General features: G+C 39.6%; 1 protein-coding gene across 6 annotated transcripts; it reads left to right on the forward strand.

Annotated features, from left to right (window-relative positions):
* The first annotated feature begins 16,868 nt into the window (after positions 1-16,868).
* On the forward strand, positions 16,869-90,212 carry TRIP12 (thyroid hormone receptor interactor 12). 6 transcript variants are annotated; one of them, XM_069864905.1, is made up of 42 exons: positions 16,869-17,034; positions 39,364-39,510; positions 47,937-48,062; positions 49,001-49,800; positions 56,985-57,090; positions 58,331-58,467; positions 59,296-59,379; positions 60,712-60,807; positions 61,830-61,978; positions 62,310-62,345; positions 62,430-62,525; positions 62,949-63,041; positions 63,173-63,334; positions 64,922-64,990; positions 65,111-65,276; positions 65,963-66,080; positions 66,222-66,378; positions 66,690-66,843; positions 67,372-67,600; positions 68,298-68,416; positions 69,012-69,219; positions 70,243-70,343; positions 70,477-70,651; positions 71,059-71,200; positions 72,122-72,313; positions 72,996-73,147; positions 73,801-73,973; positions 74,411-74,484; positions 74,588-74,787; positions 75,540-75,667; positions 75,925-76,076; positions 76,522-76,664; positions 78,008-78,164; positions 79,311-79,409; positions 79,936-80,050; positions 80,268-80,422; positions 80,940-81,104; positions 82,293-82,457; positions 85,842-85,955; positions 87,448-87,542; positions 87,746-87,849; positions 88,824-90,212. In XM_069864905.1, the coding sequence occupies exons 2-42, from the start codon at positions 39,413-39,415 to the stop codon at positions 89,018-89,020; spliced, it is 6,201 nt and encodes a 2,066-aa protein (XP_069721006.1). In that variant the 5' UTR covers positions 16,869-17,034; positions 39,364-39,412; the 3' UTR covers positions 89,021-90,212. The 6 variants fall into 6 exon arrangements, with proteins under 6 accessions (XP_069721006.1, XP_069721008.1, XP_069721009.1 ...); XM_069864907.1 differs by having other exon boundaries at positions 73,816-73,973; XM_069864906.1 differs by lacking the exon at positions 16,869-17,034 and adding an exon at positions 25,141-25,204.
* Positions 90,213-105,991: the final 15,779 nt, after the last annotated feature.

The raw sequence follows: 105,991 nt of genomic DNA on the forward strand, positions 1-105,991 counted from the left end.
GAATTATGTTTTAATGGATATACTGGTGAGTCTTGCAAGATTCTCAGAGAAAAGACAATACTGTATGAGACAGGTAGAAGGACACTATTAAGAAATGTACATCAATGTAGTAGTATCTAACTCTGCTTTTCCCTGATGAATATTGCTGTGAAAATATTTCTAACTAGAGGGGATAAAATACAATAAGTTAAACAACCTAACCCAGCATGACCACTCTCCCTCCTAATTATGCTACATCAATAGAAAGACTTACAATGTTCAGCAATTAAAGTAAGTCTCCAACTGTGCTAGGCTAGTGAGCAGGCAAGCTTTTATGGCTTCTATGCAGTCACTTCTTAAAAGTTCTTTCACTTTCTGACCAGCTACTCAGGGACAATATTCCACTTGTCCTCTGACTAATTAAGTAGTATCAGTACTTTTAATTGCATATATTTGTGCCTCCTGCCATTTGTAACAGGTTTCTAAGAAAAAAAAAAAGCCAGCACTCTACTGTTTTAGATAGTATTCAATAAACACAAGTGTACATAAATACGGATGTTAATATTTGCATAAGAAAAGTAGTTCTTGTAAGTTAGCAGCAATTTAAAGAGAAGACTGCTTTATGTGAATTAAACGACCATCTTCACAGCTCACTGTTGTTTCTTCTTGATACATTGAAATGCAAATGCAATAAAATTCTTGAGTTTATTGAAGTATATAGGATACACGAGGGAAAAATTAGAATGCTTATAATACACTTAAAACTTGAAATCTACTTAAATTACTTTTAGAGTAAATCTTGAGGAAGTGAGGAATAGTCACATACTGCTGTTAAGGTACAACACAGATGAGCTACAGACCTGTGTGTTTCTTTGGAAAGATGTAGAAATTCTTAATGCCTCTCTAGCTTTTACAGTTTCCAGGATAAAACAAAACAATTGTGCTACTTCCACTGTAATTGTTTTCTTTAACAAACTTCCAGTGGTCTTAATTACCAACTCCACAAACGATTTCATAACTACTGCAACATACAACACATTTCCTACAGGCCTCAAGAAATATGGATTCATGAAGGGTTGTGTGATTTCAAGTTTTTAATAATACAGAAAGATGGAAATACAGAAGAAAAGAAAAAAAAAGTTGATATGATTGCTTTGATTTTTTTTTAAAATAAAGCCTTTATTTTTCTGCTTGATTTTGAATATTTACAATTAAAGCTGTCACTTCGCTTTGATTGGCCAAAGCAGATTATTTTGAGAGCCTTGATTTGGTTAGTATGCAAGAATATGAATAGTGTTGACTAGCAAAAGCAGACTGGCAGAATGAACTACACTGGTTTTGGGTGCTGGAGGGTGGTGAAATAATACTCGTGTACCTCAAAATTGCTGGCAGGTTTTGACCTGTGCCATTGGATAAGACAGTAAAATGATTATGAACAAGTTACAGTTAATGAAGCCTTCATTTACTTAGGGTTCCCAAAGTCTTTGAAGCAAAGACTCTAGGAGTAAGAACAAAAAAAGGAACAACATTCGTTTGACAATTGCTACAAAATTCTACGTTTGCATTTGCTATAGTACAGGAAATTATACAAATTCCTATTTTGTCTACCCTGACAAGATCACATCTGTACAGGATTGTAGTTTCCTTCTCATGTGTACCCATGAGAAAAAAATAAATAGGTGTCGCTGGCATTTATTGGTCCCAGACCATTTTTCAGTCTTTCTGTAGGATGTCCAGTTAAACTATACCAAAGCATCTGAAGTGCAAAACTTAACACACTGTGCTGAAGAAACTGTTCTACAAGAAAAAATAAGTTCTCACAGACAATTAGGTTGAAACTTTGGACAACAGTAGGTTACAGCTTCTTCTCAGGATCACAACAGTCATGATACAAACCCACATACTTCCCTACTCTACATCTGCTTTGGTTTTGGAGAAAAAAGAAATTACTACTAATATCAAAAAAAGATAAGACAACTTAGTTAGCAAATAAAACAGTGACTGCAGTAGAGTACAACTGTAAAGACACTGGCATATGGAAAGAGAGATGACTTCCTCACGTCAATGCAAACTGGTTTGTGAGTTGCTACTAATAAATATTTCAAGTGCATGGAGAACAAGAAAAAAAGAAATGTCACAATTCTGAAATGCCATATGTAGCAACTACAAAGCTTTTCATTTGTTCAGAAACAGTAACCCACTTGAGCTAAGGGATTAGCTGTGCATGTGTGTGTGTGGATGCATGTGTGTGCATGACTATCAAAGGCTCACACTTAAAGTACCTGAAAAACATTTTAGCAAAATACAGGAGGAAGATGGAACAAAAAGCTTGGAAAAAAATAATTGTCTTTTCCTTTGGGGAATGCAGTAGTTATGTTTGAGCAAGAATTCTGCTGCCTCACCATGGTCTCTCCCCTTCCTCTCAGTTATGCCTGGTTTAATCCTATATTAGTATCTTTACTCACTGGTTTCCCTGGAGTCTGCAGGGATTTAAAAAAAAAAAAGGGCAAGAAAATAAGAAAAAAAAAAAAAAAGCTAAAGATATTTATCATAGAGACTCACAGCACAGGTATTTTGGAGGCAACTTTACCGGTATACAGACCAGAGAAAACAATACAAGAGCAGACAAGTGAGAGACAATGCAGAAGGATGGGGGTGGTATGTGTGGAGGGAAAAGCAACACTGTCAGAGGGAACAAAAAACTACTCTTGAGGATCAGAGTCTTCAAATGAGCGTGATACTTGCCATTTATTTATGTGATTGAACAGGCAGACCCAGATAACACTGCCACAAGGAGATTATTTATTTAACTTTAACAGAACAGAGCATGCTGGCTAAGTGCAAGACAAAACATTCCTTTCTAGAAGGACAGGACACTGACAGGCTTCATCTGAAACCGTTTATTTCAGTTTCAAGGCTTTTTTGTTACAATGTCAGGTGTAGTCTATGCTTTAAATTGCTTCTGTTTTCCTCAGAGTAAAAAAAACCCAAAAACCAGAGCAGTCAGACTTCCTGCTATGCATATAAAAAGTCCTAAAGTACAGCAGTGTCACACTAGAAATTCTTATCTTAGGGAATCTCACCTTCTCTAGCAGAGTACATGCATATAACTAGGAATCCTTTTTATTACAGATGAAGCTATAGTTCAGTCATCCCACTGCTTCATTCCTGGACACTTCTTATTATCTTGATTTGTACAGATTGCAATCAGTTTCACATCTGCTAAGAACTGTTTTCCTATATCCCTATCCAGTCAGGTCACTTTCACCATTGACATCTCTTACTCTAAATTTTGAAAAACATCTATTGTGCTGGCCTATCAAATCACGCCTTTTAAGAACACACTAACACTCTCAATGTATTTTTCAGGGTTCCCTTGCTGTCCATTTACAGCTTTAATGAACCTGATCAAATGACAGGAACACTAAAGAATCTATTTGATTGTGCAGGCATTCTGATACACTCAATTCCTACTTGGGCCTCCAGTTTTCAGAAAAAGCTGTGGTGCCCTCTTTCTACATCAGTTTTAAACTCACTACTATAGACAGTATGATCTCTGAAAAGGTTGCTATTTAATTTCTGTTTTCTCAAACACAAGTTCTGTCCAGAGCAATTTTAAGTACTTACTTTATATTAAACTTAACACTTGTTTCTTGTAGGTTTCATAGAATCATAGAATAACCAGGTTGGAAGAGACCCACTGGATCATCAAGTCCAACCATTCCTATCAAATACTAAACCATGTCCCTTAGCACCTGGCCCACCTGTGCCTTAAACACTGCAAGGTGAATCAACCACCTCCCTGGGCAGCCTGTTCCAGTGCCCAATAACCCTTTCTGTGAAAATCTTTTCCTAATGTCCAGCCTAAACCTCCCCTGGCGGAGCTTGAGGCCATTCCCTCTTGTCCTGTCCCCTGTCACTTGGGAGAAGAGGCCAGCACCCTCCTCTCTACAAGCTCCTTTCAGGTAGTTGTAGAGAGCAATGAGGTCTCCCCTCAGCTTCCTCTTCTCAAGTCTAAACAACCCCAGCTCTGTCAGCTGTTCCTCTTAAGGCCTGTGCTCCAGCCCCTTCACCAGCTTTGTTGCTCTTCTCTGGACTCACTCCAGAGCCTCAACATCCTTCTTGTGGTGAGGGGCCCAGAACTGAACACAGGATTCAAGGAGCGGTCTCACCAGTGCCGAGTACAGAGGGAGGATAACCTCCCTGGACCTGCTGGTCACGCCGTGTCTGATACAAGCCAAGATGCCATTGGCCTTCTTGGCCACCTGGGCCACTGCTGGCTCATGTTCAGTCGGCTGTTAACCAACACCCCCAGGTCCCTCTCCTCCAGGCACCTTTCTAGCCAGACTTCTCCTAGTCTGTAGCACTGCATGGGGTTGTTGTGCCCCAAGTGCAGGAACCGGCATTTGGCCTTGTTAAACCTCATGCCATTGGACTCAGCCCAGCAGTCCAGCCTGTTCAGATCCCTTTGCAGAGCCTCCCGACCCTCCAGCAGATCAACACTTCCACCCAGCTTAGTGTCGTCCGCAAACTTGCTAAGGGTGCACTTGATGCCTTCATCCAGGTCATTGATAAAGACATTGAACAGGGCTGGACCCAGCACTGAGCCCTGGGGAACCCCACTTGTCACTGGCCTCCAGCTGGATTTCACACCATTTCCCACCACTCTCTGGGCCTGGCCATCCAACCACTTTTCCACCCAGGAGAGTGTGCGCCTGTCCAGGCCAGAGGCTGACAGTTTCCGAAGCAGAATGCTGTGAGAAACTGTGTCAAAGGCTTTACTGAAGTCCACGAAGACACATCCACAGCCCTTCCCTCATCCAGCAGCCGAGTCACTTTGTCATAGAATGCGATCAGGTTAGTTTGGCAAGACCTGCCCTTTGTGAACCCATGTTGACTGGGCCTGATCACCCGGTTCTCTTGCATGTGCTTCATGATAGCACTCAAGATCACCTGTTCCATGACTTTCCCTGGCACTGAGGTCAGACTGACAGGCCTGTAGTTTCCTGGGTCCTCCCTGCGGCCCTTCTTGTAGATGGGCACAACATCAGCCAGCCTCCAGTCCAGTGGAACTTCCCCAGTCTTCCAGGACTGTTGGAAGATGATGGAAAGGGGTTTGGCCAGCACATCCGCCAGCTCCTTCAATACCCTTGGGTGAATCCCATCTGGCCCCATAGACTTGTGGGTGTCCAGTCGGGCTAGCAAGGCTCTGACCACCTTCCTCTGGGATTATGGGAGCCTCATTTTGCTCCTCCAGCTCCTGGGTTTGTACACAGACGGAACGACTTTCTTTACAGTTAAAGACTGAGGCAAAGAAGGCATTAAGTACCTCAGCCTTTTCCTCGTCCCCTGTCACTGTTGTTCCTTCTGCGTCCAATAGGGACTGTATGGTCTCCCTAGTTCTCCTTTTATTATTTATATATTTATAGAAAGATTTTTTGTTATCTTTCACAGACTTTTCCAATCTGATTTCTAGTTGAGCCTTAGCCCTTCTGTTTTTTTCTCTACACAATCTCACTTCCTTCCTGTAGTCCACCCAAGAGGCCTGTCCCCTCTTCCAGAGCCCATAAACATTTCTCTTCTTCTTGATATCACTCAAGATCTCACTGTTCAACCAAGCTGGTTTTTTCCCCTGCCTGCTTTTTTTCTGGAACATGGGGATGGCTTTCTCCTGAGCTGCTAGGATTTCCTTTTTGAAGAGCTCCCAGCCCTCAGGGGTTCCCTTGCCCTTAAGTACTGTCTCCCATGAGACTTTGCCAACCAGCCTTCTGAAGAGTTCAAAGTCTGCCCTCTGAAAATTTAGTGCTACTGTCCTGCTAACCACCCTCTTCACTTCACCTAGAACAGAAAACCCTATCATCTCATGATCACTCAGTCCTAGGCGTCCACCTACTGCCACATCTCCCACAAGGCCTTCTCTGTCCACAAACAGCAGGTCCAGGAGGGCACCTTCCCTTGTTGGTTCATTCACCAGCTGTGCAAGGAAGTTGTCTTCCACGCACTCCAGGAACCTCCTAGACTGCTTCCTTTCTGCTGTGTTGTACTTCCAGCAGATATCAGGAAGATTGAAGTCTCCCACAAGAATGAGAGGCATTGATCTAGAGATTAACCCCAGCTGTTTATAGAAGAGCTCATCAGCTGCTTCTCCTTGGCTGGGTGGTCTGTAACAGACTCCCATCACAAAATCTGCCTTCTTGTGGGCTCCTCTGATTTTAACCCACAGGCACTCAATCTCCTCATCACCACAATCCATCTCAACGCAGTCCAAGTCCTCCCTTACAAAGAGGGCTACCCCGCCTCCTCTCCTACCCTTCCTATCTCGCCTGAAGAGTTTGTACCCCACCATAGCTGCACTCCAGTTATATGAGTCGTCCCACCAGATTTCCGTGATGGCAACAACATCATAGGCTCCTTGCCCTACGACAGCTTCCAGCTCTTCCTTCTTATTCCCCATGCTGTGTGCATTGGTGTAAATGCACTTCAGCTGAGCTGCCGAGCCTTCAGCCCTCTTAGAGGGAACGGAGTTCAGTCTCATTGTAAACTTCATAGGATGGAACAACTACACAATTCAGCTATAGCATCAACATAGCGAATGCTGAAATCTACCATTATTAGTTGCCATGATACTTTGATACGTGTGCATATGAAAAACATACATTGCATTTTCTGTCACAAGTACCTGCTTGCTCTTTTGATGCTTTCCAGCTATGCAGCTTCTCTTGCCTGCAATCCCCATCTGTTGTCATTCCTTTCACTCCATTGTTCACAATCATCCTATTATGTTATTTAGAACTCCAGCTTCAGACAGTCTCCTAGGTTTCTGCTTCTACAATATCATTTTGGTTTTTTCAACAAATGATTTTGATCATTTTACTGTTCACTAGAGTTCCTTATTCTAGTTACTACACTTCTCCAGATAATTTGCTTAATTTAGGTTTCATCTAACAAATGACATTTACACTAGCTGCACCCAACACACAATGTTAATCTATTAACTAGTGAAGTTAATCCAAAACTTGCAGGCATTTTTACATTGGTTTAATTTAGGCTTATTTCAGTTCAGCACAAACTGATTTAGTTTACACACAATCAAACTCAAGTAAAACTTTACAATAAGTTTAAGCATCTATGGAGCAGTTTAGATCAACTTTGGCAAGGTTGTTTAAAAACAAATTTCAAATTACACTGGTACATCTTTAGATGAGACCTTTCATAGCCTAGCACATCTTGAGACAAAAATCCTGACCCTTTCGTGGCTTTGCCTTCTACTATTCTTTCCTTCTTCCTTCCCTTGAACACATTACTGAGGGCATTTAATTGATGTTTGATAAAAAATATATGGTATGCCTGGTCAAGTAAACATACCTGATGGTTCTTCATGATGAACACTGTTGTGTATGTGGGAGATGAAATAAGGAAAATTGCTCTTTGTTAATAAAGGCAACAGAAAAGAATAAATAATTACTTTCCTAACTTGAAGCTGGAAGAAGGGAAACAAGACAACAGATAAGAACACAAACTTACCTTTAGTAACACAGAAGTAGAATTACTCCTGAAGTTTCCCAAGACAGAGAGCAAAACTGAGAAGAAATGTACTACCCAAAGCAAGGCAAGTGAAAAACATAACTAAATCTTTCTCTGGATGAACAACCACTGACAATAATGAACATGTAAACAACAGACACTCAGGTACACTAATTAAGCAGAAGATAGTCATGACTGCTTACCTTTAGAAACTACTACACGTTCATTACCTGAAAATCATTCTTGGTAGGTAGAATTAGATTGAGCAAGATACCTTTGAAGACAGACACAAATATTAAAGCCATGCATAAAACTTAAAATAAAATGGGGGCTTACACATTGCAATTCAGTGTGATACTTCCGTCTGTATGTTAAAGCCCAGGAAAAAAAACAGCCTAGACCAAAGAAAAAGCTCACATCTATGAACTATCTATTACCAGTAATACAGCAAACCAGATTAATAGTAAATAATGGCAACAGAGAATTAAATAAAATTATCTTTAGCATACCTTGACTGAAACTGATATAAGAATATACTAATGCATTTTCAAATAACTGCTCAACCACTACTTTAAAGGGAATTTTATAAGTCCATATAACAGTACTGAATTACCATAGGCTCACAAACAACTGAACTTCCCAGTAATCACCACATAGGGACTCAGTATCAGTTATATCTGTAATTTCAAATTCATAAATTATTGTCTCACAGGCTTAAGCATTTAGTAGTATTCGTGGAGAAAGAACCTCAAACAACAGCCCAAAAGATGAGAGACTTTTGGGAAGGAAAAAAGCCACTACTCCTATCACGGTATGTGATGCCTTCTGCAGAGAAACTTTGATCCACCACTAAGGAAAGCCCTAAAATGCAACATTGCTGCTGCAACACATAATAAATTGCATTTCAGTTGTTAAAAGTTCAGCTTTTCCTGGGTCAGCTGGGTTCTCGTGCAGGATTACATCTTCAGTATTTCAGCATGACCAATGAATTCCCAAATCTTCCCCAAAGCCATATGGTTAAGATCTAGCAACCGCATACATCCAGAGCTGGTGCATTATGGAAGAAGTAAGAGATGCTATCAGGCATCCAAACTATAACACAACATTACAACATTGCTTAACCAACATATTTTAGCTTTGGACAGAAACATCTGACAATAGTATTCATATTTTTCCAATATCACATAATTTCCCCAGAGAAACTTTCAATTTTCCAAGCAGCTCTACAATATACTTAGATACCTCAATTAGAGACAAAATAAAAGCAAAGGAGGTTTCCCCATGTATTAGGCTTAACAAATATTCTCATGATAATAATTGCTGAATACAGTGTGATTTAATTACCACAATGTTTTCAGGTATTTTGGAAATACACTTTTTCAGCATAATAGACCATTTCCTGAGCTGGAACAAAATGTCTTCCTTCTGCTGAACTCATCAAATTCTTCTAATTTAAGACAATAATAACGAGTTGCTAGTTCTATGCAATTGAAGACTTCTATACAAATAGCTCATTACAGAACTATTGGTTTTTAAGTCCTCTTTGGAGAAATTACCTCACTCTTCTAATTTATTAAGAACTTGAATTCCCCATTTGAAATGTCAAAGAGACCCGAATAGAAGTGGTCCAGCTAGGCATTAATTACAATGACATCCTTCAGGATTCAAATGTACGTAAAATAGTAAGACTTGGAAAAAGGTTCATCCTCCACAGATCTTTACTGAAAATGAGATGTATCTTGCAAAAGAATTGTTTTGTTTAAAGTGAAATTAATTTCAGCTTCATTACTATAATAACATCTGCTTGGTTTTGGTTTTTTTTTCCTCAATCCATCTGGCTCAAGCAACTCAAATGGCACCTTCTGTCAATCAAATAGGCTGAATATTTAGTGACATCACTAAGCCCAAGATACAAAGGCAACATTTTGTTAACTTTATAGAGCCTTTCTTCAAAAGGGAGGAACTATCCTGACAGGTTTCAACAGAGCCTGAGGGTACTCACAACTGAAAAACCATCCCACAGCCAATAAAACAATTGCTTAAAAATATCTCTTACATTGAAATTTTATTGAAAATGCTACGGGTTTTGTTTTTATTTAGGGTTTACAGAGATCTGACATGGAATCAGGTTGTTTATTGAAAATGGTTTTTTTTTAAAAAAAGTTTTTTAAGATATAAGTGCGGTAGGTTCAGGATTTTTACTTACAACTCAAAAAGCAAGAAAACAACAAGATTTTTTAAATTAAAACAAGTAATTACGGGTTCTTTTAAGAAAATATTGTGGTTCTCAGTGTCCAAAATAATACACCATGCTCAGAATATATTGATTTAATCAGAAACTGATTGAAGATGTAGAAGTGAACACTAAACAACAGGAGCAATGATGGGTGAAGTACCAGAACAGCCATCAGAACTGTTTGCCTAGTTACTTACACTGTTTGCTCGTCTAGACAGCCTGTATATATTTGTTAGACAATCTAGTTGCTGATCTCTGACCAAACATACAATTCTGCAGTTACATATTTGATAAAATTCAGTTACCATGACTGAGCAGATCATATTGCATAGAATGACAGTTTTGTATAGATACGATGCCTGCATTTTACAGGTAAGCAGCTAAACATTCTACTAACATGACAAAATCCTCTGATTAGTGCAGCACTCATTAAAGAGTGACAGATGCTAGTATTAATTACACATTGAGCAGATCATTTTCCCATTACATTTCTTTTGTTACCAGCCTCATCTCTCTAGTTATCAGCCCATCCTAAACCAGATTAGCATCAGACATTTTTGGAGGGGGTGAGGGGTGTATCAAAATTTTAGTTTGACCAAAATGAGCGACCAACCTTTTCTACACTACCCCAACACATGGATTCCTCTCTTGTACTTTTCAAAACCTGTACTTATCACCTACCAGACAATTTAAAAGACATTTTATTGTAAAAGGTTATTTGTGTGGCTACCTCATGTCGTCTCATGTTTAATGTTAGAAGCCATATGATTTATTGCTCACCTTGTACAAGGAGATACTGTCTATTGTTTGTGACAGACCTTACCAAATTCTAATTGGCATATCAAATATTAATTTGGCATTTCAAGAGTGATCGAAAAACATGTACAGTGAAAGGTAGATGGAAAGGCATATGTTAAACAAGTTGCCATCCTTGAGGTCAGTCTTGAGAATGTGAATCTTTTTTGTGTATGTAATATTATATGCACTCACACACAGCAACCCAAAAACTATCCACTGTTTCCATGACTTCTAGCAGGACACCTAGTCTACGTTTTATGGCCAAGCATGTTTTTCTGTTTAGTTTGTTTATCCTGACATGTACACCAACTTCTCCTCCCTAACAATTCAAAGCACTCCTGGAGGGTGAAAAAAAAATAAAAAAGAAACTGAAAACTACAAACAGCAAAGTCATTCATTGAGAAATAATTTCTGCCATAAACCAAAATGTTATCAATTGAAAGTTGACAGAGGAGAAAGATATTGGAATAATAACTGATCAAAAGACGATTAAGAGTGACTAATGTGATTTTGGGAGAGAAAGTTAAATACAAGCCTGAAATTTAAATCACACATAAATTCCCAGAAGACAAAGGGAAGTAACAATGTCTTTGCACATAGCACTTGTAAGACATTATGATTAAGAACAGAAGTTCTAACAGAAAGAAATAAAATGAAAAGACACTAAAGTGACCAGGAAGTAGAGAGTCTGTTCCACAAGTGGAGACTACAAAACCAAAACAAACCCTATCAAGAGGGCATATTTATTAAACATATATAATATTTTATATTTATATATACATACACACATGTATAGTATCAGTACCTAAGCACAAGTGCAGTATTCAAGCTACAAGATATCCAAACACAAAATAAGCTCTAAATATAATAATAAGCAGACTGTATAACTGCATTTCTAACCATCAGAGAAGTGATGATCTCAAGCAGTTTTACTGAGCGAAGGCAAAAAAGACCACACTACCTTTGAAACACATCAAGCCCCATTTGTGCCATGAAGATCTATTATATGGCTGAATGAAACAGCAGGGACTTGCACTTGATGACCTGAAGTCATCTCTTTCAGTAATATTTCAGCAGTGGGACTGGTATACACCCACACTGGGTAAATATGCAGGATACTTTCCCTGCATTTCCAAAGTTATGATTGCAGCCTTAAAACAGATACTTGAGAAAAAAATTCTTTTCACTGATATTCTACACAATCCAACTTGTTGAACTTAACGTGCACATATGTATCTGTATCTCTATAGTCCACTTTTAGAAGAGTTACTTGTAGTGAGTTACAAGGTTCTCCCCTTCTTACACTTTCTCCTTGAAGCAGCTTATGCAGAAGCGAGTTGGTAATCTTTCCTTCCTAACTTCTCAATGGAAGTACATACTCGCTATTGAGTAGTCAATACCTTTGTTTATAAAGTCCTCGTTAGTGGCTCTAATTTTGACATGTAATTGAAATTGTTTCTGGGACAGAAGTTGTCTCTTGCTGCATAATGGAAAGTTACCATTAGGGTCTCCTTGTCACATTCTAGACACAAATACATCCCCCCCCAGTGCATTTCTAGCTATTTTTTTCCACAGCTCCTGTTGCATTTGATTGGTTAGAAGTGTTCAAGCTAGCCTCTGCTCTTTCTGCTTCCAATATCTTGTTTGCCCGCAGCAGGCCCTGTTTCCCTTTTTCCATGTGCCCTAGTTTCTCTAGCTTTGAGTTAAACATGAACAAGCATGCTGAATGAAGTATACTTTGCCATTACTACAATTGACAAAAGTAATAATAAATAATAAATGTTTTCCAATTCATTTATTTTTGTAGCAATAAAATAATTCACATGCTTACAGCTGAGGATGTGTGAGGATGGTATCACATTCTAGGTAGTCTTTTTGTGTGTCTCATCCTCTTTATTTGACTATTGTCCTATACTTAGCTTCAGCAAGCTTCTTAAGTGCATGCTTAACTCTGCCCTCAGAGATATCCTTTCTTTTAATTTACAGCAATTCCAGTTCATTTATTTTTAGTTATGCAATATGCAATAGTTTGGGCCTACTGCACTGATCTTGAGGCAGCAGCAGACATCAAAACTGCCTTCCGGAGGACAGCCCTAACGTATCAAGATGCATGATGGAAGAAAGACGTCAGTTCCCTACAAAGAGGGAAAAAGCTAAACAAAAGCCACAGACATTTCACGTGACTTGTTTGAACACAAAGCCTGCTGCCGTGGACTTGCTTTCCCCCCAGATATGGCCTCCTTGTCCAACTAAATTTTTTTCCAAACACATTCTTAAGATCTTCTGTATTTGTATGGGATTTCTGGCTCTATGACAGTTTCACTTGACTTGATAGACAGCTGATACCAGGAAATCCTGGCCATGACCACAGGTATCCACACTCTGGAGCTGTATACGATATGCCTAGTAAATTAATAACTCCACCCTGAAGGAGTAGAATTTACTGCTAGCGTACAGCCCAAACAGATAATTCAAAGTAGGGCAACACTCACAGAAATATGGGAGCCTTCATACAAATCCACCAGGCAGCCACAAATTCCCTTTTTGTTTTTAAAGGCAAACAATGGACTGTTTTGAAACCACTGACTTCGAAGAATGGGACTATTCAAAGTGGCAAATTTCAGCGTTCATGTAACTATGTGCAAGGTTGGAGGCTTAGACTGTAAGGTCTTTCAGGCAATTACTATTATTTATTAGGAAACTGCAAAATAGCACACTGGGAGCATGAACCAACAACCAGGCCTCCTAAATGGTAACACAGCATGGATGAATATATTTCACGATACATAACTTGGCACATCAGTGATACCTAAACATTCAGTTACTATTTTTGACACAGATCTCTTCTCAGAAGACTCCAAAGCCTGCAGAAAGGCTAACCAGCATCCAGAAGTTTTACATGTACAGCAGTTGAATTTGTGTACAGCAGAGACTACTTATGTGTAGTTGTTCTCAGCAATAGTGAATTAAAATATGATTGAACTGGGAAGTTTTGCTGCAATCAGATGTGTCAGCTTCAGAGGAATACAGTGGTACATTCAAATACAGATGCATCGCTGCATCATACTCAATGATCTTACCATCACAAAAACAAAAGGAAGGTTTTCAAATAATCCAAACCAGTTCTATTCAACATCACTAACTTCCTGGTAATGCTTCTGTACAATAAACATTTACGGAATAATGTTAACTTATTTCCACTGACAATTACAAAGCTTTTTGCACAGTTTATATTACCTGAATTTGGTTTGTTTTAAGGATATATTTGAGCAGCTGAAAACAAAATAAAAGTAGATATCTGAAGTGTTTGACAGGAAACTGATATGAGAACAAAAAACCTAAAGATGATGATGATAATAATAACCATCATCTGATTTTTATTATCTAAGTGCAAAAATGAATGATAAAAACCTGGTAACACTCAACTACATATTCCATGAACAAGCACAGCACTGATACGATTCCCATAAAGTCGATGGGACAGGCCCATTCCAAGACTTTGGTGACAGAAAAGCACGTTTCCCAGCTGTTTGGCAGCCGGATTCAAAGCTCCCTACAGTCGTCTTGTCAGTTTTACCTCTAGCATTCTTTTTGAGGAAAAAGAAACCAAAACCCCTTCTGAAACTGCTAAAGACAATGGTGATTTAAAGAGAAAACCTTGGCACCAGAGACAACAAAAGAAGGAGCACATAATATACAGAACATGGATCATTTGGAACTGCAGCTGAACTTGCATTTGTCACCTCTCTCTCCCTCTACTTTTTCAATTACAAACCTGGCAATTCCCTTATCTCTGGAAGCAAGTATGTTCATTAATTTGGTTTACTTTGGGGAAACAAAACAAAAACTTCCTCCTAGTTTCAAAATATGATGTTTTTTTCGATCTGGTGAGACATTTTAAAAACTTTCTCAGAAAAAACTTCGATACATCACAACTTCTAAATCACTGTGTCCAGCCTGAGACAAGCATCTATGCTCATCTCTTACGCATACAGAGTCAACCCAGTCACAAATACATCAAACTGAAACAAAAATTATAGAATAATTGCATTTTTATTTCATAAGTTTACAAACTTATAATCAGTTCATTAAATCTCATTTGTTTACTGTCAAATATTTTTTATTGATGGTTAGTATCAGATTATTCTGTAAATATGTTCATATTTACAGAATAATCATTCTGTATCATTCATATTCATTCTGTATATGTTCATATAGCATATTTTGCAGCATATTACAAAAAAAGTTCCAAAATAAAGAAATCTCTTTGAGGACTTTTAGGACTGCGTGTTTCCCTGACTGGAAAACCAGTTACGGACACAGCCATAAGGCAGGACACAAACATCTCCAGGTACCGTATGGAAAATACACACAGTCTTCCCATTCCCAGATGGGCAGTTTAATTTTATTTTCCTGAAATGAGGTGTTACGCTGTTGCTCCCCTTGCTCCTCTTTAAGGCGAGTTACTCTGACAGAACACCTAAACTTGTCCTGCCTTAGTAGGAATACCATGACAATTCTTAAGCTCTCGTTATTTATTTACTTTAAAGTTATTTATTTATTTAATGCTAGTACCTCATTTATTTCTCAGGCATTTCTGAGAGCGGACTTAAATTTGTTTGAAGTTTATGTGAGAATTTATTGATAAGTTTTGCTACAGCTGGTTTGCATGTTTAATTATCTTGTCACATAAATCTGTCTTGTATCGAGAGATAATATGCAAACAATCTCCAGACATGATGTTTTGTTGCCTAGCAAGATGTAGTTGTGTGAGGTCAAATGATAACCTGAAGGGAGTCTCTGGACATGGTCAAATACTCAAAAAATATAATGAGCAATTTCAGAAAGATTTATATGGTTCTTTGTCTAAAATTAGTATATATACCCACTACTTTTGTAAGATGGGATGCCTTTTTTAGAAGGGCATCCGATGTTTCGAAAACTTAGTCCTTTTCAATATTTTACCAGTGAATGACTGTTTCTAACATCCACAAATCCACAGATGTGTAAACACTTAGAATCATAGAATCACTAGGTTGGAAAAGACCCACTGGAACATCAAGTCCAACCATTCCTATCAGACACTAAACCATGCCCCTCAGCGCCTCGTCCACCCATCCTTTAAACACCCCCAGGGAAGGTGACTCAACCACCTCCCTGGGCAGCCTCTGCCAGTACCAAATGACCCTCTCCGTAAAAAATTTTTTCCTGATGTCCAGCCTAAATCTCCCCTGGAGGAGCTTGAGGCCATTCCCCCTTGTCCTGTCCCCTGTCACTTGAGACAAGAGGCCAGCACCCTCCTCTCTACAACCTCCTTTCAGGTAGTTGTAGAGAGCAATGAGGTCTCCCCTCAGCCTCCTCTTCTCCAGGCTAAACAACCCCAGCTCTCTCAGCCGCTCCTCTTGTTCTCTAGCCCCTTCACCAGCTTTGTTGCTTTTCTCTGGACTCGCTCCAGAGCCTCAACATCCTTCTTGTGGTGAGGGGCCCAGAACTGAAGGCTACGAACTCACCGTTTTGAAGTATTTTTTCCCCCCTCCCTTTCTCCGGTCCTCACCCAGAGCGCCTTCCCACAGACTCGGGATGTTCTAGGTGGAAGGAGTCTCCCACATCCAGGGGCTCCTCACCCAGACACGCTTCCACCTCTTACGCTAACAAACAGCCCTGTCTGGTTGCCACCTTGTACCTGCTTCCCCGAGGCTGCGCAGGGCCGGCTGCAGCCGGTGCCAGAGCGCCAGGAGACGCTGGTGGGTGGCCTCCAGCCTAGGGAAAACCAGGATGGAGGCATAGGAGAGAGGGGATGAGCCGGGATGAAGGGCACGGAGGGTGGGGCCGAGCCGGGCCCAGCTCCCCCCCCGCCAGCCCCTCACCGCCGCCGCTCCCGGTGCCTCTTCCTCCCCGCCCCGCCGCCATCTTGGGACGCCGGCGCGCGGTGCCCATGGCAACCAGGAAGAGGCGGCCATCGCGCGGGGTCACCGGGAGCCCAGCCCCCTCTTAAAGGCGCCGCGTCCCCCCCGCCCCCCGCCCCAGCAACGCGGCGGCCCGGCAGGGTCCGCGCGCCCCCCTCCCTCTCCGCCGCCTCAGCCCCGCGCAACCGTCTCCCCTCCCTCCCCTTCCCTCCCCGCGGGGACTCGGGACCCCGGGGGTGACGACCCCGGCGGAGGGATACATCGGGCCGCGCTCCGCGACGCAGGGAGCGGGGGCGCGGGAGCGCGGGGGCCGCGCGTTGGGGTGCGTGTGTCGGAGGGGCGGCAGCCGGGCCCCGGGGGTGGGGGGGGCGCGCGCGGGGCCCCGGCGCCGCGAGAAAGTAGTCCCTTTGCCTTTCCATCCCCCCTTCCCCGCCCGCCCCAAGCCTCGCGCGGCGCTGGAAGGGGTTCGGCGGCGGAGGCGGCGGCGCTGCGTGCTGCGGCTTCAGCTGATAATTGAAGGGAAGCGAGGCGGCCGCCGGCGGCAGGAGGGTAGCGCGCAGCGTCTGCGGAGGCCGCAGCGGGACAAACTAGGTACCCGCCGCCCCACCGGGGGGCTCCGGGGTGGGACGGTGCCTTGGCAGGCCGCGGGCCGGGCCTGGTGTGTCACCCCTGACTTTAGAAGCGAGGTGCCCTTCGGAGGAGTTGGGAGGGGGGGGCAGCGTCAACCCTGGCTTTGTTGTGGTTGTGATGGGGGGGGCACACGAGACGGCGCCGCGCGGGTGATGGGGGGGTGGGGGGGTGGGATGGAGCGAGGGGAAAGAGGAGGAAGGGGTGGAAATGGAGCTGACAAAATGGCCAGGCAGGCAGCGAGCCCGCTGCAGGGACAGACCCGCTCCCCCGTTGTTCGGCGCCCCCCCTGCCCCTGGGGGTCTGGCGGGGGGGGTGTGGGGGTGGGTGGGGGTGTGTTAACCCCCTTTCTTCCTTTCCTATCCCCCCTCCCGGCCCCTGCGAGGCCGCTGATACAAAAGGGCAGTGTCAGTGTTGACACTGCCGTCGCGATTTGTGTGCCCTTCCCCGTCTTCTCCCTCCCCCACCCCCGCTGCCCCCCTTTTTCCCAAATGGCTCTTTATTCCTTCCTTTCTTTATTCTTTTTTTTTTCTTTCCTTTCTGAAGGGGCTATCGAATCAAGGGAAAAAAAAATAGCACTTCGTCTTTCCTGCCTTTCTCGATAAAAATGCTAAATAATCGGCCGACGTCCATATTTCGGAAGGGTTTTTTTGAGCGGGGGGAGGAAGAAGGTGGGGGGCGAACGGAGGCGCCTGCGGGGCCCCCGGCTGCTCACGAGAGGGGCCGGTTTTTCGCAGTTTTTTAATGTTTTTCGAGCTGATGTTTTTGTTGCTTTCAGCCAAGAAGCCGAGTTTGCCTGCCTGGTCCCCTCGCGTTCGCTTGCATAATGCGTCGCACTTGGAGGCTGATCAAACGCTGGGTCCTGCCTTTCCTGCCTGCCTCTTCCTCCTTCCCCTTCCCCGGGGGGCCGCGCCGTGGGAGCGGGTCTGGGGGGCGAGGAGCCCCTCCTGCCCCCGGGACTGGCGGCTGGGACACCCTCCCCGGCATCGGGGCTTTCGACGGAGCTCTAGGCCCGTCTTCCTGCTGTTCAACTTTTTTATTGTTCCCCCTTCCCCCACCTCCCTGTGCACTGGCTTTCTCGGCAGCCAGGGGTTTGCACCGAACGGGAGCCCGAAAGTCTAGACTGCGAACCGGAAAATAATAGGGGGGGGAAAGAATGGAAAGTTATGTCAAGGGCTTTGGGGGAAAAACATCGGCATATCGAACAAAGGTCCTGCCTGTGTTGGAGAGAGAGGCCTGCATGTGAGGCCTGATTGTGTCGCATTTACACACGGGGAAAAAATGAGTGCTTGGTACTGGCCTAAATTTATTCTTCGACTCTGGCATGCAACTTGGGAACCTTTTTAGAGCATGTGCAGTTTGTTTTGAGGGTGGTTTTATTATGTGTAACGATCCAGGAATAATATTAATTTGAGGTTGTTTGGTTTTTGTTTTTTTTTCTTTTTTCCAAAAGACTGGTTAGGTTTTTTTCCCTTTCTACCTTGTTCAGCAGGAATGATATTGATCCAGAGAATCTAACGCTGTAACGCAAAACTTTATTCAAACAAGATAACTTCTACAGTGGAAGTATTGTGAATATTGAGCTTCCTGGTGCTTTAAAATCTGTCAGAAAGAGGAGCTGAGCAGTTACCACCTGGCAAATATGAAGTACATCCCTTATAATGAAGACGAATTCTAATTACTTCAAATTTGAATTAATTTTACAAGCTTTTCTTAGGGGAGCCATCACTATGGATATACTTTCTTTTTAAGACTTTAAAAGCTATCAAGCACTGCTGTGATTACTTCTGTTTCTCTCTGGTACAGTCTCTCCTTTCTAATTCTCTTGTTCTTCCCTCCCAGCACCAAGTCTAGACTTCCAGTTGCACAGGGTGTTTTTATGGTATTTGGTTTCTGTTCAGAAAGATCTGTGAGTTTAAGTCTTAGAATAAGCTAAAAGTTTTAAAATACATATGTTTATAAACATATAAATATATGTGTAATGAACATGAAAGCAGTACTTGAAAAATAACTATACCTTTCTATTGTTTGGTAGCCTATTTAATAAATATTGATAGGAATGGAATGTGTTTGTGAGAAGAGTGGTATTTCAGTTTCTGCAGATGATATTTTAGCAATTAATGGTATATATGACTTAAAAAGTTTAAAAGTAGTCTTTTGGTGAGTGAATACTGTGAATATTTCCAGTTTACTGCAACTTATGTGTTTTTTAACTTGAAATAGTTTCTGTATTTGTAAAATGTAGCTGATTGTGTATGGCTTGCTTCTGAGTATGCACTGGTTTTGATCTTAAAATGGAAGGTTATTTTTAGTTTTTATTGTTTGGTGTATCCTGTTGTCATGTTAGAAATATAGGTAGTCTGATTTTCTTTTTTTCTCCCCCCCCCCACCAGAGTCTTCCTGAAAAAATTGGGAGTAGTAAGCCTGAGTTGATGACTTTCAGTCTGAACGTTATTGAGTTTCCAGATGGCTCCATAGGTAGGAGCCTAAGCAGGTCTTAAATATTAGTTGAAAAATTGTAGGTCAGGTACAGTGCGGCACGACTACTTACTAATATAGCAGATCACTTCAGTAGGAGTGCCGACCTGTTGAGTAAGAGGCTTATGAAAATGGAGTCTTTTGATGTCTTGCTAAAGTTCTTCAGGCCAAAGTGACCATTAAGGAAACAGTGTGTGTCTTAGTAAGTGAATATCAGAACCCTCATTCTCAGTCAGGAATCATGCACAAGTTTATTTTTATTTTCCTTTTTATATTGCATTTTGGCTGTTTGTCTTCAAACCTAGAATGCAAATATTGTAGAAAAAAATTGTAATGAGAACTTGTTTTTATAAAAGCATTCCAAAATTTGAGGCCTGAAGCTATAGGCAACACAGACACTGTGGTCCTTCTGGAGTAGTTTAATGAAAAATGTGATACAGTTAACTTCAATGTCATGAATGAAGCCATGATGAGTTTTTGTGTCGGTCCTTGCATTGCTGATAAGTACAGTTATTTACTTTGAGACAATGCAGGAAGATAACCAGACTGAATTCCTTTTGTCTCTAAGCAATGAAGCTGAAACATGAGTAGGAAAGTTATTGTTTGGTAACTTTCATGTTTTTACTTAATTTGTAGTATAAGTGAATCTCGGAACTGTCTATGTTAGTCTTATATTTACAGGCCATGCTATATTTTTTAACCAGCTAATTAGTAAGCATCATGTAGAACACTTTTTGTCGTGGTTCTGTCTTCTGTCACGCTGAGAGTAAATTATTTTGACAAAGTATAATCAGATCCTGAAGTTGTACAACATGGTGTGCTGTGACTTAACCTGGAACATTTCTGGGATCTCCCATGGGCCCATTGGATGATCTGTGTTCTGTTCATCACCTATCAAATCTGTAACGTGCACTATAAAGCACCTTGTGGACACTATGACATTCTTAGTAGTGGAAGTTTTTCATCAAGCTATTACTGCCCCAATCAACACTGACTCTGAAGGTAGTAGGACATCTGAATTTTTTAGTAGGCTAACAGATTACCTTTGGGACAGTTTGAATTTGCTCTTAGTATTTTAGTCCATGTATAGAGTTACAGCAGAAGTATGGCAGTACATGAACCAACTTCTTGCTGAGTGTTTTCATAGCCGAGTTTTAATTTGGGACATAGCAGTCACATGAACTTTTTCCTTCTAATATTTTTTTCAGTTTACATGAAATGTGTTTCTCAAGGAGCAAACCTATTTTCAGACTTGTTACTGATAAGCAAGTATGACAGAATGCTTGCATGTAGCTGCCTGTTTCAGGATGTGTTTTTTAACAAAATGATAAACTTCGAAGCATCAATTCAGCAATCTTCTGTAAATAGTAAATTTCTAGCTACACATGATATCAAGCATGCAGTCAGTGTGAAAGACAGCGCTATGTCAACTAGCTTCTCTGCTGCATGCTTTCAGATACCAGCGATGGTTGCTTTAGTTCAAAGGTTAGTTTTGAAGAGCAATTGTTCTCCTAATCCTGCCATGTGATAGATTTCTTTTTCTCCTCAAGTTGGTAGAATCTAATTGTGTAAATATGCAGTCATATTCTGCTTTAATTCTGTCTGGGTTTGAGCACACAGAACCCATCTGTTTACTCTCACAGTCTATTATGAGGCTTGTTGTGCAATGAACTAGCTGTTGCCAGTCTTACCTGACTCTTGAAAAGTACTCAGTACAAATATGGCAGAAAGCTGCCATGTGTAAGAGCAATAAGTAATCAACTTCTAAAGTGAAGACTTTTACATAGGAAAAACTGGAAAAGTTAGGTGTATATCACAACATTAATTGGTGAGCTGATACTGGACTTGGGTATTAAAAATTTGTGAGAAGTACCAGCAATGGTGTTCAAGCCATAGATGCCTTCAGTTGCTCAAAAAAAGCCCCTCTTGCCACAATTCATGGAGTAAGCAAGTCTGGAAAGAACCTCTGGAGGTCACTTGGCCCTGCTCCCCACTTCACTTTATCTGCTCCTGAATAAGTAAGTTCTTAATGGATCACTGTGCTGATAAAACAGCTCAATCTTCTTGAGTGATAAGAAAGGAAAAGAAAAACCAAACAACAAACCTAGGTATGTGTGGAGAGGGGAACTGGATGGATTCTGTATTGTGTAGCATAACAATGTTGTCTTGTGGAGCAGGGAGGAAATCAGTTTCTTGGTGTTTTCTGAATGTATTGGTTGCTTTGTGATGGTGCCCATGATAAAGTGTGTACGTTGAACTGCAAAGATTTGACCTTCTTAAAAGCTATGAAAGGGTCTGAGTCATCTCTGGAATGTGAACATTAAGTTGTTGGGAGCAATTTGGTATTTCAAAATGGAAGCTAATGTCCCCAGTACTACTTGAACAAGAAAGCTTTTTAAGGTCTGAGAGGCAAGGTATCTCATTTTTATTCTGCTTTCAGAGTTAAGTTGTTATTGACAACCCTTGTTTTATTGCATAACATATAAATAAGTAAACTTTGCCTAAAGAAAGGCAAGTGCTTGCTAGAGTTTTGTAAAGATGGAAGTGAAAGATTACAAACATGTTGTTTATTTTCTGGAGTACATGTGTTATTTGGGGACAACTTTCAGAAGCATTTGACTTGATACCAGGAGTGTGCATCTCGTTCAGGTTTGTGACTGACTACTGTTGTGTTTAAAGCATGGCTAATATTGATTGTTGTTAGTTTAGAGCAGTAACTGTGATGAAGAATTTTTACTTTGATTGTTAGTGATAATTCGTAAAGGTAGACCCATTAGGAAAAATAGGCCTGCAACAAACTTTCAGAGTTCTTGTAGCATCTACTTATGCTCCAGGGTAATTAAATCTCATCTTGTGTTGTCTTTACTTTTAGAAAGCATGCATGCTGTTTTTTCTCCCTTGTTTTTCTCCTTGTGTAACTTCTGTCTTACTTGCATTGCTGTGAGCTTGTTATGGTTTGCTGTATCCATTCTGGGTTAGAGAAATGATCTTTTTGTACTGTGGGCTTTTATGTGCTTGAATTCTGTTTGTACCTCCTCTCTTAGTCCAACAGTGTTTAGATGTAAAAGCAGAAGGACAGGTAAATAAACGTGGAAATCAAAAATACACTTCTACATAGTGTCTTCTAAGTTGAAAACGTAATTTTTTTAGGAGCAATATAAATGAGTTGAGGCACAAAAAGAAAAAAAAGTAAAAATTGCATAGTAACACTAGCAATGTTTGATTTTGGCAATCCCCATGCCTGCATTGCTCTTCCTGCCCCACCGCAAAGAAAAGGAAAAAGAAAACCATACACATGTGCACAGACTTCCTTCTCTCACTCCCCCTCGCACTCCCCCCACCATCAAGGGACTCATTAAATGCCCGTGGTGGTGGTATGATTAGAGGCTTACTTTAATTTCTGGAGTTAGTGAGGAGAATCTGCCTTTACATCATATACCTTTGTGGAGTATGAATCTATGGTATATGTCTATGTTTGGATGTGATACTATTATAAGACGTGGTTAACACCAGCGCTAGAAGATGGCATCTTCTCCATGTTAATAATATTCGGTGTCTTCTAATGTCAAATCTGTGATGTAATTAGGTTATTCAGTATAGTTAACGACCTTTCCTGGAAGGTGTGTGCATTGTAACTGAACCTTCTGATCACAAGTGAGATGTAGCTATGCATTTAAAAAGAACTAACGAAGAAAGTAACTTAAGGTGCATATTAATAGGCTCTATGTGGAATAAAAAGTTGGAAGCCTTCCTTCATTAGAGAGTCAATGTTTCTTCCTCTTTAATTTGAGGATATACTCCATTATGAACAAATAGGAAGTTAAGCTTCAGATCTTTAAGTAACACCAGTAATCAAAATTAAATGGATTCAGGTAATGGAGGGGGCAAGCATACCATTGGTGTATGTAAAATTGCAACTTGAAGTTAGTTTCCTAGTTTCTGGAGGAAAAACACCCTTTCAACTGAATCTCATTTAAAATAAGTGATAGAAGCTGCATAACTTTGTCAAACTTTAAGTCAGGATACTAAGTGTTAAAAATTGTGCTTTGAAGACCTGCTACAATCTATCCACAAAGTTTTTCATGTTTATGTAGTGACAATGTGTGCTGCCATGTCTTACTGTAGTAGCAGTCTGCCTGATTTATTTAGCCGATAGCTTTCTAGAATAAAACACTAGTAATAAAAGTGAAAACCTGCACTATGCCATAAGATTGTGCATTAAAGAAGTTGGTTTCATTCCCTTATTCAGTTACAAAAAGCTTGGCAGAAGTACAAATATATTTCTTTGCCAAAAATAAGTTAGCAAATATGCTTTCTTCAAATTTCTTGTGTGACAGCTTTTAAGTTGATATAGTTCTGCTGCATTCTCCTATTTCTCATTTACCTCAAGTATTTGTAGACTTACAGCTGAATGTAGTGATGTTTTGTATTGGACTCTTGACAACAGGACTCCAGCTCAAAACTTTCAGTAATTTTTGAGAGCGTGCCTAAAAATAAGTGTTTAATTAGCTTTGAGAGCCCACTGAAATGACAGGCAAAGTAATCTGTCACTTTCAAAGTACAATGCAATGAACTCACTTGTTGCTATGCTTTACTACTTCCAGAGGTTGTCTGGAATTAAAGTATATTCCCTGACTGCCTCAGGCTTTTATACTGTCACAGGTTTAGCCAAAAGCTAAAAAAGTGAAAAGTATTCTTAGTTTCCAATAAAGTAGATTCCTGTTGGGTAGCTTAAGTCAATGGATGAACTTAACGTAGTTGTATCTATTTTTCAAAACTCTAATGTGTTTTATTCTGATTAAGTCTGAATTTCTATCAGATTGAAATATTATGATGCTTCCTGCTGGCAACACCTGTAACATCACCAGAAACACTTTGTCAACTCCCCAGCCTGTTTGTAGCAGTCTCACTGTTCTAAACTAGTGTTCCTTCTGTTTGTGGTATCAGTTTCGTTGGTGCAGTTTCAACACCACTGAAGTTACTGGAAACCTTATTAGGTCTCACCTGTGCTATTATTGCAATTGATTTTAATTGGTGTTGGAGCATTTTAAAAAACATAAGCTGCTTGACTGACTTCTGATTGCTTTTCATCGCAAAATTATTTAATGTTTTTATTTTATTTATTGATTTTATTTTATTAATGATTTCATCTAAAATTTAATGTGTTTTCATTGACTTGGAAATGGGTTTCTTCCTTACAGATAGTTTTCCTTCAACAAAATCATGTCAGGCTCTTTGGAAAGTCAGCTCAGTAAGAATGGCAAATCAAAACTATATAGCAGGTGATATTGTTAATTGGTCTAACAACAGATTTAAACTAATATTTTGACTTTCTCTATTTTGTAACCTATTCTGAAATAACAGTTATCTTGAACATTAACTGTAACTCAGGTACAGTATCTCTGTTGTGCTTTCATAGCATTCCTGTGTTTTGTCTGCCAGCTCTACATGAGGCTTTTTTAAAAAAAAATCGTGTAGCTGGTTTGGTTTTCTGAATGTTTCTCTGGCATGTTTCGTACCCCTCCCACCTCACCCCCCCGCACACACATTTGGGAGATATCAAACATGACCATATGGGCACAGAGTGACGCAGCAGTCGAAGGTTCAAACTGGATAAACAACCTCTGCATGGAATAACCCTGTCCAAAAGAGTAGGGTATGGTTTGTGGTTTTTATTTTTAAATCCTAGAACTCCCTGCTTACTGCAATAACTTGCTTTGTGGAGGTTTATCTTTTCCTCCCCCCTTCCTTCTCTGCAAAAGGTGTGGGCACAAGTTTTCTTGCCTTACTAGCAACAGGGTTTCAGTAGTAGATACCACGGCACAGAACAAGAAAAGCTTTGCAAACTGCAGATAATATAGGTTTGCTTCTTTGCAGTGTCTTCTCTGATGACTTCTACCTTTTGAGAAAGAATGGGTGTTACGAAAACAAGAATGGTGTTCCAGTTACTTCCTTAGCAAAAAGATTGAAGTGAGGGTAGTTTTTTCTAGGAACAGAGCCTTTAAAGTACATCTTGTCCCTGATCATCTTGGTTGTGAACATCTTGTGTCTCTCTTAGCAGAACAACAGAACTTGGTGTTTGTCAGTTGTGTGTAAGGACAGTGAAGTACTATCTAGGAAGAAGCTTATGAGAGCGCATAACGTCCAAAGTGTAATCTGCTGATGTTGTTATATCACTTAGCTGCTTTTTAGATGGTTGCAGGTTAGAGATTCAGGTGCATGTGTTGGTTTTGTTTTAATACTTGCTTTTTTTAATTACTTGGCCCTCTTGTAGGGTTATTCGGCATATTGTTTCTTGAAATTTGGGATCATCAAACTTCCAGCCTGAAAGTTTCTTACAACTGTTTTGCCTGCTAACCGATATCAATGCTGTCCTCTCATTTTGGGTAATTTTCTTCTCTTGGAGTTTTACCCTTGGCACTTACAGAAGGCATTTATAACCTACTTGTTGCCTGGCTAAATAATGCAGGCTTTATTAGTCACCTCCTGTATGAGCACTACTCTGTTCTTTTAGCTGGAATTCATCTTGCTTGACCAATGACAGCTGTGATGGGATAGAGTATTCCAGATAAATATTACTTCTACAAAAGTGCTGGAGAGTTTTCAGTTACTCTGTAATTGTGTATATCTAAGCATTGGTTCCTCTTCCACATCCTGCCCCTGCTCCCCTCCAGCATCACTCTGAGTAACTGCAACGTGTAGCCACTGATGCTTATGTCAACTTACAAGGGCTTGCCTTACAAGTGAACTTGTTGGCTTTGGTACTGAGGTACAGGATCTCCATGCTGCTTGGTATCATTGTACTCCATAGCATTGCAAGGTGTTCATTAGAATAATTTACTCTATTGTATTTTTGACACATACTATTTTGGAGGAGGGAAGGAGGAAAGGAAAGGGAACTTGTAAGTTTTGGGTAGTTTGGGAGAGAAAAATCGGGAATTTTGCAGGAGTGGCCCTGGCTTTAGATAACCACATCACCTGGGGAGTTCTGTTGAAATATGCAAGGCTGTTATAATAATTGAGCTCTTATCTTATTTCATAGTTTCCTTCTATGGGTAATAGTCTGTTGATCATTACAAATACTTTCTGCCAAACTTCTAGGACAACATATTCTATTTGGATACTACTTAAGTGTAATTGATTGCTTAAATAGTTTTGTATTTAACAACACAAAAATAAAATAATGAATGACCTCTCTTCAGTAAGCCTGGGAATGGCAGCAAATGTCTTCAGTTCTGCTGTTAAAAAAAAAAGTTTCATGCCTGGAATCTACTGGTGTCCTGTAATTACTGAATTAAGTTTCAAGATTTAATTCCATCACAAGTTTAAGCTTGTGGAAACTGTCATTTCCAACTTCCTCAGCACTGGGCCTCTGACTGCACATTCACCATAGTTGTGAATATTTTAAGTCCAGCAGTGTCTAAAAGATGGAGATACTTTAGGCAAAAATGTTCTTGCTCTAAAATGTTTCCTGTAATGTGCCTTTGAAAGTGGCAAGGATGGAAGCCTGCAGTTCAGTAGTCCTTGTCAGAGTACTACTCTTTTGCTAAGCTCCCCTTCAGTGAGAAAGTCTATGCACATACTTTCATGAGTAGACAATTTCATGGCACTACTGATGTAGTGAAGAAAGGTAGACTGTCCTGTGAAAAGTATTTGAAAGAACCAATCTTAAGTCTTAGTTTCTCAGGAAAGGAGAGGCCCTGTTCCTGGAAATGCTAATACCTTGAAACTAATGGGATCTCTTTTTAAGTAGTAGTTTCATTTTTATTTCTTTGGGGTTTTTTTTTTTTGTTTGTTTGTGTTTTTTAAATAAAGGGACAGTTCTTCCTTACTGCAATTTTGGGTCACTTTCAATTGGAATATATCAAATGCTTGAATTTTAGCCTAGAGTATCTAGTTGTCAGCTAAAGGCTGACAGGGGGCAAAAAAACAAAGTGCAAAAGTATGTATAAGCGTTCAGTTCTTAAACCACTGACTCTAGCTGTGTTGTCATAAATGTTATTGCTATACCATGAATGGTAGTTGCTCCCATGGCGATCTTTGTGTTTAGTTCCCGTAGGGGAAGTTATTCTAAAGATGTTAACTGCCACATTTAAGCTTTCAACAGCTGAGGCAAGGAATTCCAAGACCTAGAGTTTTGTGCCTCTCCATGTATGAATGCTGCTCTGACATCACGGAGTGACAAGCAGAGAAGACGCAAGCTACTGTATTTCCTCTGGTTCTCAGTTAACTTGTGAGAGACTTAGCTGAGTTTGGGCTTGTAAGCCCCTGTCTTTGCTTCATGTATATTATCTAACTTGTTAAAAAAGCCTGCTTAATAAGGATTTGGTCTTTCTGTTAGCAATATCAGAAGCAAAAAATAACTAGTTCAAGGCCAGAACTGCTGTGGCATTTGGAAACAGAAACTCGCCATATTGTAGAATATAATGATTTAAATGTCTAAGTTTAATTAAATCAAGGTGCATCCAAAATCAAGATGGTATGTTACGACTCAATAGTAGTATAGGTTGTGGCAACAGTCTGGAGTTTCACTATTTTTGGTGTGAGTGTGCTGTGTCATTGGGAGGCTGGAAAGATTGGTGGCCCAGCTTTGAGGTGAGAACGGTTTTAGAATGCACCGTTGAGTGGCTCTTGTCCAAGCTGCTTTGTTCTTGCATAGGCTGGAGAAGCATTTGTGTGGGTGAGTGGAGGAGAAGCTGTTCTCATTTCAGGTTGCTTCGGCAGATTTTGAAAGCTTTTATTGGTGACATTTGGTGATAGTTCAAGGTGTCAGAATTTAAATTGTCTATATAAACAGGTACAGTGATAGAGTATAATTATTAGTTTCACTCTAATGACATGAATTATTTCTGTAAGTGAAGGGGCTTGAAATAAGGTACTCAAAGGTAGGAACTTTGGATAAATACGTGTAGTAGTTGGAGACTACTTTCTACCAAGTACACAAGGCTTTTACTTAGTTTTTTGGATGAGAGGAACTAACTTTGCCTTCTAATTTATTTAGATGACCGTGGTCACTAGGATGTCTCCAAAGGAATCTAGTTGGAGGATGTAGTGGAGTTCAGCTGAAAAACTGCACAGGGCAGGCTGGTAGCTCTAATGCCCTGAAGTCTGGCTTGTTGAGGTTTTCTTTCCTTGGTCTGTACTGTAATTTTAATAATAAGTTAAATCTTTTATGAAGAGTATAAGGAAGTTAAATCATTATTAAGCTTAGAATTGATGGAGTTATGAAAAAAGCAGAGGTGTTTGGCTGAGAATGTCTGTCATACTTTAATATCTACAGAATATTTATGCTGTCATTTTAGTTAGAAAAATATTCATTGTAAAACACGCTGTTATGCTACATCTGGAGCCTTTTTCTTGAAAATAAAAAAGCACTCCTGAAACTTTCAGACTTGTATCATGCAGCTGTTCAATGTAATAAATATTGTTATGTTAGCATATGCCAAAGGCATATTCTGTCCTTGCTATTTGAAACTACAACACCAGACCTAGCAAAAAGCACTGAACGGAATTAGGCAGCATCTATTGGAACATTTCCCTGCCAGGAAGTAAGTAGCCTTTTTTGCAGCTCTGAAATGTCTACCGGCAAGGAATTCAGGCTTTAGTAAACCTGTCCATGCTATGACTCTGTGGAAGAACCCCTTATTAGTGTCAACTTTCTAATGTGAACTATAAAAGAAGGAAATAGTAACAGTTGCTGCTTGTTCCAGGAAGGTGCATGGGTAACCTGGGAGAGAGGACATAAGTCTAGGAGGTAAAGCAGAAAAAAGGGCTGGTGGTACTTGTGTATATGGGAGAAAGAGAGGAATTTGTGGCAGACTTCTGCATCTGTGTTAAAGTTTGCGATGATGGGTTCTTGTCTCACTTAAAATTAAGACCAAGTCTGGCATCCTGCTAAAAAACATTTGAAAGGGCTCTAGCACTTAGATTTGCTCAAGTTCATATTGACTCTCCCTGTTCAGGTTACTGGGACACTTGTTTGCCATTCCCATACTCTGTGACCCCTGTGTACGATGCCTTGTCCCCACAAACTTGTTTTATTTGTCAGGTACTGAAAAGGTGCTTGTGTGGAGTGAACAGTCTCATCAATGAAGTTTGCCATAAAGTGGTTTTAATTCTTTCATAAGTCTTGATACTCTAGCTTTTGACAACTTCTTCCATAACTTTAAAGGTGGGAACCTTCCTCAAATGCAGTTTTGAAGGTAATATTTGATGTTGTTCTATATAGTTACCGTGAAAGAAGAGCTCTGAGCACTGTAAAGTTCTGATCCATTGATAGGATGAGCCCAGAGACAGCTTAATCCTTAATGTTTAACGGGTGTTTCTTTGGGTGTGACTTGATTTTGTTCAGCTTTACACACACCTTCTCTTCTGTTTCTCTGTACAGTTATTTGGTAGGTAGTTTGGCTCATGATTTCATACGAGGTAAATGTCTTTAATTGTGCCTGTGTCAGTAATTTGGTATGCATATTGAAGCTTCTTCTTAATTACATCACTGCAAGGTATGATGTCAGTGTATAAATTGTTTTTCTTTGCTTGAGAAGATGCACCTGTGACATGCAATTCCAAGATGCCATTGGTTGAGCACTACCCAGTTTGGAAACATTAAATGTGCTTTAATCCCTTTGTTTGTAGGGTCCTTGTGATAGTTGAAGATCGATGTGCAGATCCAGTGCTAAGGAAGCCGGAAACTTAACCTGTTTTAATTGGATTTCTTCCTCAACAACTGTAATTAAACTATTTCCCAGATTATGTCATGTGGCGTAGGAATTTTGCTATACATTGGGCCTTTGACCTTTTTTTGTGTAGCATTTGGGTGGAAGTCTGTTCCAGAGGATAGCATAACCTGCTTGAGACAGGCTGGGAAAGGAAGCCTCAACAAACATTGGCTTGGGTTGATGCTAAATATCACTGATTAGAAAAACAAAAGGAAAGCTCCCGATTCCTCCCGATTAGTCCAAAACTTTTGTAAATGTTATTTTGAAGATGCAAAAAGTTGAGACCCATTCTGGTTGGGTAGATATTCTCTTCTCCCCTTCCCCTGGAAATAATTATTTTTTTTAGCTTTAAGGTTTTTCTCTTTAAGACATGCTAGTATGAGTGAACAGGCTTCTCAGTTTCTGGCATTTCTATACATAAACTTGTTTCAACCTGAAGCTGAATGTCACCAATGAAGACCCAGTCTCTTCCCTCTTTACCTTGTTTTCAAGGTAGATCCACATAATGCCCTCAGACCTGTAATCTTAGGTTTATCTGTGGCAATTGTCTAATCTGCTTGTGCATGTCAACTGGTTTTTGTTTCTTCTTACAGCAGTGACTTCTGTAATATCTGCTCTCTGAAATTCTTCTTTGTAGTGGCTAATTAAAGTTCTGTTCTTGTTTCTACCCCTTGAGTTGTCTAGAAGACTGCAGAGACAGTCTTATGTTTAGTTAGACTTTGGATGGCTAAACCATATTACTAAGCTCACTAGATCTCTCTGTAATTTAAGACAGTTTGGCAAAAGTTGATTAGGAACTTGGCAGGGCTCGGGCAACCTGCTGTGCCACAACATGGGACTTGAATTGCCTAACAGGCTCTGCAGGTGGGGTATGGCTATGTACCAGATCAGTATTTGTCTTGTAGCACTATTGCGCTTGGTTTTGTATAAGGGTGATGTGTGCCAGTTGTGGGTGAGTGGCAGACTGCAAATGAGGCACCATCTGGCCTATGGGGTTAGAAAGGGGAAGAGGCTTGATGTTGTAGCAGTAGGTTCTACATTCAAACCCATAACATTGAATTAGATGGAGCTGCGCAACTCAAAGGCAGCTGGGCATTAAGCATTGGGCTGGGCAGGCTTGAAGTAGATCATAATCTTGGGTACTTCTTTGCTTGCTTGCATGACAATACTGAAATCAGGCTTCTAAATTGAAATTTGCATTAATTGCTCAGATGACCTTTTTTTTCCTTGCGGGTAATAAATGCCCCCTGCCCCAACTTGGCCACACGTATTTACTTGGTCTGAATTTGCCCACCTATCTGCTAGCTTGTCTTCGTTTCTGGCAACATCACTGATCCGTATTTCATGAAGGATTATGTGCTTTCCTTCATGTTGTCTCACAGAAGGTAAAGTTCCTCATTCAAATTCATTCCCCTCTTCTGAAGAGAATGTTCTCCCTCAAGCTTGCCAGGAAGCATGGGTTTTTTTGTTAGTGAAAGCTTAAGCACCACACAGGTAGTAAGTTTTGGCTCCTACTAAACATGGGTTTCAACAAAAGCTGAAAATGAAGGACAGATGAAGTTTTACCACAAACAAAAGAACTCATATCAATTCAGTCTGGGTACAAATAGCAGAGTTTTGGTCAGAATTTGCCTCCTGGAAAATACGTTCTTATCCCCTGGAGGTAACAGTTGCTTTTGCTAAATTTGAAGGGGGGGAAAAGTAGTATTTCTGTTGTGGTCAACAATTTGGAACAAAGCTTGTATTAGCACCAAATAGCAGAATTGCATACTGAGACTTGTAATGTAAGCTTCTCCATCTAGCAGCTTGTCAGTAACAATAAGTTTAAGGTTCCTGTAGATGTGAAGTCAAACTCGCTATAGGATCCCATTTGGCAGAGAAATTGTGCTCTGTGACACAAGTGTGCAGAAGAGTAAACTTTGAATGCACTTGTCCTTCAGTTTTCCCTTCTCTTTCCTGTTGCTGTGCGAAGAGGGGAAAAGTCTATCAGCAGAGTCAAAAACTGGTTCAGTGTTCTGCAGGTGATGTTTGCTATGTTTGTATGTGCCTGTTCTCCATGTGCTATAACAAACCTATCATGTTACTTGAGATGGCTTAGATATCTCGAGGCTTCTTCTGAAGCTGAGCTCCTACTGGCTGACTTGCCGCTGTCCATATCAGACTGTTTTTTACTGACTGTAGAAGTTCCTGGGTTATTACACTTTAGATAATTTCTTCTGTTCACAAATTCAAAAATTTACCTGCTACAGAATTGGTTATATTATGCAACAGAAGTTAGTATTTAGTTCGCTAAAAACCCAAACCAAAATGGAGTGAGCCCTGAAGACCAAGAAACCACAGATGCTGTAAACATGAGAATATTTTCTTCAAGTGTTGAGTCCTGGCACTATGCCACTGTGAGAGAGGATTCCCTTCCTTAGTTAATGAATTGAATTCAAACCATACACTGATGGGAAACTTACATTGAGCTAGTTTGGGCCTGGAAAGTTAACATAATTGCCTTGTTTGGAGAACAACAACTTAATTATTTGGATTTTTTAACATGAGCAGAGTGTTTGAATTAAGTTGTGATTTACCCTTTTAAATAAATATTGTAAGAGATTATAGTAAACTCCACAGCTGATGCTCTCTCAAAGACTGAGAGCAATACTTCCCCACCAGGCCCAGCAAAAGGTCTGCAGTCTCAGACTTCAAATTCAACAGGAGTGCTTGGAGTAGGGAAGGCTGTTCAGCTTTTGCAACTTGAAATGTCTTCCCACTGTCACAAAACTGTTCTTAGCAACACTGGAGCTGTGGTATCTTTTGTACAGATATCTTCCAGTCTCCTTGTCGAATGGAAGTTGGTAGGTAAGGGTACTGCTTTGCTGGCTTGGAGTCATGGTTATGCTTTTCCATCGTAAATGAGTCTAAGAAGAATATTGTGCTGAAGCATTTTTTTTTTTTAGCAATTTGGAAAAATCTGTCTTTGTCTAATAGCTTCTGTATTGTCTCAAGTTACCAAGTGTAAAAATGGACGTGTGAGCTAGTCCAAAGTCTGTAATGTCTTCAGTGGACTCCTTTGCTATCTATAGCTTACAAGCCCATTTTGCTTGCTTACTGATCTTAGTCAAGGTTACTGGCTTGTGTATTTGAGGAGCTGAGGGGGAGGGAATGCTTCCTGGGAGAATACATGATTGCAGTGAGGAACAGGGCCAGAGTTGTTTCTTTTTTCAGAGTTTGTCCTTGGGAGGGGTGGGGAGTTTGCCCTAGAGACAGTACATCAGGTAAGCCTTAGTGTACTCTAGCATCTTTAAATCATGGAGACAGCTTATGGCTGTTAATAGGGAGAAGGTGAAAATGGAATCAGATAAGAAAGTCGGTGGGAACTTGCTCTTCCTATGTTAGTAGAAGAAAAGCTTGTCGTACCTTAAGGCTTTATGCAGCTGAAAAACCTAGGCTTCACCATTGAAACCCATGCACTTTACTGTAGCTTACAACACCTTGCAGCTGATGGGACAGTATCTTTTTCCCTTGTTTGTGTATAGAAGTTTCCTGTTGGGAAGAAGGGAGGGGTGATGAGAATTTGGGAGGTGTTGCTGAATTTTCCTAGGGAATGTTCAGTGTGGTGTTGTACCTGCTCCATAAATTTCTGATGAACTGTTTCTACAAGCAGAAGGGATGAGAGGCTGCTGAACTGAAAACATAAGCTTTGGCCTGCCTGGAGCTTTGACATGAGATTTGTTTGGAGGTGATGACTGCAGTGGAGAAAGAACCAGGCAGAGTGGATAACTTCTGAATTCAGAGAGTACAGTAACAAAGTGTATTGTGTCAAAATCAGCTGCACAAGATTCAGTTTGAAGCAACTAACTGGACTAAAAAGTCTTAATGAATTTCAGAGTCAGCTGGTGAAGTAGTAGAAGTAATTGATTGAGTGCTGGCAAGTACTTGCTTGCAAAGCAAGAAAATAGGTGTGTATGTTTGCAGGTAAATGAGGAGAACCTTGTAAGCAGTGAGCAAAAATGAGGTGTAGCTATGAGATCAGTTTAAAATGAAGTAATGTAGGTCCAAAACAATTCAGCAATTGCTGAATCATATACAGTAAGTTCTTCAGTTTAGTTGTTATTAGTCTCAACTCTTACATGTGTTGTATGTTTGTATATTTAGAACATTGCTTTACCTAGATCTGTCACAGATAGAGTTGATGAAGTTTTGTGCGTCTCAGTTCAAGAAGGGCATTCAGAGGAGGGCAATAAAGCTGGTGAAGGGGCTGGAGAACAAGCCTTGGGAGAGGCAAATGAGGGAACTGGGGCTGTTTAGCCGGGAGAAGAAGTGGCTGAGGGGAAATGTCATCACTGTCTACAACTCCCTGAAAGGAGGTTGTAGCATGGTGGGTGTTGGTCTCTTCTCCCAAGTAACTGGCAACCGGATGAGAGGGAATGGCTTCAAGTTGTGCCAGGGGAGGTTCAGATTAGACATTAGGAGAGATTTCTTCACCAAAAGGGTTCTCGAGCACTGGCAGAGGCTGGCCAGGGAGGTGGTTGAGTCCCCATCCTTGGGGATATTTAAAAGCTGGGTGGATGAGGTGCTCAGGGATCTGGTTTAGTATTGGACAGGTGCAGTTGAACTCTATCTCAAAGGTATTTTCCAACCAAACCATTCTGTGAATCAATGCAATCTCAAGTCTTAGACTTAACATTTTCTGCTAAATCTGCTGAACTCTGAGTTCTGTCTGGAGAGATGTGCAGCTTAATGGAAGAAAATGTTCTGGACTTACAAGGCATATAAACATCCTCCTGTCTTTTGATTTTCCCTGTTTTGCATAGTACTGACATCAGGGCTGTAAGTCTGCAATTTTGAGAGGCTGGTTTGCTGCATCAGCATTAAGTAAGCTACTGGTTTTTGGTCTGAGGTACAGAAGAGCAAGTATGCTGGCCAGTATGCTCAACTCTGAGTAGATAATGGGCGTTATAATGGAATATTATGGGCAGAGGTGCTAGGTGTATCCTTAAGTGTTCAGGAAATTGGAGTGCAAGACTGAAAAATTTTTTTACTACTAAGACTCTTGCAAGAAACTTAAACCTCAGAAGACAAACAACAACAACAACAAAAAAAACAACATAGAAAACTGAACATGTTCTAGGTCTCACCCAAATTGATTAAGAGAGCCCTTTTCTTGTGAAAGCTTCAATTCCATTTGTTACTGGTTTGCTTTGTGATCAGTGGCCATAAAGCCTGTTGGAGTGCTTCAGTTTACTCATTCTCTTTTCCTCTCTGTAGCCTACATCATAGTATCTTTCAAGGAGTGCTTCTGGGTGTTAAGTAAAAGCTGATACAAGCTTGTTCTACATTTGTCCGTTTCGTCTGCTTCAAAGTTATGGAAAAGTGTCGTCCTCTTCCTGTTGGCTTTTCCACGAAAGGAAAGGTAAAGGCTTCACTGCAAACTGACTAGTGGTTTTTGCACTTTGTGTTCTTGTGGAATCTCAGAGCAGTGTAGCTATACATTAGTGATCTTGTTTCTAATAGGCATATTAAGTCTACAGAAATTATTTCTGGTTGCTTTCCTGTACAGTAACAAAGACAACCATTAAAGGTAATGAAAGTCTTTATTGAAACTCAAGAGTACTATGCAAGATAATAACAATTAGATGCCAATGCTGTTAGCTGTCTTCAGGAGATTGTTGAGTTTATTTGAAATGCTGGTTTTTAGAATTCATCTAAAGAGTCTGCTTACAAGGAGGACGTCTATGGGCCAATGCTTTGGAATCCTTACAGTTAGGAATATGGAGTTGTGAAACATTAAGATGGTTTATTTACAGAAAACTTTATGCTAGAAGATCTGAACTTCAAGTCCTCAAATCGCAAAGCTTGTCAACCTTTGTGCTTTGGTTGGATGTACAGTTCCAGCTTTTTCTTACTGTGGGTGTGGGGAGAATATGTAGGTGAGAAAATGGTCTTAAAATGGGATGGGACGGCACTGGTATATTCAGCTGATATACTGAGTTGTGGATCTCCTTTGAATTTGGGTATCTAAAGAGAGGACAGAATAGGCCAAGTGCTGGAAGTGAGGCCTACAGATGGAGGAAAAAGCCTGAATGAGAACAGTTCACATCCAGGAATCTTGTGGCTGTTTTGTTGTTTTAGAATGTAGAAGAAGCAGTTGTGACACACTAAAGTTTTCTTCCCTGCTGAACTAACTGGGTGCATGGTAATGTGTGGCTTCAGATACTTGTAGTGAGACTTCAGGTAATGTTTTGATGTTAAACAACATAGCTGGACCGTGAATCACCATTTTATTTAGAGGTAAACTGGAAATCATATGGTTAATACAATATACAATAAGAAATGTAGTTAAGTGGAGAGGTTTCAATATAGAAGGTAACTCTGGACATCATCTTGACTTGACAAATGCCCTGCAGGATAAAACTGCTTTCATTCTTGTACACAGCTGAAAATACCAGGTGTATGTAGCATCCTGTCCTGCATAGCTCCTAAGCATGAAGTGGCTGGCTGACCCAGACAGATCAACATTAAACTAAAGTTTCTCTAGACAGCATCAGGATTGCCTGCATGATTCTTGTTTTCAGATAACTCTTACGGTGTTTGGAGGAGCCCATGTCCTGGCCCTGGGTGGGAAAGCATGTGGTTGACCTTGTGGAGCTCTAGAGTGAGCGTTGCTCCTTGCAGAATGAAACCTGCTGGAATGTACATTCTTCTTGTAGTCAGTTTGTGACAACCATCTAGGGCAACCATTTCATAGTATGACGGGTAGTTTGGCATTAGTACCAGATTTCAAGCTCAGGTGACCTTGTACAGGAGAAGGCAGTACTCACACCTTTCAGAAAATGCAGGAAACATGTCTCCTTGCTCATGTTTGTGGAGAGATGTTTTTTTATTTCTTTGTATTCAAACACCAAATGAAGAGAATGCACAACAGCATTTGATAGTGCTGGTGATGAACTTCAGCCAGAGCCCTTAAGTGTAGTGCTGGAACCTTGGTCAGCTTTCAGCTTGGTTAATGCCAGGCTCATTGTCTTGCATCTACGGGGTACTCTGCAGGGAATGCTAGCACTGATGTTTTCCTTAACCTGAGTGTCCAGCCGCACCAGCAAGCTGCGATAACTTTCAGCTGTAGCAGGCTTTTTCTGTTCCATTGTAGATCTTTTTGTGCTCTAAAGCTGTAAACGCAAAGTGTCAGGTATTACTTAAAAGCTTTACACCTTTCTGTTAGTGGGAATATTTGCTATGATTAAGGAGTTCAGGATAAGAGAAATAATCAGGAAGAATGAAAGCTCAGCTTCTGAGAAGTAGGATTTACAGCGCTCTCAACTTCCCCAGTCATCAAGGCTTCTGGATACAAGGTTCATTGATCATCTGTGTTTTGTGGGATTGGGTATTTTGTGCTCTTCTTTCAAGTTTTTAGGCATAAGATAAAAAAAATGAGGTAAAGGTAATGATTTGCTAATTAATCGTACTTTTTGCTGTTGCTGTCAGCTGCTGTGTTGGACCTCTTAGTGGATGAACACAAAGAACATGCTTTTAATTTGTGTGATGTAGGAACTAGGATGAGGAGCAATTATTCTGTTCAATTTGTGTTCTTATTTGATTCCTGGAGCTTGTTTAAAATACTTCTGGCATGCTTACTGGGAGCTTTTCGTAGTAGGTTGCATCATTACAGTGTGACAAGACTGAATCTCAGCTAACAATCCTGAGCACTGATTTCTGGTGCCGTGCAGGTGTCTATGATGATATACATGGGCATTGTGCTGGTTATGGGAGCTAATGCTTTGCATAATACCCGTTTATGTGCCTGATTTCTTATGCTCTACAATAAAATGGAATTATTTAGCATTCTTTTTTTTTTCCTTACTCACTTTTCTTTGCTTCTATAGGCTCTTTCAGAGGAAGAGACAGTCATCAAGCATTGTGTGGCTTTACTGACAATGCCAGTGCTTGACTGTATTTTATTAGAGGCATTAGAATCTGAACTGAGCCTTAGTTATCTGCAGCTAGAATGTTTTAAACTCTTTCCTGGCAGACTTCTTGCTGACTGTGCTATAGATACAATAGATACTGAATTAACTTATAGGCTATTGTGTTCTTCAACTTGTGTTTATTTTTTCTTGTGGCTTTTTTTTTCCACCTGCAAATACCTTTTTACCAGATTCCATGCAATTAGAAACAGTAAAACTGGATTTGCTGGTTGTGGCCCTGTTGCTATGCTCTCTGTCTAGAAATACCAATCTAGCAGAGGATACAAGTTACCTCTCCTCACTGAGGAGCTGAGTGAGGCTTGATCTTGAAATACCTCTGTTTGTCAGGACCGCAGCTGGAATGTTGTGGTAGGCTTCAGTAAATAACTCCCAAAATACCTGTAGGTCTCTAGCAGTCACAAAGTAAATCCAAAAGCAGCAATATAAAACCATCCTATTGATTATTTTTAAAAAATAATTGTGTGCTCTTATTAATTATTCTGTCTCAAAAACCTTTTCCCAGTAAACTCTCAAGAGTAAGAACTTCTTGCTTATATAGCTTGATTTTTTTTCCTGAATTACTGTGTATCTCTGTGCTAGTTGAATAAATCTGATGAGAGAAAGAAGCTGGTTTAAAAGCACCATAATTAAGTTACTTCTGTAATCTTGTGGATACTGCTGCTTATCTGTGAAACTGGCATTGCCATTGCTCATGATGAGAGTTAAAATACTTAAGTATTCTATCAACCATTGAGTTTTACTAGTTAGTGTGGTTTTCCATAACGTTGACTAATACAGGTTCTCCTAAGTTGCATGTTTGTTTTGTCTTGTCTCCTTTAAAATAATTACAGGAGTCTGCCAGAAAAGCAGTGGGTTGTCATAGAATTGTATAGCAGTTTGGGTTGGAAGGGACCTTTGAAGGTCCAATAGGTCATCTGTATGCTATGTATACTGAAAACTGGTTGCTCTGCATGAAGGATCCAAACGTTCTAGAATTGTGATCCTTGTGTCTTTTAACTAAAAATTGTTTAAAGGTTATTGTTTAATCAAAAACTTAATACAAAAGCATTTTACACTTGCTTCTTGAGGCGTAGCTGTGAGTCTTCGTGCCACATGCCTTATGACTCTCTCTCTATTTTGTCTTTCAGTGAATGATAGTGTCTAGAAAGGGTATGTCCCTTCAGGAGAGAGGTGCCAATGTCCAACCGGCCTAATAACAATCCAGGGGGGTCACTGCGACGTTCACAGAGGAACACTGCTGGGGTCCAGCCACAAGACGACGCAGTAGGAAGAAGGTATGACTTGTTATCTATGAGTGTGTTTTCATGCATAAAAGCAAAATTGATATGATCTAATTAGAGAATGAAGCTTTCCACCGAGCAATCCAAGCACAGAAACTTGTGTAAAATCTTTTAGCCCCCAAAATACTTTTTGTAATATTATCATGTGGGATTAAAGCAGGGGGTAACTCCTCACCATCATGCATGTTCAGCTAGGATACCAGTAGTAGATATGTGGGGGAAAAACTGTGATCTGTGGAATAAAGCTCAGTTACAAATAGTAACAAATTCTATCCCCCTCATCCTTCCCTAGTAACAAAAATATGGAGTGAGGAGTACGGGGAGACTGGTGTGTGAAATATGGGAAAATGTGTCCCCATTAGAGAAGACTGAATAACTGGCACTTCTCTGTTCCCTTGCACTGCATGTTAATCCTATGCAGCTTTTGAATAACTCAAGAAAAGATTTGCCATCCTGTAATATGCTTGTAGTAGTGAACAAGGGGACCAGGTTGTATTTATTCTGTAAGTGGTTGCCTCTACAATGAGGAACAAAAAAAATTCTTTAAGCTTTTTGATGGATGCTGACTGTGCAGTTATTCTTATATCCTTTAAGGAATTAAGAGTCTTCATCTGAGTGAAGCCTGTATGGTTATGTCTTCCTTTATTCTTGTTAAAATATTAGTCTAACGAAGAAAGGCTGTGGTATCATGTTAGGCAGCTTCTGTCTGTATTCTGTTTCATCAGAGGTCTTCCTGGTGCAGTTGTTTGAATATGTATATTTTGGGCTTGGATAGTTTGGTATAAAAGTATTAAAATACTCTGGGTCAGTGGCAGAAAATTAATTTTTTACTCTTGAAGGCATTGCGCTATAATGTGTGATGAAGACAAGGTGTGTGTCTTAATAGTCTTAACTGAGAACAAGGTTACTGTTGAATGGATGAAGGAGGCTGGCTGTTCTGAGAAACCTTGGGAAAGGCTATGGTTGAATCTGCAGAATGGAGCTTCGCTTCTAAGCTAGTCTCTACTGCAAAAATGTAAAACCAGATGATAAATAAGACTTCTGTCCTGGGCTTCTGAAATATGAGGAGGGGGAAGTTGCCTTATGTAGCCGATTATTTTGCAAGCTAGAATTGTTTTCAAATACTCCTTCAACTGAAGCACAGTGAGACCTTCATTCCATTATGTTGTCTCTACATCTGAATGGATGTGTTAGGTATTGCCTTATCAACTCTTTCCTTTTACGCTGAATTTGTTCTGGGGTGAATAACCAGCTCTCTGAAATAATGAACTAGAGGCAAGCTGTTTGGGCAGGGAAGAGGTGGTTCTTCTGATATCTACTGTGTACTCAGATTTTGTTGAAGAGTAGAGCTGCTAGGAAGCAGCTTTACAGCAAGTCAGACAAATTAAAGAATTATAGGAGTAGCACTATTTTCCTATAATAAAGTTAGTAATCCAATGAATTGTGATCTGTTACTTATGCTATCACACAATGATTCAAGATGCATCTTGTCTTAAATGACTGGACTTCTTCCCTTCACCCCCAAATCTGTGTCAGACTTACGTGAGTATGAGTGTATACGCTCCTGAACTACATTAGACCTTTATTATAACCAAAGCTCTTTGCTTAAGTAAAGAGGATGGAAGCTTACATTCCTCTTTGAAAATGTGGCTTCTTTAGAACAGGACCTCCTCTGCCTTTCCATCTATGAAGAAGCATTTTTTTTTTTTTATTGACAAAGCATATAAAAGGCCTGGATAAAGTATGATGGTTAACATAAACTTCATGACAAATTCTGTTTCTCTTAGTGTCTTTTATATTCCACTTGAAAATGTTGGGCAGAGATGGCTCTTATACAAGGAACCATGTAAGACACCTCTTTGAGGTTCTTGAAAGATTTGCACATGAAGCAGAAAGAGACAGGCTCTTGGGTAACAGTTGCTTTTTAGCTGGTTGCTTCTCCTTAGACACAGATTGTGTTCAATTTTGGGCCCCTCACTATAAAGAGGACATTGAGAGACTGGAACACATCCAGCGAAGGGCAATGAAGCTGGTGAAGGGGGTGGAGAACAAGCCTTGGGAGAGGCAAATGAGGGAACTGGGGCTGTTTAGCCTGGAGAAAAGGAGGCTGAGAGGAGACCTCATCACTGTCTACAACTCTCTGAAAGAAGGTTGTAGCAAGGTGGGTGTTGGTCTCTTCTCCCAAGTGACAGGCAACCGGATGAGAGGGAATGGCTTCAAGTTGTGCCAGGGGAGGTTCAGATTAGACATTAGGAGAGATTTCTTCACCAAAAGGGTTCTCGAGCACTGGCAGAGGCTGGCCAGGGAGGTGGTTGAGTCCCCATCCTTGGGGATATTTAAAAGCTGGGTGGATGAGGTGCTCAGGGATCTGGTTTAGTATTGGACAGGTGCAGTTGAACTCTATCTCAAAAGTCTTTTCCCTTTTCCAACCAAACCTGTGATCCTGTGATGAATCTTAGGACTCGTTCTTCTGTGCATCTAGGATGCAGTGGGTCAGTATGTTCTAGTTCTGCTGCTAAACAGTGCATAGGAGGGTTTAGAGTTCAGCTTGATGTACCTTCTTTGTTTTGCTTTGCTGTACTCTGGTGGCACACATTGCTTTGGCTGCTGTATTGAAGAAACAAACCAACAAACCAAAACCAAAAGAACCCCACAAACAAAAAGCCCCCAGAACCAAACACACTTTGTCTTGAATTAGTTTTCTTGGGACACTTGATACTAATTTATTTCCAGTCTCTCTGATTTGTCATCTGTGAAGTGACACTCTTCAATTTTATCTGTTAAATCATGTAGATTGAATGAACAAACTGTGGAAAGAGCAATTTCGGCAGTGTGCTCATATTGTGCATGTAACTGTGAACTTAGGATGCATCTATGTTAGTGTTCTAGTTGGCGTTGGAAATGTTCTTTGGAAGCAAATCTGTTGTCTTCACTTGCTGTGTTTTGGCTAACATCATGCAGTGGTCTTGAAGCACTTGAGTTATATCCACGTGTTTCTTAAAAAACCCCAATACACGAATATAAAAAACCTCCCCCAAACCCTGCACAACAAAACCTCTAGTTTTGTGGAGTGAACTAAGCAGTAAAGTGGGTCTGTAGGGGGTTGTTGCTTCATGCCTAAAATTAGCCACAAAATTTGTAAGCAAACTGAAGGGCCACACCTTCTAAAGTGTTGGTGGAAGTTACTTCACTTTGGTCATAGGTACACAATCATAACCCTTCAAGCAAGGACAAGTCTCTAATGCCTGAACTTGTGTACTTGATTGTTTGCTTTGTATAAATAGGTTTCTAAGTGCTGGAAATGCAATAGCTTTTTTCTTAAAGCTTTCTTGGGGCGAAGGTACATGTGTTCTCAAAATACCAGTTAAGTGACAGAAGCTTGATCCTTTTGTGCAGATTGTGGCTTGTACTGGAATTTCAGACTCTGATGTGAAGTTTGCTAATCTAATGTTAATGTATCACCATTGTTAGTGTAGCCACATGGCTTTGTGATACGCCTTAACTTGGCCTCTGACTCTGACAGAGTGAAAGCTATGACAGGCTTCTGTTGAGGAAGGTGTTAAAAAGGAGAGGCTGGAGAATGGAATCCCTCCCAGGCTGAAATGCTAATGTATGCATTCTATAGTCTCTGACCCTTCTGCAGCTTAAAGGCCTTTTGTTGAAACTTTATTAATTTAACTTGGTGGGTGGCTACTGCTCGCTTGCATGAAGGCTTTGGAAATTCCAAACTCCTTTCTGATGTCGTATGTAAAATAGAAATAAAGTATTTTCCTTTGATATCAAATACTGACGGATTTGGCTTAACCTGGTAGCAACAACGCAAACACGCTTCCTTCTGGACTGGACTTATTTGATGTCACCCTAATAACATCAATACTTGCAGTCAAAATAAGCCTGTGATGTGTTTTCTGCTGGAGTTTTACTAGCAATTTCACACTGAACACAGTAACTTGAAAAGAACATTGAGTGTTTGTTTTTTACAGTGGTGCTAGGTTCTTAGACAACACAGAAAGATTGTTGTAGCATGAATTGGAAGTGAACTTGGGATCTACAATGAGTGTTTTTTCCAAAAATAGGCAAGGGATGTGTGTTTGGAAACCTGGTGGCCTGTTTTCCCTTCATGTATGTGCAATAACAAAACTGGCTTTGGTGAAGTTTGGCTAATCTTGATGATTCACTTTGGTAGTAGTGATGTTAAAATAACTTTGTGCTTTGGATGACTTCCTGCTCTTGTGGATATTACAGTTCTTATTGCCTTTGCTACCAGACTGGAAAGTATTCAGTGTTATCCACTGAATGTAGCTTTCCTGCTAAGATGGCACCTTCCTAGCTGTACAGCATGAACCCCTATCTGAAGTATCTCTTCCTGCATTTTCCATTGAATCATAGAATGAGTTGGAAGGGACCTAAAAGATCATCTAATTCCAACCCCCTGCCATGGGCAGGGACACCTCCCACTAGATCAGGCTGCTCAAGGCCCCATCCAACCTGGCCTTGAACAACTCCAGGAATGGGGCAGCCACAACTTCCCTGAGCAACCTGTGCCAGTGCCCCACCACCTTCATTGTGTAGAATTTCCACCTTATGCATAGTCTAAATCTCTCCCCTCCATTTTAAAGCCATTCCCCTTAGTCCTATCACTACATGCCTTCGTAAAAAGTCCCTCCCCAGCTTTGTATGCCCCTTTCTGGTACTGGAAGGCCCTTATAAGATCTTGTCAGAGCCTGTCCTTGTATAAGAGGTGCTCCTGTCCTCTGACTGTCCCTGTCGCCCTCCTCTGGACCCGTTCCAACAGGGAAGGATGACTCTTTGCAGGTTTTTGAGGAAGTAATAATGGTACTAAAGCTTCCCTTTGCAGCAGTAAACCGAAGAGGCGTGGGAAGCAGATGCATTAATGAGAGCACTCTTTAAATGGGGGCAGGAGGAGGGGGTGGAAGGTATGTACTGTCACTTTATAGATTCTGCATCTGCATTGTCACCATGCATGTTGAAGGATTGTGCCCTTGTGGCTTTGGTTCCCAGTGATGCCATAATGTTTACTTTGCATGGGAGCAATTTGGAAGTGATATTGTGAGGCTCACAATAAGATCTTTCCTGAAAGTGATGTATTTGTCTATTCCTTTCAGTTGTAAGCAATGTTTCAGTAGATTGAAATGGAGTAATGGAAGTGTTCCTTTGAACTAGAACTATCTACTCCTGCTGCAAACTGGCATGAAATGCAAGTGGCACTTATCTTTTAATCTGTGTTATATAATATATACGTGTTCTTCTGCATTTGGAATTGAAGGCTAAGTGAGAAAGAAGGGATCGTTGTTAGCTGCATACAGACATTAGTATAAGTCAGAACCTGAGAAACACTTTTAGCCTTACCTCCTTCAAATACTAATGCAAAAGGAATTATTTTCCCAGTTATACTACTCTCATTCTGAACAGAAGTTGGGTTTGGGCTAGTTTTAATAGTATAACAGCTGTTAATGCCTTACCTGAGACTTGTGTAAACACTAAATTTCATGTTTAAATTGGTGGGGAAGGCAGGTGGAATATTTCTGAGGAGAGACTATTTTTTTTTACACAGCTTCTTTCATCTATGCTATTGCTTCTTTTTATCTCACTTATGACAGAAGTAAAAGGGTATTTAGTTTTGCAGACTTGATATTTGAAGCGTTTAATGCCTAACTGTCAGCTGCTGAGAACATGACTTAGATGAAACACTTTGTTTATTAAATAACTTCAAAAGGTATTTTTTTTTTTTTTAATAAGCAGGGAATCAGTCTGAGGACAAGTTCCAATTGGTTCTTTCTTATGTCTTTGCTAAGGCTAAGGGTTGTGAGTTTCCAGGAGATGGTTTATATGAACACTGCAAACTGGTCCGTTGCTTGTCAATTGCTCTTCCTGTGCTTCTCTGAACTGAGCATCTGCGTGTGAATTGCAATTTGTATCAGCAGACAGCTTTGACCACTAGAGTGAAACCTTGGAATGGGTTATGAAACTGTATTTAAATTGTGGGGAACACCTTGCCTTCTCCCTCCTCCCCCCCTCCCCCCTCAAAAAAAATCCTTCTGAATGAATGTTGCATTAATGGAAAATAACAAAGAGCTTGTAGCTGGCTGAGTTATGAGTTAAAAACCTTGACTTATGGGTAGAAGTAGAGGTAGCTTATGATCTTTATGACTCAGTTATCCAGCTGTCCATCTGCCTTTCATAGCTTCTTTATGCTTTTTATTTATAGCTCTGAGTGTTGTTACTACCTTTGCATGTAAGTTAACTTTGAATGAGACCTTAAGCAAGTTGTCACAACCTTAATAGAAATTGGGACATTGATACTTGTTAGCTGGTGTATAGTTAAAATTCTTTTAACTTAATCCTGCAGCCTGTAAACTGTCAGTCTGTTTGCCATGGTATACATCTTAGAGGAGGGGAGTTAATATCGTGTTCCTTTTAACTGACGTGCTACTGCGTGTACAATTGCTGTTGTCTTGTGTACTTTCTCTTTACAGCGTGTGCAAGGTGGATGGTGAAACTCAAAGAATAAGAAATGAGAGTACCAGTGGGTCTTTAAAAATAACTTTTAAAAAACGTCCTCATCAATTTTGACACCCCATTCATTGTTTCCATTGTAACCTTCTTGCTCTGGTGGTGGGCATTACTTCTAGTGGTAGTTTGGATAAGGAAGTGCAAATAGTCTGTTTGTTACATTACACACGGTAATGAGGACATGGCCGTAGCTTTTTTGTCCACATAAATTGTGCATTGGTATAAAACTGTTTGTAAAACACTAGCTGTCTGCTGATACACACTGTAATTCACATGCAGGTGCTCAGTTCAGTAGACTATGTGCTGTCTAGGTGCATTCATCAGTTTGAATAACTGCCTAAATAAGAATACTTGGGAAGAAAACAGAGGAAGGGAAGTTATCAAGAAAAACCATCATATTACTGAAGCTCTAGCATTTCCACTGTAAGCGAATTATCGTGTGATTATCACTTAGGTGATTAGACTTGATACTTTTTTCCTACTTGGGTTTATGTTTGTTTCAGTTTGTGTGATCTGTAAGAGGACAGTGAAACATTCTGGTCAATGGTAGACTTAGTCCTGCCTTTGTTACTAGATTTCTGGCATCTGGTTGGTGAAAGCTATTTGTAAGCTTGTAGAATTCTTACACCTCTTTCATTTACTCTTGTGGCCTTAACTTCTTAATGTTTGGGGTCATGGGTTGGAGCAAGACACTTAAATCTGAAGTCTGTGTTTCTTCCCTTTTCCCTCAGGTGATTCAAAGACATTTGCATAGCTCAGCTCAAAGGACTAGATAACCTGGGTTAATAGCATATGGATATCTAGGCAGCAGTTGTGTAACTTCGAAACACTGAAATATTCAGAGTCACTACTAGGCTAGTTTGAGGCTTCATGAAGGTTGATGGTGCTTGGGGTGTGTAACCGAGTGTTCCTGGTGACTGCTGCGTCAAAAGTGTGTTTTTGTCCAGGGAACTACAAGTGAGATGTCTCTTGCCTTAGCAAGTGTTTATACTGGGCAGTTTAAAATGTTGATGAGCTGTTTCTTCAGTGTCTTGCAGATGGCAATTCTGATTTGGTATTGGAAATAAACATGGAATGTGTAAAGCTGTAACTTTGGGGTTTTTTGTTTTTTGTTTTTTATTTTTCCTATGGTATACTGTGGCCTTTGTCCTCCAGTCAGAGCTTGTTTAATGAACTTTTTTTTTGCAGCTGAGGGCTGCTTGGAAGACCTTGTAGCTTATCTATGTGCAACTCATTTCTTTTTTTGACATCCCGGATTTCTTGTCTCATCTGACTGCCTTTATTGGTAGCATCCATTTCTTTATTCCTCTTTCCTCAATACTTTGAATTGGTGGATCTGCAGCCAGAGGATAATTGGCAGGGTTGAGCTTTCCTACCAAGTAGAACTGGTTGCATTCCAATTCCAAGCATTTGATTTTTTTTTCAAGCTGAAGAGCAGGGAGTCAAGCTTGTAAACAGTTGTAACTTGTTAAAGTCTAGATGCATGGGATCTTGAGCTGGATGAGTATGTAACTACTTCTGAGAAGAGGTCTTTGACAGGTGCTTTAGTCTTGTGTCTTATTGTGGGAACCTAAGGTGTAAGTGAATAATTCAGTAGCCTTGCACAGCAGAAAAAAATTGGGTTTATCTGCTTAGCTCATGTATGAGCATGTTTTATTCATTTAAAATGACTAAATTATGTGCTTTACAAAACAGTTACCCTGGTAGAAATTTGTAACTGCACCAGCAGATTCTTTTGAAATACTATGTTAATGTTGATACGGTAAGGTTGGAAGCTGTAAACAAATATTTGTAAATGGTCCAAAAATAAATAATAATTCCACCTATGGGCTTATAGCTGTATCTTGGTATCCTGATAGCTTTCTGTTTTGACTTTCTGCTGACAGGTCACATTTAGGGCAGGCAAAACATAAGGCTCATAGCCCTCCTGAGAGTAGAAAATCTATTTCAAAGACACCCAAAGTGCAGTCTAATACTACTTCTGAGCAGTCCAAGGGACACTTATCTAAAAGGTAATTGTACTTCATATTCCTATGTTAACCAGTGTTGTTTGTGCTTCACAATTGTATGTAATATACCTTGTTATACAGAGTTCTTGGAAAATGTATGACTAATCAGTTTTGACTAATGTAGGTATTGTATTTGGTGGATATATTTCAGTGGTTTGTATTCTGTTTGTGTTTTGTTTTTCAAATTCACCAACTAATAGCATTCCATCAGTGATGGGGAGAAAAGAATTTCTGTGTAACTAGTTCTGAAGTGTTAGATATCTCTTCTCTTTTCCTGCTTCATGCTGGGGGAAGATTGTGAAAGGTGTTCTGAGCAGTGTCCCGTATTAATTGATACGTAGCCATCTAAAGTATTCCTGTCTTCAGTATAACCACTGCAGCCCTGTTTTGTCTGCTTTTCATAGGCTTCTGCTACATACACACTGTAACAGTTTTCTATTGTGTAGAAAATTTTGCCATTTTTTGTGATTCATTACTTCAATTTCAAGATAGATGTGAGCCTGTCCTTACATTAAGAGCCTTTCTTGAACTAGAGGCTGGTTCTGACTAGTTATGCATTACTGCATGTACCTTACTTTCTTGTGGAACTCATTCTCAAACATTCAGCTTCATGGCTTGTATTTTTTTGAATTTTTTAATCAGTTTGACATAGCTTTAAAAAAAAAAAATCAGGTAGTAAAATTTATCCAAGTTACCTTATATCTTCCTCTGTAGAAAAAGTGTGCCATGTTTTTTATTTTGCAATTTATTTTAGCTTTCATGTTTGCAAATATTTGCAATGTGACTGTTCTTATAGAAGTGTGGTTGTTTTTTTTTTCTTGTTTCAGTGTATTTCTTGTGGTTTCCTTTATTAGAGTTTGCTGACATTTATCTTGCAAAACTTTTGCAACTGTGAAGTTTCTTGAGTTCAACACTAACATTGTCCCTGCTTGCTTCTACAGAGGCTGTAGCTCATCTGCTGTTTCAGTACCACAAGAAGAAAATCCAGAGAGAGTCAACACTTCAGAAAAGCAAAAAACGGGGCAAGTGCCTAAGAAAGACAATTCTCGAGGAGTTAAACGCAGTGCTAGTCCAGATTACAGGAGGACCAATTCTCCTAGCTCTGCTAAGAAACCCAAAGCACTTCTACACACTGAAACTCCTTTGGAAACTAGCAAGCCACATACTAAATCAAAAAGAAGACACTCAGAGCAAGAACAGCCGAAATCTACACAATTGCCATCAACAAGCAAGGCTCACACCAGAAAGGGTGGAGCTGCTGGTAGCTCCCGAAGTCAGAAAAGGAAAAGGACAGAGGTTCTGTCTTGTATAAAGAGTGGTTCAGCAGTTGAATCAACTGGCGCTGAAGAGAAGTCAGCAAAACTCTCCAAGCTGGCTTCAAAATCGGTGACCTCAGCCAAAGCTGGGTGTAGCACCATCACTGATTCTTCTTCTTCAGCTTCAACATCCTCCTCCTCTTCTGCTGTTGCTTCTGCTTCTTCTACTGTTCCTCAGGGTGCCAGAGTGAAACAGGGAAAGGACCAGAATAAGGCTAGACGTTCCCGGTCTGCATCCAGCCCCAGTCCAAGAAGGAGTAGCAGGGACAAAGAACAGAGTAAAACAGGTGGCTCTTCAAAGTTTGATTGGGCTGCTCGATTCAGCCCAAAAGTCAGTCTCCCTAAAACAAAACTGTCTCTACCAGGCTCTTCCAAGTCAGAGACATCAAAACCTGGACCTTCAGGACTACAGGCTAAGCTAGCAAGTAAGTTGTTCTTTTGTAGAAGAATAAGCATGTATGTTTTAAAATCAAGTTTCTAAACAAATGCTTGTATTGTTTTCACTCTTACTGATACTATTTACAGCTAAAGCAAGTGACTTAAGCTTACAGAAAGCAGACTGTACTTAAGTTGCTTCTGTCTTGTAAATCAATTTTAAAAATAAAATGTATGTGAAATAGTTGGAAGTTGTGATAGGGACATGTATGTTATAAAATTCTCCTGATTATTTTCCTCCTGGGAGAACTTCTCGTTTTCTTAAGCTTTCTGTCCCAAAGTGGGATTGGGCAATCCTGAAAAAAAACTACATATGTGGTTTCTTGTTTCAAGCCCACTTTCCTGATTTTTCTTTACTATGAGAGCCTCTGTTACTTTAAGAGCAGCAGTCTTTTAAACCTAGTGTGTCTCATGCCTGGGATGTTAGTCACTTCATCTCTTAAATTGTTCTTACAGAATATGTCTTTTGTTGTGCTGCATTTGAATAGTAGGTACTGTTCTTGGACATTGTCACTAAGAAATACAGGCTGCCTGCAAGCAGAGCTCCTGCTTGCCAGTGTGCAAATATGCTTGTAGCTTTGTTGCCTTGAACAAAATGCTTCTGAAATATGTTATGCTGCCTTTGTGTACTCCATGATTTACTTACAGCACATGTTCTCTAAAACTTGGTGTAAGAAGTTGTATTCCTGAGCTTGCTTACTGTTGTTCCTTTACCTAGCTGAAATCATAAGCAGCCTGTCTCAACTGGAGCATCTCTATAGCTAATACTAATGCAGGAAGTATGTGGAATAAACAAGAGCAACTGGATGTCTTCCTGTGTAATCAAAATAGATTTAATTGACCTAATAGGCTTGTTTTGGATAACCTGCATGACTGGAGTATTGATTCTGGAATGATGTAACCTAATTGAGAAAGAATGGCAATGGGGAAGGGTAGAGGAGTTACTTTTCTTATAGCAAGGTTTTATCTACCTTCTTCATGGTTCAAGACTTACTGGGTGATGAATTCTAGGGTAAAACACCGGGTGGAGTGAGGAGGGAGTAGGTAAGAATTGGGCAAGAATGGGACTACCCAACAAGTACCTCCAACAAGGGAACAATGAGAAGGTGAAGGCAGAGTGATTTATGTGACAAGTTAAAAAACTTTTATCAAGGAGTGAAAAGAACAGTAGTGGGATACAATGATGTGAGGAAGGAAGATGTTGAGTAGCTTGAAAAACAGCCTTGAGAATATGAGCCTAAACTGTCTCCACAAAGAATGTAATAAGAAAGCCAGCTTGACTAGCTTTATCTTTTCTATGACCAGAAAGTAATCTTTTGCATACAGGTAAGCTGAAATTGAACTAATATCCAGGTATATGTCAAAACCTGAAGTTAGTAATGACTTCAGATATATGTGTACATACAGAAAGTCACTGGTAAGGGGCACAAAGCATGGTGAGAGACTTGAAGACTTTATAGAGGTTAAAGTTACTTTCTCTAAATGGTATCCCAATTTGAGGAGGGGAAAAAGTATCAACAGGTGCTACTAGGAAGTCTGAAATGTCTAATGTCTCTTTATTTTCCTGTGGATTATGGCAAAACTTACTCCAATGGTTGTTATTTCATTGCTCAGAGTAAGTCATTATACTGAATATCCTTTGGTAAGAAACCTGCCTGGAATAGATGAGAAGTGTTAAATTTGATGATATTTTCAAATAGTCTCAGCTTTTCAAATAGTGTATTAGAGCTCTTTGGCAACACATGGAAGAAACGTTGGAATCAATAGTAACTATTGTTAGCCCTGGTTTAAAAAAAGCAAAAATAACTTGTCTGTTGTGCAGCTTCACTAACTGAAATATTGGGACAATTTTAAAATATTTTAACAAAATAAGCATTTTCGAAGATGCTGAGAAATGTCGAAACACTAAGGAAACAAAGCTCTGGGGTAGGTTTTTAAGAAAGAATGGGCAAGTTTAGACTTATGTTCTGTAGCAGGCTAGTACTCTTAGAGGATGAGGGAGCAGAAGTGGGTGACTGACACAAATGTTAACAGCTGAAAGTCTTCTAAAGCAGTAAGGCAAAAAGTGGTCTGATTAAATCATTGAGTGTTACACCCCTCTGCCTGGAATCATTTCCTTAGAAGCCATAGTTGTGGTGTGTAGAAAGTGAAAGCTAAAACTCAGTAGGCATGTATAGGGGTATAATAGGAAACAGATGTTTGAAGTCTGAAACAGGGCTTAGAACTAGTGAGAGATAAAAGGAAAGCAAACATGCAAACAGAACTCTAAGGACATGCAAAAACTTCAGGCAAAATGGTGGAGGGGAGAGGTTCTAGGAAGAAAAGTGGGAGGATAGGGGAGGTTGTTCTGGCAGACATGGTCAGTTGTGTCTGTGGAAAAGCACATTTCTGGATGTTGCTGTTTAGGAATTAGTTGGTATTTGTGGTCTTTGAAGGGAAAAACTAGAAGAGGTAAGCTTGCTTAATGTGCTGAAGAGAAGAACAGAAGTGTGGTTGCTGTCTTTGCAAAAGCTCTTTACAGATTGGAGGGGAATAGTGAGGTGTCTTGCCCATCGTCCCTGAATAATGAATAGGTGTTAAATGCAGCCAAGGTGACTTTCAGTGTCTTTAGTTACGCAGCAGTCTGTAACTGAGCAGTGATGTTGGTGACTAACACCTGTAGAATTTTTTGGAAGAATGAAAACAGGCTAGACTAAAGTTTTTCACTTCTATTTTTGTAGCTAAATATTTTTTTGATGGGTGGGAGGAGGCAAGCTTCTTGGTTTGCTGTCTTGATTTGACCATTTTCCCATCCCTTTCAAGCACTGTATTTTGTAGGGGCTTTTAAAATATTGTGAATTGGGTTGTCTCACTGATGATGCCCTGACATAAACACAGGCCTAATCAAGTCTCAGTTATTAGGGAAATCTCTACTGCCCTTTGGGTAATGTCCTGTAGCACTTAAGTAGGAAGAAGCTGGCAACGATGGCTGGGAAAGTGCTGAGAGAACGAGTAACTTAGTGTAGCTGGACCTGACCAAGAAGTCCCTGCCTAATAGTTAAGATTTTTGGGGTTGGAGGGGTTATTGGGTTGCACTGAGAAGCCACATGATGGTAAAATGGAGCGTGAATCGTGTTTATCACCTGACTTGAAGGGATTTGGCAACAGTGAAGGAGAAAAGAGTCTGCAAATAGCTCTGAGTTTCAGTTTATTTGGGGTTGTGGGTGATTGTGCTGGATGCTTGGGAGTCATTAGAGCTTTGGAGTTGTGGACTTGGGATTGAGGAAATAAACCAAGTGTCTTAAAACTTGCTGTCTTATTTGTGGTGATGGGCTGTGTGGCACTGTAGCCAAGAGCTAGGGAAGCCTGAGCTGGTACTGAGGAAGGGGAATAGTGGAGCACTGCAATGACAGGGGGTTGTCTTGCCTTCCCCTGCCACAGCTTTTTTCACCATTTTTACTGTGTGAGGAGAGCAGTTAAACACAGGAGCCAATCTGAAGTCTAATCTTCCAGTCCTAACAAGTCAAACTTTACTGAGCAGACCAAGAGTTTTCTGGGTTATGAACTGTGAAACTTTGACCAACTTTGTTTTAGCTTGGGTGATGTGCTCAGACTTGGATTAAGTGAATGCAGTACAGCTGCATTCAGAACTGGCTTCTTTCATGCAACAAAAAATGCCTTTGAAAAAGAGATGTGGACTAATAAACATGTTTAAATGTGAAGATGTTAGTAGGACTTTTTTGTTTGATTTCTATAAGGCTGTGCTGTTTCAGGTTTGGCCTGTTTGGGTCTATTTTCTATCAGAGTCATAAATGTGAGTGGCATGCAAGCAGGATGACGTCAGTGCATACACAATATACGTTTGCCATGAGGAAGCCTGTTCCTCTGCGTTAGTTCTGAATTTTGTCTGAAGTTTTTGTAGTTGCTGAGCATGAACTGCTTAAACCTAACTTTCTTTTGATTTGTTGGAAGTCTGTATCTGTTCATAACTTTTACTCGCCCTTTGAAACAGATCTTTACATGATAGCTTTATATTGTAGACACAGTGCTGAATGAATAGCTTCTGAGAGTGATCAACAAATTCCCCTGAAGCCCTTGCTATCTCTCTGTGGCAGCGTGACTGGTGCTTTCTTCAGTCATCATAGAGTCACAGGTTGGAAGAGACCCACCGGATCATCGAGTCCAACCATTCCTATCAAACACTAAACCATGCCCCTTAGCACCTCGTCCACCCGTGCCTTAAACACCTCCGGGGAAGGTGAATCAACCACCTCCCTGGGTAGCCTGTTCCAGTGCCCAATGACCCTTTCTGTGAAAAATTTTTTCCTAATGTCCAGCCTAAATCTCCCCTGGTGGAGCTTGAGGCCATTTCCTCTTGTCCTGTCCCCTGTCACTTGGGAGCATAGGCCATCATCCTCCTCTCTACAACCTCCTTTCAGGTAGTTATAGAGAGAGCAGTTGCAGGGCATCTCTAGTCCCATCTCTCAGAATACTGGTGGTGCCCTTTTTACCAGTGAAAGCTTGGGGCAGTTTGTCTCCTGCAGCTCAGCTGGGGGCCGCGCTGGCAGCATGCTAGGGAGATCAAATTTTCTTAATGGTGTGAGTGAAAGCAAGAAGGCTCAGTCCTATGCTGAAGAAATTAGCAGTCCTGAGCTTATGGCATTGGGAAGACTCAAAGGATTTGCAGAAGATGCAGGTGGTTAAGGTTGACTTTAAGAAGCCTTAAACAATGAACTTTGAGGGCAGAGTGGCATTGAACAGCCAGAAGGGAACAAATTCTGTTAAGTCTTTTGTTGCTTCCTTTTAAAACTTTGAAATTAATAGAGGGAGGTGGAAGCTGACATGTGCCCTGGTAGATACATCAGAGGTAGAGAAATAAAGACTTGGGAAGAGAAATGTACAAAAGATCTGACAAGTAGAATGTTCTTCCAGAGCAGCAGGAGAAAATGAGCTCAATTTTTCAGGGTGCTCAGCTGCTAATCCACCAAGCAGTAACAGAGTAACTCTTAATGTTCTCTAAAACCTTCTTATTGAGGTAATGTAGTTGGAAGAGATGGCTAAACTGATTTCATGCCCCTTATTGAAAAGGGCAACCTGTTTCACTACTTTGTTGCCCTGCTGCTTCATGATGTCTGTGCTCACCTGACCTGTGTTAAGCAAGCTCAGCTTAACAAACTGGCAGAATGCTAGTGGAACATGTAAGTGTGCATCAGGCGTGTGCATTGTGCACCTTGGGATTGGTTTGGGGACAGTAATCCATGAGTGGGTGTACCATACTGTGAAACCACAGTAAGGCGTTAAGATAGCTCTGCTGCTTTGTGAAACCTTTACCCTTAGCAGAAATTCTGTTTTGATCCAAGTCAGTCAATCTTGCTTCACTTACAGTGGATGTGTGGTGTCTCATTGGTAGCCTGTAACTAAGCTGATGTGAAGGTACTTAATATTTAGGTCTGCCTGCCTGACAGTGAGTACCCACAGACTGAAAGTAGTAAGCAGTGTGCTGACAAAAAGTAAAATGTCCTTGTGTATTTTTCTAGCAAACTCTGCTGTAACAGGGCAATTAACTTGCTCTCCTAAATGTAAAGAAGTACATCTCGCTTAGAATTTCACAGTACTCTTAGAGGTACTGAGTAGCCTACTTTTCCGTATATGTAACGTGAGCTTGGATTGGTAACTGCTTTTATCTCTGGGGTAATACAGTGCTGTGCCTAGTGCCACTTAATGCCTGCATTTCCCGCTGTAAAATATAAGCAGCTTTGAGGGAAGCTTTGCTTTATCTCTACACTTCTAGTGCTTCTGAGGCACTGGTTGTTACGGCAGGGGATCCTGCTACAAGAGTTTCATATGGGTTTTGTATTGTATCTCTGCTTTAATGCACTCGTTCCCCCTCACCCCCTGAATGCTTTACTGGATTCAAATAGGGTTGGAGTCATCCTATGTTTCTGTTGTAGTGACTTCAGCTGGAAGTTTTGGGTTGATAGCATATGTATTAAAAATGCCACTTTTGTTGAGTATCTGAAGAAGTGACATTTTGCTCTATGTGTACAGACAAACTGGAATTGCAGTGACTGGCCTGCTTCTGTTCAGTGAGTGGTGGCTGTGAAATAGAGTGTTGAATATAGAATTGTTTTTTTTGAAGGATTGCCTAAATTCTTGAGTCAGTTAGCCAGGTGTGTGGTAAATCCATGAATATTAGGTTAACCTTCATCTGCATGGAACTTAACTGCACAGCATTCTGTTCCCGAGTTGAATACAGTAGAAAGTTTAAAAGGCTGAATGATCAACCAGGTTAATCACAGCTTTTCGTATCACTTTTTGCTTTCTGCTAAATACCCAGTCAGAATCTGTACAGTTATCACTTCATCCTTGAGTACCACAACTCAACGTTGCTGGAATGTTTTGAGATTAAGGAACGAGACAAGAGTTTGGTTACTGTGCTGAAAAATATTGTGCATTTAAATATGTTTTATTTTTGTTTTATTGCCAGAAGAGGGAGCAGTAGTCTAACTTTCTCATCTTTTCAGAACTGTTTATGTCTGTTTGGGTAATAGTACATCTAAATCAAATACTATGGATTTATCTTTGATTTTGCTTTATTTATTTGTTTTAGAGGTGGGAGGGGGCTGAAATGTAAAGCAGTGCCTGATAAGGATTTTTAATACTCAATCCAAACCAGAAGGCTGAGAAGCTGTTAGAGGATATTTCAGCCTCATAGTAAGCGTACTTATAATCTGAGACTATTGTATTGCTTTGGGTTTTTGTGAGATTTACCTGGTTTTGCAGGGGCATGTGTAATCAGAATAAAGACTTCATAACCTAGAACAACTTACTATCACTTGCGTCAGTTGTCAACAGTGGAAGTAGTTCTAAGTTAAACACTTGAGAATGCCTTTCCAAAGCCATCAAGGTATTCTTTGTTGTAGGTATTCTTCAGTGTGTAGTTTGGGAGAAGGTGTCCTGGTAGTAACTTGGAGTTTGGTATTAATTGGCTCAAAACAATGAGATGTATCTGAACCTTTCTTTTACTGGTTGTTATGCCAGCGTAAGGTGACTAAAAGCCTGTGTGGGCTTATAGTAGTTCTTATGTGGAAGCTATTCTTCTACATAGTAGTTTCTGATAAAAAGTTACATATCATTGTAGAACTGCTGTGTATTTAAGGACTGATTTACTTACCATTCTTTACATGTTACACAGGTCTAAGAAAATCTACAAAGAAGCGCAGTGAATCACCACCTGCTGAGCTCCCCAGTTTGCGGCGGAGCACACGGCAAAAGACCACGGGCTCCTGTGCTAGCACTAGGTAAAACAAGATAATGAAACATGATTACTCCAGGGGGGTTGATATTAATGCCATTTGCATGTGTGAAAACTGTCTTGTTTGTCTCTTATTTTGCTATTGCAGAAGTAGCTGTAGCTTTTCAGGCCTGCTGAGTTACTCTGTACACCAGTGCATCAAGCACATCGAATTTGTCAGCATCAGACCTTCAATAAGTCTCTTGGCTCTGGGGATGAAGGGAAAGAAACGCTCAAAGCCAGTAGTACAAATTTTAAGTAGTCCATTCCTTAGGGGAGGTGTTGTTTAAAAAGACATAGAACACAGAGAGCACTAAGCTGCTGTCTGTTGTGAATAACAAAACAGATGACTATTTTGAAGAGTAAGACACTTGTGGTACCAGGCAGGAGTCCGTTTTAATAGTGTACCTTGTTAAGCTGACTCGTCTGCTGCTGTGTCTGAACAATACTACAGATATCAAAGTACTTATTTTCTTCTGCATCCGAAGGTATATTCAATCCTGAATAAATAATTTTAAACAACTGTTAGATTAAATGGGAGGGGAGAGTAAATGTGGCCTGTGATACAAAACATGTTTGTAGTTGCATGTATTCTGAACTTTAGCTTATGAAACCAAGCTTGATTTTTTTTCCTTACACCTAAACTGCTTTCAGTAGCTCCAGCATAACTTTTTCCATCTTCCATGCCATATAGAAAGGGTTCTGAAGTCTGATTCTGTTGTCAAGCGTGCATTCGAGTTTGACTTTGTACTCTGTAGGCAGATGTGTATGTACTGGGGATGACAGTATTGTTTAAAAAAGCAGATTTGAGTGCCCTCCACCTTATTTTGGCACTAAAAACCCAGCTGAAGACTAGAGTTCTCTTTGTGCTTTCAGTAGTAGTTCAGAATTCCCTTGAAAGATAGTTTTCCTGGCATTGAACTTCCTAAATGTGTCTCTTGTAGCTGTTGCTTTAGTTTTGCTCATTTTGACTCATCTGTTTTAGTATATTGCCTTGTTTTGAAGAGTATAATGGAATGACCTTGCTGTAATGTGTTAGTGTGTAAACAAATCACTGCCATGGTGTGGGGTGAGGAGGGTGAGGGAAGAGTTGAACAATTTTGTGAATATTGATTCTTGTGCAAATCTGTTAGTTTGTGCAGCTTTGTGGTAGTGATCTACATGAATGTTGTGTGGTTTTGAGTAGTCTCACGTTAATAAATCTCTTGGCTTAGTTCATAAGGTCTGAAACTTTTTTCAATCTTTAGTCGGCGAGGCTCTGGCCTGGGCAAAAGAGGAGCAGCTGAAGCTCGCCGACAGGAGAAGATGGCTGATCCTGACAACAACCAGGATGGAGTTAACTCTTCAGCTGCGCGTACAGATGAGGCACCCCAGGGGGCTGCAGGTGAGAAGATACTGCAACTGAAGCACTTTCAGTCTAGTTGCTGATATAAGCATCTTGGCATTTAAAAATAATTAAATGGATTAAGTTCTGAGGAGAAATTACTTAAGCTAGTAGGGCTGATAAGTAATTCTGGAACGTTTTTTGAGAGAGAGGGATCTCTCTTTTTGAATCCCATCTCTTGGTTATTTGGCGCATGTTTGCTGTGCTGCCAACCAGACTGGTCAGAATACAGAAGGCAGGCATTTACCTGTCAGAGCCCTTGTAGATTTATGAGTACTATAAAAGTTTCCTGTTGAAATGACAACGAAGTCTATATTGTAGAAACTTCTAACCAAGTTCAATATTCTTACTTGCACAGTGCTGTTAAATATTACTTAGTTTTATCATCTGGTCCTAATTAATAGTGAGTTCATAGGAGCTTCTAAGCTGTTATACTGGATTGTAGAAAATCTCAGATGTCCTATTGAAGCTGGCTACATCAGTACAAAAAGTCAAAATTAATGGATATGTAGTGTGGCATAACACTCAGTTAAGAAAAGCATAAATTTACTAAGGATATGGATAAATCTGTTTGAAAGATAATTTGCTGATCTAGCTGTATGGATTTTTTCATTGTACTGTGATATTGCTGCTTTTCAGCTTTTGGGATGTATTAGATTTGTGGGCTGGTCAATTTATCGTGACAGTTGTATGGAAGTATGATGGTGGCAATGTTAAAAGCAGAGCACTTTTCTGATGGTGGACAGTTTTCTTGGTGGTGGAGTCGATATGAATTTTGTAGCTTTAAAGGCACTTTAACTTGCATTAATCTTCATTTTGTTTCTTTAGCTTCTAGTTCTGTTGCTGGGGCTGTAGGTATGACAACATCTGGAGAAAGTGAGTCAGATGATTCTGAGATGGGAAGACTACAAGGTATAAATGCCATTACTAATTTACCATTCACTGTTTTGTTTGAAGCTTGTAGATAGGCATACCTACCCAAATTTTGTATTCTATTTAGCAGGAAGGCTGTAGCACGTTTTTCTGCCTAATGTTCTGAAGTATGGAGTTACAAGCTTCAATTCACTAAAGGTGCAAGAATTTGGAAGCAATGTTTGGAAGGAGTGCCGTTGTGTCCTTACTTATTAGTTGACTTACAATGCACTACTATCAATGGTTTTTCAGGAGGAAGTTGGGGGAGAGAATTGAGAACTCAGTCCTATTAAGTGTGTAGGCTTGAATATGAAAATAAGCCTTTGCAAGAATGTTTTTGGATGCTAGGCCAAGTTAGGCCTGCTCTTACTCTGGCTGCTTCTGGATAACGTTTTTTTGTGCTTGTCATTGATACCCATGTTGCTGGAAGCTTTGACCACACCAAATTTAAATATTCTTAAAATGCTTGCTTTCATGCTTGGACTAAAGGATTCAGGTCTCAGAAACCCAAGAGTACAGACAGACAGAATCTCAGTTTGTATGTCCTGCAACTGTTTTAATGATTTTGCCACTACATTGCAAAGAGTTTTGAGATCGTGATCTCCCTTGTGAAGGACAGGTTTCGATTAATCTGCATGTTTAGTGTGGAAAAGTGTTGTGTCACTGTCAGTTCACTTGCTTTATAGTCTTCAGTAAGCATAGGTATGCGTTAGGGATATTGACCTAAATTGGTTTTTACTGGTAATCATTTTCATTATTTTATTCATCAGCAGAAGCCATGCTTGCTACAGTGATAATCAGAATCACCCACTCTAATCTAGATTAAGAGAGACTACTGAAAAGTGTTCAAAACCAAAACCAACCCCCCTCAATATCTAGCAGAGTTCTTACCTCATCTTCTCATTTAACAAATAAAGCTGTGAACCTCTTTTTTCAGTGTCACTGTTTCAGATCATAGCACCACTTAGTTCCTGAAAATGCGAAGATAAGCTTAACCTATTTTATGTAGTTTGAGTTCAGATTAGAAATTACGGTTTCGTGTATCTGCTATTCTAGACTTAAAACAATTTAATAGACTAAATTTCTTCTTTGGAGTATGTAACTCTGGAAACTCAGTGGGTGAGTTCTTGAAGGGCCTTTATGCACTGATGCATACAAAAATTATTTATTTGTTCCCTAAAGGTTATTTTTGGTGCATTTTTTGAAATTGAGGTAGCTGCAGTCATCTAATCAACTTCATTGTAGTCTTAAATTATAGCATCATGGAATTTAAGCTTTTGAAAATATGTGTAGAAGCTTTGACAATGGCTGTTATCCTCTGTTTGCTTTTAGCTCTTTTAGAGGCTAGGGGTCTTCCTCCTCACCTGTTTGGCCCTCTTGGTCCTCGGATGTCGCAGCTCTTCCACAGGACAATTGGAAGTGGAGCTAGTAAGCAAAGTTTGTCTAATTTGACTTAATTCTTTCCACTTCCAGACTAGTAGAATTCAGCCACTAGTAAATTCTAATATTTGTATTAGCTTCATAGTTTAATACAGTATTTTACATGTTGGAGATTTGTATGTCATGATAGTGCTAGACCACAATATTAATTTGCTTGCTTTTCTGTAAGGAAGAGAAATTTGCTTTAGCTGTATTTATTTTCTTTTGGGTTGTGTTTTTCTTTGGTTTGTGTTATTTTTTTTTGGGGGGGCATCGTAATGTTCCCTTCATGGCGGGGAAGGGAGGGTTCTTGCCTTTTCACCCCTTCCGTATCCTTTTCTTTTGCATGATGGGCTGCTTAACAAAGACCTTTCCGACTGCCTTGGTTTTTTGCTAGCTTTAAACAAGTGCTTAAGCTAGCTTTACAGCTGCCTTTAGATGTCGGTTCCAAGTATGTTGTTTATAATTTCAGGAGTGTCTTAATGTTTCAGACAGAATTTCCTTCAGGTAGTGTTTCAGTGAGAACTTGGGTCCTTAGTCTTGTTCACCCATGTCTGCATTATGTAGCTGGATAAGATGCGTACTTTCTACTTGTAAGTCTGTTTGGCTTCCCAAGAGAGCCAAGGGCAGGCTGTTACACTGCCTGCAGAGAAGAAGATGAGGTCTCATGGGTAATCCATGTGCTCTGTTATCCAAGGGATGTGTTGAAAAGTCCTTTGCTTTATAAAGGTGGAGTGGTGGGGGATCTGGCACCTGCTGTAGGCTGGCAAGTTGGCTGTGGTGAAGCAGTGTGGTGGACTCCCTGTGCTCAACAGTCTGCACTGGAAAGACAGACAAGAGTGAGATTTTTGCCTCTTTTTCCTATCCCTGCCCTCTCCTTTTTATGACAGGGAAAGGAAGTGAAACTACAAATGCAGAGGAAAACAAACTATCTCTGATCTTCCACTCTGGCAGAAGTACAGCATAACAGTTCCCTTGAACACTTATGTCTTCTAATATCTTCTTTCCTAATATTTTTTCTGGATATCTAGGTTCTAAAGCCCAACAGCTTTTACAAGGTCTCCAAGCCACTGATGAAAGTCAGCAGCTGCAGGCTGTGATTGAGATGTGCCAGCTGTTGGTCATGGGAAATGAAGAAACTTTAGGAGGATTTCCAGTCAAGAGTGTTGTACCAGCTTTGGTAAAGATTAAATCTCATATTTATATTGTAAAATATAATACTTGAGTCAATATCTTGCTTTTAAAAAAAGTCTTAATTTATATTTTAATATTATGTTTTTAATTGTGTATATGTATGTGCATCTCTCTATATCTCATGATTTTGTTTTGGGAGTGCGTTTTGATAGTCCTGTTACTACTTCAGTAGCTCGAGAGTTAGGTAGTGGCTCTTCCCAGACTTCTACCAAAATTCACAGTTCTGGGTGAAAAGCCATGATACTGCTTTGTGCACCGTTATTTATGTTCATGTTTATTAAGTTTTTGCTAACAATACTTTTTTTTTTTTAAAACAGATAACACTGCTGCAGATGGAGCACAACTTTGACATTGTAAGTAGTTTAATGTTGAAGGCATGTTTTAAAGTAGAAGAATGTGTCATCTGAACTTAAACCCAAATATTGGTACATTTACAGATGAATCATGCATGCCGAGCCTTAACGTATATGATGGAAGCACTTCCTCGGTCATCTGCTGTAGTGGTAGATGCAATTCCAGTCTTCTTAGAGAAGGTAAAATGAAATAAAAACAGTGTTGTACTAATCTGAGTAGATTTTCTTTTGTTTTAACTTTAGGATATGCTGTTAAGTTTATAGCTTATTTTCATGGCTTACAAGGTGATACATGATTATGAGAAGCTTTTAAAAACAGGTTTGCTGTTAGTGCTTTTCAGTAGGTGTGCGTACAATCTGATTCACTGAGGACTTTGTCTGACTGGTTCTGCAAAGATACTGTATAACAATACAAGCTGATAACTCTTGGGGTAGCTATATTGCTGATCTAGCCTTAAGTTGGCTGCCTTGATGACAGCTGCCAGTGCAGCCATATCAGTATCTGTGTCTCGGTACAGGCTGAATGTCCAAGCGTTAATGAAGACTGGTATTTTTACAGACTGGTTTAGAAATTAATCTACAAGGTTTCTTGTTTTCTTGTAGCTGCAAGTCATTCAGTGCATTGATGTGGCTGAGCAGGCGCTTACAGCCTTGGAGATGTTATCACGCAGGCATAGTAAAGCCATTCTACAGGCGGTAAGTAAAAAGGAAAGCAGTTTTACCTTCACCAGTTCTGCATCTTGGTGATCTTCTGTGAAGATGAAACAAGAAAACAAATTTCTGTGACTTCAGCAATACTGAGAGTAAAAATGTTTACCTTTTTACAGGGTGGGTTGGCAGACTGTTTGCTGTACCTGGAGTTCTTCAGTATAAATGCACAGAGGAATGCCCTAGCCATTGCTGCCAACTGCTGCCAGAGTATAACACCTGATGAGTTTCACTTTGTGGCAGACTCTTTGCCACTGCTTACACAAAGGTTAACACATCAGGTAAGAAGCTATTATAAAATGGAAAGTTTTAATTTTGACATGAAAGTAGTGTCCAGAAGCAACTTGATATCTAGTTCTTAACTGTGTCCTATTTGCCTTGGCAGTGTGATAATTACCTTGAAGTTTCTATACCATCAATTTGCAATATGCACATTAGAATATGGACCTTTAGGTTTTTGTGACTCCTCTATTAGTTTTGTAAAATGATATTAATAAGGCAATTAACTTTGAGAGTGGATAATGGTGGGTTTGCGTCCTTACTTGTTACCCATCAATAAAAGGAAATTAGGGAGTATTACTGTTCTTTTTTCTTTAGCAAATGAATTGCAAGATTCCCTACACTTGAAACTGAAGGTTTTCTGGGTTTGAATTTTTGTGGGGTTTCTTATTTGACTCTTTGGGAGGGCTTGCAGCTTTTTAAAAAGCAGGTTCCTACTCTTGCATCATAGCTTGAAGTGATGAGCCCTAAATCATAGGTCTTCTAAGATTTACCTCTCTTGCAATGCTGCTGTGCTCGTGAAGGAGCACTCTGACTATTGCACCAAAGGAGATTTGGACATTGTGCTTGGTGGTCAGATCCCTGTTAAAAAGGTGAAAATAGAGAAATTATTTTATTCCCTAAGAAATGCTGTGAAGTGGAAACTTGCAGGTAATGTTTTTCTGTATTCTTAAGCTGTTCTTAATTTTGTCAGCATCATCTTGGTGAGAGACTACTTGAATCTTTGGCACAGCTTCACAGAAGTCAAACATCAGTTTTAGATGGTGCTTTGTAAACAGGAGCATCATTCTCAGCTGTACTGGGGACAAGTACTGATTCCAGCTCTATAAAGAGCAGCTGCAGCCCATAAAAATAAGATGTCAAGAAACTTCAAAGTGGAATATTTCTGGAAAAAAAATAATCTTGACTTAGCTCTGAATAGAATAGTTGAGGTTAGAAAGGACCTTGGTTACGTAGCCCTAACCCCGTGTTTAAGCAAGATCAGCTCAAGCAGATTGTCTGGGAGGATGTTGAGCTGTTTGGACAAACAAACATGTCCACACAGACTAACTCCAGTGGTGGAGACATTGCCTCTTGCAGTGTTTAGCCACCCTTACAGTAAAAGTCTTGTTCAGATGAACTTTTTTGAGTGTCTAGTTTTAGCGCAGTGTTTACTATCTTGGTGTCTTTGGGTTTACTGTCTTGGCTGCAGGGCATGGTATAAAAATCGGGCTTCATGTGGTTTGTAGAACAGTAGCCTTCAGTCCTGCTTGTTATCTATATTTCCTGATGCTTTGGCTTTGTAGTTCTCCTCCCTTTTGTTTCCTTCTTGTAGGTCGAAAAAGGATATTATTTATTAACATACCTTAATTCATCTCTAAAGGTATTTGTGTTGCAAGTGTGAGGTGTTTCCCAGGAAATATGCCGTATCAGGAGGTCAGTTTAGACTCTTTCAATGAACTTAAAAATTCAGAGCTTTAATATTCTGATAAACGTGATTCGACTGGCCTTTTTGGAGAGATTTTAGGAGTGCCTCAAAATGACAGGATAACACAATGCAAGTTAAAATTATTTTGACTGGAACAAATTTTTGAACTTTTTTATAATAGGACAAAAAGTCTGTTGAAAGCACTTGTCTCTGTTTTGCACGGCTAGTGGACAACTTCCAGCATGAGGAGGTAAGGGGGTGGATTTTGGGATGTGGATTTGTGTGTCCTCCTTCCCTCCCTCAGTTTCTCCAAAGGACATGCCTTTCAAAACCACACTAATGTTTTTAATCTTGCTGTTCCCTCCTAAAGAACTTGCTCCAGCAGGTTGCTTCCAAGGACTTGTTAACAAATATCCAGCAGCTCTTGGTAGTGACGCCTCCTATCCTGAGCTCAGGAATGTTCATCATGGTGGTGCGCATGTTTTCCTTAATGTGCTCCAATTGTCCTACACTTGCAGTCCAACTTATGAAGCAAAGTGAGTTCTTCATCTTTCATGTTTTGGGGGACCTATTTAAGTTAATGCCTGCTGTCAATATGAAACGCTGTGCACTTGATCATACAAATATTGTGTGCTCTTATTTTTCTCTTACTGTGCTTCCTCTGGGATACAAAGTTTAGTTAATCTTTGTTGAAAGCTTTTTTTTCCCTGAAAGATGTTGCTTAACTTTCCTGTCTCTAGCTGTTATCACTGGAATGCTCACCTAATTTGCAGTCTGCATTAGCTGCACGCTACTCACATTTCAACACAAGTTGAATAATTGTTGTCGTAGTCTTTACCAGGTGAGGGAAACATTTGATTTGAGGGATTTAATGGCTTTTTCTGAGGGAAGCAATTAAGAATAAGTACTGTGTAGCTGTTTTAGTTCCTACTGGTTTTATTTTTTTCGTCTTGTAAATTTTGACTTGTCACTTCAACTGCCCACATTCTGTGCCGTGTATATCGAGTGATATTTCCCCCCTAGAAATCTCTTTAAGAGAAAAAACAGACAACCCCAAAACCCCAGACCTGAAACCAAACATGTTTCTTGCAATGTTCTGAGATTACTTTTGTCTTAGTGACTACTGTTTGCTTAGGGCAGTGATGGTCTCTCCTGCAGTGTCTAATACAAAGTGGAATCCATGTTCTGGTAGAGACAATCTGATAAGTAATAATTTTTATAGATATTGCAGAAACGCTTCACTTCCTCCTTTGCGGAGCCTCAAATGGGAGTTGTCAAGAACAAATTGACCTTGTTCCGCGAAGTCCTCAAGAACTTTATGAGCTTACTTCTCTTATCTGGTAAGTTATGCAGTCTTAGGTTTTGGGTCTGGTTGGTATGTTGAAATCTGGAACTTCTCTAAAATGAAGGCAAAGACTTTTCAGCTTAGATGGACTTTACTGTATCTTTCCAGTAAAATACTGTTTTCACATCCTTTACAGTGAACTGATGCCTTGCCTGCCAAAAGAGGGAATCTTTGCTGTTGATACTATGCTGAAGAAAGGAAACGCGCAAAATACAGATGGTGCAATATGGCAGTGGCGAGATGACAGGGGTCTCTGGCATCCCTATAACAGGATTGATAGTAGAATAATAGAGGTAGTAATTCCATGTGTTTGCGTGGTGGTGTTTTTTCAATGCGTGCAGCTGTATAGGGAATTCAGTGCTTTCTTTATGGCTTTGAAAATATCAGCCTTGTTATTTCTGAGTAAGCAACACAGGGGTTTCCTCAAACCTCCTGCTGCAATATTGTGCTATTTTGATATTCAGTAATGGCTGAACTACTGAATTCCTGTTCTTATTGTATTTCTGTCATTTTCTTTTTCTACTGTGGTGTCCCTCTCATCGCCTTTCGTATAACTTCCTATTTGTTAGGGATTTCTTAACTTTAAAATTTTCTTTGCTTTTAGGCAGCTCATCAGGTTGGTGAGGATGAGATCAGCCTGTCTACGCTTGGGCGTGTCTATACTATTGACTTTAACTCTATGCAGCAAATAAATGAGGATACTGGAACAGCACGTGCCATTCAGCGAAAACCAAACCCTTTAGCCAATACAAACACTAGTAAGTACAGCTCGGGGTGCCTGGTTTATTGTGGTGGCAAACTTCTGCTGGATTATACAGCACCCTGTGACTTTGTTGATAGGTTTCTGTGGCTTTTGTGGAATGTCAAAATTCTAATTTACATGAATGAAGACAGCTTTATGACAAATCTCAAACTGTTGAAAAATACTTTTTAACATACAAACTTTTTCTGGGAATAAAAAAACACATTAAATTTTGTGGGAGCTGGGGGTTGTTTCTGGCTTGGGATTTTCTGAAACAGTTTTGCTTATGCAGCCCTTTTTATTTAATGAAGGCTATGTGAGGAGTTCTTAACCATCATACAGAAATGTGTAAGAAAACTGAATTAAAAAGGTTTGACTGCTTGAAAGAGGATTTGTACCTATGTTCTTGACATCAGTTTGACTTCTGGTTCTTAAATTATGTTTTCAAATCAAGAGCTAAACTAATTTAGCTTTAAAAATGAAAGTAATGATCGGAGCAGAGATGCAAAAAACTGTGCAGTGATTTCTTTACTATTTCTCACAGGTGGACATTCAGAATTGAAGAAGGATGATGCTCGAGCACAACTAATGAAAGAGGACCCAGAACTGGCAAAATCCTTTATCAAAACGCTGTTTGGTGTTCTTTATGAAGTATATAGTTCTTCAGCTGGACCTGCTGTTAGACACAAGTGCCTTAGAGCAATTCTTAGGATAATTTATTTTGCTGATGCTGAACTTCTGAAGGATGTGTTGAAAAACCATGCTGTTTCAAGGTGTGTTTAACCATTGTGAATGGAACGAATTTTGAGCATATAGCTCAAACCTCTGGTTACTTTTTTTGAATTAACTTTTCTAGGGGAGAATTGTATTTTTAAGTTGTCATGTATTTGTTTTATAAATGCTGAGGCTGCTAGCTCTTCAGGAATTACTTGCACCTTAGATGCAAAGTCTAGGTGTTCTTATTAGTTACTTGGATTACCTATATAATTCTGTATACTGGTAATGTCTAATATTACCATTTACTGTTTTTTGGTTTGTAAAACTTTCTCTGAGGACAAAGATGACTTTGGAGGTAATAAAATGTGACCAGTAACAGACTTGCATGGCATTCAACTAATACGTTGTATTCATGAAAGCTCTCCTATGCGATATGCCATAAAGTTAGGATGCAGTTAGCAAATTGGCTGATCAATTTTTCAATGACAGTACAATGGTCCACAACACAATGTCCTTTAAAGGAGAGCTCCATTTTCCTTCATGCTACATGTAAAAACTTGAGAGAAGTGATTTAAGTGGAGAGAGGGCTTTTTCAGTCCTTGTATTTATAGCTTTTGTTAAAGCACAATGAAATTTGTTTGCTTTTTGTGTCCAGTACTACATATTCAAGATGAACTCACTTGATTTTATTAGATTTTGTTGAATTAATAGAAGATGAAAAGACAGATCTAATTCTAATAAACTCTGTTGTAGTCATATTGCCTCCATGCTGTCAAGTCAAGACCTGAAGATAGTTGTTGGAGCCCTGCAGATGGCAGAGATTTTGATGCAAAAATTACCTGACATTTTTAGTGTTTACTTCAGAAGAGAAGGTAAATGTTGCTTTCCTTTTTTTTTCCCCTCTTCACTTGCTTGCTTAGTATTATAGAAGTATGTCTAAGTGGAGAATCCACATTCTTTAACCCTTATTCCCTGCCCCCAAAGCTGTAAAGTTAATGTTCTTGAATAATAAAGGCAAATCCGTTCAAGCTGTTGCTATCTGACTGAGGAGGAGCTGACCAAGACTTCAGAGGAGACAAGCTTGTCTTCTCTGCGTCGGGTACAAGTCTGGCCAGGCTTATTGGATGCTAATGAACTTTTATTTAGGCTGAAGATGGCTTGTTGCAATTACATAAGTAGTCTTACTGGACAAAGCTGATGCCTCTTTGGCAGGAACTCTTTGTTACGATCTAGTGGGGATTTTTTGGTTTCCTTAGCTACTATTCATGCTGCTGTCATTTTTTTTTTTTTATAGCTGTGTAGGTTAAGCTTTTAAAGAAAGGGTTTAAGTGCTTTTAAAACGTATTGATGGATAGAGTGAGCTAATGGCTGCCATAGTCAAAACAGAGCTTCTAGTAACAAACTTCTCCCCTGGAAAATCCCACAACCAAACCAACCCACCAGACATTATTTCTTCTTTTTTCAAAGGGGTGATGCATCAAGTGAAAAACTTAGCAGAGTCTGAGGCTTTGCTAACAAGCCCACCGAAAGTATGCACTAATGGATCAGGAACGCTGGGTACCACTACAACAATAGGTACTGGAACAGCCACTGCTGCCAGTAATGCAGCTGCTGATTTGGGCTCTCCCAGCTTACAACACAGCAGGGAGGATTCATTGGATCTGAGCCCACAGGGGTAAGTGCATTATTTGTCGTGAACAGTCTGTGGGGTTTTTGTTTGTGGCTTACTTGTTTGTTTTTGAAGAAGTCTTGACTGATGTGGCCTGCTACAGTGTTTCCTGCATTTTGCTGTGTCTTTTCTTTAAGGAAATAACATGGAGTTGTGCTGAAGCTGTTGATGGGTAGTTTTGATTCATTTTATATGGAAAAAAAAACCTAAAAAGACTAATGATGTGATAGTGAACAATGTAATGATCTGAAACTATCCATGCTGTTTGGGGAGAGGCTGATGCGTGCCTAGAGCAACAGCTCTAGTCTTAACTCTTGAGGACAGAGTGATTCTGTCAGAGAAATGATAGCTATGGTCAATAGTTCCTTTCTGCTGGAGATCAGAGGAAAAAAAAAGTCATCCTAAAGTTATTTGGTTGAAATGCAAACAATTCTCATGTAGGAATAAATGATTTTAGTGTTACACAGTTAACCTTTACTTTGAAGATGAAATGTTTGTCTTAATGTATAGGCATAATAAGGAAACTCAGCTTGAATTAGAATTGAAATATGTGAACTTTTGAAGTGTAGAGCTTGGGGAGCAGTAACTCCATAAATTGTTGAAAAAGCGATTTGGGAGCTGTAATGGGAGAAGCAGGTAATGCTCCCAGTGATTTTTGGTGTCTGTTCAGTAGAGATTTGTGGTTTTATTTCTTTCTCTTTAAGTATATTCAAGTAAATAATATTCAGATGGTTACCCAAAACCTCATGAAAATTGAGGAAACTATTCAGTGGCACTTGTGGCTGTATTTGGCTGTTTGTGGTAGAAAGGTGGCAGTAGGAAAAAGATCTTTCTGGATGGATTAATTATTTTGTGCTTCCAGTTAAAATAGAATTGAGGTGTCTTCTCCTAGGGCTCATTCTTCCCTTGTGCCTTCCTCATTATGGGATGGAACCTTTTTCTAATCTTGAGGAAATAGCTGTGAACTGAGGGGTGTGGGTGTGTATGAATATGGTGGATGGAAACATGTCACTTTTTAAATTTGGACAGGCGACTGAGTGATGTTCTAAAGAGAAAAAGACTGCCAAAACGAGGGCCAAGGAGACCAAAATACTCTCCTCCAAGAGATGATGACAAAGTAGACAATCAAGGTAAATAATTCTTAAAATGTGATACTCAATCTCCTTTTAAACATAACAGTAATCTCATAGGCTGTCAGAAGTACTGGCTGTAATAAACCTGTTAGTTCTCTTACTTTTATCTTTGCTTTCCCTTTGCTTTCAGCTAAAAGCCCTACAACTACTCAATCTCCTAAATCTTCCTTCTTGGCAAGTTTAAATCCTAAAACATGGGGAAGATTAAGCACGCAGTCCAACAGTAATAATATTGAACCAGCACGAACTGCAGGAGTAAGTGGTCTTGCGAGGGCTGCTTCCAAGGATACCATTTCCAATAACAGGTACACACAAAATCAGAGTACTTCTAATAGGATATTGATTTTGGGGTGCAGCTACTTCCTTATGATAATCCTGCAGGTGATTAAGTAAACACCTGTTGAAGTTCCAGCTTAACCACTGTTAAAATAATTCTGAAAGGTGAACCAAGAAATTAAGATAGAGAAGATAACCTTGTAACAGCTTAAATTGGCGTGCTGGGAAAAAATGGGAGAAGTGGGGAAAAAATGGTGCAAGTAGTAATCTGTAGAGACTAGACCTTTATTGTACTGGAGTAAGAGGAAATGTTTTTTTGGCTGTGACTGCTATTAAGCTTATGGAAAACAATGCATACTTGGGCTGTGTTTAGTTGTAATATCAGAGTATGCAAATGATAAGTGTGGCCAAATGCTTTTGGTGTGCTTTTTTACAGAGAAAAAATTAAGGGCTGGATCAAGGAGCAAGCCCATAAATTTGTAGAACGTTATTTTAGTTCTGAAAACATGGATGGAAGCAATCCTGCACTAAATGTATTACAGAGACTTTGCACTGCAACTGAACAACTCAACCTCCAGGTTAGAAATGGCAAATTGCTTGGAGTGGGGATGGGAATAGAAGCAGCAGAAGTATTTAGGAGGAAGCTACAAGGAAGCTGACCATTTTAGACAGTATGGCCAGTATTTTAAGCATAGTTTTTGTTATTTTAAGTGATGATACAGTGTTTCTTAACTTGCAATGGTTTGCTAGGGACTTTTTTTAGGTTCAATATATAAGCTCTGTCACTTAGGATGAATGACCAGTTATAACAGGGGTATTCTTGATTCCTGGCAATGTATCACTTGCATCAAGTTTTTTGTTTTTTTTTTTTTCTTTTTCCAAAATGTTGTGGTTATTAAGGGTTGACTTTATAACTGAAGAAAAACACAGTTTTATTAAAAGAACTTTAGGGTGGGAGGAGGACAAGAGGCAAGTAGCATATTGTTGAAAGGGTAAAAGAAATACAGATTGGGCCAGATCTGCTAGCATCTCAAGAACTTCAACTTTGCTTCTTGGACTGTTGGGATCCTTAAAAGATGGTCTAAACCTCTAGCTTCTAAAGTAGCTAAACAGTTGAGTTATGTTTTGTGCTTTGAACTAAGTAATCATTACAATATGAAGCTCTCCCTCCTTTCTCTAGCAGAGACATCATAAAATGCATACTAATTTGAGTTTTACATGGTTTTTTTCCTTTAAACTCCCATTTGGAGCTCGTCTTTGTTGTGTGAAACAAAAGTAGGACCTTACATTTCTCTTAAAACAGGGAAAAGTAGATATTTTCTATTCAAGAGAAGGCATTATATCTAAGTTGCTTGTCTTCACATTATTTGCCCTTATACGGAGTCACCATAGATTTAAATTTTCCCTTTTTTTCCTGTCTTTAGAACAGTAGGAAGAAAAATAATATTCTTTAAGCCCCTAATAACTGCTAAGTAAAATACAATCTTAATATTTTTTAGGTGGATGGTGGAACAGAGTGCCTTGTAGAAATCCGTAGCATTGTCTCGGAGTCTGACGTCTCCTCATTTGAAATCCAGCATAGTGGGTTTGTTAAACAACTGCTGCTTTATTTGACATCTAAAAGTGAGAAAGATGCTGTAAGCAGGGATATCAGATTGAAAAGATTTCTTCATGTATTTTTTTCTTCTCCAGTAAGTTTTCTTGCTTATTTTTTTGTCTTAGTTGTTTTTCTCTCAAATAGTACTTACCTGACCATCTGAGTGGTTCAGCAATGACCTTAACTTAAAGGTGGAGGATGGAAGGACTCTTTTGTTTATGCCTAAGCTGTATAACAGTACAACCTCCATGTGATTCTGTCTTCATGGGTCATAAACTTTTTATGATACCTTGTAGTGATAGAGAATTCCACACAGCAGTGGAAAAAATATTGGAAAATGGCCAGTTGTCTGGGTCTTGAACAACTTAAGTTGTTCTGGACTTCTAAGAAGTTGATACGGAAAGAGTTTAGACAGAAATCTATCCCCTTGTTCTCTTATATCCTTATAGTCTAATAGTCCTGCAAGAAATCAGATTACCCTGATTTTAAAGGAAAAAAAATGGAAGAGAGGAAGCACGTAACTAGAGCTTCCATGAAGCTTATTGCTCGTGGTTATTGGTGAATGCTTAAAATCTCTAAGACTGTTCCAACGTTATCAGGAGAGAAAAATGTGCTCTTTAAAATAGGTCTTCCACAAACTTGTGTCCTGATACTGTTGCTAATTCAAGTGAGAATAGTGATTTTTAATGTCTTTTTTTTTTTAAACAACTTTTAGTATAAGTTGTTTAAGATGGATGAAATCAAGCACATAACTAAAAGACTGAAATATATTTCAGCTTCCTGGAGAAGAACCCCTTGGAAGATTAGAGCCATTAGAAAATGCACCTTTGTTGGCATTAGTCCATAAAATGAACAATTGCCTCAGTCAGATGGAACAATTTCCTGTCAAAGTGCATGACTTCCCTAGTGGAAATGGAACAGGGAGCAGGTAAGGATTAATGCTCAGGTAACAGTTTTGTTGGATGCTTTTGATTTCCTAAACTTATTTCATTGCTAGAAGTTCCGAGAGGTTAATGGAAACTTCTGACACTATTAAAGACAAAAAAAATTACACAACTGGCATTTTGTGTTTAGTTGAAGATTGAATACTTAACCAAATGTTTGCTTACCATCTTGAAGCTTCTGTCACTCAAATTGGAGGTGGATATGTAATTTTAAGTGCAATCTCTATATTTAAGCTTTAAAAATTCACATCTTGCATGTCCCCATGTAACAAACCCAGGGAAGAAATTATCTGTTTATTGCTGAGATTCAGATAATGAAGTAATTAAACTGCTCGGACTTTGTGTTGTAGGGCTAAACCTTGTTACTCAGACAGGTTCAGTTCTCTAGGATGATAATGAATTGAGTGATAACTGCTGGCTGTCAACATACCTCAGCTGTAGGCCTGTCCTGTGTCTTAAGGTAGATTAAATTTGGAATCTTAATTAGTAGCTTATTTTTTGGGAAATAGGCTGAGAAATAACTCTCTGAACATGTGAATTTGTAAATGCATATATAAGCCTATTTTAATGTGTTTTTTAATGGAGTTATGGATATTAGATTCTTCTTGTAGCAACTTTTTTCACAAATTATTTTGAGTTTTTCTCTCAACAGAGGATCCCAAGCTTTAAAGTTCTTCAATACACATCAATTAAAATGCCAGCTGCAAAGACATCCAGACTGTGCTAATGTGAAACAGTGGAAAGGGGGACCTGTGAAGATTGATCCTCTGGCTTTGGTACAAGCCATTGAAAGATACCTTGTAGTTAGAGGTATATACATTTGTGTATATTATACAGTCATATGTGCTTTGCTTCTTGGGATAGTCCCTACTGTCAATATGGAGTCTGTGGAAACCCCCAAGGATTATACTGAAGAGAAGGTACCAATATCTTGCTCGGAGAAGAGGGGGCTAAGGCAGCAGTGAATCTTCCCATCTCTGGGACAAACTTTTTCTCATTGTAAACGGTTCAGTCTGAATGCTCACAGAAGTATCATCTAATTGACTGTCAGATTGGCAGCAACTCAGTGGTTTTGATGCCAGATGTTGATACTGAAATTTTGTTATAACATGTCTGTAGCTTACTTTTTTGCCTGATGTATTTTGGAACCATTTTTAACAGTGGAGTTTAGTATAAAGTCAGCACAAAAGTATTGCTGCATTTCATGTAAAAACGAATCAGAATGTCTTTCTTCTCTCTTGCCTCAGGCTATGGAAGAGTTAGAGAAGATGATGAGGATAGTGATGATGATGGGTCAGATGAAGAAATAGATGAATCTTTGGTAAGCTTTTGTTCTGAGGGAAAGGGAGAGGAATAGTGTGGGGAGAGGCTGGAAGAAAAGCTAGTAAGTTTCTTAACTTGTGTGGGTTTTTTGTTTTGTTCAGGCTGCTCAATTCTTAAATTCAGGGAATGTGAGACATAGATTGCAATTTTACATTGGAGATCACTTGCTGCCGTACAACATGACTGTGTATCAAGCAGTTAGGCAGTACAGTTTGCAAGCTGAGGAAGAGAGGGAGTCTACAGATGATGAAAGCAACCCATTGGGAAGAGCTGGGATTTGGACTAAAACGCATACCATTTGGTAAGTTGGGTAGAGAAATTGTAGGACAACTCCAGTCTCCTACATGAATATACATAAAGAAAACTGGAATATAGCAGTCTTGGGGTGTTTTTTTCCCCCTCAAATTGCAAAGCTTTAAATTTCCTGCTGTGCTCGAGGTACTTCAGTCTTGGTATGAATTCATTGTTGGCTACTGACATTCTTTGTAGCTCATGAGCAAAGTTGAACAAGAAATAGTGGGTCCTAAATGGCACCTCCTAGATGGGCAGAAATAATTTTTAGTGTTAGGTAACCACAAACAATTGCGAATGTGTCTGCAGTATACCAGTAATGGTCATCTTCATACTCATTTTCATAGTTGATTGCTGGTCAGGTATATGTATCCTGTGGCCACCTCTGCAAGGAGCAGTATCGACCTGGCTGTGCCACACGCTTTAACATTCAGTAGTGTCTGTCTTTCTAATGTTTAAAGTTTTATTCAAAACAAAACAAAAACCCACCTTGATTTTTTTTTTTTTGTCTATGCTTTCTGCTTTTCTTCCAGTTCATGTAGCTGAAGGGTCTCCATTTTTTCTCCCCCATGACATACTTTACTTCTGAGGGCTTAGCTTCAAAGGATGGGTCATACCCAAGTGCATTGTTCTTGTGTTTGTGCTTTTAACTGGCATTCAAGTTAATTTCTGTTAATTGGAGAACAAACACTTTTATAACTGCTTTTGTCTCCATGCAAGTTAATAATTCACAAAGATTTTTAACTTTTAATTACTCTTCAGGTACAAACCTGTGCGAGAGGATGAAGATGGTAATAAGGACTGTGTTGGTGGTAAAAGAGGAAGAGCACAAACTGCTCCCACAAAAACATCCCCTAGAAATTCTAAAAAGCATGATGAATTGTGGCATGGTGAGTGTATTGCCTTGCTTAATATATTAGATTTGGGAAATTTCTGAAAGAATAGGGAGAGTGTTTTTAGAGATATCATAGTGTTTCTAAAGAAAGCATAGTATAAGTAAACTAAGCATATATTAATGCGTTAACTGAATTGTCTAACTAAGCTGTTGCAGTTAAGTGAATGCCATGATTAATACTATGTAGGCTCTTAGTTCAGTCTTGAAGACTTGTAATTGATTTGTTTTTATAACATCTTTTTTTCCTGCTAGATGGTGTTTGCCCTTCGGTATTAAATCCTCTCGAAGTTTACCTCATATCTACTCCACCTGAAAACATAACATTTGAAGATCCCTCATTAGATGTTATTCTTCTTTTGAGAGTTTTACATGCAATCAGTCGATACTGGTATTACTTGTATGATGTGAGTAGAGCACTTTTGAAATCGCTTTCATACTTGATACGGGCAACTCTGTCCTAAAACAGCTTAAAACAGCTGCTTTCCCCCGTCTGCCACACCCCACCAAGACAGAGTAATGCAAATTCTGCCATTTTACCCTACCTATTTCTCAAACTTCTGGTAAGATAAAAGCTGTAAAGTCTTACAGTCAATTATTTTCGCTGTACTGTGTTAAAACCTAATTTCCATGGCTTTTGCTTCCTTAAGTTCAAAGAGGAACGTTATTCCTGAAAAGAAAAAGAATAGTAAAAATCAACTTTTTCCTTTCATAGTGTCAATGCTGTATAACCAAAATGACAGTGGACCTTCTTTTTGCTGTAATAAACAAATTGGAAGTGTGCCATTTCTTAACAGCCTTTCTTTAACTATAAGTACATTGTTGTTGTTTTGTTGTTTGTTTTTAACACAGAATGCAATCTGCAAGGAGATAATTCCAACCTCAGAGTTCATTAACAGCAAACTGACAGCAAAAGCAAACAGGCAGCTTCAGGATCCTTTGGTGATTATGACAGGAAACATACCGACCTGGCTGACAGAACTTGGAAAAACATGGTATGAATGACTTACTCTGTAGTTTTTTTGCAATATGAAGCCCAGATGCATCACATGAAGACTTTTGAAAAATGCCGGGAGAGAGTACAACGTAGTCACAGAAGTCTGGCTAAGTTATATAGTGACACAGGGATGAATGATTTTACCTGTATTGCATCCTTGAAACCAAATGTAGAGGGAGAGAGTAGCCTGGACCACTTCTTACAGGAATTCCTGAGCAAACTGAAATGTTCTCATTGAAGTAATAGTACTTAATAATTTGGGTCATTTTTACTTCTGTTAAACTGCTCAATGATACCTTTGTCATAGTGCTACGTGTGTCTGGGCATATTCAATATGGTACCAATTATTTTTATTTTTCCTCATAAAGTATTAGAAATTTGTTATGAATATATGAACTTTTATCAAGCTGTATTTGAAGTACTTTGTAGCATCTTCAATATAAGCTGTAAAACTCCTGCACTTGAAAGAATGAGAAATGGGTTGATATTCTTGGGGTTTTCAAGCATGCTAATTAGAATCATAGTATCATAGAATCACCAGGTTGGAAAAGACCCATCGGATCATAGAGTCCAACCATTCCTATCAAATACTAAACCATGCCCCTCAGCACCTCGTCCACCTGTGCCTTAAACACCTCCAGGGAAGGTGACTCAACCACCTTCCTGGGCAGCCTGCAATGTTGGTGACAATTGACTGGAAATACATACTCTAGAGAAACGATTATTTTTTTCATTTTTAAAATTAAGATCTCAAGTTTCTTCACAAAGATTCTAGGTGACAAACAGTGAATATGAATGTAAGTTCTTATACAAACATCTGTAGCAGTATTTGTTCTGTAAAACTGCCATTTCACTTACATGTCAGTGGAGGGCTATGCTGTTAACATACACTTGCTTTTGATAATAGTAGAATCAATAAATTAAAACAAAATTAAAACATGAAGGTCATCTGGTTTCTTACAGAAGTTTCTCACAGATTATTTAAAGTGTGTTTTGAAAATGGTGGGAGGCAAAATGCTAGTGTGGGTGTAGGCAAGTCCTCGTTCTTTGCAAATACAAGTCGGTCAAGTATTTTGAGTTATTTCTCTGGAAGTGTGTTATAAGGTTTTGGACATCTTTTGTGGTTCCTTCTTATATTGAACTCTATCTCTAGACTCTTGCTCCTAAGTGTTGTAACTAAAACTAAAGTGTGTTTTGGAAGGCTTCCTTTGGAGGCTGCTTTCACCACAGTGTTTAATAAAGCACTAATTTCAGGCATACTACACTTCTGTTGTGTTGAAACTAAACTGTAGTTGTAGGTGCTAGTTGGAATCCAGCTAACTAATCCAATGCTCTTTACAGCCCTTTTTTCTTTCCGTTTGATACCCGTCAAATGCTGTTTTATGTAACTGCTTTTGATCGTGATCGAGCCATGCAAAGACTACTGGATACTAATCCAGAAATCAATCAATCAGATTCTCAGGATAGCAGAGTGGCACCACGACTGGACAGGAAAAAAGTAGGTATATCTTATTTAAAAGTGGAACAAACTATATCTGTTTATCTTTACATTGTCTTTAAGAAAATAATTGTGAGAAAGATTTACTTGTAAAACTTGGGGTTTTGGTAGTGCACGATGAAGGGGAGGTTTGTGTGATCATTTTAAAGGCCATTGTGGAAGGCACGTTGCATGCTCAGTGTCTGCCACTGGGTGGCAGAGGGGACCAGAGTATGACACGCTGCCTTCTCCCTCCCTGCCTGCTTTGGGGCTCGAGTCTCCACATAATTTCTGAAGCTGTACTCCAAGAATGAACTTTAGGTTTTAGGTTACATTAGTGTTATATCCTTATATTAGCTTGTAAACTTCTATTTGAAATAGAATTTCAGAGTAATTCGAGCAATAGGATTTAGACACTTAAGTGTTAACCTGATTAAACAAACCAGTTGTTATTGTTGGTAAAGCATTAAACCTCCTGTCATGACATATTAAAAACTAAGCTGTGACTCTTTTAAACTGAGGGAGTCTTGGCTGTCTGCCTTCCGTCTGGAGAGATGTTATCTTAAACTGAGATCTGCTGTACAGTGTAGATCTGCTATATGGTCTTGAATGCCTCTGGGGAAAAAAACCAAGAGGCACAAAGAATCTAGTTGAACTAGAATAGAGCTTCCAACATCTACGAATGCCAGTGCTGTTGTGTTTGTGTGGGGTTTTTTTTGTTGGGTGTTTGTTTTAGTTTGTTTTTTTGAAACCTCCCTATTTCCCTACTGGAGGATCAACAAGGGCAGATACAAGGTTGTTCTTTAGCTTGCTGGATTTTGGCATCTTTATTCTGTGTTTTCTTCTCCACATGTCCGTTTGAGGGATGTAACATCATGTGACAATACTATGCTGTGGTCCTACTGCCAGATTCTTGGCATGAGTAGTACCTTTTATACTGATACAAATGTAAGGCGCTGGGTTTTAATTTTAATTGAACGCTAATTCTAGTCAGTTGTCATGTAGGAGCACAAACTATTTATTGACGTATAAGCTTACAAATTGTTAAACTGTAGAATATTCGTATGGGGTGGAGAAACTTGCATTAATTTTTTTCCTGTTGTAACTGCCTTGGGAGCTGGGACTTGCAGACATAATTTCACTACTTAAAACTTCTTTAATGTGTAGCGCACTGTGAACAGAGATGAGCTGTTGAAACAGGCAGAATCTGTGATGCAGGATCTAGGCAGTTCAAGAGCCATGTTGGAAATCCAGTATGAGAATGAAGTAAGTAATATCAATGCAGTCTAATTTAACCCCTTTTTACTGAAGATTAATACAAAAAAGCTACAACTTTCGCAGAATGACTTGGTCAGACTCTTGGTCTTTCCTATTGCTGGTACCACAAAATTTTATCTATTAATTATCCCTAATCCACTTGGTTCTCATTTTTGGTTGCTAGGAGAAACTTTCTGATCTATTAAATTTCATAATCACTCTTACTCTGCAGAGTACTTCTGTTTTCTAACTCTAAGCAAACAGCTGTGTGCCTCTCTTCTATAATATCCTTAGGTGCTTGACACTTTTGTTCCACTATTATTTCCTCTGATATTCCATCTTTCCAAGCTGTTGCAGTCATATTGTAAATGTTGGCGTAGTTTGGTTTTCTAGATGTTTTTGGCAATGCAGTCTTCATTATAGCCAACTAAGTACTATGTTTTTCAGACTAAGTAAAGATTTTAATATTCAGACTGACCTAATGGACTCATTTATCTCATTCCCCCTCCTTTCCCTACACCCTTTCCCCCTGAAGGTCGGCACAGGCCTAGGCCCCACGCTAGAGTTCTATGCACTTGTATCTCAGGAACTACAGAGAGCAGACTTAGGCCTTTGGAGGGGAGAAGAAGTGACTTTAGCCAATCCGAAAGGTAAATGTTGCACTACTGAAACTCTTAATATTGATGTAATATTGAATTGATGAGAAGTTGACTTTAATTGCTGGAATGGCTTTGATTGAAAGAGCCCTTCAGGTTGTGGTCAGATAATGCCTTCATGATAGTGTGTGATTATCTTTGGGGTTTTGCATCTGAAATGAAACTAGCAGACTATGTATTGAACTTTTCTTTTTCCTTTCTTCTTTAACAGGAAGCCAGGAAGGTACGAAGTACATCCATAACCTTCAAGGCCTTTTTGCACTTCCTTTTGGTAGAACAGCCAAGCCGGCTCACATCGCAAAAGTTAAAATGAAGTTCCGTTTTCTGGGAAAACTAATGGCCAAGGCAATCATGGATTTTAGACTGGTGAGAATAAAATGGAAAATGATTGTGATGCGTCAAATGAGTCTTCTAGTTCTGGCTTTGTTGGGGAAAAAAATAGCATTAAGAGTTGCATGGAATTATTTTCAGCTCTAGCGTTTTGGAGGGGGTGATAGAGGGAGACATACAGACACTAACTTTTGAGTAGGAGGAGGGTACTGTATGTTGAGGATCTTTACAGTAGCTTTTGAAATCATAGCGAAAAAAGGAAGAGCTATTGCCTGCTATGTGTTGCAATCTCTCTCCAGTCTTCTTTCAGGATCATTTTGGGCTTATTATTCCAGCTGCTTGCTTGCTGGTTGCTCTAAAGTATACGCACTAAGCAGCTGCTTGTATTTTCTTGACTGTACATTTTTTGGGTCAACACACTGAGACACTGCTGTTTGGTGTGCACCAGAACTATGAATTAGTAAATAGTATCCTAAATCTAGTCAAGAGAGAAAATAGCGGAAGATACAGTTTTGGAAGACAATTCAATACCAAACAATGTTTTGATTTCCAGGTGGACCTTCCTCTTGGACTTCCTTTTTATAAATGGATGCTACGACAGGAAACTTCCTTGACATCGCATGACTTGTTCAGTATTGATCCAGTAGTAGCCAAATCAATATATCACCTTGAAGATATTGTAAGACAAAAGAAAAGACTGGAACAAGACAAAACACAGGTGGGGAAGTAACACTAAGAATGGAAGATTGCATCTTCACACACGTCTCGATTTTCTGAAATAGCTGTAATTGAGAGTGTATGGTAGTGCTTAATACTGATGGTGGCAGCAATAGTGACTTTATAAAAGGAGTAGTTTTAATTTGATTAAATCAGCAAGTAATAATTATTATGTGGTCTTTTTGTAGTGTAGGCTCGAGCATTAAAAGTTCATTACAGATTTCTTCTTTGTGATTAAATGTAGGCTAGAAATGGCTAAAACTGCCAGATGCTTTCCTAAGGTAACTTCTCCTTTTGCTTCCCTTAGGAAAGACTAACCAAATTTAATATCAGAGGGGAAAGAAAAAATTATCCTTGCTTTTTGGACATTCAAAAGGCTTGGCTTTTTTGTAAGTTGGTGTAGTGAAACCTTCAGATTTTCTCAAAAGTGCCCTTTGTATTTTTTCCTCCCCCACTGAAGAGCTGTATGCATAGCTGCTGTAAACTGGCTTCATATGTGAGCATACAGGTTCTTTTACACATCTGGAAGAGCCTTAATTATTCAAGGTTATCCACTCCTAGCTGAGAATAGTGCCATTCACTGTCTTTGGCATGCATGCACTTCTTTGCATCTACTGTTAATATACAGTAGGGGGCAATAAGCTAATTTATACTCTGATGCATCTACTTTGTTACCAGAGAAGTTACTGCAACCTTATGGGCCTTTGTTTCAATTGTTCTCACTGTCTCACTCTCTCTCCTTGATCACTGCTTTTAATTTCCCAACAAGAATTTGGAAAACCTGGAACTAGTGGGTGGAGTCTAAAAGCTGTCAATATGCGTGCCAAATATGAATGCCGTTAACTATGCTGAGGGAAACCATAGCTTTAAGAGCCTTAGCATACAACACATCTTTCTCTTGGAGTAGTATTTCCTAAATAAATTATATTCAATAAGTTAAAGGAATTCCAAAATTGCTAGAAAAAGTGTTCTATTATCATCTTTCAAGTTTATTGATAGTTTTTGGTTTGTCTTGGTTTACTGTTATGTATGAAAAGTACAGAAGGAAAGCAAGGAGTTCTGTAACAGCATTAATAGTAATATTCTTATAGAAATGTGGACTTGGTTAAAACTGCTTTAGGAGTAATAAATTTTGGACTAGTTTATGTGAATGAATTGTTCTCACTGACTTTCACTTCCAATGTTTTAGACCAAAGAAAGCCTGCAGTATGCATTGGAAGCCCTGACGATGAATGGCTGCTCAGTGGAAGATCTAGGGCTGGACTTCACACTTCCAGGTTTTCCTAACATAGAACTGAAAAAAGGGGGAAAAGATACACCAGTCACCATCCACAATTTAGAGGAGTATCTCAGAGTACGTAAAAGCAAAGCTGGAACTAACAACTTCTTAATGTTTCCTCACCTTACTCCCAAGCAGTTAGTTTCAGCTCATGAACTGGGCACAGCAATAGTTTTCCTGCTGATTGCTTCTGCATTGGTTTATTACCACAAAAAATCCTGTTGAATTCTGGTCAACACACCCGACTGGAAAATTTTATAGTATAGGAAAATATGGTTTATACAGAATGAAGTTGTCAGAGGTATGTCTTTTTGGATAAAAATATGCTGTAGTAATTAGAGTAATTTGAGCTGTGGACTTTCAGAATCTTTTTAGCAAGTTCCCATATTGGGTTATGATCATGGATTTGTTTCCAACAGTGATTTAATACTTGCTACCCATACTGCAGTGGGCTTGGAACTGCTGTAATAGAGACATTTTCTGGAGTCAGACTTAGGAAAACATTTGCCAGTTGTGAGTCAAAATCAGAGCAGCAGTGTTTCTTAAAAGAAATAAACAACAAAACAAACCACAGAAACCATACCAAAAAAAACCAAACCCAAACCATATAAAAATAGTTAAGGAACAGGTAACAAACCAGTGCCGTGGTAAGATGACAGTACACCTGCATAATGATTTATTTGTATGTCAGAAGGGACATAAGATCTAGAAGAACAAGAGTGATACTGCTGAACAAAGGTAGGAATGTTTTTATATATGAAAGTGTTAAAGGGAATAGGTTAAATACAGCCTCAGTAAGAGATGAGCAAAGTCATAAAGAATACAGCATTACCACATGAAGTCATGGGTGGCATGGAGGGTAATAATGATTAATTGCATCATGAAAAAGCCATTATTTCTATTCTTAAATAATGAATTTTCTGACTAGGCTGGTCTGCCAGCTCCACTCTGAGTACTGTTATGATTTTCAAGCACTGATAAGAAACGTGTCTGATGTTTTGGTAGGAATGATTCATTTGGGCATATGAGCTACTAGGTAGCAACTGAACTCTGCAGACTTATTCCGTAATGCACACAACTGACTATTGAGCAGTTGCTGTTGGTCTTCCACATTCAGGCTGTCATGTACTCAATCCAGTTCTCGCATCTTTGAAAGCAAATTCTGCTAGTCAAGAACCATTTATAAAATTAAACTTGTTTGGATATAAAGATGTTCAGACTTGCAGATGTGCTGTGCCAACAGCCATAGTTTGTTAGAAACAGCATTTGCAGTCTCTGCTTAACGAGGAAAGCTGAGCAGGGTTGCTTTCAAGTCTTATTTTTATACAGCTTGCACTCAGTTGTTTGTTTTTCTTCTAGGTAACACCTATCAGGTATCTGTTATGTTGAGAAAGGCTTGCAGATGTCTTGGATATCTTGTAGTTGCTCTATTGTAGGCCTCTGGCACTGTGAAGGAAAAGCAGATCACTACAGAAGTCTTGTTCTCTGCTTCTTTCTAAGCAGCTTTTGGGACCATTTTCTTTAAAGAACACCCATGCAGTTTTTCCATCCTTATCTTTTATATTCCTGCCTTATAGAGGAGACTTTAAACTAGACCCCAGTGATTAGCATTACAAACTTGATGTCAAGGAAATAGGAAAGATTTCAGAGAGAAAATTAGTGTCCTCTGTATCCTGAGTATGATGAATTGCAATTTAGAAACAGTGTATTTAATTTATCAGCTAGCCTGTACAGCTCCCTGTGGGTCAGCTGCCCTGTGCTTGAAAATGTCATTTTCATTAGAATCTTGAGTGTGAATTACCATTAAAGGTAGTTTGTAAGGCTAGATATCCTACTGTTCCTTTTCATGCCTTTCCTGCAGTCATGTCATTCCACCTCCCTTTTTCCCCAAGGGTGGTTCCCACAGGAACTGCCTTCATCAGAACTATTTCAGCTACCAGTATATTGAAAGTCTTTGTTCTCTCTCTTCTTCTCTGCCATGTACTATAAAGAAAGAGGGCAACTCGCTTGTTCTAACTTTTTGTGGACAAAAAGGTTATTTTGCCTAGCAATGTGATCTGCTCTTTGAGTCCACAAGGATTCAGTGCATCTTCCTTTTGCCATGAAAGCAGTCAGAATTGAAAGTAAGCTACTCTGCTGCTAGAATATCCATAGAATATTCTGTGTTGTAGGAGGCTACAGAATAGCTTTGTGCTGCTGTTGCTTCCTAACCTGCTGTGTTAGAGCAGGGCTGTTTATCTTACCTGACATTCAGTGCCTGACTCTGGTGGGAAAGCTTGTCAACAGCTGTGGATAGGCTTTCATGTCGGAGAGCTTTCTCGGACTAGTAGCTTCTCAATTATCTGGACACGTTTAGGTACTTGCTTCAGCAGTCCAGCACTATAGATGAGGTTTTTAATCATATTCAGATGCGTCTTTAGATGTCTTTAAAGCTTTTCTCAGCATTTAACACTCAAAAAATAATAGCTGTATGTTGACAAGGCATGCAATCTGCCATGTGCAATATAACTCTTAATTTGGTGTAGAAATACTGGCTGCAGGGGACTTAAAGGGAAGTTGGTCTTGTTTGTGTCATATCCTTTTCCTTCCCCTCAGTGATTGTGCTGTCCACTTAAGAGAATGAATTCAGTCTGGAGGGAATGACTGCAGATACAAAACCAAAACAAAACATGTCCCCTCCCCTCCTGCCCCCAAAGTCTGGACTACTGTCTTACTGTCTTGTTTTATTCTTAACCAAAACCCAGTAACATGAAGGGAAGTTATTCCTTTTTCTCCCCTGTGTATTCTTAAAATATTAAGCTATTTAATATAGCAGTAAGACTAAAGTTACTTTTTGTAACTATATATTAGTAAAAGGACTCGTGTTTCCAAGGGGGGAAGTAATATAATACTACCAATAGCACCCTGAGGGTTTCAGTTTCAGATGCCCAATTTTCAAGGGTTATCGGTGTACAGGGGAAACATTTAGGTTAGATTTGTAAAAATATTTAACAAATGTTTACATTTCTCTTGAAATAATTCATTAAGCGGGTTCAGTTTAACCAGCTATTATGAATTCTGTGTATTAACCTTGTTTTATGAAAAATGAAGGCAAATAAGTTGTCTAAATTCTTCCTGACTTGCCTGCTATTCTAAAAATGGGGTTGTTTGGACTTCAGATGCCTTTTGCTAAATTGCAATGATGAACCACACAAGAAAGCTGTAATGAAAGAACCCAACGAGTTTGGTGTCTCTTGCACTGCAGCAGCGCTGCAGGATGAGTTTAGGAATTAAGGCAGAATGAAACAATGCTGTAGAGCAGCTCCATGAATCCAAGGTCAAACTGTGCCACAACTGCTGTGATTGTATGGCTGGGCTCCTGTAGAGTTTTTTTTCTGCAGCTGTAGTCTTTTGTGCAGTGTTGATCATTCCATGCTTCCTTTGTTCAAATGAATTTCTTCTGGTTTTCCTCCCCTGCAGTTGGTTATATTCTGGGCACTAAATGAAGGTGTTGCAAGACAGTTTGACTCATTCAGAGATGGATTTGAATCAGTCTTTCCCCTCAGTCACCTTCAGTACTTCTATCCTGAGGAGGTTGGTAAACATTTTTGCTAATGTTTTTATAACCTGATACCCATGTGTATGGACAGCCTGAACCTGGGGGCAGTGCTTTTGTGACATTAATTACATTACATTTCTGATGCACGTCACTAAAACTTAGTGTCCTTTAAGCTATGTTAAAGATTTCTCTGTTTGGTGGTCATTCACTTGATTATATTATGAACTGCTCTATTTTCTTTAAAATTGAGTCTGCCTAGCTTTTTTTGAGAATGTGCTTACATTTCTCTATGCACTCTCTGTGTTCGCGTGGTTACTTTAATTCCTTTTATTGCAGGGGCTCTTAACAGCTGTAGATACAGACATAGATGCTACCTGGATGCTTTATTAAGGGAAAAAAAAATTCCTTGTCATCTGTCTAATGAAGCTTTAGACAGTAAGATGTGATTCAGACAAAGGGGTAAAGAATAAAGATAGTTGGTCTTGTCTTGGCTCTCACCACCCCATATCAGTTTCCTTGTACAGTTGTCAGACTCAAGTGGACTGAATTGAAACAGTGATGGTTGTCTGGACTAGAAGAATATTTTATTGATTTACTTTCGGGAGTTTGAAGACTGTACATTGAAGGGTTTGTTTACCTTCATAAACTTAGACCTTTGACTTCATGAAGAAATGTTAAGCATGCTCTGAAGCAGTGTGTTAGCCAAGCATTTGTGTTTCTCTTGTTCTTGGTGCTTTGCATTGTGAGTCTCTCCTAAAGCAGATATCTATAACTGCTCAGTGTTTCTTCTTCGTGCCTCTCTTGGTATTGCTTTCAAATAATACTGCCACCTTCTTTCTGCGGCAAATTTAAGGCTAGTAAAAAATGGCAGAGCATTCTATTTTCTTCAGTGTTTTACCCAAATGTATCTATTTTGTGGCATACGTGATGCTGTTCTTCTGTCTTGTCATTGTTTGGTGTAGTTTGTTCAGTTCTGCTTGGAAGTGTTAAGATGGACACTAGAATATTGCTAAGCTGCTAATGCAGTTAATCAACATTAAATCGTAGGTGTAGTGTGAAAGAGAAGATGTATATTCTATCAAGGAGGAAATATGTGTGGTCTTTATGTTCTGTTGCTGATGGCAATCCAGCTACTTAAACCTTTTTACAAACAACTCCTAAACTATTGGAAAGAACTTTCAAGAGCTGGGCGTGTCAAACCTCTGGTCATTAAGGTTGGAGCTTTACAACTCGTATATCCTAAGAGTGGGTAGAAGCTTCTCATGTTTAGGCTGTAGCCAGCCATCTCTGCTTGCCCAAGTGCCTAGGAAGAACAGGCAAAATAAATTACAAAACTGCTCTCTGACAGGTGCATCTTTGTGTAATGATTTGTTTCCTCTCAAAGAGCAGCTCAGCATTTTAAAAAGCAAGTGTAAACATCTGTTCTTCCCATTGCCCTCAACTTCTGTAAAAAAATTGTGAGTTAAGGCATTTTTGGTTTTCCAGTGTAAATTGCTTTTTTTAATTCCTTGATTTTTACTTTTACAGTTGGAGCAGCTCTTGTGCGGCAGTAAAACAGACACTTGGGATGCCAAGACTTTGATGGAATGTTGTAGGCCAGATCACGGTTATACACATGACAGGTAATATAGTGTTGGTCTTGTAAAAAACTCAATAAATATCAACACTAGAAAACTGGCATTTAAATAATCTTAATACACTATTATTCAAGCTAAAGGAATTACACAAAGTTTATTTGAATATATTCATACTGCACTCAATAGGTGTCTGATGCAATTATTTAAACTATAAACAAAATAGTAATAGCTTGCTTTTTTTCCCTTAGTCGAGCGGTGAAGTATCTCTTTGAAATTCTCAGCAGCTTTGATAGTGAGCAGCAAAGACTGTTTCTTCAGTTTGTGACAGGCAGCCCCAGACTGCCTGTAGGAGGTGGGTTTTGGTTATTACATGTTGCTGTATATGATATCAGTGTTATTAATGCATTTCAGATCTTGGCGTAGGAAAAAAAAATCACTTAACTGTGTAGTTTACAGGTTAACTCATTTGATGCTTCCAGTTTCAGAAGTGGCTTGATAGACTTCAGGTAGTTCTCATCAACTTTGTGTTAATCCCATCCCACTTCATTCAGTTGACTCTCCATGTCGAATTCATGATACCAGATTAACCCACTGGAGGGCAAAAAATAGTTCAAAATTTAAAACTGAAACCCCTTAATACTATACTTCTTTGCTAGAGGAATGTTAAGTTATAACAACAAAAAAACTCAGTGCATTGCTGCCTGGGAGCAATAATCCCTTCTAAAAAGGAGATATCACTACCATAGTGATGAACTTTCATATCTTCCCTTTTTTAATGTCAGATTTTAGATGAGAGGTAGTGAGGAAAACATAGGAATCTACTGTCTTTGCTAGAGACAATTATAGTTGCATTACTTGCGTGCTTTGGGGTAAAGAGCTGATTTAAAAAAAATAAGAGGTCTTTTGGGGTGCAGACAGGATTAAGGGTTCGGAGTGTAAAACCTTATCTGGAATGAAAAAAGTAATCTACCAAAGTTATAGATAATTTCTAAGGTTCTTAGAAAATGTGTATGAAACCAACAAATCCTTAAAAATGCTGTGGTTGGAATAGGCTTTTTTTTGCACGTGCGGCACACAGAATTAATGTAGATGTGTCTAGCTTGCTTATATATTTTTTTTTAAATTCATCTTGGAAAACTAGTCTACAGATAAGATTTTTGGTCTTTATGCTACATGGCTATAGAGAGCCACATTCTAAGCTTCTAAAAACGTAGATGAAGAGGTTGGTTATCAAGTGTGTGCTGCTGTCACTGTTAGATGTCTGTAGTATTAACTGTGAGTTTCAAGAGAAACAACTCTGTTCTGAATGCCTTTTCTCATTAATAGGCTTTCGAAGTTTGAATCCTCCCCTGACAATTGTGCGCAAGACATTTGAGTCTACAGAGAATCCAGATGATTTCTTACCCTCAGTAATGACTTGTGTGAACTATCTCAAATTACCGGACTATTCAACTATTGAGATAATGCGTGAAAAACTCTTGATAGCTGCAAGAGAAGGGCAGCAGTCATTCCATCTTTCCTGATCACAATGAAAAATACAATGTCTGCCTGTTACAGCAAAAGAGAAACTCGTGATTCTTTTCTAAATATATCACCTGAATCAAGGAAACGTGTTACGCCTTCTTGTTGTAGAAAAACGGCTTGCAGATTATAAACAAAGACACTTGGTTGATATTCATTAAAGGCCCCTATGGACTTAGTGATCAGGCCCTAAAAGTTGTTGTGACAAGGTTTCTTTAGCAAGTTCTTGTTTAAATTATCATTTATTTGATGAGTGAAGTTTTTAACTTGCTTTGCTGTGTGAAATTTAAAAAGGGATGTTTTTCCAGGCTGGAACAATAAATGTCGCTGTGCAGTTTAATACTGGGCTGTGTGTATCCATCTAGCTAAGTCTGAAGTTTTTCCTCCAAAGACAACTTTTGTACATAAGTACAGAACTTAAAATACACCATGTATTTGACGAATCTAGTTTAGTAGACTAGTTCTGTGTACCCTCACCTGCCTCTAATTTTACCCATCCTCATGTATTGTCTGATGTGCAATTCACTTGGTTCTTTTTGTGTGCAACATTGAACAATTGTTATGTTTTGGTCAGCGTGGGCCTTTAACTGCCCCATGCCTCTTTCTCCAATTAAGATAATTTAAATTTTACTGAAATCAAACATATATTGTCAATATAATTCAGCCTTTGTAACTACGTAGGACCTTTCTTATAGCATAGTTTACTGTAGTGGTAGGATATAATGGCGACAGCCTTTACCAGTCAACGCTCTAGAGCTGTTTACACAGGGATTCAGGCAGCAAAAGCCTCTTACTGGAGGCTGGGAAGAATTAATTCTTTCATGTAGTTGAAGTCCAACAGCTTGGGCTGGCCAGTGTGTATTGCGGTAAGGCCAGAGCATTTCCAATTGATGTAAAGTTTTGTTTTTTTCTTAAAAGATGAAGTAATTGTTTCATTCCCTGTTTGAGTAAACAGTTTTCTTGTTCTTGATCTAAGTTCCTGGTTATTTTGTAGTTTTTTTCTTTTTTTTTTTTTTCTTTTCCCCCCAGTGCTAGCTTGGAACAAACAGTTCAGCCTTTGTCTTTTGACACAGATAAAGCACCTGTAAGCAATGCTCTGTCCAACTGTTTTATGTGCTGATTTCTCAAATCTGCAATAATTTACTTCATCAGGTTAATGTTTTTACCTGAATATAAATAAAAAAGTTTGCTTCACCTTTTTGTTCATAGTTTTGTACTGTATGCATAAAGTTCAATTGTGTAAATTATTTTAATGCAAGTAAATCATCCTAAAATCTACTTGGCTAATGGCCTGCAACTCATGGATGATTTACTGCTAAAACAAGACCTTTAAAGACCTCCAACTTAGAGGGAAATTTTTCATTCTGTGGGTTCAAAAAAAATGGGCGATTACAAATATTCCTGAGATGTACCTGCTATATAGTTCATCTCTATGAAAATGATAGTTGCTTACTTTTATTCAACTTTGAGAAATCAAAATTCATTCAGTGCTTAGAAATTGTTAAATTCTGGCTAATCAGGCTAGTGTTCCCCCTAAACTAACAATAACAAGTTTTCTTTTATCTAGCAGAAGAACTTCTACTTCCAGAATATGTATTTCAGTACATGTCATGGACATTCTTCCAGTGAACACTCAAGGAATTACATGTGGTTGCTCATACCAGTGCCACTGAAATGTAATGCAGATCTGTCATGAGCATGAGTAGAACGTGAAATCCTTGCACAAAGAACCCAATAACTGAACAGTTTCTACTTCTGCATTAAAACTGAAAGAAGATGCTTGACACTATACATATAATAATGATAATAGCGCACAGTGCGGCATAGTTTTCATAAAACTTCAAGGCAGTGTTTAAACTATGGACTGGTTTTTAAATTGTTCTGATAACTTGATCAAACTGAGCACAAAAGTGTTTATAGTGTGTGGATAGTGATTTGTTCATTTTCTAAGGTTCTATATTTTAAAAAAACTGACTTGTGTAAAAAAAAAAAAAAGAAAAAGCTAATATTTTGTATTAAAATATCATGTGTATTGATATTTTTTTACCCATGTTGTCTCCCTCTAGAATCTGGCTTCCATCGACCTTGAAATTTTGAGGAGTAATCAAATTTGATACATAGCCATCATGTAGCTCTGATTCAGTGGGAAAATAAGTTGTTGGTTGCCTGTTTAAAAAGGAAGGAAAAAACAAGTACCCAGGGTGCTGTTTGTGCTTGCTGTTATTTTCAGCACCGACTATGGAGTAGTTGGTCTGAGAAGTGAATGAAACTTTCTGGGTGACACTACTTTTTCCTACCAAGGGCAGCTTTTACTGTATTAGCAGAGCAGCCTGGCTTAAAAAGGTAAAGATAGTGTCAGAGTTTGTAGGGCTGCAATTCTCTCCTAGAGATTGAGGTGTGATATTGAAGTATAGTTAAAGTGGAGGGGTGGGGCAAGATGTTAGGGATTCCTCCTTTTCAGGAACTTTGGATGAAGGAAGAAGCTCATTAAAATCTACTACATGTGTATGTTGGTGCCTGTTGGGCACTACGTAGCCCTTGGAAGAACGTGTAGTCGTTTCAGTACTGAACTACTTTGTATACCTTGATAAGGTATAATAAAAGGTACAATAAGAAGTCTTACTTTTGAAAATAGAGATTTTTTTTTTAAACATTGCAAGTTCTATAGCTTTTTGAAAACAACAGCCATCTGTTACAATTTTGGATGAATTTCATGTCCTAAATTAACAAGAGTAACAAAAATTTATTAGTGGAAAGAAGTACCATCCAAGCATCAATAGCTGCTGCTGAACGGGTGCAGTGCTTGGGTTTGTTTGTTAGATGTTTGCTTTATACGGTTATCTTTAGTTTAGGGAACTTATAAGTAGTTGCACATCTGATGCGAGTTAGTAATTTATGCTTCTTTTCTTCATATTCTCTAGGAAGATACATAAGAATTAATTCCAAGTATATGTGAAGTTCCCATGCCCATATCCAAACCTGATCACTTGTTGAAGTTTTAATATGCAGATTGCTCACATGATTTAATTGCCTTGATTCTTCCTTCTTTCCCCTCAACCATATGTTTGTTTTTCTTTCTGTCTCTTTTCCCTTACTGATCTCTCCTCTGCTGAGAAAGTGGGTGCCCAAGGTCTGGGCCTGATGAAATGACAAGTGCCTGCATCACTTGTGCCCCCTCTTTTCTGCTGGAGGTAGGTCTGTCATCTGTTGAGTTTCTAGGCCCTGTCCCACCAGTTCATATCACCTGAGAAGCCTGTACCTGTGCAGAGGGGACTAAAGTCCACCTGACTTCACGGATAATGCCTTGTTTTTAATGTGGATGTGCCTCTCCCAAGCAAAATCGTTTTCTCTAGCCAAAGCTCTTGGCAGAAGGGAGAAAAAGAAAAAAGCCTTGAGGTTGATTAGAATAAAAGGTTTGGAAGGGGTATAAAATCTTGCTGGTAGCAGAGCCTTTTCAGGGCTTGCCCTGTTTTTCTCCTGCTTTACTTTCCTAGTCTCTTGATGGCTTGAACTGGAAAACATCTCTACGCAATATGTGATCTTGCAGGGATTTCATGGCTGTGTGCTCTTAGCTTGCTGGCCGTTTCCCAGTGCGCTGTCTTTAAGCGCTTTCCTTAGCTGAGAGTAGTTGGCTGCCCCAAGAGCTGGAAAAATCACCCCCCCCGCATTGCAGCATCCCTCAGCACAACAGCCTAACCTGCAGTTGCACACATTTTAACAGAATATTAAAGTTAACTTGTAACAGCAGACGGGAAACAAAGGTCGTGGCTTTACTGCCCTTGGCTAACAGTGAATGACTCAAGGAATAAGTGCGTCGCTGGACTAGGGTAGGAGATGGATTTAGAGGGATACTAAGTCCTTGTCCCCTGGTACTGAAATGTGTGTGTATTGATCAGACACCAAGCTGCTTAGGGGTGGGGGGGCAACAGGTACTGGGTCTCTTTGCTGTCTGTGCCTGGGGATTGGAGAAGTATTCAGCCATAAGCTAGAACCGAGCAGAGGGGAGGTGGTGAAGATAAAGCAAATTATTTTCAGGCACTAGATTATTATTTCCTGATAGAACTAAATATAGTTTGGCAGCAACTCCTGCAAATGTAGTTCAAAGAGGAAAAGAATAAAAACAAAGACAAAGCCCTAAAATGAGTAATCTGAGAAGAAAGTGCATGCTCCTCACCCCAAATGAGGTGGGGGCAGAGTCCTAACTTCTGTGACACCTTCTTGTAGTCAAGGAGGATACTGTCCAATTCAATTTGCAAGCAGAATGTTTGGGTAAAGCAACAAGCATGGTGTTGATTGGGTTTTCTTGTCCCGTTTCCACCCCACACTCCCCTGCCTTTAATATTAAACTGTGCCAGTTAGTAAGACCTACTAAGGGCAGAGGCAGATAAGCCTGAGGGGGAAAATGTTGAGATGGCAACCACCCTGCCCTCCTGTCTGAGAACAGGAAGAGGTGGAAGGAGGGGAGGAGGTTTCGCATTGCAAAAGTAAGTTTAAACATAATAACTTTTTATATAGTGGAAGCTAAAGCAGGTTCACGTGATGGAGATAACTGCAGCATTTTTGGGAATCCCACCTCGACAGCTATTTCCTAAATCGCCACCTGAGAGAAAGGGTGAGAGAAAAGATTATGAAACTTCATGAGCTGCCTGCTCCCTGCTTTTAACTGCTGTGGATGCTGGGATCTTTTGGGAAAGGGAAAATGGGGGATTTTTTTAATGTGGAAAACTATATATTATTAGCAGAACGTGTGGTAAGTGGCTGCTCAACAATACTTTTTTGTAGGATTTAAATTGGAAGCTAGACATGATGGACTTGTATTTCATTGCTTTGCCTGTTCTCCTGTTCTTTGGTTCCTCTTGCTTCTTGTGGCCATTTCTGGTGGATGAGGGTAAGCATTGAGAGCATTTAGTCTAGTAATTTCAGATATAATCAGGTTATCTTTTATAGATCTTTGGTGATGCGAAGCCTGTGCTTTCAGGGAAGACGGCAGCCTGAGCTGATGATTTGTAGTGAGTTACTAAAACAGGTTGTAGCAGTAAAAACAATTTACTAAAAGTTTTGTGTGGTTTAGGAAGCCCCTGAGTGACAAATGATGGGAAAGAGAACATTTAGGGCAAATACCACATGAGGCTTTACTCTTCCTTTAGCTGCTGTCCAAGGGATTCCAGGTTAAATTTTGGCCTGGTCTGACTGCAGCTTTTCTCTTAGGACTTCTTGTGTGCAGAAGCCTCTCTTGCAGGCAGGTGATGCAAGAAGTGACCCAGAAATAGTTAGCTAAACTGAGAGGTTCAAGAGGCTTCCCAGCCTCCTCTTCCAGCCTTTTTTCACAGGTTGCTTCTGTGTAACAAAACTGCCAAAACATTGGTTAATCAATGAAAATTTCCTGCCTGATGGTTTCTTCCCTGAAGCCAGCATTTCACATGACCCTGCTCTCTGCTAGGCTGCTCAAAAAAATTGGCAGTATTGAATTTTTATATCTTACCTGGTAGCTTGGCATGCTTAATTTACTGGAAGTATTGGTGTCTATTAATAATTTGGAAAGGTTTCTCACAGCTTTATTTCTTTGGTATGTGAAGGAGTGAGTCTCATTCTGGCATGCTAAAAGTAGAGATCTTATTAAAAAGGCGGGGTAAAATCACTTAATAGTTATGGAGCAGCTAAATTATAGAATCACACAATGGTTTGGGTCAGAAGGGATCTCAAAGATCATTCAGTTCCACCCCCCTGCCATGGGCAGGGTCAGCTTCCAGTAGGTCAGTTTGTTCAAAGCCCCATCCAGCCTGGCCTTGAATGCTGCCAATTATCCCACTTTTAGTCCCCCTGAGTCCTAAGGCTCGTAACTTCCAATTTATGGCCAGTGGTACCAGCATCTGCTAGAGCAAAAATTAGAGGCAAAGGGAGGAAACCTGCTGGTGAGCAGCTCTGCTGAGAAAGGCTAAACACAGGTCAGCAGCGCGTCCTGGCAGCAAAGCAGGGCAACAGCATCCCACACTGCAATAATGGGAGCACAGCTGGGAGATTGAGGAAAGGGATTATTCCCTTTGGCTTCATATCCCCAGAAGAGAGATTATGCAGGCTCCCTGGGGTTTTTCAGGAACCAACTGGATAAATGTATTTGTTTTACTGAAACATGTCACAATTCTAAGCTTAGCTGTCTTTAGAATTTAAAATCAAGTCTGCATGTAGGCATTTACTAGTGACTGAGAATCAAAAAAAGTTGATATGCATCTTTAATAGTTTTGCACTGTTTTGTGCTACATCAATCCTATCAATTTAAATAAGCTCAATAGAAGAAATTTATATGCAGAAAGACAAGTTTTTTTTCTAATTTTTCCAATAAAATGAATGGAAGTGACAAAGGTCTTTGCAGCTGCAGACTATGAGCAATCTCCACTTCAGAGGGCTTTGCTTCAACTGACTGAAAATTACAGGCCTGAATTACTTCTACTTTTCTTAGAAGTATTTAAACTTTCATCAGTTTTCCTAGCATCTTATTTCTGTTCTTAATAGAGTGGCATTTACCTGTGTTCAGAAGCTCTTATACCTCTCAGTTTACATCTGTTCCAGCAGGTACCTGGTCATCTCCAAGTTCTTCCAGAATAAGTAGTTAACATGATTTGATAGCAATTAGAGAGAGATGCCATGATACCACATGAGGGTTTTTCTAGAAGAACAGATCTCACAGGAATTAGCCAAAAATAACACCCTGAATACTGCCTAAAAATTGAAAGATCAGGTAGAACTAGGAACATAAAATGCAAAAGAAAGGAAAAAGTTCTTCTCCTGTCCTATATGTGGAGTTTGAAATGTGAATTTCTTGGTTTCCTGTTTTTCTGCTTTCACGGCTTATTTTTCAGTAATCTTGCACGCAAACACATTCAGCTGCTACCTTCAAACTAGTTACTGAAAGCTTTTATTCTGTGCTCAAGCAGACTACTTCTGACCAAACTGCAGTATTGATGTAACAACCCTGCAGTCCAGCTGTTTAATATCCATAAGTCCAAAATAAAGCTGTTAATAATTCTTTCAAAAGCTTTACTTCCCCCCCCCGTCTCTTCTTTAAATACCCTCATCCTCCCTGTCAGTCTGGCTTCAAAGCCAGATTGCTGCATCCGTACTGGGTCTGGATGTGGTGATGCCTTCTGGTTAACAGGTCCTCTCCTATCCACATACATCTTTAAATAGATGTATTGTTTCCATGACAGAACCAGCATTTTTGTTTACATTTTAGGTTTTTAACCAGTAAAGAAAACATCCTTTGCTTATTCCCATCCAAGGGATAGACATGCAGACTACTTCTAGTCAATTGGTTTGCTTGTGTCAACTAATTCTTCTCTCCGTCTGAATCTCTTGGCTCCCTTTTCTCTACCGCATTAAGTATAAACTACTTCTCTCTCAGTGCTCATAAAAGGAAAATGGTTCCCTCTCCTATTCTTCATCTTGCACCTATATATTCTCAGGTTAGCTCAGACACCTTAAAATTAATCTTTAAAAAGCTTCTTTGCTATAATATTTACCCCCAAATGATCATTATCAATGACAACTGCTGTCTATGCTTACGGCTTCTGTTGTTTCATTGTGTCCTTTTTGCTGTGTCTTTCCCTAATGCCTGAACATCTCTAAGTACAGCGTCAAACAAAACTTTGGGGCAACATCTCAGAACTGCTACCCAGTCTGGGAAGAGGAGGAAAAAAAATTACCAGCTGCTAGGGATTTACTTGCTAATTGTTCATGAGAAAAGAAAAATATAAAATCTATTAAACTTTAATTTGATTGTTACCTAAGGGAAATAAATCAATTTAATAGCAATAATTGTAGCTTTTAAATAGCTCCGAAGTGGCATTAGGGAATTCCTGTTAGTTAAGTGTCAATATAAATACTCTTATCAAAGATACTATAGCTTTTCTTGTTAATTCTTCTAGGAGGCCTACCTATTTGATTCTTAATCATGAAAATGCTTATGTTCTCATCTGAATCCATGCGAAGATCAGAATAATATATAATACTATGTAATAATGCCTTCTACGCGTCACTTGTGTTAACGTAGTTTTAAAAGTTGTTAAGTAATCTAAACTGTGTTTCCTTTGTTATTGCATAATTTCAGCAAAAGGACTTTCCAAAAGGCAGTTCTAAATTTTTCTATAATATTTTTATAGTATATCTATAGCATTTCTAGGTTTTTATAGTAAAATTAATCTCAGTGCAACGTAGTCTTCTTACTTGGTCAAGGCCATTTATGAAATTCACTGGCAAATTCAAGCTAAGCGGTCTTCTAGAAAGCGTGCCTCGTTTTTCATTTCTTGGTGCTTTGTTTAAGTGTACGACTTTCCCCTCAAGAGCCACAGGAATTAGATGTTTTCCACTTGCTGCTGGGTGGTACACAGCGTGGATGTGTGCTGTACTGCTGCTTTTCTAAACAATGGCTTGTTTGCTGGAGAGACTAAGCTGCAACAACTCTGCATGCAGCTGAAGCCATCAAACGGATGACACGGGTTATTTCTGCCACATGCTTTTTTTTTGGTTTGTTTTGTAATAAGTAGTATTTAGTATCATGCCATTTCTATTACGCTGAGTAGAAAAAGTTCATCTGACTGAAAAACCAAGCACCGTAAGATTTATCCCTTGCTGTATGTGCCATCAAAGCAGCACTTGGGGTTTTAAGTTCATGGTTAATGTATATTTATTTATAAATCTTCAGTACATTTGCTAATATCAGTACCTCTGTTCCTCTGTTTTTTTCAGAATTACACCAATGGTTTTGAAGAACTGATAACTGCTGAGGGAAGGAACTGTTTGCTTTGAAGTGTTCAACACTTCACCACTGTCTTACGCAAAACCAACCAGCCACCCTCCTGAAAGCTGCATTTACACCTACTGCAAAAACTCCTGCCTGTCTGGTAAAGGGAATTTCTCACACGGGTACACGCCACAGCGTAGGCACTAGATGTTGAGATAACCAGACATATATCTTTGAGATGGCATGTCAAGATTTTATTACTTAGATTCCTCACCACTTGAACAAAAATCTATGTGCTTCTGACTCGGGTATGTGACTCTCTGCTCTGGAGAATCCTGTAAGCGTACTTTCTTTCCTTATAGTTAATAGACATACAAATGCTTTAAACAAGAAAGAGAGGTAAAGCTAAATGTGGAATATAAATGAATGATACTGCCTTTCCTGTTTTGAATTATTGACTCATTAAACCACGTAAGAGCATGAACTTTATAGCTGCCTGGGGACCAAAGCAAGTAGTTATTAAGAAAAAAAAAAAAAATTGTTTGCTGTTGTTCTATTTTTATAGAATCACAGAACTTTTGGGGTTGGAAGGGACCCTAAAGCTCATCCAGTACCACCCCCCTGCCAGGGGCAGGGACACCTCCCACCAGACCAGGCTGCCCAAAGCCCCATCCAACCTGGCCCTGAACACCTCCAGGGGTGGGGCAGCCGCCACTGCTCTGGGCAATAGGACAGTGTGAATAGTTGTCACTGCTGTATCAGTACCACAATGTCTGATGTGTAGCCATAAAGATGAAAGTAAGAAATTTAATGCTTTTCGTCCAGTAAGTTTCTGTATTTTTGGTACTCATTTCAGAAACATAAAACACTAATATATAAAACTAAAAGGGAACAATTCCACATGCTAGTGCGTTATAGAGGATCTACCAGCCTGACAGATGCTAGGTTGGCATATTCAAGTCATTCCCTAAGATGTTCGAATTGAGGTGTGATATGACCTAAACCACTTTTTGTCTAATGAAGTCAAAGACTAAATAATTCTAGTATTCAAGCACAGATTAAGGATGTCTATATTTTGTGGTCCCTTAATCTTCTGCTTACAAATGACATGTAGAAGAACAGAGATAGGGAAAAAAAAGTGACATTTACCTGAATTTTAAATCTAGCAAGGGTAGTATTGCTAAGTAATAATAAATTGAAAATTTGAACAGAAATGAAATTTGCAAAACAAGTCTTGAAAGAATAATAGCATGAAGGACAAAAACACCAAGGAAATTCAGTTTTGTACTTGCTGTGAAGTTTTGTTCACAATTAAAACAATAAAAGCAGATCTCTATTTAGGATATTTTTACTGCTGGCTGCCACCTTGAGAATCACAGGTGCTAGCCCTTTTGTGACCACAAACCAAACAAAAGCATCACCTTTTTTCTTACTTCTCAGACAGTACAACAAAGAGAAACAGTAAGCCTTAAAAACTGGATTACTTTCACTTGCCTTTTTTAACGCACCTTGAAATTTATAGAAACAAAACATCATTTTCTTACTGGATATAACAGTAGCTTTTCTTCAGATAGAGTATTTCCTTCAAGTTCTCATGGTCAAATACTGGCTCTTGTAGCTGTCATATTAGGAACATCTGAATTGCTGGAACATCTATGTAAATTCTCAGATAAAAATTTAAGATAATTCTGACATTAAGATTCTGTGCTTTACACTTGCTCTGTTTCTTTGACTAAAAATCACTGTCTATATGAATGATACATTATTTATTTTTTTTTCTCTACTGAGACTGTAGTCACATCAGGTCATTATTTGAAAGCCTAAGTCATGGCGTAGGAATAGAGCAGAAGACTCTAAATGGCAAAATATACATTCTTTCTTAATTATTTTCTTGTGAGTACATCACAGAGTTTAAACACCTTGAGCTACAGCTGTGTTAGTTTCTCTTTCTGAGAGACTTTTCAAACCAGGCCCTTAGGAGTTGATTCAAACTTAATAGAAATATGAAGGGTTTTACTCAGTGTAGTTTTATTTGCTTAGAGGTGGGTCTAGATCAGTCTTTTCATAAGATGAATTCCTCCTTTTGTGACAGTAATGCTTGTTGTAGCATCACACAGGACGGTGATAAAAAGCATAATAGTATAAAAAGCACACTTTTTGCTGCAAAAGTGTCTGTTTTCAAATGATATGTGTAACTTCTGGTGAAAGGCACGGTAGCTATTGAGATGATATTTCTGGTTACTTTTAGAGAAAAATCATTCTTAAATAGCTGACAATTTTGTTTGTGAAACTTCAGTGCTGTATAGAGGTATGGAATATTTTTAGTCCATTGTTCTAAAAATATATATGAAAAAAGAAATGCCTAGGATGATAAAAGTTTCTGTGAGGCAAACAAAGAGGTGAGGTTAGGGGCGATACTGCCACTCCTGCATTGTATATCTGCCACTGATAAATCTGGCATCGTGGGTTTTCACAGCATGGTGGCTTCATGCTCCCTGTTTTGAGTTTAAATTCTGCTCTATAGATTTTTTCTTAGAATGTGTTCATAGAATCATAGAATGGTTGAGGTTGGAAGGGATCTTAAAGTTCACCCAGTTCCAGCCCCCCTGCGATGGGCAGGGACACCTCCCACTGGATCAGGCTGCCCAAGGCCCATCCAACCTGGCCTTGAACACCTCCAGGGATGGGGCAGCCACAGCTTCCCTGGGCCGGGGCCTCCCCACTCTCACAGTGAGGAATTTCCTCCTTATGATCTAGTCTAAATCTGCCCCTCTCCAGTTTAAAGCCATTCCCCCTAGTCCTGTCACTACAAGCCTTTGTACACAGTCCCTCCCCAGCATTCTTGTAGCCCTTTCAGGTACTGGAAGGTCATTGTAAGGTCTCCTCAGAGCTTTCTCTTCTCCAGGCTGAACAACCCCAACTCTCAGCCTGTCCTTGTATGGCAGGTGCTCCAGCCTTCTGATCATCTTCGTAGCCCTCTCCAGGACCCATTCCAACAGCTCCATGTCCTCCTTATGTTGAGGATTCCTTGGATTTTGATTCCCACAAAGATGACTGTTTCTGTAGCCGGGCTGGCAGCTCTCTCCTGATAAGTTATACCACGGCCTCACTATTTGAACTGCAGAGCTCCTGAACAGCAGGCGTTAAACAACTGCTTTCAGTGTCCACAGTGGTAAACATATCAGCAGGATTATCACCGGTTTCTTATATAAAAGTAAGTACACAAAAAGAAAACATGCAAGCTTTGGCCACCTTCATACACTGGAGAGCAGTAAAATAAATATAAACGCAAGAGCTGGGGAGGAGAGCAGATAAAACCACACACGTTTTGAGGGAACATAATGTTTGCCACCCTGTGTCACGATTAAAGAAAAGAAGCAATCATTCCAGTGCATATGCAAATAAAACAATATTTCCTTCTTATTCACAGATATCAGCGAACTATGTTTTATTACGCCTTAAACTAACTTCCTTCTGTAGCCAAAAACTGCCCTTACAAACCCATGGATGTCAGCCAAAATAAGTTCTGAGGTGAAACACAAGAGTGTGTAACTTCTGAGCTGAGCATTCTTACTGAGCCCCGTGGGTTGCTTACACGTTTAAATGTACTCCAGTATTTTGATAAATTGAGGTTCAATTCAAAACAATTACATTTGAATTGGCTGAAATAGAAACTATGTGCTTGGAAAAAGAAAGGTGTAGGAATCAGTGATACCAAGGTAGACCTGTTCGATAAAATACATGTAGAAAACATTTTGAATAAAGGCCTCATGAAACACAACGTTAAACATTGTTTCAGTGATGCAGCAATCATTGTGAAAGGTTTTAGCTTTAATTTTGGCAGCTGTTGGATGTGGGACTGGGAACATGTTACTGCTGGATTTTATGTTTGTCTCAAACTTTGCGTTTGGTGGTGCTCAAGGAAAAGATGAGAGTCTGAAACGCCTTAACAAAGGCACAAAGCAGATAGACAAGTAATAAAGTCAGTATTACTGTGGCTGCTTTGCTTGTGGCATAAAACGGTGGATGGGCAGGCTCTGACTGTGTCGCGGGGGCTGTGTGGACTTAGCTCGTGGCCTGCACTGGGTAGCCACGTGCTGGCCCCTGATTGAACCTTCCAAACTCAACGGGGGAGCAGATTGGGTGGCCCCAGATCAGACCATCTAACTTGACAGAGGACTGGGTGGTGTCCACAGCAGAGATGGTATAAAAGGATGCTGAATCTTCAGAGGCTTGGATGCTACCACCTCCTGTCGGGACAGACCCAGGATGTGAGACCGGCGGGATATTGCAGAATTCCAGTGGTGATTCTCACAAGCCCCTGCCTCTTTCTTCTTCCTTCTTTTATCCCTCCCTCTTCGTCCTCTCTGCTAATAAACAGTTAAGTGGTTATTGGCAATATCTGTGCCTTAGTATTGTGCTTTAATCTCCCAGCAGGTCTCCAAAGGTACAGCCCAGGCAATTCAGCTTATCTTGCAGACCGTAACAGAGCACAATGGGCAATTTTGGAAATCTGACTCCAGTGGCACAAGTGCGGCCCTTCTGAAATTTTTAAAATTCAACTAAAACCCCAGTCCTTTTGGTAAAATGGAAGTGAAACTCCTGACACACTTTAAAGCTGGCACAAGCGAAGGAAGAGATGAAGAAAATGTCAGTTCTGCACTCTGCAAATCAATATCATAAAGAAGTGATTGCATCCTGGCCTAAAACATGAAATGGAAAGAAGAATCAGAGTCAGGACATTGTTCAGAAAAGGCTCAACAGAATAACCATTTCATCTAAATTAACTCCTGTACTAGTAAAGAATAATGTAACTAATCAGTGGGTTTGAAAGGATTCATCAATATTTAGAAAAAAGATCAGTGTTGTCATGAGGGACGTTTAAACATAGAACTTCCTCTTAAGAAATCCAAGATTTTTATTCCTCACTAAATATTTAATCAGAATAGATAAAAAATAAAAACCTGCAACATCTCCTTCAAGCCCACTAGAGGATGAATACTTCTCCATCAAAATAAACAGGTAAGTTGTAATGCAGGTTATCTGAGCCCCACTAATAAGCTATTAAACTGGTAATACAATTCAAATTCTAGCAAGTGTAAACGAGGCAGGCAGCTAAAACCCTTATTGAATACTAAGATTAGTGATATGTTTATGGAAATCTGACTGTAAAATTATTTAAGCTAGGCATATTGGAGCATTAAACTGCATAAAAAGATCCAACATTTTGGAAAATCACTACCTAATTAAGTAATTGTAATATTTTCTGTTGTACAGTTAAATATAATTATAATGTAAACATTGGTTATATAAGGAAACTCAAGCAATGTAGTTACATCCAATCTGACTGAGAATGCTGTGCTATATCCTGTCAGGGTGATAGTGTTGCTTGACTAGCTTATTTTTTAAAGTTGTTCTCTTCCACAAATACCATGCTAATGCATCACCAGAACTCATTACCCGATCTAGATGTCAGTCTTGAAACCATCTTTTCCAATGCTTCTCTGTGTTGTCGTCTTCCTACTAAAAAGCCTCAGACATAAACTGCAATGCCACCAGAATTACTGAACACTTCAGGGGTACCAAGAACAACTGAAAAATAGAGGCACTATATAACCAGTCTATTTGGGTTTCCCTCTGAAGATCAGTCAGCTGGTTAAACACAATCAGCATCAGCCAGGAGAAGAACTTGGACCAAAACAAAGATGAGTCGGGTGAGAGAGTAGAACATGTTTTGTTCTATAAGATGCTTAGAGAACTGGATGGAGATAGTTATTAACAACTGTCTTTGACAACCTGTGTGGAAGGGCAAAGTCCTAGGAGATTTCAAAAGGACAAACATTTTTATTGAGAAAGAGCACAGGGAGAATTACAGCCCAGCTGCTTTAACATCAAATGCCACAGCAACCTGGGGTATAAAACCAAGTTGTTTCTGAGCACTTGGAAGATGACAAGAAGACAAGTAGCACTCTCTGAGGACTTATCAAGAACAGATCATGTCAAATCAAATTATTTTCTCGTAGAACAAGGCAACAGATCTTGTGAATGGAATAGAATGAACAAAAGGTTATTGTAACTTGACATGGGCAAGGCCTTTGGCACTGCTTTCCATGACATTCTTATGAGCAAGCTTAGCAAAATAATAAGAATGTTTCAATGTTTCTTCTGGTTGCAAAATGAACTGGAAACTGCCCCCATACTTAAAGAAAACTAAGTAGTATTTCAGTTTCAAACTGTAAGAATGTTTTCTAAGTTCCTAGATTTCACTGAGATGAGGCATTTGATAATGGTCAGTAAAGAGAACAAGATGATGAACTGGTGAGTATGGCAGTTTGGTTTTTTTTTTTTTTCATCGCGTGAATGGCTCTGACAAACAAATATTGTTAGAAAAAAGTAATCTTAAGGAGAAGAGAGTTATAAAATAAAGAAACACTTTGATTTGAATATATATTGATTAATATATACTTAAGATTGTTTTTTATTTGCATGATGCCTGTGCTTACAGGCTGTAGTAAACATCAACCCCCACGGTTGTCTGGGGGAACCAAACCAGCTGGGTTTGAACAAAGGGAACACTCCTAGCTGAGAGGCAGCTGGGACAGAGGGAGCCGGTGCAGCGCCAAGTGGGAAAGAGGGAAATGGGGCTCCTGGGATGATGAAGGAGCAGTGGCAGTTTCCTTCAGCCTGGGTGCAGCGGCCTAGGAGCAGGTTCAGGCTGCCAGAAACCCAGATGACTTTTCACTTCAGTTGGCATCACTGGTAATTTCTGCCTGTGATACAGGTTTCAGCTGTACCTGAAGTGTGAAGGTTTATGAAAAGCATAGCTTATTCCTGCCAGCAATCCTCCTGTATCCTGTCACAGAGATGGGAGATGGCGTTGGTTACCGGAGATTGAAATACTTTGCTTTTGCAGAAACGAATAGAAAGTCAGAGACCATGGATTATCTTGCTACTATATGTTAACTAATTAGAGACCAGGTACCTTTGTTCTAACCAGAGGCAGAAAAAAAAATTCCCCAGAAAACTAGCAATTGTTGAATCTACTTCTTTTTTTTTTTTTTTTTTAAATCGGTGGCAAATTACCTCAGCTGAAGAAACACACAGCTGTTTTGCACTAGGAGAAACAAAAGGATTAGTTTTTATGTTTTCCACCTGCCTCTACTCCAGCCTTGATAGATCTTCGGAGTTCCCTACTGGCAGGTGACAGATGTGAAGTGTTAAATGGGAGTGAACCATGCATCTTCCATCCAGGGTGCTCCAGTTTGGGATGTTCAGCCCATGGGCCTCGATGGAAGCTGCCACTCACTCTGTTGCACCATCTGCAGGTACTGGCCATCAGGAATGCTAGTGGGCAGCTCAGGGAGAGCACTGCTCTCCTGTGAACCAGCAGGCTCAGTGCCCAGCACTGGTCCTGTACCCGCGCAGCCCTTCCCTCCATCACAGAATGGTTTGGGTTGGAAGAGACCCCAAAGCCCATCCAGTTCCAACCCCCAGTGATGGGCAGGGACACCTCCCACTGGACCAGGCTGCTCAAAGCCCCATCCAACCCGGCCCTGAACACCACCAGGGATGGGGCAGCCACCACTGCTCTGGGCGAACTGTGCCAGTCCTTCACCGCCCTCAGTGTGAAGAATTTCTTCCTAATGTCTAATCCCTTCCAATTTAAAGCTGTTCCCCTTCATCCTTTCACTCCAGGCCCTTGTAAAAAGCCCCTCCCCATCTTTCCTGTAGCCTCTTTCAGTACTGGAAGGCTGCTTTAAGGTTTCCCTGGAGCCTTCTCTTCTCCAGGTTGAACAACCCCAACTCTCTCAGCCTGTCCTTGTATGGAAGATGCTCCAGCCCTCTGATCATCTTCGTGGCCTCCTCTGGACCTTTTCCAACAGCTCCATATCCTTCTTTTGTTGGGGATTCTAGAACTGGACACAATACTCCAGGCAGGGTCTCATGAGAACAGAGCAGAGGGGCTGGCCAGGTTTCTTTTGAAGCAGCCCAGGATGCCGTTGGATTTCTGGGCTGTGAGTGCATGACCAGCTCATGTGGAGCTTCTCATCAACCAGCACCCTCAAGTCCTTCTCTGTAGGGCTGCTCTCAATCACATTGTCCCCCATCCTGTATTGAGACTAAAGGTAGTCCCAACCCAGGTGTAGGACCTCGCACTTGGCCTTGTTGAACCTCATAAGGTTCTGACAGCCCCACTTCTCCAGCCTGTCCAGGTCCCTCTGGATGACATCCTGTC

The sequence above is a fragment of the Phaenicophaeus curvirostris genome, chromosome 10, assembly GCF_032191515.1.
Source record: "Phaenicophaeus curvirostris isolate KB17595 chromosome 10, BPBGC_Pcur_1.0, whole genome shotgun sequence".
In the NCBI taxonomy this organism is placed as follows: domain Eukaryota; kingdom Metazoa; phylum Chordata; class Aves; order Cuculiformes; family Cuculidae; genus Phaenicophaeus; species Phaenicophaeus curvirostris.

Excerpts from the sequence above, each read along its gene's own strand:
- TRIP12 (XM_069864905.1), top strand. The coding sequence starts at position 39,413 with ATGTCCAACCGGCCTAATAACAATCCAGGGGGGTCACTGCGACGTTCA. Across the intron at positions 73,148-73,800 it reads GGAAATGGAACAGGGAGCAG|TTTTTCTCTCAACAGAGGAT; the intron begins GTAAGGATTAAT and ends AATTATTTTGAG. Across the intron at positions 80,423-80,939 it reads CAATCATGGATTTTAGACTG|GTGGACCTTCCTCTTGGACT; the intron begins GTGAGAATAAAA and ends TTTGATTTCCAG.